The sequence below is a fragment of the Schistocerca piceifrons genome, chromosome 3, assembly GCF_021461385.2.
Source record: "Schistocerca piceifrons isolate TAMUIC-IGC-003096 chromosome 3, iqSchPice1.1, whole genome shotgun sequence".
NCBI lineage: Eukaryota > Metazoa > Arthropoda > Insecta > Orthoptera > Acrididae > Schistocerca > Schistocerca piceifrons.
The window spans coordinates 62,319,107-62,463,285 of NC_060140.1; the positions used below are offsets into that span (position 1 = coordinate 62,319,107).

The 144,179-nt window shown below is 41.0% G+C and overlaps 1 protein-coding gene across 2 annotated transcripts; it reads left to right on the top strand.

The window, feature by feature from the left end:
- Positions 1-8,724: 8,724 nt before the first annotated feature.
- Positions 8,725-112,923, top strand: LOC124788205 (protein lin-9 homolog). Of its 2 annotated transcripts, none has more exons than XM_047255381.1 (9): positions 8,725-8,922; positions 10,527-10,732; positions 14,621-15,000; positions 30,929-31,064; positions 58,177-58,458; positions 58,870-59,091; positions 92,629-92,835; positions 109,851-110,030; positions 111,212-112,923. In XM_047255381.1, the coding sequence occupies exons 1-9, from the start codon at positions 8,904-8,906 to the stop codon at positions 111,401-111,403; spliced, it is 1,824 nt and encodes a 607-aa protein (XP_047111337.1). In that variant the 5' UTR covers positions 8,725-8,903; the 3' UTR covers positions 111,404-112,923. The 2 variants fall into 2 exon arrangements, with proteins under 2 accessions (XP_047111337.1, XP_047111338.1); XM_047255382.1 differs by lacking the exon at positions 8,725-8,922 and adding an exon at positions 9,312-9,410.
- The last annotated feature ends 31,256 nt before the right edge of the window (positions 112,924-144,179 follow it).

Genomic DNA, 144,179 nt, shown 5'->3' on the forward strand with positions numbered 1-144,179 from the left:
TGATGTCATGACACACCTTCGAACGACTTGCAAATGAGTCAGTGCAACAACAAGATGCAGAGGAATTCCCCAGGTGGACACACCGCCTTCATAAATGGTGTGCACAACTAGGTAGCCACGATCTGGACGAGTAGCTCCTGCAATCGTGTACAAAGATGCAGACGGGCACCAGCGACATTGGAGACATCACAAATTACCCACTGGCACATTGGGAAAGAGGAAATCTTCACTAGGAGACAGGTTTCACACGAAATGCAATGCTGTCTCATCACCTAATCCAAGGGGAGCCTGCACTCTTTCAGCTGCTGGATCGAGAGATAAGGCAGCAGCTGAGACGTCACCTGTGTTGGAGATATTTGGCGCCGTGCAGCCACACTGGTGTTTCATTCTCTCCCATGAGGTGTCACCCGACAATGTGCCAGACTGCCAACTGCTGCTAGTTTGAGATGATGCCAACAGCCTAGCTGCCTCAGTGACACTGCCATGGACCAGATTCGGGACCAGAGCCATCTGCTGCAGCTCTTACATCAAGTGCTGAGTGAAGAACAGCCCTCACTCTGGTGCGACGTTACTGCACCTCGATGCTTCATTTGTGTGAGTTAAGAGCCATGTTCTACCTGTGTGTCTTTGTAAATGTAACATGTAGTAAACAAAACCAACCGCGGGAACGCCTTGGGCTGCGGATCGGAGTCGCCAGGCGGGGAAGCCGCCGGCGGTGGAGCACGCACCACCGGGTAAACACAAGGACGAGTCGGACCACAGACCAACGACAACCGACAGCGAGCGACACAACCAGGAACAGATAAACAACGGAGGCTTGTAGAAACCACAACACTAAACACCAACAGTAAATCCACTCGTAACCAGAACCAGGCAAATGTCAACAACGAGCAACGACCAGAACGCAGTACCTCCGAGATAGTCGAAATCCAGAGCGAGTAACAGACTGACTCGACCAGTTTTTTTTTTTTTTTTTTTTTTTTTTTTTAGCCGCTGCGCGGAAGAACCGCCGCGGACGCGGAGCCCTCTATAGTCTATGGGCTGGCCACGTCCATTTGTTCTGGCGCGTGTTCGACTTCCGCGGCGGGAGGTACTAGATAACATATGAAGGGACAGACAGGATGATTCATGTTTCAGACATGCATGTAATCCAGTATATTTTCTTGTGAAACTATTTTTTTACCACTAATCTAGTGTACACATTTGTCAAGCGTTTATGTTAACTTAATGAGAGTGATTTGCAAAGGTCATTGAGGTAGAAGAAACAATATTACACTGCCCTATGAAATAAGCACAACAGATGACACATGTTACTTATTTGTTTAGGTTTTGAGAATAAGTGAATTTCTTAAGTAATAAGTCTTGTCTGTTTGTATAACGGGCATTCAAAAATAAACGAGCCAGAGGCATAGTTACAGAAACCAGTACATGTATGTTAGAAGTACTGACCCTGAGTGTTGAGACACTTGTCCCACTGTGACACAAGGCAGTGAATGGCTGTATCATAAAATTCCCGGGGCTGCGATGTTAATCAGTTTCGCATGTACAGCTGGATGTCGTCGTCTGAGGCGAATCCGAAAGGTTGAGAGGTTGCAGAGTACTCTCATTTCTGATTCGGTGTTACGCCACTTCGTTTTCGTAGGGAATATGAACTTTACTGTGATTTGACTTCATACATTATGATGAAATGGTGGGCAGCAGTTAATGGTCTTGTTTGCGTGCTCTAGGGAAGGAAATACGGTAAGCTTTAGCTGTGTTCAAAGGAGTAGGGTGCCGACTTAAACGACTGCAGTAAAAGCACGGCGTTGGTAGGATGACAAAGCGTGTTTTTCTGGGGAACGGTGAGAGGACATTTCCAGACGACCGCGTGCCATGGTCGCATTGTTCAAAATACATTAATTTGGCGCCGGACGGGAGGCAGACGTCCTGGTATACAGGCTAGCGCCGAGAAGTCGCCGCTGGACCGGACAGCGCATTGTAGGCCGGGAATAAAGCAGAGGATGGGCCCTTGTTAGGGAGCAATCTGCCAAAAGAAATGTAAACGTTCTGCGAATTTACGTGGGACAGGGAAACTGGCATCCAGATGTCCAGACTCTGTTTCAAAATATGTTTGTGAAAGCACGATGCTTTTGGCGAGTTTATGGCCGTTCTTTGGAAACTTTGAAATGGACACAACAGGGGAGATAACAAGCTGTTTATGGAGCTATTTGTATTGTGCTAGCAAAAGACACGGCAAACGCGAGGGAAAGAGACCGCGAAGCTGAATCTTTTTTCTGTTTTCTGCCAATTAACTTTAAAGTCTCTGATTGGTCAAATCGGTTTGCAGTGCAAAGACCATTCTCCCAGCCTAGAATGCCGGGCTCCAGCTCGTGATTGGCTTGTGCAAAAAGTGGGGGAAGTCAAAATAGATAAATGTGCTTTTGGAACCGAGCTGAGGAGGAAGCGGTGAGAAAGGAAGAAGGATCACTCTGGTACAAGTCTCTTGTACTAGCGCTTCGCTAGTAAAGAACTGCAGGTCTCTACTTAAAGGGTGAAACTTGTGTCCTTTGCTAGTGTGCGACTTAGAGCCGGTGCCAGTCACCTTCTGAACCGTCAGAGATACTGCTTATATCATCACGGTCACAACCTGTGATGCGTGCGTGTACTTATTTGTCTTGAGTCGGCGGTCTAAACATTTGACATATTCCGACACGCACAGTCGTGGCACAGAGTCAAATTGGTTTGGCAGACCAGTAAACGAGTCCACCTGCACACTGGAATCCATCGGGGTTCAAATGGCTTGAGCACTATCGGACTTAACTTCTGAGGTCATCAGTCCCTCCATCGGGGTTTCAGAGGCTCATAGGGAAGTACCTGCGTTCTGAATTAACCGAACGCGAGACCGCATACTTGCATTTTTTGGGAACATGCATTTAAAAACAGATTGCCACCGTTCATGACTTCAGTCACCGAACGGATCGTGGTGTGCTGCCTTGACCAGAAGGAGGGTAAAGTATTCGCTGCTGCGATGTAGGGCCATAATATATATTTCTCAGCACCCTGTTCTTTCGAATCATATTTTTCTTTTTTTTTTGTATGGTAGAATATAGATGCTTGGTGGTGGCGTAGTTTGGTGCCATAACCTGGATTCATGTGTATGAAGTCAGATAGAGCGATTAGTGTTCTGGTTAGTGTCGTGTGTTGATCCCCAGCAGATCACTTTGTCCACCATAGATCTCATGTTCGTACGGCGTTTGTTAAATGGAAATGTTTGTGTGATGTTTCTTTAATAATTTTGTTGTCTTGTCATGCATAAGATGAATAAATCGATTGTCAATTAGACTACAACTTCTCCCTGAGTTCTAATTAACACTTGCTTCCCATTTTATCATTGCAGTCTAGATCTGTAACATAAGGAGAGGCTTTTACTTCATTAATGTTAATCTTGTATTAAGGTTATGCTGACGTTCTGCTTTGACCGAGATGGCCGCCTTCTGATTCACTTCCTGCAGCACACGACAACAGTGAACGCCAGCGTTACTCGAACACCTTGACCACCCTTCATCAAGCGATCAAATCAGAACAACCGGGTAATCTCATCTGTGGGGTCATTTTGCTCCACGACAATGCAAAGCCTCATATGGCCAATGCAGTCGCAGCACTCCTGCAGAAATTCAAATGGGAGGTTCTTGGCCACACTTCATACAGTTTGGACCTCTCTCCCTCTGATTACGCCATTTTTGGTCCCCTTAAAATTGCTCTGAGTGGCAAACGATTCACCTCGGGCGACGACGTCCAGCAGTACATGCGGAACAGGTTAACATCGCAGCCCCAGGAATTTTATGAGACAGCCATTCACCACCTTGTGTCACAGTGGGACAAGTGTCTCGACAGCCAGGGTCAATAAATCTAACATATCGGTACTGGTTTATATAATTATTCCTCCGGCTCATTTCTTTTTGAACACCCCTTATACGTCAAGGATGACTAAACTCTTGTGTATGACTGTGCGGTTAAATCACTGAGGCAGAGAACGGTGCAAAAACTATGTAATTGTAATATGATTAGCTACACTAGTTGTCTCTGACCTCAGAAATTGTATAAGTAAAAAATACCGTTGCAAAGTCTTTTAACCTCTTATTAATTGTCTATAAGAAGGCTGTGGTGTAGCAACAACTCTTGGATTCACAAGAATTATACTACACTCAGCAATGTTCACCTATAAGTCTTGCAGGCATGCAGCATTGTGTGAGTGAGTGACCCCTGAGGTGAGTGAGGTCAAATTTGGATGTTTTTAAGTGTGGTCTTGGTTAGCAAAGTAGTCCCCAATACTCAAGTCATCATTGTGAGATCTAAGTACTATACGTTGATTTCCTCTGTTTCGTTGCACACTATGACGTTTGAAGTTAAACACTACACATGTGGAAATCAACTATGGTGGGGGGCAGTGAAATAGGACAAGTGATTCTCTCACTATTCTCCATATTCAATGGTACAATTTAACATTGATCTTACACCCAAGGCATCAGTTTTGTGAGACGACAGGAAGTAATCTGCATGAGCAGGCACTGGTGAAAGCGTGTACATCGTTGAAGAATGTGGAATCTTTATTGTGGCTCTCCTCTGGATAGTAATTTTCTAAAGTTGAAAACGAGCATTCGGTTTGGTCATTTAACAGTAACCCTACAGTGGACGTTTGGGGTTGACTTGAAAGCCACGTGCAGCTATTAGAAAAAGGAACATTTGGAAGCAGTTACTGGGGACAGAATGCTGGGCCCAGGAATTTCTTGCACCAGTGTGCAGATAATGAGGTCGGTCAAAGAGGTGAAAAAACGGCCTACCTGGACCTACCTGTTAGGTGCCTTTTCCACAGCAGGGACAGGGGCGCAAGACAATCTAAATCGCCTGGTCAATGCGTTACGACAGGGTCGTAAATGCCCTTTGTGAACAGGGATGGCGACCATAAAAAAATTCACGATTTTCCATGTTCACCGCAGACAGGGCGTTATCGAGGGAGCCATCAGGAGGCGTCGTTCCTCGGCCTGTAGGATTTTTCGGGAAACCCCATGCCTACAAAACAATTTTAGAAGGACTGCAGCAATTATAGCGGCTCTGAAATGATCTGTGTTGGGACACAAAACCACTTCTTATGTTTAGCCAGGCCCCTGGTCAGACACACGGTAGCATTTGAGCTGTCCAGATAATGATCTCCATGATAAATGTGTTGTTCACTTTAGAGCTATATGGAAACTCCAAACATGCGGCCTAAAGTGGCCATGGGAATAAAAAAAACAAGTCGGTTGTACAACCTCTCCTTCTTCCTGCGCGGAAATTTGCGAGTTAGGAATTGGCTGCTTCTCCTGAAAACACAAAAATATTGTTAACTTTGATTAGGACTCGCCAGTGAGTACAGCAGACGAGCTAGAGGGGAAACATAGAGTCTTTTGACTGGCACGAAGCTCCTGTGGGGGCAGTTGTGGAAGTGCCTTTGGGGAGTTTACTGAGGTTTGATGGAAAGCGAGGAGAGGAGAAACTCCCGATACAGACTCTGGTCTGGAGAGGGTCTTCTGATTCAGACTGTGGTCTGGAGAGGATTCTGGTCTTGACTGTTGTTATGAGTGGATTGCACTTGAAACACTTGCCCTGAACGTGACTTGCACTAGCACTAACCTTGACTGGGACGCCTGTGGTAAGGAGTTAGCTGTAACGACAGTTTAGACCTCAGTCATATAGGAAAACTCTCTGTGCCGAGGGCAGTCTTATTCATGACAGGTCTGCTGCCTTGACATTTGATCTCCTTGTGCGCACTGCCGTATAAGTGAGTCAAATTGAGCCATCTGGTGAACGAGCGTGTCACACACTCGAATCTGCCGACATTTCAGGGTAATTGCGAGCTGTCTAACACGTCGCTGCTCTGCACACGCTTGAACCATGGCCGGCACCTGAGACAGCGCTACACATCGAGAAAGGGGTACGGTATTGCTGCTCCAGCTTGTTAAGACAAACAGAATCACAGTCTCGCTACTTGTTCTCAGCTGCACTAACATAGTATAACTTCTTTGTAGACTAGATCCATCAAAGTCTATTCAGTTTTAGATAATTTCTGATTGAGTTGTCCATATTATGAGCCAGAGTAAATAGTTCAATCAGACAAACCTTTGTCTTTGGCGACCAGGGGAGTGTTAACTGTTTGTTGCATATTTATGCTACCACCAGATCATGTTTTATTTTGTTTTTATGCTTAACAAATATTTTTTCCTATTTTAATCAATAAACTTGTGCCATAACTTTCATAAAAGATCAGTCCCTTGTTATATCAATAACCCATCAACAATTGACTAAAACAGTGACAGGGCCACCATTTAATTAATACTATTTCAGCATTCAAGTTTATTTAGATTATGAGAAATGTGATAATCTCTAATGCAGACTAAAGACAACAAACACAGTCAAAGGGCAAAATCAGTCTAGCAGCCTTATGGGGCAGGTGGTCAAGTGGAAGGTTTACTAGTTAAACTGATTGCTGTCAGGGTGATAACTCATAGTTGCCTGTCGCCTTCCAAAATATATCGCAAGTCCAGTGTAGTGTTGCAACCTCATTTGGTAGTCGCACTACTGTAGAAACAAGGTTTCACAATTTCAAGAACCAGCTTTTGAGCGAATTCAACGAATGTTTATTAGCCTGTCTCTGGGTTTTGTAGGTTTCCAGCAGACAAAATATTATAAGAAAAAAAAAAAAAACTGGCTGGTAACAGTCTTTGATTTGGCTACTACGGCTAACTTGTGTGTCCCTAACTTACCCCAGCAATCCTATCGGGGAAAGGGGGCCTGCCGTTTAATGTGGAATCCGAATCGCGTGCAGTTCCTGGCAAACCTACACATCATTGAGAAATGCCGACCGGAATCTGTCGCGTGACCTTATGGCTTCAGGGGCACGCGCTTTAGCCCTAGCGCATCAGATCCGACCTTAGACTAACAGCAGCATGTAAGTAATCATTCTCCCCAAATGCCAGTCGAAAAAGGCAACAGTTGATTTACTTCCTCATACGGAATGAGGTATGCGCCCTGTGTCTGAGTCTGATAAATCCAATATTGCTGAGTCGCTAAATGCAACCATTCTCCTCTGGAACCTTATGAATAGTGTAAATCTTAGTACTGCTGGTGTGGAATTCTGGAAGAATGGCACAAGAAACATCGTACTACTGGGCCACATACGCAACAATGTTTCAGCCTCTCGTCATTATTAGCTGAGTGTGAGTGCATTGGCTCTTTCATTCACTTACTGTCCCAAAGCAAGCATCAACGGAGTAGTCAACAATCCTCTGATTGATGACATAGAATTTCTGTAAGGCAAGAAGCTAAACCTATTCAAAAATATTTGCACTGCATACTGACCATTGGCTACGTATTTCTAACATAAGCAAACACGAGGTAAGAAAGGTCTTCGTTTAAACTAGGAATTAACTGGGAGCAGATGATTTGCTTGAAACATTAAGTAATACAAATTTTCCGTGTCTCAACACTCTCATAAGCACTTTTGATGGACAATGAATGTAAAAATGAATACTGCTATAATAGCTGTACTAAAATGACGCAGGTACTGCCTGAAAATCCGTTTGATTATCCATTACATCAACATCTGACATAATATACGGCTGACGTTAAATAGTATGTTGTGAATAGAACGAATAATAGTCAACCATTACCACATAACGGAAAAAAGTCCAAAATGAAGGCAATGGTGACAAAATATAAATAACTATTCGGTCTCACTATCTGAAACTAAAATTATGAGCATATTGTGAAAGAAAGGCGTGAACCACAAACTGAAATAATGAACGTACTGTCAATGAAATAATTATATTTTGATGAGTCCTGGCCATCCGCACTGTGGCAATAATAGAGTCCAGTACTCTCCCTGGTGACGTTTTTGATAACCAAAGAATGGTCATTAGTAATTATTATTCTGTTCAACGATTCGTTATTCTTTGTATCAGGAATAACTTCTGAAACATTTTCCGTCATGGAAATATTCTGGTAGTACCATACCTTAGGTAAATCGTCATCATCCACATTGCTGCAGAACGAAAGGAACCCTTGAGTACCTACATGAAGCAAATTTTATGCAATAATTTTAACTCGATATTCTAAATATCTGATGAAATATGACTTACCAATAGTGGCATTCCAAGATCAGGTCGGTGCCGAGATTTGCAGGGATTAACTTAAAACTTCTGTCGTCGTTTCCAGTAAGCAGACTATAACGTTCCACGCAGTGACTGAAATTTTCGGCACCTGTGTAACTCAAGAAAATGATGAAACAGCAGATTATCTGAACAGTAACGCTGCAAGAAGCTGCATAATCCATACCCAGCGTTATCTACTAATCAATTACGTCACGAGATGTAGATACTAAGATGTTTAGGCAATGAGTTAACTAAAGTCTTTAAATCACCCAATAGTCTGGGACAGACACGGTGAAATAAGGTAATTCTGATATTCCTGCTACTTAGGAAAAAGTACAATGTTTGAATTAAGGAAAACTCATTTAGCTCCCGATTGAATTTGACGCTCCATTTACGAACGGAATGGTATGAATATTCACTGCTCAAAAGAGAATCAAGTTAGAGTTGGCGCCTTCAATTTTCATTTGTTGGTACCGGAATGCGCCTCGCGAAAGTCATACAGGGTAAGATAACTTGTAAGTCGTTGCAGCTGATGTGCGGGGACGTAGCAGAAAGTTTCGTAAACAAATGAAACTATTTTTATGTTTTACTTATGCTGTTTATTTATAACTAACTGCATTATGGCGCAGAAATTGCATCTTGGGTGAGAGGAAGCGTCAATGTTTAGAATTGTTAATTGAGTGTTAACATTCGGGGGATTGGCAGTACCGCAGACGAAATTCCAAATACTACGTCAATATGGCGGACCAACTTGAAAGTAAGTTTAATTTGAAGGAAATTGCTATTGTGCATCCTTAATGACGGGCGTGTTACTGTTTTTCCTTTTGATTGGATATTGTTGCTGTGTTTCTTGTGCTTTTAGTGGTATACGATAACCCCATAATACACTCGTGAAGTTTAGATTTGAATTTGTGGAGCAAGCTTTGCGCAGCAGATTATGAAATTTTGAAAATTTGAAAGTTGAGATGTAATATAAAACTATTATATATCAGGTCCAATGGTTTAATTATGCCATTATTGTCCGAATTCATGTATTAAGTATCTTAGCAAGCGTAAATATTACATTTTCTTCTTAGTTTTGAAATTTTCAGTGTTTATAACACGCCTGCTGAATTTTTTAAAAGGTCGTGTTATTGTGAAGTAATTTAGAGCAAATATTTGCAAACCGTGGAGTTTTGACAGTTTTGCAGTAGTTACGACAATAATTTGTATGAAAACTGAATAACTACGTTGCTGCTTAAAAGGGTATGTATTCCTTTCAATATTAAAAAGATGTTCAGAAGATATTTATTGAAACTGTGCGTCGCCAGTGTGTAATATATTCGTCACACCTTTCCACAATACCTCTATAAAAATATGTAAAATTGTTTCGTCCCACGCCTCGAATGATATTTATGTGTAATTTTGAGAGTTGTAAATTCGTATCTTACGTGTTTTTTGATATCGTGTATCATAGAACAGCACATGTGTTAAAGATTAGAATTTATCTTCTTCTATCATCATCTGCCCTTTGTGAAAGTATGTTAGAGAAACAGATTAACTAGGAAATGCATTTACGGGCAACAAAACCAAATACGCATTTTATAATGTGATCGATTGACCATTTAATTGTTATGAGTTGAACCACTAACAAACTGCCTCATATGCTGTGTAGGTGTAGCATTAGTGTTATGTCAATATATTTGATAAATAATAGGAAATCTTATTTTCAGTTCTATCTTCATCAAATCTCAGCCTAATTATCACTTTTCAACCTAACCTAGATTCTGTCATCACAACCAAGACTTCAGGGGAGTCCAGTGTCACACTGTAGTATATATATAATGCGTAATTGCATAACATAGTGTTAGGGAAACTACAGGACTTAAATAATGTGGTGTACATTGCATAATATAAACAAGATTGAGGCTCACTTTTTATCTAAATTTTGTTTTATTTATGTTCTTATAGTTTCAGTATTATGAGAGGTAGTAGGCCTAATTGCTAATTGACAACTCTTTCGCATTTTGTTAGTCTCTTTTGAAGCCAAAAGAAATAACTCTGGTGCATATTTAACTGCTGTGAATGACTTAAAAAATATCAGTGACCATTACAAGTGTTAGATTACAACATGAATAGCAAGATTAATTTAATCAATCACCTTGGACGCGAAGTTACTGTTCTGTGCTGGTGGAATGATATTAATGCTGTTGTAGGCTTCTAGAGGAAGACTGGTAGTACATTTGCAAATCAAAAGTCATTTTTTTAACTATTTGCCTTAGTAAAAGGAAGCTGAAATTCTTAACTTAATGTTTTCTTGCAAATGTGTGCTTCGTGTTGTAATAAAAATTTTCACTAAAGATGTCTTACTTCCTACAACAGATGAGTCTGCTGCTGCCCTACTTTCTTTCAAAAATGGTGGTTTGGGTTATGAAGGCATCAAACAGGAACCAGATGATGAGATGTTTGAAGCAGAAGATACACCAATTCTGGGTCCCGCAGCTCTGGGGCTGCAGCCAGTTGGTGAAGAACAAACTCCTCGTACACCTACATCCCAGCCAGGCCTTGTTCTTAATCGACGTGGCATGGTTAGACTTATTTTTAAATACATTAAGACATTTAAGCTAAATAATATTTATCTTGAAGTATACATCCACTAAAGAGAAAAATAGAGAACTTAATGTATAATGTTTTCTATTCAATGACCTGGTGTAATCATCATCCACAAATATTGCAGTAGTAGTATGTTAGGGAAGATCTGATTTATACTCCCTTCAAAATTACTTTAGAATTGACACGCTTTCAGTTACATGTGGAGGTACATAGCAGAGTTGCCATTTCCCTAATAGAACACATGTCTAATCAGAACTCGCAACTATCAATCTACAAAGATAGAGCTGGCATCAGTGTATCTTGTAAGATACCTGCTGTATTTTCGTTTTAGCTGTAGTTAGGATAATAAGTTTTTAAGTCAATAAACAAAGTTTATGCAAATACATTTCCTGATGATGAATTTTCCACATGTGAGAATCTTACTGAATATAGGTTAACACATTATGCGAACAAAGTTTTAAAAATACATATTTTCAGTCACTTCAAATAATGACTGTCATATAAGTAGCACAAGAAAATTTGAGTTAAATGTGGTGGATTGTGCTCTGGTTCAACATCAAATACTGTTTGGTTCAATTTTATTATGAGAAACAGATTGCTAGGTTTAAATTAACTTATAACATTTTCTAATCACTTTAACTTATTTCAAACACAACAAAAAATAATGCATATTCATCTAGGTAAGGAAACTGAAGTTCCAAAGAAAAAGTAATAGTGATATAAAATACACTTACATTCATATTGTAACAATTATACATGAACAATGAAAGAAATTTCTTTCATGTGATAAAGGATGAATCTGGAGGTGTGCTTCATTCAGATTCAGTTGCCAATAATAGTGTCCATATTAATAATCAAACCCTAGGAACTTACAATTTTGCTGTGCATATAATTAGGCTGACTGTCATAGTGCAAAACTTTCACACACACTTTGTGTTAGAGATGCATTCTCTTTACTTTTTGTAATGACTTAGAATAGATTGCAGCTGCATGCTGAAATGTGAGTTGAACCCAGACATCTGCCTACATATGCAGTATACTTCAGGAAGATTTAAACTGCCACAAATTGACCTCCATTTTTCTCCAGATTTTACAGAGGCCCTTCTGTGAGGCATTGGAGCTAAGGTGTCCAGGAGAAAGAACACTATAGAGTGTGGCCATCATCATAGCCTCTCAATTATTCAGTTTTCCACATATTTTCTTCTCGTGATTGACAGACCTCTGAAGTATGTTGCTCACACACTTGATGTGGACATTGTGCACGTTTCCCTTGTATGACACTTTGTCCTGTATGGCACTTTGTCTGACTTGGCAGAAGTTGCTTGTATGCATCCATTGTTGTGTTCTCATTTCCAGTTCTTTGCTTCCAAATTCAAAACTTACTCATTACTTGAAGAATGTGATATCACTGCTGATATTAAGTAGAAGTTTGTTCCAAATTCTGAACAAATTTTCTCAGACTTTTTATGATTATGACAAAACAGATAGAGTGAGCTCTGTAATGTTTTCTACTAGACAGACATTCAGCATTTCAGGGACAGAGAGATCCCCTCCTGATGGCTCTATCCACACACCTGAACCCACCAACAGTACCTGTATATTGACAGCTGCCACCCTCACACACCAAAAAATCTCTCCCAAATAACCTGGCCATCAGGCTACAGCATATCTGTAGTGACAAGAACTCCCTTGCCCACTTTGCTGGATGTTTCACCAAGGCCTTTATAGACGAGCACTAACCCCAAGAGTAGACATAGTCCACAAACAGATCTCCCCAGGGATCATATCCCTGTGGAAGAACCAGATGTAAGTCCTTCCCGATCCTCACCCAGCACTTTGTCTTTCAGTCCTCTCACAGCCTTATCCTATCCCACGAGAGGCTGGGCCGTCTGTGAAAGCAGTCATGTCATATACCAGCTCAGCTGTAATCATTGTACAGCTTTTTTTTGTTGGTATGACTATCAACCAGCTGTACACCAGGATGAATACCCACTGCCAAACTGTGGCCAAGAGCATTGTTGACCACCATGGGTGTAACATGCAGCTGAACATAACATGCTTGATTTCAATGGCCGCTTCATACAACCTGGGCTTTCTGGATCCCCCTGCCAACCAGCTTTTCTGAACTGTGTGGATAGGAGTTATCCTTGCAATAGATTCACTACTTTGGACATTATTCCAGTCTCAACCTGCGGTAAACTACTTTCCCCACACCCTCCACTCCACCAATCAGTTCCTGCCCTCTCGGTTCTATCGCATGCTCCATATTCACGTTCCCTCACACTCATTATGAACCACCCTCTACCGACATGCCAACACACCAACCCACCTTTCCCCTTCCTTGCTCCTCCCCCCACCTCCTCCCTCGCCACAACCTGCTTGCCAACTTCCCAAAACTGCACCTGGCAGTCTTGTCATGCCTCCATCTAGTCCCTACACACACCACCAGACAACACTCTTCTCTCCCCTACCCATACCCTGTCATCCCTTTATCTTCCCCACCCCACTCCAGATCACTGTTTTATTAGACATCAGTTGTATTCCTGTCCAAGCTGTTGGAGATGTTCATGTTCGTGTGATGTGCTTGCTTGTGTTCTTTCCTTTCTACTTGATTATAGCGAAGACATAAATGCGTAAGTCTTTTTCATTGCACCTGTCTGCAACTCAGTCTGTCATCTTTACAATGAGTGGCATTCCATTCTTTTCCTAATATTGTTGACTTTTTAACCTAATCTAGATGTAGGGCTATACTATAAATCAATCTTTTACCACAGCCCACATTCCTAAAATTAATATAGAAGGACAATAAATATTGTCAGTGTTCTGTTCAGTAATTGCCCATGCATGTGTGATGTCACGCACTACGTTATTACATCATAGGTCAAAGCAGACATTCAACCCACCCACCAGAGAGGTATGTAAAAGCTGCTACTGACATTTGTGTAGCTCACTTTCATGTGAGAAAGAGTCTTTTCCTCCAGTTCTTTCTGTGAAGTGCATGATTAGAACTTGTAAGCAATATTTTGTGGGCATATTTTTATTTCGTTGAGAAATGCACACAATCTTTCATAGAATAAAATAAACATAAATATGTTTTACTAAGTGCAAGAAATTTTTTTAGACTAACAGCTAATAACAAAAAGGAGTATTTTATGTGAATTGGACATCTGCTTTTGATAAACTATACATCAATGGAATTTTATGTAGTGGTCATACTCCATGATTGAGCATTTAAACTTAAAAAGTTGTCATTACACTACCGTTAGTCTAGTGCACGCTTCTATATTTGCTAATTAAACACATCTTTTTGCACTTTGTATTTAAATCTTTAATTTTAGGCAGCAAAAAATAATTGTTGTTATATATGTGAGGCAATAATTACTTGCAGTTGAGGAAACTTTTATGTTGATTTTAATTTTGTATGAATTGAGTAATTTGACTAAAAATAAAATCACCAGTAACAGAAACAGTTAAAATACGGTAGTTATAAAGAGCATATAGCACAGCAAGAGAAGAAATATTGCAGCAGAAGAAGACACATACTCATCACCTAGGGAGCTGAAAAAGTATGTGAGAAAACAAAATGCTGTTGTAAATGTTTGCCAGTTTGTTAGGTTATCACCAGGAGTCGCAGATGACACAATAAAAAGACTGTCACATCCTTTTCACAATATTATTACATTCCATCCTGGATTTTCCATTGTCTAATGTAATTTGTTCTTTCCTTCATGTTTATATTTACCAATGATATTTAAAAATAAATGTTGTTACTCCCAGTCTTCTTATGTACAAGTGTTCTTTTAAGATATTTATTCATGTTGCCAAAGCACAAAAATAGTAATGTAATGCATATTTCTACGTAGCCTGCACGCATCCGAAAAAAGAACAGACTGTTCTTTGATGACGACGTAGTGAATGCAATGCCCCCTCGCTCCAGTGCCAAAAGGGGTCCACGTGCATCTCCTACAAAGAAGGCAGCAGTAGGCATGAACAGTAAATTACTGGCTACACAGATAAAGAAGCAGCAGCTTCAACAACAACTACAAGAACTGGAACAGCGTCCCCCTAGCAACACTCATCAGGAGCCTCCAACAGCCTCCACATCTAGCACATATGTAAATGCAAATTGGTCCGCTGATCGCCGTGCTGGGCAACGCCTTGGTATGAGACTACGTAATCTGCTTAAATTGCCAAAAGCACACAAGTGGGTGTGTTACGAGTGGTTTTACAGTAACATAGACAAGTAAGTAAAAGTTTTGTTTTCAAGTTACCATTACAGAAGATAATGATACAGCAAAATTATGTGAGGAAAATTGGGTAAATGTTTTCATTAAAGTACATTGCACAGGTAGCAGTTTAATGCCCAGCACTCAATAGATTCATCACCAATCATGTAGCATAGTGAGGAAAAGTTATAGTTCACAGGTGGTCACATCAGTTAGGAAAAACGTAATTCTAAGTTCCCATAGTGACTTACCGATTATTATTGCAATGTTCATGCATTATTAAATATTCCCAACATGCTGCTTAAATTTACAAATTATTACTGACACAGATACATTGTTTCTTCAGAATGTTGGTGCTGTAAAGATCCAAAGTGACCTTTAAACATACAAACTCAACTGTGCAGAGTTGAAAGTAAGGCTGATGGCAGTAAATGCCCTAATTAATACTGTTAACCTCCTTGTCGTTTTGATCCACCGTGTTATTAAGTAAGAAATGTAATGAGAAGCTGTAAAAATCTGTGCAACATGAGGCACTGAAATTGCCAGCTGGGAGGTATCACCTTCAGCGTTGACATATTTTTCTTACTTCCTCACAATAACCCTCTGTCACAAGAAATTGGTAACCTTTGGGCTTCCACAAATGTAGCTTAATGTACCACAAACTGTACTGACAGGCATTTAGTTGCTACTGAGTTGTGCCAATGAAGCAACACTATTGCTTTGTGAATGAGGTGATGGTAACTGTATAACTGACCCTCAAAAATGGTTGCCAACAATTGTCATCAATCATTACTGTAGTAAAATAATAGATACAGCTCCATTGTTGAGCCTTTCTTTTAATTTTGTTGTTGTTGTTGTTGTTGGTGGTGGTGGTGGTGGTGGTGGTGGTGGTGGTTGCCCATTTGAAGTATCTTCAAAGCCTAAAGCATGAGTTCTGTGCTCCCAGCAAATAAAATGAACAAAGATGCTAGCACAGGAATTTTACACCCAGCAGTTCTTCTACTTTGAGCTGGTAAGTTGTGTGGAGGAGAAAGGAAAGGGAGAAGTAAGAGAATGGGTGTAGTGGTAGCAGGGTGAGTTCGAGTAGATATTTCTGCACAAGCAACACGGCATTTGGTGCGCGACTCCCCCTCCGCCATCGCACTCCCGCCCTCACTCCACTTATCACTGATACATTAATTACCTTTCCTGATGCTTTTGGCAAGATATTGAAAAACAAATATAAATCTAGTAATTGTGGGAATAGGTCTTTTTTTTTTCCTTTTAAATTAACCAGTACAAGGACATTTCTCTGTACCAGAAACAAATTTCTGAATATTATTCTATTGCTAAATATTAAAAGAACAAACAATTTCCATTTAAGGTTGTTCATGAGATCTTCAAAAGCTTTTAGTGAAAGCAAAAAGAACTGACTTACTATATTCTTCTACCTTCAACAAGAATGTGCTATCAACTGTAAAACATCTGTTATGTTTTTAGTTTGCTAGAGTAACTTTATAAATGTATAATTTACAAATTAATTAACTTCCCATTGGAAAAAGTGGGACAGTAATAGAAGAAACATCATCAAATGTTGTACTGAAACGGTAAACGTAAGGCATTGTTTAGTTACATGAGATGTATGTTAGATGTGAAGAAAATTCAATAGTAGTAATACTTAATTTACAGAAAATTTGCTGTGAAATTTGTTTAAAATTGATAAAGATGGTCAAAGTTTTTATGTCTGCAACTGAAAAGCAAGACGTATATTTGTGAGTGATACAAAACAGAAAAGTTGTATCAAAAAAGTCAAATGAGGACTACATATACAACACACATTGTAATTTGTAATGAGCTGAAGTAGTATTCGTCAAATGTATCTGAAAATTCAAAATCAGATCTGTTGTTTGCTCAATAAGACTAATTTCTCTTAATTCTTTTGGCTTCTTTTATTCTAAAAAATTATCTTTTTACACATTTTTAGGATGGCATAGTACTGAAATCAGTTTTTCATAATGAAAAATCAATGGCTTCCTCATAAAAGTCATTGCCATTACAGTCAGTGGTGATAATTTCTTCTGGAATCTTAAAGACCATTAAGAAATTCTCACATCTTGAAATGGTTCCCATCATTTGACCAATGCCGTCCCCTCCTCTGTCCCCCACGGCATTAACATCTCATTTGTAAGTATATGAAAGGCCACCACAGATCCTCTGCCCTTGCAGTGCTATTCCCCTTTTCGTGTTGCAAGTCTGTCTTTCTAGTATTCTTTTTTCCTTGCTACCTTTCCATTGGATGGTCTTCTTGGCTGTGATTGTGCTTGGATTTGGTTTGTATTTTGGACACTTGTTTTCCTTACTTTCCACTCTTCTACACCGGTTCGTTATTAATTATACGATGCCATTGTTAGATCAGAGTTGATACTTCTTTTCTAAGTTTTACAATGGCGTGTATTCCACCTTTGTCACTTTCTGTTTTTGCACCCTTCTTTCTTGCAATGGTACTACACCCAAAGCCCAACTTGGTAGCCATAGCATTGAGGGGGGTGGAGAGGCTATACTCGATTAACTGCATGTCGGTAGCCCACTGACCATGCAGGGATTGCACTGTTGGTGCCTGAGCTGGAAACTCCCCATGCTGTGGCAGTTTGGAAACAATGGGGAGAGCCCCCATTTGGAATGGGTGGTACCATGGTGGAAGATTTGCACATGAAGCGAATTAAACTTTCTTCTGCTGGTGGCAACACAGCCCCAGCCGTCTCTTCTGAAACTAAGACATATTACAATACGGAGTGGTATGACCCTCCCTAAACTGTTCCCTTCCCTGGCTACACCATGGAAGGAACATAGAGCTTGAGACAAGACGAGAAATAACCTCCTCCAACACTTCGTTTGTTTTAGGACGGACGGGGATGCCTTTTTGACTGCAAAGCCTTTGTTCTTCATTGTACATCTCGAGGACAGATTAGGGGAAATGGCAGCAATTTGAAAAATGAAAAGTGGCCCTGTTCTACTTAAAATGGCCTCCACCGCTCAGTTATGGGGGCTGCTTGGATGCGGTAGGGTGAGTGATACTCCTATCACTATAACACACAAAAATGTCTGAATATGGTATCATTTTCCACCAAGATCTCCTTTTACAGACTAATCACGAACGGTGTGCCGGTCTGGATTGTGAGGTGTGCATTTTCTCCATCATATCCGGCTGGGATCCAAAAACAACAGAGTGAATATTGGAGCTTTCATCTTGGCCTCTGAAGGTGATGCATTGCCTGATAAAGTCGAGGTGATGGTATATTCCTGTGACGTAGGGGCATATGTATTTATACTCCCAAACGGAGCTACAAATGGGTGCGATTTGGACACATGTATTTGCATTGCAACGCCAGGCCAGTCTATAGGGATTGTGGCCATTAGTTGCACACAGATATTCCTTGTGCCCTCCTGTCTTGTATCGACAATGTGAGCAATATTCCCTGTTCACCGGACTGCACTGTTTTCAAAGATGAAAAAAAAAAAAAGAAAAAAGAAAATCGATTACAAGACCCTCAAAAAGCCTTACATGTCCAAGGGCAAGAGGAAACAGAATTGACTACTTCCTACACATATGGCAATGGCATATGCCACTGCTACGACTTTGATGTCTGGTTCATTGACTGTGCCCTTGGGGGCTGCACAGCTACACTAGTGATTTGGTGTCATCGTCCTAATGTTTCCCCAACATCTCTTTGGCAGTGTTGACTCCCTATGTTCCGGGAACATCAGTCCCCAACCCCCAGCCGGAGAAGCAATACCCTGCTCCAGCACCCCGTATCGGAGAAGGGTCCTTTAAGCACTTCCTTCACAGGACTCTTCTGATTTGCAAAACACTGGCTGAAGGAGCCACAGGTTCCAGGTTGTAGAGCATTCCTCTTCCGTCCCAGAATATGTGGCAGCAAAAAGGAGGAGATTTTGATGGTCCCTGTGCTGCCAGACATACTTGTTACACCTCTGTACCTAAGGCAGCATTCCTGGTGGTCCCTATGCCCCCCCCCCCCCCGCCCCCCCCCCCCCCCCCCACACACACACACACACACACACACACACACACACACGCTACCCTGCCTTGGAACAACTGTGTATTGATGGAGTATGTTCACAACCAGTAGCAGCAGGCACCACTGAGCCATAACCTATCTTTTTGGTCCCTTCACACCCCCACAGGATACTGGTAGCATGATTCTGTATTGGAACTGTAGCAGTTTTTTCTGCCACTTGGCTGAGCTGTGACATCTTCTGTGTGCTTCCCCTGTTTTTCGCAATGCAGTATGAAAGAGCATCGCGTGCTGTTTGCACGTATGTTCTAAACACACACTTCACCAAATACATGTCACTCAACATGACTTTGGAGGCTGTGGCCATTTGTGTGAAGACATCTCTGGAATTTACCATCTGTAAAATATTAGGTGACATCAATGCCCGCAACCATTTGGTGAGTGAAACTACAACCATTGGCCGCGCTAGAGTTGTTGCAACCCACGTCTTCTGCTGTCCAACAAATGGAGAGTTCATGATGACTTATGTGACAGTGATCATTTTCTGATCCTTTTGATCCTCCCTTGGCGTCACTCACCTGGGTGTCCACCCAAAATGGCTTCTCTCCAAAACTGTGAGATACTTTCACCACGGCCATAACCCTTTCCACCCTACCAGTTGCAGGTATCACTGTGGCTCTCCAGAGCAAAACTGTAGCCATACTATTGGCAGCTGACTTGGCGATCCCGTTACTAGGAACGCCCCCCCCCCCCCCCCTGCACCCCCTTCCTGCCCTCCTGCCCCCCTTCCCCCACACACCCTTGTGGTAGGGATGCACACGAGGGCGATTGTCCTCCTCCTTCTGCCCGCTGTATCAATTGCAGTGGCTGCCATGCTGCCTCCTCTTGGGATTGTCCAGTGTATCTTGATGATCAGGCTGTCCAGGAGATCCAGGTAAAGGAAAAAGTACCTTACCCAGTTGCTTGCAAGTTATTGGCAAGTCGCCAACCCTGCAATCTCCCGTCTAGCACCAATAGTTCTGTTTTTGTTACCCCCTGCTCTGTGAAGGATATAGCCATGCAGACATGCGACCTCAAATTCAGCCATGAGGTTGTGAAATCGCCAAGTGTCAAGGTAGTATTACCATTCCCCCGTCTAGCTGTGCAACAAACCATCAAACTCTCGCCTCAATGGGCAAAGCCACCAGATACACAACCGGTTGGCCGGAAAGGACAGGAGTAGTATTCCCCCCCCAAGTCATCCTCGGCTAACTGGAAAGGCCCGGACAAATCCACCAAAGACAAACTGTTTTCTCCTTCATCAGCTGGAAGATCTTCTTAGACAGTGTTGCCATGTGATACCTTAGCCTGCCCGGCCTCCGTGTCGCTGGTGCGCACCTCCAACGGATTTTCTACGTTGGACTCCACAGACCAACAGCACAAGCAAGCTGATGCTTCTGTAGACCCCATGGAGCAGGATCCTCCTGCTTCTGTACCCTGTAGCAGCGACTTCGCAGGCTGTCACTCAGCAGTCACCGTGGTGACACCACTTCATCTCTTCCTCATCATGACTCTCCTCCAATTTACAGCTGCTTTTAGCAGCATCCACTTATACTTTGTGTTCAGGAAACAAAAGTGCGTCCTCACAACTGCTTTGAGCTTTCATGTTTCTTCCTGGTTCGTTTTGACCTTCCCCCTGAGATCGGCATTCCATCTCGTGGGGGTATCATGTTGCTCATACAGGGTGATGTTCATAGTCAGCCCATCTCCCTGACTACCCACCGTCAAGCTGTTGCAGTTCGCATTTTCCTTCCCCACCTGACTTTTTCCTCAGTACCATTTACGTGACTCCGTCATTCTATGTCACCAGGGCAGACTTCCTTCAGCTTATTGGGCAGCTACCTCCCCCATTTCTTCTACTCGGTGACGTCAATGTGCATCATCCACTTTGGGGTTCTCCTAGAATCTGTCAGAGAGGTGCCTCTTGGCTGATCTTCTTAATCAACTCTACCTCTTCTGCCTTAACCCTGGAACCCCATTTTGACCTTTCCTTCTGCATTGCCCAACTTGCCCATCGTCTTGTGCGATCCATTCTGACATCTACTTGAGCGACCACTTCCCATGTGCTACCCGCTTGCTGTCTTCTACCCCACCTGCGTGTACACCCAAATAGCAGCTTACTAAGGCTGACTGCCGGCTTTACTCCTCCCTGGTGACCATCGGAGAACAGGATTTCCCCAGTTGTGATGACCAGGTAGAATATCTCACAAACATTATCCTTACTGCTGCAGAACATTCCATTCCTCGCACTTCGTCTTTACCATGCTGTGTCCCAGTCTCTTGGTGGGCTGAGGCACGCTGCGACACAATTCGAGCACGGAGACATGCTCTCCGCATTTTTAAGCGTCATCCTAGGATGGCAAACTGCATTCATTATAAACAGTTGTGTACAAAGTGTCGTTATGTTCTTCAGGATACCAATAAAGCTAGATGGATTTCATTCACTAGTTCTTTTAACAGTTCCACCCCTTCCTCTGTCGTGTGGGCCAACTTCCAACGGCTCTTTGGGACCAAGATCCATTTGCCAAATACCAGCCTGAAAGTGGCAGACAATGTTATCGTGGACCCTATTGCTATCTCCAACACCTTAGGCCGCCATTTTGTGGAAATTTGGAGCTCTTTCCACTATCACCCTGCTTCCCTACATTGGAAAGAAGTGGAGGAGGCTCGGGTGACGCTCTTCTTTGCTCAGAATTGTGAGTGCTACAATGCTGCCTTTACTATGAGGGAGCTAGATCATGCTCTCAGTTCATTCCGATCCTCCACCCTAGGGCCAGACGCTGTCCACATTCAGATGTTGCAGCACCTTTTTCTTGAGGGCAAGCACTTCCTGCTTAACACATACAAGCGCATCTGGGCAGAGGGGACATTTCCCGGACATTGGCGTGAAGCCACTGTCATACCCATTACTTAAGCCTGGTAACGACAAAACTCTTCCTTCTAGCTACCGCCCCATCTCTATTTACTAACGAATGCACAGTGTGGATTTTGAGCATGGCATTCTGCAGTTGAAAATCTCATTAGTTTGTCCACCCATGTCACAACTGGTTTTCTGCAGTAGGGGCAGACTGTGGCCGTGTTTTCAATTTGGAGAAGGCGTACAACACCTGCTGGAGAACTGGTATCCTCCGCACTCTTTACACGTGGGGCTTCCATGGCCGCCCGCCCTGTTTCTTTCAGGAATTTTTAAAAGATCGAGTTTTCAAAGTGCATGTGGGTTCTGTCTTTTCGGACACCTTTATCCAGGAAAACAGTATGCCTCAGGGTTCCGTCCCAAGCGTTGTCCTCTTTGCTATTGCCATTAACCCTATTATGGTCTGTCTCCCACTGGGCATCTCCGGCTCCCTTTTTGTTGACCATTTTGCCATCTATTGCAGTTCTCCCCGAACCTGTCTCATTGAGTGGCGTCTTCAGCGATGTCTTGATAGTCTTTACTCCTGGAGCGTCGACAATGGCTTTCATTTTTCCTCTGACAAAACAGTGTATGAATTTCTGGTGGTGCAAATGTTTCTCCCATCTTCTTTATGTCTTCGGCCTGTCGCCCTTCCGTTCGTTGAAACTATGAAATTCCTGGGGCTCATGCTGGATAGGAAACACTCTTGGTCCTTCCATATGTGTCTTACCTCGCAGCCTGCTGTATGCGGTCCTTCGATGTCCTACGTGCCCTCAATGGTACTTCTGGGGCGCCAATCGAACCACCCTCCTCCGTTTGTACCGGTCTCTTGTCCATTCAAAACTCAACTATGGGTGCTTTGTTTTTGTGTCTGCACGTCCATCCCTCTTATGCAGTCTCAACACTGTCTACCATCGTGGCATCCGTTTGGCCACTGGAACCTTTTACTCTAGCCCGGTTGAGAGTCTGTATGCTGAAGCTGCTGGACTACCACTGTCCTTCTGCCGTGACTTTCCCCTCAGCAGGTATGGATGCTGTTTGTATGCCATGCGTGGCCACCCATTCTATACCTCCTCCTTCGATAATTCCTTTGATAGCCAGTATGGATTACACCCCTCTTCTGTTACTTCCTGTAGTCCGCTTTTGGCTCTTGCTTCAGCAGCTTAACTTCACACTACCTGCAAGTTTCCTGATGGGTGTGAACCCTTCACCACCTTGGCTTCGTGAAATGGCCCATGTTAAACTTGGCCTTCATTTGCTTCCTAAGGACACTACACAGAGTACGCGAAAGAACTTGCCCCCCTTCTAACAGCCGTGTACCGCAAGTCTCTAGAGGAACGGAGGGTTCCAAATGATTGGAAAAGAGCACAGATAGTCCCAGTCTTCAAGAAGGGTCGTCGAGCAGATGCGCAAAACTATAGACCTATATCTCTTACGTCGATCTCTTGTAGAATTTTAGAACATGTTTTTTGCTCGCGTATCATGTCATTTCTGGAAACCCAGAATCTACTTTGTAGGAATCAACATGGATTCCGGAAACAGCGATCGTGTGAGACCCAACTCACCTTATTTGTTCATGAGACCCAGAAAATATTAGATACAGGCTCCCAGGTAGATGCTATTTTTCTTGACTCCCGGAAGGCGTTCGATACAGTTCCGCACTGTCGCCTGATAAACAAAGTAAGAGCCTACGGAATATCAGACCAGCTGTGTGGCTGGATTGAAGAGTTTTTAGCAAACAGAACACAGCATGTTGTCATCAATGGAGAGACGTCTACAGACGTTAAAGTAACCTCTGGCGTGCCACAGGGGAGTGTTATGGGACCATTGCTTTTCACAATATATATAAATGACTTAGTAGATAGTGTCGAAAGTTCCATGCGGCTTTTCGCGGATGATGCTGTAGTATACAGAGAAGTTGCAGCATTAGAAAATTGTAACGAAATGCAGGAAGATCTGCAGCGGATAGGCACTTGATGCAGGGAGTGGCAACTGACCCTTAACATAGACAAATGTAATGTATTGCGAATACATAGAAAGAAGGATCCTTTATTGTACGATTATATGATAGCGGAACAAACACTGGTAGCAGTTACTTCTGTAAAATATCTGGGAGTATGCGTGCGGAACGATTTGAAGTGGAATGAACATATAAAATTAATTGTTGGTAAGGTGGGTACCAGGTTGAGATTCATTGGGAGAGTACTTAGAAAATGTAGTCCATCAACAAAGGAGGTGGCTTACAAAACACTCGTTCGACCTATACTTGAGTATTGCTCATCAGTGTGGGATCCGTACCAGATCGGTCTGACGGAGGAGATAGAGAAGATCCAAAGAAGAGCGGCGCGTTTCGTCACAGGGTTATTTGGTAACCGTGATAGCGTTACGGAGATGTTTAATAAACTCAAGTGGCAGACTCTGCAAGAGAGGCGCTCTGCATCGCGGTGTAGCTTGCTCGCCAGGTTTCGAGAGGGTGCGTTTCTGGATGAGGTATCGAATATATTGCTTCCCCCTACTTGTACCTCCCGAGGAGATCACGAATGTAAAATTAGAGAGATTAGAGCACGCACGGAGGCTTTCAGACAGTCGTTTCTTCCCGCGAACCATACGCGACTGGAACAGGAAAGGGAGGTAATGACAGTGGCACGTAAAGTGCCCTCCGCCACACACCGTTGGGAGGCTTGCGGAGTATCGATGTAGATGTACTCCAACCTCGCTCTATCACCTTCAGTTTCACAACCTTCGTATGGAATTTCGTGGTAGTACCTTTGTGTACACAGATGGCTCTCGGACTGACTGTGATGTCGGGTGCGCCTTCATCATTGGCGCCCACGTCTTTTAGATTTCGGCTTCCGGCACACTGCTCAGTATTTACAGCCGAGCTCTTCAGCCTGTATCAAGCCACGGAGTACATCTGAAGACATTGACTTTTCAATTGTGTCCTCTGCTCAGAAACTCTCTGTGCCCGTCGAAGTCTGTGTGCACTGTACACCGCCCATCCCTTATTGTGCAACGGGTCCAGGAAAACTGTCACTTGCTCACTCTAGGTGGAGCCACTCTGCAGTTTATCTGGGTTCCTGCTCATGTCGGTCTGCCAGGAAATGAGGGTGCTGACGCTGCTGCCGAGGCTGCAGTCCTCGTACCTCAGCCGACTAGTGCCTATATTCCCTCCAGTGATCTCTGCTTTGCCGTCTGTAAGGAAGTGGTGTCCCTTTAGCATCGCCATTGGTCCTCCCTTGATGGGAATAAGCTCAGGGTTATTAAGCCTCTCGCAGCGGCTTGGATGACCTCCTCTCCGCTGTCCTTCCAGGAGATCATTTTAACTAGGTCACATATTGGGCAGTGCCTTGTTAGCCATCATCATTTAATAAGTGGTGTTCCCCACCACTTTGTGCACATTGTGCTCGGGTTTTAACTGTCGGCCACTTCCTAACGGAATGTCCATTTTTTAACTGTTTACATTTCCTCTTGGCTTTGCCATCTTGAGTTATCGGCCATTCTAGCAAATGACGCACATTCTGTCGACCGCGTTTTTCTTTTACCCGTCAAAGCAATATGATGAAGGCCATTTAATTTTTAGTTTTGGTCTTCTGTTTCTGTATGGTGTCCTTGGTAGCCCTTCGGTTTTTAGCTGTCGTCTCTTATGTCAATTAGGATTGATGTTTAGTCATTTTTTAACTCCTCTCTGTTTTCGTGTTCTATGGTTTTGATGTGGGCACGTATGACCTCAGTTATTTTTGCACCCAAAAAACAGAACAAACAAAACCTCTCCTGTACATTGACAACTTTTGCATCTACTATTGCTCCTCAACTGTGTGTGTTGCTGAATGCCGACTGCAGGGTGTCAAACAAATTGCGCAGTCCTGAGTTCTCACCCATGGCTTCAGGTTTTCCACCAGCAAGACGTGTCAGGTATATCTGTTGCCGTCATGCTATCCACTCTCAACCGAAACCTTACCTCGAGGACCAAACGCTTGATGTGGTGGGGTCTCATTGTTTTCTGGTATTTGAGGTGCCTTCCCCATCGTCAACAACTTAAGCAAACGTGCTGGTCACAGCTTAATACTCTTCACTGCAGTGACACCAGCTGGGGTGCAGACTGCTTTACACTTTTGCAGCTCTACAAATCTTTGATCCTGTTGCATCGTGATTTTGAGAGCATTTCCAGGCTCAGATGTGGTATACGCTAACGGCTGTATGGTTGATGGGCGGACCGGTTCTGCATACCCACATGCCAGATGCAGTGAACTACCCTCCCTGCCAAAAGGATGCAGTGAACTCGGTGCAGAATTGGTGGCCACTGGTTGAGTCACTTGTCAATGTCATTCTTAGACTGGCAAGTCGTTTTTAACTGATAGTGACTCCTTGAGTAGTGTTCAGGTTGTCAGCCAGTGATACGCTTGACACCCGTTGGTTACGACCATCAAGGATCTCGTGTATGACATCTACCATGCTGAGCAGTTGCTTGTGTTCATCTAGGTCATTTGGCTACCAGGATGTCAGGTTTGGAGATGGGGGTACCGAAACCGGACCTTTGGTCGGCTCTATGCCAACAATTTTTGGAGAGTTGGAATGCATACTGGTGTGCCCTGGAATGTCCAAATAAACTGCAATCCGTAAAAAAGACCATAATCGTGTAGCAGTCTTCCCTTCATGCTTCTCAAAACAAATCTACTGTCCTCTGTCAGCTTCGCTTTGGTCACACTTGGCTGACCCACAGCACCACACCCTCCACCTGTAGGTGTGATGCCTACCTCACAGTGGCCCACATCCTACTGGACTGTCCTATTTTGGCCACCATACGGTGAAACCTTAAACATGCTGACACGCTACTTCTGATTCTAGTGAATAGCACAAAGCAACTGATTTGGTTTGATTTATTACCTGTGAAAGTGGGTTTTACTCCTTTCTGTGATGTAATGCACATTAATCTCATCTGTGATTGAGGGATTGGAGGGATGCTCCATTGCTGCCTCCAATCCGAGGGGTCTGTGGCTGCCCTTTCTCAGTGGTCCGGTTGGCTCCTGCCCTTCCCACCTTTTTAATTTTTCTTATTCCGTTATACCTACCATTGGCTGACACTCTTACTCATTGTTCTCTTTCCTGAGAGGCTCTGTGTAGCTGGTTTTCTCCTGGCAATGGGGATGTGGAGGCACCAATTGGATACAGATAGTGTGTGTTTCTGATCGCATAACATGTTCCAGGGGCATCCAACTTTTTTGTCTTTTGTGTGATTGCCCTCTGGGGACTATTTCCAGCTTGACACACAAAGGATTAAGGGACCAATGACCTCATAGTTTGGTCATTTTAATTCCATCAATCCTTCCGGCCATTTGACCCCTGTGTATGGGAAGTGAATTATAACAATACACGAACAAGAACAGGAAGGTATCTGTGGAAGATCAGAACTGCACTTGTATACAGCAAATGCAAAAGTAACTGATCAGTTACAACAGTATGTTGTTGTTGTTTGTTGTTGTGGTCTTCAGTCCTGAGACTGGTTTGATGCAGCTCTCCATGCTACTCTATCCTGTGCAAGCTTTTTCATCTCCCAGTACCTACTGCAACCTACATCCTTCTGAATCTGCTTAGTGTATTCATCTCTTGGTCTCCCTCTACGATTTTTACCCTCCACGCTGCCCTCCAATACTAAATTGGTGATCCCTTGATGCCTCAGAACATGTCCTACCAACCGATCCCTTCTTCTGGTCAAGTTGTGCCACAAACTTCTCTTCTCCCCAATCCTATTCAATACTTCCTCATTAGTTATGTGATCTACCCATCTAATCTTCAGCATTCTTCTGTAGCACCACATTTCGAAAGCTTCTATTCTCTTCTTGTCCAAACTATTTATCGTCCACGTTTCACTTCCATACATGGCTACACTCCATACGAATACTTTCAGAAATGACTTCCTGACACTTAAATCAATACTGGATGTTAACAAATTTCTCTTCTTCAGAAACGCTTTCCTTGCCATTGCCAGCCTACATTTTATATCCTCCCTACTTCGACCATTATCAGTTATTTTGCTCCCCAAATAGCAAAACTCCTTTACTACTTTAAGTGCCTCATTTCCTAATCTAATTCCCTCAGCATCACCCGACTTAATTAGGCTACATTCCATTATCCTTGTTTTGCTTTTGTTGATGTTCATCTTATATCCTCCTTTCAAGACACTGTCCATTCCATTCAACTGCTCTTCCAAGTCCTTTGCTGTCTCGGACAGAATTACAATGTCATCGGCGAACCTCAAAGTTTTTATTTCTTCTCCATGAATTTTAATACCTACTCCGAATTTTTCTTTTGTTTCCTTTACTGCTTGCTCAATATACAGATTGAACAACATCGGGGAGAGGCTACAACCCTGTCTTACTCCCTTCCCAACCACTGCTTCCCTTTCATGCCCCTCGACTCTTATAACTGCCATCTGGTTTCTGTACAAATTGTAAATAGCCTTTCGCTCCCTGTATTTTACCCCTGCCACCTTTAGAATTTGAAAGAGAGTATTCCAGTCAACATTGTCAAAAGCTTTCTCTAAGTCTACAAATGCTAGAAACGTAGGTTTGCCTTTCCTTAATCTTTCTTCTAAGATAAGTCTTAGGGTCAGTATTGCCTCACGTGTTCCAGTGTTTCTACGGAATCCAAACTGATCTTCCCCGAGGTTGGCTTCTACTAGTTTTTCCATTCGTCTGTAAAGAATTCGTGTTAGTATTTTGCAGCTGTGACTTATTAAGCTGATAGTTCGGTAATTTTCACATCTGTCAACACCTGCTTTCTTTGGGATTGGAATTATTATATTCTTCTTGAAGTCTGAGGGTATTTCGCCTGTCTCATACATCTTCCTCACCAGATGGTAGAGTTTTGTCAGGACTGGCTCTCCCACGGCCGTCAGTAGTTCCAATGGAATATTGTCTACTCCGGGGGCTTTGTTTCGACTCAGGTCTTTCAGTGCTCTGTCAAACTCTTCACGCAGTATCATATCTCCCATTTCATCTTCATCTACATCCTCTTCCATTTCCATAATATTGTCCTCAAGTACATCGCCCTTGTATAGACCCTCTATATACTCCTTCCACCTTTCTGCTTTCCCTTCTTTGCTTAGAACTGGGTTTCCATCTGAGCTCTTGATATCCATACAAGTCGTTCTCTTATCTCCAAAGGTCTCTTTAATTTTCCTGTAGGCGGTATCTATCTTACCCCTAGTGAGATAGGCCTCTACATCCTTACATTTGTCCTCTAGCCATCCCTGCTTAGTCATTTTGCACTTCCTGTCGATCTCATTTTTGAGACGTTTGTATTCCTTTTTGCCTGTTTCACTTACTGCATTTTTATATTTTCTCCTTTCATCAATTAAATTCAATATTTCTTCTGTTACCCAAGGATTTCTACTAGCCCTCGTCTTTTTACCTACTTGATCCTCTGCTGCCTTCACTACTTCATCCCTCAAAGCTGCCCATTCTTCTTCTACTGTATTTATTTCCCCCATTCCTGTCAATTGCTCCCTTATGCTCTCCCTGAATCTCTGTACCACCTCTGGTTCTTTCAGTTTATCCAGGTCCCATCTCCTTAAATTCCCACCTTTTTGCAGTTTCTTCAGTTTTAATCTACAGGTCATAACCAATAGATTGTGGTCAGAGTCCACATCTGCCCCTGGAAATGTCTTACAATTTAAAACCTGCTTCCTAAATCTCTGTCTTACCATTATATAATCTATCTGATACCTTTTAGTATCTCCAGGGTTCTTCCATGTATACAACCTTCTTTCATGATTCTTAAACCAAGTGTTAGTTATGATTATGTTGTGCTCTGTGCAAAATTCTACCAGGCGGCTTCCTCTTTCATTTCTGTCCCCCAATCCATATTCACCTACTATGTTTCCTTCTCTCCCTTTTCCTACACTCGAATTCCAGTCACCCATGACTATTAAATTTTCGTCTCCCTTCACAATCTGAATAATTTCTTTTATTTCATCATACATTTCTTCAATGTCTTCGTCATCTGCAGAGCTAGTTGGCATATAAACTTGTACTACTGTAGTAGGTGTGGGCTTCGTATCTATCTTGGCCACAATAATGCGTTCACTATGCTGTTTGTAGTAGCTTACCCGCATTCCTATTTTCCTATTCATTATTAAACCTACTCCTGCATTACCCCTATTTGATTTTGTGTTTATAACCCTGTAGTCACCTGACCAGAAGTCTTGTTCCTCCTGCCACCGAACTTCACTAATTCCCACAATATCTAACTTCAACCTATCCATTTCCCTTTTTAAATTTTCTAACCTACCTGCCCGATTAAGGGATCTGACATTCCACGCTCCGATCCGTAGAACGCCAGTTTTCTTTCTCCTGATAACGACATCCTCTTGAGTAGTCCCCGCCCGGAGATCCGAATGGGGGACTATTTTACCTCCGGAATATTTTACCCAAGAGGACGCCATCATCATGTAATCATACAGTAAAGCTGCATGCCCTCGGGAAAAATTACGGCTGTAGTTTCCCCTTGCTTTCAGCCGTTCGCAGTACCGGCACGGCAAGGCCATTTCGGTTATTGTTACAAGGCCAGATCAGTCAATCATCCAGACTGTTGCCCTTGCAACTACTGAAAAGGCTGCTGCCCCTCTTCAGGAACCACACGTTTGTCTGGCCTCTCAACAGATACCCCTCCGTTGTGGTTGCACCTACGGTACGGCTATCTGTATGACAAACCTATATTGATGACTTGTGTGTCTGTGAACCAAGTAAAAGGCTTTTTGTTGGCTGTTACAAAAATAGGGACAGGAGGGACATAGGAGAGATGTGATGATACATGCTCAGCCAACACTTTCACACCTTCCTTATATAGCACCTTATGAAATGTGTATGTTAATATTAGATTAAATCTAACATTGCAGTTCAGTTACTGTCTGTGTCGTACTTAGTTATTTGAGTTCTAACTTTTCATAATATAACAAATGAAACTCCAGGTTGTTGATTTTTCAAAATACAATATTTTCAGGCCACTGTTCGAAGGAGAAAATGATTTTATGATTTGCTTGAGAGAATCCTTTCCACATTTGAAAACCAGGAAACTGACACGGGTTGAATGGTGTAAGATTAGACGTATGATGGGGAAGCCTAGACGTTGCTCACAGGTAAGACATCTACATTTAGTGCAGCGTTTATGAAAATTAGCATTTTTTGAAATTTGTTTACTGTACACACACACCATTTTAATACAAGCAATATATGTAATGAAACTACAACATGTAATTTTTGTTCCACATGCATGTAGGAATCTGATTAGTAACTTGACTTCTGTGGTCATTAATCCAAGTGAAAATTGTGTTTTTTATTCTTTCTGTTTCATTAGAACATTGCACTTACCTTGGATATTTCATAAGAATAGAGTCATTCAAGTAATTTAGTTAGTTACTTGCAAGTGGTTGGTTCAGAACAACATGAAATTGGGCATCTCTTCATTGTGAACATGATATAATGATTACCAAACCTTGTTGTCACTAAATATTACACTGGCTTTGAAACACATTTTGTGCTGTAAGCAGCTGTATATTGTGATATGTTGCACAAATTCTATTTGCAGAGATACTTTGCATTTCCGTATGAAACACCACGTTCAAAATACTAAAACAAGAATCAGTTGACAATTCGGTAGGATTATTTTGTAATAAACAATTTCCGGAGGGATGTGGCACCAGATTTCTATGCACAGGTCACGCAGTTCCACAAATTACGGATCAGTGGTATGTGAGTGTGGAGCTGGCACACCACAGTCTCTCATATGTATACTGCTGTGTACAGATCAGGCAAAGTTTGCGCAGGAACATAAACAAGAGTTTGCTATTGTGCTCCTCAAAGCACTGTAGTGTAATTCTTGCTTTGTGACAGGCACAGTTATCCTGCAGGAAGGTGCCATTGGAATAAGGGATGACATCAGGTGTGAAGGAATGCTGATGGTCTGCAATAATGTTCACACAGTTCACAGATGCAGTGATGCCTTAGCTGAACATCCCCCAAAGTGTGATAAAGCTCCACCAGGCCTCCACAGTGCATGTTCAGCTTGCTATTCTACTGGGTTGAGGTATGTCCAGGCACAACTGTTGTGTATGATTTCATACACAATGGTAAGAAGAGGTGGGCAACAGTGGTGTGGCAAGTGTCATTGTAGGAAAGCTGGACAGAAACAGAAGTGATTAGCGAACACGTTACCACAGTAAACAAAAGATTTAATTAAAGTGTATTTCGCCAAGTGAACAAAGACTTATTACAGTAAGAAATGAAGTCCGGCTCTCGTTATCAACAAGGATGAGCCTCTCTGAACTAAAGCACAAATGATGGTGGCAGAGCAACGACTAGGCGGCGTCTGCATAGCGTCATGTAGAGAAGTGGCTCCAAGCTCAAATTACTGTCTGGCTGTCGCCCGCCATCTTATATCACGGCGGCAGAAGGTGCTTCTAGTCTAGAGCCCCTTGAGGTGTGGCTCAATGAGCAGGTAGTGCCGACAAAACCTGCACGACCTATGTCAACATCTGATGGAAGCTTGCAGTACTCCCCCCTGCGGGTTTGGGGGTTAGAATAGGCCCGAGGTATTCCTGTATGTCGTACGAGGCTACTAAAAGGATTTTCACATGTTTCGGCCTTTATGTGATGGTCTCCTGTAGGGTTTGACCTTCATTCTTCAAAATTTTCCTGAAGAGTGAGCCAATTGGGGAAGGACACCTTACAAGGTGCATCATGTCCATTGTGCATTGAGATCTTTAGCCCACTTTCTTGTTGTCGCGTTGCAGTCCTGCCCTTTCACCATCTCTTGGGCGAGGTCACCTTCCCGGGTGCGTTTTCCACCATGCACTGTGCAGTGTCGATTTCTGTGTCGACGATGACCATGGACTTCTTTGCACCTGATATCCAGCATGGTAGCCAGTCCATTGTGGTGGGGCCGCCATGTACCCCGTTGGTTGTAACCCCCTGACCACACAGAGATCACTCTGCTGATGCCTGCGCCGTTAGTTCCCCACATATGCCAGCTCACTAAGGACTATCTGGCACGCTGGTTTAGACAGCACAGCACAGCATAGCACAGAAGTAGTAGCAACACAATGGCAGCTGACAGTGTCATATCTGCACAGCTCCCTTTGTTGTAGTGGTGGTGGGAGCCATGCAGCACACTGCCTGTTAAGTGACAGCTAGTTTCATTCCGAATAGAATAAAATGAGTCACTTGTAGGTGGAAGAACTCTCTCTGCCTATTTTTCATCAATGGCACCAACACTCTGAAAAATTCCACATCTTTGCAAAACCTGTAGCTATTGTGGACTGCTTATGGGAGAGCATTGTCATCTGTGCTTGATATATTTCAGATACAAATTGAGCCGTATGAAGTTGTGAAGGATTTTTGCATGCTTCTGCAAAACATTGAATCGTGTGTATGTCAAGGATGCAGTTGCATGTGTAGCCACATTTAGAGGCCTTAATTTTAAAGTAATGGCTGTGAGAACTTGCACAGTAGCAAAGAATTGCCACTTGTCATCAATGTTCCATACTTTGTTCATTGTTAGATGGATCAGCTTTTTGATAGTCTTTCACAAGTTACAAGTCTGCTAAGAATACAAGCTAATCATGTTTTAGTGGCATTAGGAGTTGGGAAAGTCTCTCTTCTTATGATATGATGAAACCATTCATCACCTGGCCTGCTGAGGTGGTCCAGAGTTAAGATTAGACTATAGTTAGATTTACATGAATACAAGAAGCAAAATGCTTGTGAAAATGTGTTAAGCTTTCTACTGAGAGTTTGAGGATTGCTTAGATCTTACTGTAAACACTGAAGGAGAGTCCATTGGCTGCTCATCTTTGTTTGGTGCATGTGCTATCGAGGTTTTCTTACCAAAGAAATACACCATCTATGACATTGAGCTGCATCCTAAAGCCACAGGAGCATATGAGACAACATTGCAACAAAAAATGTCTTGTCTGCTGTGATTCACAGAGTGCCCTTCAGGCGATTCAGCATATGCACCTAGCAGGGAACAACTCCATTCTGTTGATGATTGCAGCCTTTCCTTACAAAGAGACGGAAGGTGGTGTCATTATGTTGGTATTAGGGTATATAAGGAGGACCAGGGAATCGAACTGCCTTACTTCGGCAGGCAAAGGTGCTTGTTATAGAAACAGAATGACACATTATGCTAGCCCCCTGCACTTCATTACATTTGCTGCTGAGAGTGTGGAGCATGCAGGTTTGGTGAGTGAATGGTGAGAAGTGGAGGTTAATAAATTGTGTTCAGAGAAACTGACTGTCTAGCTGTGGGACACTTGGTCACAGGTGATGAGGTGAGGTGAGATAAGTCGTCCCAACATGCCTTCAAATAGGACACGCTCCTTTGACACATTGTTTTCTTCTCCAGCAGGGAGGCCCACTCATCTTTGTGTAGTAGTTGGACACAGATGTCAATGCGCGACTTCCTGACACAATGCACAATGTTTGCTAGTGTGAGGTCAGTCCATGGTATGGAGGAAGACTTGCCTGCTATATTGAGTAAAAACAATAAGCACATGCAAATTCTCAAATTTGTGTTCTAGATCCCATCTGTTAGTCATGACACTGGCCAGTTTGTTAAGTTTTAATTTTAATAGGCTGAAAACTTCTCTTTCTTCTGGATATGTTTATATTTAACAGTTCACAGTACTTCCTCTTTTTATACCATTTATTTATTTTCCAATGTTGTCATACCATTTTTAGTGATGAAAGTTCTATTTAATTCATATGTATACGGGAACTAATGAGCAGACCAGCATGTGCTATTAGCCATACCACCACCACTAACAGAAACAGCTATTACAACACAGAAAAACGACAAACATGGCAAAATCCCACATCGATTTTACAATTTTATATGATGGCTCTATTAAGGACCTATATGGCACCTTACTAAAGATATTTTGCAGATTTTGTTGCTGAACATGTGGATTTCACATTCCAATTGTTTTTATACTGGGTGTATCAATAGACCTCGAATTTACTCTGATATGCCAAAAGATAGCAAAGTAGTCTACAGATATTCAGTGAAGCATTTATACTGTAATTATTTTGTTCAGTATAATATATTATTCTAAACTTTCAACACCACCAGGGTAGGTGAACAGTGGTTAAGGGATTGGACTTGGATGTTGGAGAAGGAATTTAAAGTACCTATCGTACCATCCTAAGTTAGATTTCCCAGGGCATCTACATCTACGTCCACACCCCGCAAACCACGTTGTGGTATGTTGCAGACGGTACTGTGTGTACTACTGTCACTTCTCCCATTTCCTGTTCCAGTTGTGAATAGTTAACAGGAATAACAATTGTTGGTAAGCCTCCATGTCGGCTTTAATCTCTCTAATTTTATCTGCATGGTCTTTTTGCTAGATACATAGAAGTAAGCATTATATTTGTTGACTTTTCTAAGGACATGCGATCTTGAAACTTTAAAAGAACCCCATACTGTGGTACAGAACACCTTATTTGCAGTACCTGCCACTGGAGTTGGTTGATCTGTAATGCTGTCATGCTTACCAGATGAACCTGTAACAAAACATGCTGCTATTTTTTTGACCTTCTGTATTCCCTGTACCAATCCGATCTGGTATGGATCCCATAGTGCTAAGAATATTCAACTATTCATTGAACTAGGGTCTAGTTACTCCCCTTCATTGGTGAACTACATTTCATAAGGATTCGTCCGATGGATCTCAGTTCTGCACCTGCCTTTCCCTGATTAGGCTTATGTGGCTATTCCACTTTAATCAGTGCATACGCGTAGTCCTAGACATTTTATGGAAGTAACTTCTTCCAGTGATAATTCTGCAATAGTATATGAAATATGTTACATTTGTTAATGCGAGGGTCTGTAGCCACTCACTGCATCAAACTTCGATCCTCATTACAGTTTTGTAGCATTGTGACTTCTCTGTATAGAACAGTATCATCTGTGATAAACCTCATGGAACTTCCAGAGATGTCTGCTGCGTTGTTTATATACACTGTGAGAAATAGTGGACTGACAGTGAGGTGATAAGTCATGGTATAGTGATACACACATATACAGATAGTGGTAATATCGCATACATAAAATATAAAAGGGCAGGGCATTGGCAGAGCTGTCATTTATACACATGTGATTCATGTGAAAAGGTATTTGACTTGATTATGACAGGAGTCGGCAGATTTGAATGCCAAATGGCAGTTGGAGCTAGACACATGGGACATTACATTTCAGAAATCGTTAGGGAATTCAATATTTAGAGATCCACAGTGTTAAGAGTGTGCTGAAAATACCAAATTTGTGGCATTACCTCTCATCATGGGCAATGCAGTGACCAATGGTCTTCACTTAATGACTGAGAGCAGTGGCATCTCCGAAGAGTTGTCAGTGCTAAAAGACAAGCAACAGAAATAACTGTATAAATCAATGTGGGATATATGACGAACTTATACTTTAGGAAAGTGTGGCAAAATTTGGCATTAATGGGCTATGGCAGCAGACGCGAGTGGCTTTGCGAACAGCATGACATTGCCTGCTGTACCTCTCCTGTGCTAGTCACGTTATCGGTTCGACACTAGACAACAAGAAAATGGTGGCCTTTCCAGGTGGTAAGAGCTGATGTTAGGGTTAGAGCGTAGCACAGACCCCACGAAGCCATGGACCCAAGTTGTCAACAGTGCACCGTGCAAGCTGGTGATGGCTTCATAAGGGTATAGGCTGTTTTTGCATAGAATGGACTGGGTCCTCTGGTCCAACTGAACCAATCATTGACTGAAAATATTTATGTTTGGCTTCTTAGATGCTATTTGCAGCAAACAAAGGTGCAATTTTTACAGATGAGAATGCGCCATGTCAGTGGGCCACTGTTTATGACTGGTTGAAGAATATTGTGGTCAGTTCAAGCGAATGATTTGGCCACCCAGATCATTTGATATGAATGCAAGTGGACATGTATGGGATATAATCGAGAGATCAGTTCATGCCCAAAATTCCGCACAGACAACACTCGCAATTTTGGACGCTATAGAGGCAGCGTACTCAATACTTCTGCAGGGGCTTCCATTGACTTGTTGAGTCCATTCCACATAGAGTTGCTGCTCTATGCTGGACAAAAGGAGGTGTCTCACAATATTAGGAGGTATCCCATATCTTTTGTCACCTCAGTCTGTAACACTCCTTTGGGGTATGTCCAAAGTCACTTTTACATTTTGAAGGCTTCTCTTCGTTGAGAATGACGTGTTGTGTTGTTTGTTAGTGAATCTTCAATCCAATTACATAAGCATTCCATACATTCATATTTTGTTCGTTAGACAGAAGTGTAGAACTATACAGAATGCCACACGAAAATCGAGGAACACAGCCTGTATCTGGGCACCATTCTCTACTGTCTTCTGTGAATGAGCAGAATGAGCTGGATCCCATAATATCATTGTTTTCAGAACCTGATATCTGCAGATGATATTTTCAGTCTTCAGAAACATCATAAGATGTGAGCATAAAACATGTATCAAAATTGTTGCAACTGACAGGCCTCAGAGACCTAGGCCTGAAGTTTTGTGTGTCTGTTCGACAACCCTTCTTGAAAAAGGGATGACCTTCGGTTTTTTCCAATCATAAGGAACACTTCGCTCATCCAAAGACCTGTGGCACACTGCTGCCAGAAGAGGGACAAGTGCTTTCGCATACTCAATGTAGAATCGTATTGGTGTCCTGTCAGGTCCAGTGGCCTTCCCTCTGTTGAGGGATTTCAGTTTCTTTTCTATCTCTTGGTCACATATTTCGATATCAGCCATCTTGTTGTTCATGAAATGATATAAGAAAGTACTACAGTGCGATCTTCCTCTGTGAAACAGTTTTCGAAAAAGGCATTTACTATTTTGTCATTACCTGTGTCGCCCTCCATTTCAGTGCCATTACAGCGACAGTGCGTCTGGACCAGAGGGCTTTGATCCGTATACTGATTTAGAATAAGACCAAAACTGTTTAGGATCTTCTGTCAAGTTGATTCACTGTTTAACTGATCAAGGTAATTTTTGGATAAGACATTTAAAATAATTTCACATGATTCCCTGTTCCTACTACCTGCTCTAATCACTCAAGCTTCCCAGTCTATAGCTAGTAAGCCGAAGTCTCCACCTAATACTGCAACATGTTCAGGAAATTTACATGAAATATTCTCCAAGCTTCCCCCCTAATGTCCTGCTATTACTGCTCCTGAGGCATGGTCTGTAAAAAGATCAAATAACCATGTTTGACCCTATCAATACTTGTCTTGATCCAAATTATTTTGCATTTGGTATCTGTACTAATCTCATTAGATATTATCATCTCTCTTATGACTATACACTTGCCTCCATCACCAGCATTCATCCTGTCTTTCTGATGTATATTCCAGTCAAAATTTAAAACTTTATTGCTATTGACATCTGGTTCCAGCCAGCTTTCTGTCCCTAGTAGTATGTGTACACTGTTAACATTTGTAAGAGAAACTGGTTCTTTAAACTGATTTAAATGTATACTAAGTGGGAAATAGAAACTGCCAATAGAGGGAATATGCATAGGACTACTTGAGACAGCTTACAATAAAATGTGAAAACAAGTTTGACTCTGCTTTTGTTGGAAATCGACGAACCTCAGGTTGGTGTAGGTGGGGCACAACGAACTTTCAATAAACCATTTAAAAGGAAGAATACAAGAAAGTCAGGACAGAGAAAGTAAGAATTTTTGTTAGGTTGTTCTCATGTTAGAGGTATAGGTCAACTGTTGCAGGATGAGCCTGTATCAGAACAGTAGATCTCTTTGTAAAAATTTCACCAAAGGCATGCCGTGGTTGTGGAGGGTGGGCTGGACAAAACGTGTTGACATAGAACCTGAGTACAGTATAGAGTGTGACAGGGTAAAGAGATACATTGTTGAATTTATATCTGTTCTGAGCTGTCTCATTTCAACACTTCTATTAGGAGTGTAAATTTGTATCTGAAACAGCTGTTTGTCGTGTGCAGTGTCGCACATTGATGTGATTGTTGTTGATTGTATCAGTATAGGGGATTATACCAAGCACGTTCTTTGTATAAATGGGAAAAGTTAGCATAAATTGGCTGTGCTGATAGCAGAAAACCTAAAGGGAGGGAAGCATCATCTTGAGTGGCAAAATACTAGTAGTTACAGATGTCAGAGCAGCATGTCTTTGATGAGAGAAAGGACAGATAGAAAGCAAGGTGTAACAGGGGTTAGAATTGAAAGAAACAATCAGCAATATACTAAACAGCACAATTCTAGCATAAAGCATCCGAATAAATTTACTTGGATGAGTTAGAAAGAAGGCTGCTACTTTGAAAATAGCTACTGCCTCCTCACTTACTTTATAAAACTGCTGTTTATTTGCCATTAGTAGACTAATATTTATTGTTATTTCATTGGTACTTTTCCAAGAAAATCTATACCCACATCCGTTAAGCACAGAGTTGTATTCACAGTACATTAATGATTTTCGCACAGCTTTACAGTGCTACCTGTCGTGTTGCTATAGAATTTTCCATGCCTGAATCTAGATATTTAGATAATTTGTAGGAGACCAGCTAATGTTTTTAACGTCTTTTTGGATTGGTGGAGATCCCCCCAATTTCTTGCTTATGTTGAACGAGAGTTTGTTGAATAGATTCTCTCCACTGTATGTTGCTCCATTGTGAATGCTAGACAAGGAGACAAACTCTATGTAAAAATCATTTCTGTGTCTTGTGCTGTGAACCAGTCATAAACAGAGAAGGGAAAGGAGTATATAGAGGGCCTACACAAGGGAGACAAACTTGAAAGCTATATTATAGAAAGGGAAGTGGACGTAGATGAAGATCAGATAGGAGATACGATACTGCGAGATGAATTTCACAAAGCTCTGAAAGATCTAAGTCGAAACAAGGCCTCGGGAGTAGATGACATTCCGTTAGAATTACTGGATAGCCTTGGGAGTGCCAAAACTCCTCCATCTGATGCACAAGATGTATGAGACAGGTGAAGTAACCTCAAACTTCAAGATGATGTAGTAATTAAAAAAAAAAAAACAGTTGCTGAGAGGTGTGAAAATTACTGAACAATCAGTTTAATAAGCCAGTGTTCCAATATACCAATGTGAATTCTTTACAGAAGAATAGAAAAACTAGTCGAAGCAGACCTCTGGGAACATGAGTTTGGATTCCAGAAAATGTAGGAACACATGAGGCAATACTGACCCTATGACTTATCTTAGAAGATAGTTTAAGCAAAGGCAAACCTACATTTATAGCATTTGTGGACTTAAAGAAAGCTTTTGACAGTGTTGACTGGAATACTCTCTTTGTAATTCTGAAGGTTGAGGGGCATGAAAATGAAGCAGTACTTGAGAAGGGAGTGAGACAGGGTTGCAGCCTATCCCCGATGTTATTCAGTATACATTGAACAAGCAATAAGGAAACCAAAGAAAAATTTGGAGTAGGAGAAGAAATAAAAACTTTGAGGTTTGCTGATGACATTGTAATTGTCAGAGGCAGCAAAGAACTTGGCAGAGCAGTTAATGGAATGGACAGGGTCTTGATAGGAGGATACAAGATGAAGATCAACAAAAGCAAAACAGGTATAATTGAATGTAGTTGAATTACATCCTGTGATTCTGAGGGAATTAGATCAGGAAATGAGACACTGAAAGTAGTAGACGAGTTTTGCTATTTGGGCAGCAAATTAACTGATAATGGCCAAAGTAAAGAGGATATAAAATGTAAATTGCCAATGACAAGAAAATTTTTTTTGAAGAAGAGAAATTCGTTAACATCAAATATAGATTTAGATGTTAGGGAAGTATCTTCTGCAGGTATTTGTCTAGAGTTAGCTGTATGTGGAAGTGAAACATGGATGATAAATACACTCCTGGAAATTGAAATAAGGACACCGTGAATTCATTGTCCCAGGAAGGGGAAACTTCATTCCTGGGGTCAGATACATCACATGATCACACTGACAGAACCACAGGCACATACACAGGCAACAGAGCATGCACAATGTCGGCACTAGTACAGTGTATATCCACCTTTCGCAGCAATGCAGGCTGCTATTCTCCCATGGAGACGATCGTAGAGATGCTGGATGTAGTCCTGTGGAACAGCTTGCCATGCCATTTCCACCTGGCGCCTCAGTTGGACCAGCGTTCGTGCTGGATGTGCAGACCGCGTGAGACGACGCTTCATCCAGTCCCAAACATGCTCAATGGGGGACAGATCCGGAGATCTTGTTGGCCAGGGTAGTTGACTTACACCTTCTAGAGCACGTTGGGTGGCACGGGATACATGCGGACGTGCATTGTCCTGTTGGAACAGCAAGTTCCCTTGCCGGTCTAGGAATGGTAGAACGATGGGTTCGATGACGGTTTGGATGTACCGTGCACTATTCAGTGTCCCCTCGACGATCACCAGTGGTGTACGGCCAGTGTAGGAGATCGCTCCCCACACCATGATGCCGGGTGTTGGCCCTGTGTGCCTCGGTCGTATGCAGTCCTGATTGTGGCGCTCACCTGCACGGCGCCAAACACGCATACGACCATCATTGGCACCAAGGCAGAAGCGACTCTCATCGCTGAAGACGACACGTCTCCATTCGTCTCTCCATTCACGCCTGTCGCGACACCACTGGAGGCGGGCTGCACGATGTTGGGGCGTGAGCGGAAGACGGCCTAACGGTGTGCGGGACCGTTGCCCAGCTTCATGGAGACGGTTGCGAATGGTCCTCGCCGATACCCCAGGAGCAACAGTGTCCCTAATTTGCTGGGAAGTGGCGGTGCGGTCCCCTACGGCACTGCGTAGGATCCTACGGTCTTGGCGTGCATCCGTGCGTCGCTGCGGTCCGGTCCCAGGTCGACGGGCACGTGCACCTTCCGCCGACCACTGGCGACAACATCGATGTACTGTGGAGACCTCACGCCCCACGTGTTGAGCAATTCGGCAGTACGTCCACCCGGCCTCCCGCATGCCCACTATACGCCCTCGCTCAAAGTCCTTCAACTGCACATACGGTTCACGTCCACGCTGTCGCGGCATGCTACCAGTGTTAAAGACTACGATGGAGCTCCGTATGCCACGGCAAACTGGCTGACACTGACGGCGGCGGTGCACAAATGCTGCGCAGCTAGCGCCATTCGACGGCCAACACCGCGGTTCCTGGTGTGTCCGCTGTGCCGTGCGTGTGATCATTGCTTGTACAGACCTCTCGCAGTGTCCAGAGCAAGTATGGTGGGTCTGACACACCGGTGTCAATGCGGTGTTTTTTTCCATTTCCAGGAGTGTAGTTTAGACAAAAAGAGAGTAGAACCTTTCGAAATGCGTGCTATCGGGGAATGCTGAACAGTAGATGGGCCAGTCACGTAACTGAATAGAATTGGGGAGACAAGGAATTTGTGGTAAAACTTGACCAAAAAAAGAGATTGATAGATAGAACACATTCTGAAACATCAAGGCATTACCAGTTTAGTATTGGAGGTAAGTGTGGGTGATGAAACTCCTAGAGGGAGACCAAGAGATTAATACAGTAAGCAGATTGTGAAAGAGGTAGGTTGTAGTCATTTGGAGATGAAGGGGCTTGCATAAGATAGAGTAACATGGAGAGCTGCATGAAACCAGACTTCGGACTGAAGAAGAAGAAGAAGAAGAAGAAGAAGAAGAAGAAGAAGATGATGATGATGATGACAACGACATTGCAGCTGTTTAAATCACTATTATACTGAAACTGATTTATGTTTGTAATATTTACACATCCTGGAATGTTCAGTATTTGTATAAAAAGCAGTAATGTCTGTCCAGAGACAGTTATGTTCTGTCTACGTTGGTGTCCATAATAAATGTGCTGTCTGTACTGTTTTTTACCAAGGAAGCAAGGGAGAGGCTTTTGTTATGGGTGGCCAGTATCCTTTCTACAACACACATGCTCATGTGGATTAATACGGTTCTTTATTTACATGAAATGGGTACTTAACTTTAATAAAGTCCGTGTTCGTGGTGCAAGCTCATCAGTAATACTCTTCTTGCAGACAGTATTGGTAATATTGCTGTTACAAGCTCCAGTCACGTATCTGGTTGCTAAGCACTATCATAAACTGAGTGAACAGCGCCCGCACTGCAACTAACTTACAGACGCTGAACTAGAGTGCGAGTCAGTGAGGCCCTCTGGTCAGTGATGGCAATTCAAATACACTACTGGCCATTAAAATTGCTGCACCACAAAGATGACGTGCTACAGATGCGAAATTTAACCGCCAGGAAGAAGATGCTGTGATATGCAAATGATTAGCTTTTCAGATCATTCACACAAGGTTGGCGCTAGTGGCAACACCTACAACGTGCTGACATGAGGAACGTTTCCAACCGATTTCTCATACACAAACAGCAGTTGACCGGCGTTGCCTGGTGAATCTTTGTTGTGATGCCTTGTGTAAGGAGCAGACATACGTCCCATCACGTTTCCGACTTTGATATAGTTCGGATTGTAGCCTATTGCGGTTCATTGTATCGCGACATTGCTGCTTGCGTTGGTTGAGATCCAATGACTGTTAGCAGAATATGGAATCGGTGGGTTCGGGAGGGTAATACGGAGTGCCGTGCTGGATTCCAACGGCCTCGTATCACTAGCAGTCGAGATTACAGGCATCTTATCCGCATGGCTGTAACGGATCATGCAGCCACGTCTCGATCCCGGAGTCAACAGATGGGGAAGTTTGCAAGACAACAACCATCTGCACGAAGTTCGACGACGTTTGCAGCAGAATGGACTGTCAGCTCGGAGACCATGGCTGCGGTTACCCTTTACACTGCATCACAGACAGGAGCGTCTGCAATGGTGTACTCAACGATGAACCTGGGTGTACGAATGGCAAAACCTCATTTTCTTGGATGAATCCAGGTTCTGTTTACAGCATCATGATGGTCGCATCAGTGTTCGGCGACATCGCGGTGAACGCACATTGGAAGCATGTATTCATCATCGCCATACTGGCGTATCACGCTGCATGATGGTATGGGGTGCCATTGGTTACACGTCTCGGTCACCTCTTGACGGCACTTTGAACAGTGGACGTTACATTTCAGATTTTTTACAACCCATGGCTCTACCCTTCATTCGATCCCTGCGAAACCCTACATTTCAGCAGGATAATGCACGGCCGCATGTTGCAGGCCCTGTATGGGCCTTTCTGGATACAGAAAATGTTTGACTGCTGCCCTGGCCACCACATTCTCCAGATCTCTCACCAATTGAAAACTTCTGGTCAATGGTGGCCGAGCAACTGGCTCGTCACAATACACCAGTCACTACTCTTGATGAACTGTGGTATCATGTTGATGCTGCATGAGCAGCTGTACCTGTACACGCCATCCAAGCTCTGACTCAATGCCCAGGCGTTTCAAGGCCGTTATTACGGCCAGAGGTGGTGCTTCTGGGTTCTGATTTCTCAGGATCTATGCACCCAAATTGCGTGAAAATGTAATCACATGTCAGTTTTAGTATAATATATTTTTCCAATGAATACCCATTTATGAGAGGGCATTGGCGCCGTGTTGCTTGATGGTGTGTCTGGCCCCTCTTGTGATAGACACACTTGATCCAGTGCCTTCTATCGATCTTCATACTACATCTGCGTGTAGAAATGAGCTGGGAGCCTTGACTGGGAGATGGTGTACTACAGACCATACCTCACCCTGTGGTTTGTGAGGCAACAGGAACATCCTCCGGAAAACTGCTGCCAGAGCACAGTCCAGGCCTGAAGGGATGTTCTGGGGTGATGATGGCACACTGGGTTCACATCCATTGGGTCAGTGAGCGGGGACAGCATGGGCAAGGGCGCATCGTTCATCCACGTGGCCTGGGGTGCCCTGGTTGGTGGAACCAGTGGGTGGCTGTGATGGCCATGTGTTCCTGTGAGGCCGTGAATCTGGGGAAAGAAAAGCAGCCAAATTACTAGGCAAGTGACACGCACAAATTTGGCAGCACTGCAAACCATGGGGACCTCCAATCAAGTACATAAAGAGCCAATGCATTCCTGGATCATGCCTCTTTCCAGTGCCCACGATTGCCATAAACCCTGAAAAGAACAAGATCGCGTGATGCAAAGCGATACTTGCAGACGATTGGCAGCACTGGATGCTGCATTTGGTATAGCAAGTGTAGCAGCGTCCAATGGTAGAGGCCATGCAGAAGTTTCGCCGGTGATGGTCCGTCTCGTGGTTGGAAGTGATAGGAGCCGAGAAAGAATTGCAGTGCCCGTTCCCTTGTATGGGAGGTGCGAAACTTAGCCATCTGTTGTTTAAAGGTGTGTACGAAGCATTCTGCTTCTCCGTTGGACTGGGGGTGAAATGGAGCTCTTGTTAGATGATGAAAGCCATTGATTTCACAAAACTGTTCAAAGTCACCTGAAGTGAACAGTGGTCCATTGTAGGACACAAGTACTTCTGGCAAACTTACAATGAGAAGTATGGAGGACAACACTTAAATGGTGCTACGTGATGTGGTAGAGTTGATAGGCACCGCAAATTGGAAATTGCTAAAAGAGTCTAACACTATGAGCCAACGAGTGTTCCAAAATGGTCCTGCGAAGTGTATGTGCACTTGCTGCTGTGGTGATTGAGTGTTTGGCCAAGCTGAGAATGTCTGTGGCGGAGTGGATTGGTTTTCTGCACATGCGGACTGATGTCATCTGTACAATATGGGTGTCTGTGTCCAGCCAAGTACAGTGCCATTGTGCAAAATCTTTAGTGTGAACAATTCCCAATGTCCTTAGTGGAGGAATCACAATCCACTGTCATTTTGGACTAGAATCACACCATGCTGAACTGAAAGGTTATGCTGACGTGCAAAATATCGACACACAACCGAGTTCTGGATAATGTTCAATGAACGAGGCCAAGACATGTGAATGTAATGCAACAAAATCTTGAGGTCTGGGTCTGCTTCCATGGCCTGTGCAGTTTTTTGTAGTGCAAGGGAAAAGATTTTAGCAGTTCAGAGTCCTGTGCATCGATTTGGCAACAAGATGCGGCAGATACATGCAAATCAGAGTCTGGACCATTCGGAAGGTATACGGCATGTGCACTGCCATTCTTTGCTGTAGGTCTGTACACAGTTTCATACTGATACTACAAAAACAACAAAGCCTTTCATTGCAATTTTTGTGCAGTGCGTGTAGGAACTGGCTTTGACAGATGAGACAAGGACTTCAAAGGCTTGTGATCTATCACTAAATAGAACTTGTGACTATACAAATAGAGATCGATTTTTTTCACCCCATTCACAGTAGTGAGAGCACCCTTTTCTATTTGAGAATAATGGCACTGAGTTTGAGTTAGTAACTTTGATGAAAAAGCAATAGGTCTGTTTTGTGCATCAATTCTGTGCAAAATCACAGAACCGAATCTGTAGGAAGAAGCACCGAGTTGCAAAACTACTGACTTGGTGGGATCAAAATGCACTAAACGTCTGTCATTCGCAAGGCATTTTTAATTTTGTGAAATGCGTCTTGACAGTCTTTAGTCCACACAAAATGCACATGTTTGTGACTCAAGCAATGCAATGGAGCAACGATCTGATCGGCATTCGGTATGAACTGAATGTAGTACGTCATCTTGCCTAGTACTGACTGCAATTCACGCACATTGCGAGGAACAGGCAGGTCATGGATTGCAAGCAAATACGATTGGAGGGGGTGCACACCCTGACTGTTTATCACATGACTGTAGTTCAGTTTGAAAAAAGTCACATTTGAGTCCTGCATCTGACAACACTCGAAAAAGGGTAAGCAAATTCGTGATGTGTTCATCCGGTGTACGACTTGAGATGACAATATCATCAAGGTAGTTTGAACAAAATGGCACTTTTGCAGTCAGCTGTTTCCTGTAACATTGACAAATGGTGGGTACAGAGGTACTGCCAAAGGCTAAACACAAATACTTAAATGGGCTTAAGTGTGTATTTACAACAAAGACTTCCTGTGATTCTTCATCCAATGGAATTTGCAAGTAGGCATCGCGCAAATCTATCTTGGGAAAGTAACGTCCTGCGCCAAGCCTGTCCATGAGTTCCTCAGGGTGAGGTAGCGGATAAGTGTCAACTACTGTCTGTGAATTGACTGTAAACTTAGTCAACACACAATGGATTGTGACCGGAAGGCTTAGGCAACAAAAGGAGAGGACTGTCCCATTGACTAGCATGAATGGGAGCAATTACACCATTGCATTGCAATTCTTTCAATTCACTGTCTACTTTGTCTTATAAAGCAATTGGAATACTGGTTGGCAGCACTTGTTAGGCTGGCTGGTTGATTGGTTGGTTGTGGCTGTGCATCCAGTAGTTGTTATACCATTGTCAGTAGGGTAGCAATTTGTTGGTTCCGAAACTGAAAAACTTGTGTTGGATCCATCACTATGACTGTCTGCGACTGGGCTGTGCGGACAGGGGGTGGAGGAGTCGGGGAATTCATGTTTCACACAAATGTAATTTCAAAAAGCAAGCAAAGCCTCTGAAAACAGAAATTTGATTAGTTCTGAGGTTCCCCTCTTGGAATACGTGCAAGAACATAACAAAAAATTAGCAGTTACCAACAGTTGAACACGATCATCCCTACAAGCTAAAACACAACAGGTGAAGCAAGCCAAGTTGATTAATTTCAATCGCCACTGAATTATCCTCGTTGCCACTGTAGTATCCTCATCGCCACTGTTGTATCCCATCCTCATCACCACTGTAGTGTCTTTTATCAAGGAAGCAAGGGAGAGGATATTGTTGTGGGTGCCCAGTATCCTCTTAAACAAAAATGCACTCGTGGTTTAATGCGGTTCTTTATTTACATGGACTGGATACTTAATAAAGTCCATGTTCATGATGCAAGCTCATCAGTAATAGTCCTCTTGCAGACAATGTTGGTAATCTTGCTATTACAAACTCCAGTCACTAGTCTGGTTGCTATGCACTGTCATAGCATGAGTGAACAAAGTCTGCACTGCAACTAACTGACAGATGCCAAACTGGAGTAGGAGTCAGTGGATCAGTGAGGCCCTCCGACCAGCAGCGGTGATCGAAATACACGCAGTCGAGAGAGAGTGTGCCTACTATTGATCTTCACAATACATCTTTGCCGAACGATGTGCTAACGACAGCTTACATCAGCACACTGTCAGTGCCAAGTGTTATACTTCATTGAAAGCCTTGGTTTCAGATTTGGTCTTCATTGTGATTGACGGATATGCTTTGGTGGAGATGCTGTGTAATTAAAAATGTCTTCTTGACCATGGCTCCAATTAGACAACATAAAAGCTGTTGCTGACACATATAGAAACCTGAATACAAGCAGTACATCAAACAGGAGATTAATGGATTCCAAAACAGCAGTAAGTCAGCTGGACACAGACCATCCGTATTTTCCGGAGAAACTGCTCAGGATTCAATAAAATAGTGAAAGATTTTGACTCATTCGCCAAATACGACAACTTGGATAATGACGTCTTTGGAAAATGTGTGCATTTACTTTTATGCCACGCCCCAGCAGTGGTTCGAGAACAAGAAGCAGCTTGATAGATGGGACAAATTCCAGGCCAAAGTAAAGAAAACATTTGGTGACTGTGAGCAGCAAATCCACTTAGTGGAGGAACAGTAGAACAGGCCCCAACATCATGGGGAAATGACACGGTTTTACGTGCAGAATGTTTCAGTCATAGACGATAGACAACGTGGTGAATACAGATATGGCAAAAGGAAATCTCACACTTGATTAAATGAGTAACAGAAGACATTTACCAAGGTGTTCTGGTAAAACTTGTCACAAAAACAGATGAATTCATCAAGTGGTGCCAGTGCATCAAGGAAGCGTGACGGAAAAAAAGTCAAATGAAAGAAGTATGACCGACTTCGAAATGCGATCCCTGTGGCAGTTGTGGAAGACCACCAAGATCCCACATATCATGCACCAAGTAGCAAGAGGAGAGAAACAGCAGTTAATGGCATCTAGAAATACTGGACTTAGTGCAGAAAAGATAGCACCGTAGAATGTTGACCCATATGCCAGGTGGTGGTAGACAATGTTGAAGAAGAGGTGTAGTCATCTTTAACACCAATCTGTGCCATCAGTCACATGCACCATGAAGAATGGTCTCGTCCAACTCAGACTTATGCGGCAGCCGTCAAACACCACTGTCGCACCATCAGATCAGCACAGGTACAACCAATTCCTCCACCAAGCATAATGCCCTGCAGAACAACACACATTTGGAGGACTGAGGACAAACACACCAGTAGGTTTCCAGTGTGGATGCCCTCGGAATGTATGCCACTACAGAGAAAGATGATGATGTGTTTGACTGTTGTGCCCCAAGCTGTTAACTACAACAGTTGTCCTACTCACACTAGTCAACTGCAGATGGTTATAGTTGACCTTTGGGACAAAGCCACTCACCATACCTTGGACAAGTTTGCTGACCGACACGCTACAGCCTGTCACTGCACAGAGGTACTGGCTGCACTTGCAGCTGCCGAATCCAAGAAAACTGTGTGAGGCGACCATCTGTGGAGGTGAGGCTGCTACATATGAAAATCTTTCATGGACGACAGTAACCAAAATTTTGGGAAATATTGATATCAGAAATGGTCAACCTGTTGAGGCGCTAGCCAACTTGTGGGCTTCCTTTTCTGTAATGTTGAATGCTCAATGTCACCAGCTAAAGAAGACAATATTCCATGATATACTAGAGCAACTGCACTGAAAGTTGCAAATAGGTACTACGTCCCGGCAACCGGAATGTGTACTACGAGAATAACTATTAGTAGCAGAACACAGCCCTTCCGATTTTTTGTTTTATCAGATTGTAGTCATAATGTTGTTCTTGGGTGGGACTTCTTGCAGGCGTCACAATCAATCAAAGATTGAGGACGATTAGAGCTCCAGATTGACAAAGCTACTTGGAGAAGCCCACGTAACAAAAATTGCTCTGGGTGATTGTGAGCTGTCGAAGATGTTATCCCTCATCATTAGTGAGATGGGTTCTAGTTGTCAGTCTTGATACCCAATTAAATTATGAAGTATTTGTCAATTGAAAAATATCTTCATGTCTGCAACAATTGTAAGCTATGTCGGTGTTATAGGAGAACTTCAGATCAATAATTGTCATGAGCAATCACAACTCGTCCCTAAAGGCATGTGCTTCGGAACAGCCAGACTGTTCTAGGATGGGCAGCTCGGTGCCATCGACAAAGAATTGTGCTGAGTCACCACTATAGACACCATAGTGTAGGAAGGAACTATCGAATTGCCAATAGTATCTGGCGTGACCAAGGCACTTTACAGATACCAGATTGGAGAAAAGACAGACCAAGAAGCCAATGGAAAAACACCCTCAGAGTGTCCATGATCCCCTCGTATTGTCCTTGTTGAAGGAGGAGGACTGCATACGGCGTTTTTTGCATTGACTACCAATGACTGAACAAAATCGAGAAGAAAGGTGACTATCCATTGATATCCTAGACTGCTTGAGAGAGCAAATCATTTATCAGTTAGTGACATGCAGCCAGGCTGCTGGAAATTTGAAGTTGACTGTCTTCATAACACCTGATGGCCTCTGAGTTAAACAATGCTATTTGGACTATGTAACACACCAGCCACCTTTGAGCGTGTTGTGGAGAACGTCCTTCAATGCCTTAAATGTATGATGTGTCTTTGCCATCTAGAAGACATTGTTGTTTTTTCAGAGATGTTTGAACAATATCCAAGTCACTTGTGACACTGCTATTGAAGTGGAATTTAAAACTTTCTGGGTGTTTAGATTGTTCCATGAAATGTCGTGGGAACTGTCAGTTGACAGTAACTTGCTTCCACTATATTTAGAGCAGAGCCTTCTGACCATCTTCTGGTGAAAGGACTCTTGAGTTCCCCTGTTTAACACCTCAAGCATGTGCAGTGGCATATGCTATCCACCACCGACCACTCGCTCAGTGTGTGAAATGTCATATGCCGTCTGCACTTTTCGAATACATTTTTCCTCTCTGCCAATACAGTTTGAAAAACCGCTGCTAGATGGCAGTGTCATACATTCCTTAATTTCATGCTGATGAAGTTTGCATTTGTTATTTGCATGTGCTACAAATGTTTTTGTTTTTGTGTGCCTGCCAATTTTTCTTAGGTTGTGCGCAGAGACTGGGCTGACTGAAGATGAAGTTCTGTGACTTTTGATGGAGAGTGATAATGAGGAAGACAAGTTTTTATTGTCTTCAGATGATTCTTCAGATGACGAACTGTCAGTGCATGGTGCAGTGTCATCTGACGGAAAGGAGTGTGACAATATAGCATTGCTGAAAGTAGGCTGAAACTCCAAATTCCTGGTAATGCAGGGCCATTAGTTTACTGTGTATTGTTCTTTTACAACGAAATAATAGAAATTATTGTCAAAGAAACAAATAAGTTTGTGGAAAGCTTTTTTACGCAAGGATAGTGAAAAAATATTTTTTCTGAAGAAATCGGAATGTGGAAAGTAATTTCCAACTGATGTTGAAGAAGTCGGAGTTCTTTTAACAATTATTTTTACTTGGAATAATGTCTAAAAGAATAGCTGAAATGTATTTTACCAGAAAGAACATGTAAGAAATGCCATTCTTCCCTAATGTTATCTCCTGACAAGATTTCTACTTTTGCTGACAACAGGAAACTCAACATGGACATGGCAGAAAAAACCTTTTCAGAAAGCTTATGAGCCAGTAAATAATGTAACTGTTGGCGAATCCTTGTTACTATGGAAAGGCAGACTGTCGTGGAAGCAGTTCATATCTTTGAAATAGCGTCCTTTGGGATGAAATTCTTCGAACTGTATGCCAAGAATAGGTATTTGTTGTTGTTGTTGTGGTCTTCAGTCCTGAGACTGGTTTGATGCAGCTCTCTATGCTACTCTATCCTGTGCAAGCTTCTTCATCTCCCAGTACCTACTGCAACCTACATCCTTCTGAATCTGCTTAGTGTATTCATCTCTTGGTCTCCCTCTACGGTTTTTACCCTCCACGCTGCCCTCCAGTACTAAATTGGTGATCCCTTGATGCCTCAGAACATGTCCTACCAGCCGATCCCTTCTTCTGGTCAAGTTGTGTTTATAACCCTGTAGTCACCTGACCAGAAGTCTTGATCCTCCTGCCACCGAACTTCACTAATTCCCACTATATCTAACTTTAACGTATCCATTTCCCTTTTTAAATTTTCTAACCTACCTGCCCGATTAAGGGATCTGACATTCCACGCTCCGATCCGTGGAACGCCAGTTTTCTTTCTCCTGATAACGACATCCTCTTGAGTAGTCCCCACCTGGAGATCCGAATGGGGGACTATTTTACCTCCGGAATATTTTACCCAAGAGGACGCCATCATCATTTAATCATACAGTAAAGCTGCATGCTCTCGGGAAAAATTATGGCCGTAGTTTCCCCTTGCTTTCAACCGTTCGCAGTACCAGCACAGCAAGGTCATTTTGGTTATTGTTACAAGGCCAGATCAGTCAATCATCCAGACTGTTGCCCTTGCAACTACTGAAAAGTCTGCTGCCCCTCTTCAGGAACCACACGTTTGTCTGGCCTCTCAACAGATACCCCTCCGTTGTGGTTGCACCTATGGTACGGCCATCTGTATCGCTGAGACGCAAGCCTCCCCACCAATGGCAAGGTCCATGGTTCATGGGGGGAGGAATAGGTATTTATGGAGCTTTATTTTGTACATTCTAAGAGATTCTGATCTTAACCGTCAAATAAGAAAAGACAACCACCTCACATCAACAAAGGTCGTTTTAAATTTGTTAGATGTGGTTTGGTGTGTGTGTATGGACAGTTACCACTCAAGTCCTGACTTGTTCAAAGGGCTTGTGGACAGGAATACTAATGCTGCAGGACCAGCTAGAACACGTAGGAAAGGAATACCACATATTGTAAATATGGAATTACAGAAGGGATGTCATAAGTGCACGAAATAAGTTTCTGGCTCTGAAATTGGAGGCTAAAAGGGAAATTTCAGTGCTAACAACAAACCATGGTGCATCAACATTAGATGTGCGAAGAAGAGAAAAAGAGGGAGAAGTGCCAGTGAGCTAAATACCACTCTGTCTTTCGAACGGCAGCTAGGACATGGGGAAAGTGTACTTTAAAGACCAGTAATTGGAATCTCTCCCTGTGAAAAGAAAGCAGAACAAAGTTTGATACTAAAAACTTTTTAAGCATTTGTTAAATGTGGCTGCTCTTAATGCTTACATATTGTATTGGCAGAATGGAAACTTGAAGGACCATATAGAGTTTAGAGTGACGTTGACAGATGAGCTTGTAACTAATTACCATTACAGTGCCATTGAACAGAAGCAAAGAAGGCCATCTGACATTGTCAGTGACAGTCACTGTCTCACTGGTAGACACTTCCTGGAAGACAATCCAGCACCAAAATATGGAAGAGTGGGCCTAAGGAGATGTGTGGTGTGCGCAACTAAACAGCAAAGAAGAGAGACATCATATAGGTGTAAAACAAGTCCTGCAAACTGAGCAGTGTGTATTGTTCCATGCTTTGAGCTTTATCACTCTGAAAAAACTTTGTAAGCAATTAATTTTTATAACATGATTAAAACTCTTCGTGCCCAAAGTGAGTTAGGCTATTAAATTCGTATAGTTTTAGGTGACAACTCTACTTTTCAGAATCTTATTTCCAGTACTTCATTAGATATAGCATGTGCAGTATGGGAGGGATATATCTCTCACAGTCGTGCACAATAGATGTTGCACTGCAGATGCTGTCAGTTGGAGGCCAGCATCACACTTGAGGGGTTAAGATCCCGTCGGCATATCCTTGGTGTACCTAGTTGTCATTGCGCATACGTGTTAGAATGCATGTGCTTCTGCTGCAAGTTTATGTCCTGCTGTAAGTGCTCACTATGGTGAGAGCTCGTCTCATTGATACCAAATCAATCACCTTCACATGGTAAAATCACAGAAGGAAATGAGCTATGCAGAGAATTATTCTATGATAGGATCTCATGCATTATCTAGCTGGAAATTGCCATCTCGACTGATATGGGCTGCTGACAGTTGTATTTCCACCTATTCACTGACAATAGAGTTCTAAAAGTTTGAAGTGAAGGCCACAATTTTTGTTTCTTAGTATTTCATCAAATAACCAACAGAAATACAGACTTCTTCAGTAGTAGATTTGCTAGCTTGGAGGAGGCGAGTACACTGTCGGTGTTTCTGGTATGCTCCTGAACAGTGCATGTCATGGCCCTATATAATCTGTGCAGAAGAATATTGGAACTTGACTTTGGGCATCTGCCATTCTCCATTGAGGAATAATTAATGACTGGGTATGTTACCCAGTTACGCCTTTAGCTTTCAAAATTTAAATACACAATAAAACATCATTACAGCCTTGATCATTTGCATAAAAAGAACATGAAAGTCCTACAGGCATTGAAAACAAAGTGTTAATAATCATTCATCCCCGTGTCCTGAGTGATTTTCACATGACTTTTGGAGCTTTAAAGTTCAATAACATTGAGACCTATGGCCTCCGTGAGCATTTATCACTGCATGACAGCTATTTGGCATGTTCTGTATAAGTTTATGGAGGTTCCCATGAGTTGTCTGGTCCAATTATTCAATGAGACCTCATGAGAGTTCTTGGAGAGTCTGTGATGGAACAGGATGGCCATGAACATGTCTTATCAAGCATGTCCCTCATACGCACAATGGGGTTTTGGTCAGAACAGTACCAGCTGGTGAGACTACAGCCTAGGAGACTTGATGTGGATTTTTACACTGATACGGAAAGTGGCACTATCAGAATAATTAGTAAACTATTAAAGTGTTACAAAGTCGAGGATTATGACCATTTATCAAGAAGAAAAAAACATGGAGAAATTGTTCATGTTTTCCTTATGAAGCCCAACTATAGCCCTGAGGTGCAGATTGACAATGGAGGGCTTCTAGCTCAAGGAAACTGAAGACCTGCTAGATGATTGCGAAGTTCAGTGTGAGGGGTTTGTCTTTGAGGCTCATCATAAAGTGCTGCCATACATAGAGGTCCATTGACACTATCTAGATATAGGATGCTTTTATCAGCTCCAATGAGAACTTCTGAAACAGTGGATCACTGTTTCCCCAGGAGAAGCAGCAGTATCATTTCTATCAAGTTCTTGAAATATCTTTTGTTTCCATATTCTGGAATATTTGATTTTTGTGTAAATAGCAGCACTTTCTTTTCAGGAAGTAGTTTCGTTCAGTTTGTATGTTTGTGTCAATAATAAACGTGCTTTCATTGCCAAGTGTTGTACTTCATTGACGACCCTGCTTTTGGATTTGGTGCCTGTTGTAGTTACAGTGTGACATTATTCTTTCTGCTCACTTTGCTAAAAAGTGTTATTTACTGTAGGAGCACTACCCACAATATACTTTCATAAGATAATACAGATTTGATAATATGCAAAATAAGCCAAGACTTTATATTAATGTAATGAGAGATGCTTCTAGAGGCATGACATACTGAACTGAGCTGCTTTATTAGTTCATCTGTGAGCTTGACTGTATTTTAACTTGTTATCTAACTGTAGTCCAAGGAAATTTACAGTGTGTTGCATTCAGTGTATGACCAATTAATGTCTACTTCTGGTGCTGAGGGGTCATTATTAATAGCAAGCACATGAAAAAGCACTGTGCCTGGCCTGACCACTACCATTCGACTCTACGAAATGTCAGTTACAGAGTTATGTTAATTTGAGGTATAGTGCTGGAAGAGGAAATTAGGAGAATCTTAACATAAGTAACAAAGTTCTATTTATTCAAAAGTCAGCACAGTGGCATCTGATAAATCCATCTTGTACTAGGCAGTAAGATAGACAGTATTATTAGAGTATACTTTTATCAAATAAGGCATACAGTTTATTGATTGAGATTTACTGTTATAGTTTAAAGAACAATGTGGCAGATCTCGTGCTCCTAAGCCATTGCAGAGTGTCACGTCCAGAATAGTATTGACTCCCACATTACTGTAAGTTCACATGTTGTGTCTCATAGGCACAAGTTAGTTTTGTATTCACCATGATCACAGCTGGACTATGGATACATTGTACATTCATCTGCACAACCAATTTACAACGCCTTCTCGTGATTCACCACCAAATTCATTTGTCTACTGGTGAGTTGCCCACCAGAGCAGTTATGAGCCTCTGTGTGAAAGCTGCTGAATTACCATGCTATCATTCTAGTGTGATGTCCTCCTATGCAAGTATGTTTGCTGATTGTCCCCCATGTCCAACCACCCACCTTATACTTATTTTTCTGACCGTTCCCTTGACCACCAAAATGAGACACATTCTGCTTCCTTGTAGCCTCATAGAGTTTGGTTTCATATACTACATCGAAAGCTTCATCTCATATTACCTGCCGTTTTTCTGGAGCTTCATTTGCAGTGTGAGGGGAGAACATCTTTAACACTCACGACTCTAATGATGACCATGACATGAGATGCATATTTGTTGTCAGTGAAGAGGTGTTTATATATCCACTTTTAGCCCAGTGCTTGATTTTTACTACAGAGCTGTTTGCTCTTTATCAGGCCACCTTGTCCATCTGGTGACACAGAATATCTAAATTGTCATATACTCAGATTCCTTCAGAGCCTGTGTGTGATGTGACACATATTACCCTTTAGTGCAATGGATCGAGGAATGGCTTTACTCGCTTGCCTATACTGGCACTACTGTGTCATTGGTATGGATTGGTAGATGTGTTGGGGAATGAGGCTCTGTTACTCATGCCTTTTAGCTGTTGTCACCTCAGATGATCTCAGTGTTGCTATATGTGGGTTCATGCTGTTGCTCTGGCATGTATAATGGTCATCACTCCATGGGAACAGGTTATGGGAGATAAAGTCCTCTCTACAGCTTAGGCAATGTTTTCCTATCAAAAGGAGATAGAACTAGACTACATATGGGGCACCATTTTTTTTTAACGATCGTCATTTATTGAGAGTGGCAACCCAGCACCACCTTGCTCTCACTGTGACGAGCCATTGACAGGGTGCAATCAGTTTTTTAACTCCTTACACTTTAATGTGTGTTTATCATCTGAGCTATCTGCAGTTGTAGCCGATACAGCACAGGCTGTCGAATCCATAGTACTCTTCATTTGGGTATTAACATGACAAATGAGATTTAATTTGCAACAGTGGATGCCAATTTTCCTTAAGCATGACACTAAATGGACTCTGGAAGAAAGAAAGAAAGTAAAAAAGTTTAATTGTAACTGTTCATTTCGCGTTTCAGCTTTGCCGCCTTTTAATGACCTATGTTTTGACTGAATTCAGGAACCACAGACTGCTTTCCCTAGAAAAGGAGCCATTTTAAGTCATAATATGAGAGGTAGTAACCTCAGCTGGCCCGACCCCTCCCCTCCCCCTACTTGCTAGAGAATATATTGAATGACATTCTCAAGTTGACATTGGATGCACTGTGTTCAGTTCACATTAGGAGGTGCCCAAGTATGGAACACTACCATGTAGACAGTATCAGTCGTCAAGAACTTGTTTGTATAGTGTAGTAATTTCCTACAGTACCCATTCACAGAAATTTGGCATTAAGCAAAGTTGCAGTTCAGAGGAAACATGTACATTTGTCAAACTCAGAAAGTGATGTACTTTAGCTGACTTCATCTTAGCCAATTGCATTTGTGCATGGTATACACTGTATTACATATTGCCTTATGAAGTTCATGTGACCAGATCTAGTTGTTCAATAAAGGTTATATATATCGTAGCAGCTTATGGTGATCTTAACACTAATCTATTTCAATATTTTTGGCTATGTGTCACTGCCTTAGCAAAATAACAAAAAAATCATGATAGAGGAAAAAAGTACACTGTCATTCATTTTAAGTACAAAATATAAAGCTGAGAAATGGTTAGGATATAAAAAGGGCGTAACAGCTCAGCTGTCATAAATTGAATTTGCTGCCTTGTTACTTATGAATTGTTTTGTAGTTTGTGATATTATTTCCCGAAATCTTTCAAATTCTACTATCTAAGCACGGAACTGGTTGTTGTATTTAAAATTTTCTGTGACCGGAACACACAGAGGAAACTTAAAAACTAATTTATGTTTAGCAAATATCAATCACAGTTAACATTAGACTGAGGAGGTTAATGTATTTAAACTTGTTTCTGTATTTTTCAGTCATTTTTTGAAGAGGAGCGCCGGGAACTGGATAGAAAACGTACAAAAATCAGACTGTTGCAACAGCGAAAGACTGTTGACCTGTCTACCTGCAAGGATCTTCCTCCTGAGATTCCCTTGCAACTTGTTATAGGCACAAAAGTTACAGCTCGATTACGTAAGCCGCAGGATGGTCTATTTACAGGAAGTATTGATGCCGTGGACACATCAAACAACACATATCGAATAACATTTGAGAGAGGAGGACTTGGCACTCATTCAGTGCCAGATTATGAAGTTCTAGTAAGTTATGTTTATGTGCCTCTTCTTTCTCACTGTCCACTACGCTAGAGAAGAGTTTGTTGTTGTTTTATTCAGAAGGAAAGATATTATTCAGTTACATTGCTGTTACCTTGTACATAGTTATCTAAATATGATCTTTTCACTGCTGTTTGTATTTTGTGCTCACTGTGTGGATTGCTGGTAATTGCTCTTTACATTTATGGGATGGTAGAAAGAAATGTATTGAGTACTGTTTGCATGATAACGTAATTTGCCAATTGCTGTTATTTAATGTTTAACATCTTATGACCTTTAAATCTCTCAAATGTAAAGCAGGAATATATTACCATTACTTATCAGAGTTTTTAAATATTATATACTTAGATTGATTATTGTATGTGTGTGTGTAGCTGATCTGTTAAACTGTTTCAGTCAAATGATCCTCCAGAGACAATAACACTCTCAAGCTTCGCTCAGAAATTCAGACCACGGAATCTTGTGCCATTTATAACAACACCTCCACGCTATTCAGGTGCATTGTCTCCAAGGCTCATCAGTGATCCCATGCTGAGCAGTTCACACTCTACAAAGAATAAAAATATCCCATCTGATGGGATCCTTGGTGGTTTTCCAGTAAAGTTCTTAGAAATGATAGTAAGTGAAGAACACAATAATTTTTACTTCTGAATTGAGAAAAATGAACTAACTGTATTTAAAACTGTTACAGATGTTCATGTTAATTGATGGTATTACGTTAATCTGTAAATCTGAAAGTAATAGTGTGAAAACATGTAACAGAAGAGGAAGTTCACGGTAAAATTGGAAAAAAATACCAAAACCATTTCTTTATATTTGGTATAGCACACCATTCAGCAAAAGCTACTGTATTGTGTAATTTGAATGGAATGGAACAAATTGTGTGCAGTATTAAAGGCCATACAAATTTTAGTGATGCTGCTGGTTCGTTTGTTTCAATTTTTTCACATACACACACACACACACACACACACACACACACACACACACACACACTACTCAAGGAACATTCTGTACCATCTGCCTATCTGTAAATGTGTGTGGGCTTAGATTCTAGAAGAGAGAGAATGAAAGAATAATCCTTGTGAAATGAAACAGAACCGAAAAAAAAAGTTATAGTACAGACACTTCAAGGTGGCAGTTTTAAGTATGGATATTTTGGACTACAGTTGCATTACACATCAGTAGAGGTCGATCCTCTACTACCTCATTTACCGCACTACCAACCTCGGCAAGTGATTTGCAGTAGCCACTATTTATTTCTCTGTTTACTTCTGTTTGATGTGTGTTGCACGTTGTTTTCGTATTGTGAAGTGAGTGAAGGGGCTACGGTAGATCCATCCAAGAATTTGAGTGTGACTCCCACAACCCCAAAAATAATAGGCATTCACTGTCTCCGAGTGTCAGTTCTGTCTTCATGGAAGCACGAAACAGAGATGTAGGCTGCCAGTCTTGTGTGTAGGTAGTGTGGCTCATTCCTCTACATGGCAGTCCGCTCCCCCGCCTGCCTTCCCAGTGGTCTGAGTTTCCATTTTGTATGCTTAAAGACTGACTGCTATGTCAAAGTGTTTATACTATGCTGTGAGATAAAATCAATATAAGAACCCAGAGTTTGTTCAGGACTTCTCATCTGTAAATTGAAAATTTGCTGCTGGATTACCTTTAATGCAGTTTTGCTCCACCTTGTGCACTGTAACATGCTTGGACACCTCTCGACATGTTGTCCACATGTGTCAAGTAGCCAGTGTGTCAGCAGGATTTCAGTAATAATACCTTGAAAATTTTACTGGGCCCCAAGGATGTTCAAGGTTTATGTTTATACTACAGGCCATTCCATTAATAGATTTTTGCCTCCTGGACAACAATGAGTTGGAGGATCCTATCCTAACACCAAAACTCCTCAAAGTTACCCTCAATCTATACATGAATCCATCCCGAAATGTGATTGATCCACCTTCCTGCTGAAACCATTAGACTGCACACCTGGGTCGCTTGGTACTCTGCCAGTTCCACACCCCTACACAGTGATCATGTGTTAGGCATAACTTGTATCGGTCAGTAAAGAGAACCGGATGCCATTTCTCCAGTATCATTGTGTATCCTTACCCACACTCATCACAGGCTGTAGTGTTGGTGGTTTGTAGTGTTGTTCATACTGGACACACAGAGGCCAAATTAACCATGAAAATAGTTGTTTACTGTCTGGGTGAACACAGCTCTCCCACTCATTCCCAGAAGGGCATCAGTTCTGTTGCTTTTTCCTCGGGTACCTACGAGCTGCTATTTGCAGGTAGCGGTCATCAGGTGATGTTGACCGATAGTGACTACTAAGAGACAAATCTTGAATGTTTTTTGTATCACCACAAACCCTTCCTGCAGTAAAGTGACACATACGACTCAGGGTGAAGTGACCCTCTGAGGGATGTAGGCAGACTGAACCGTGTACACAAACTGTACTGTTGCATTCTTGATTGTGTGACAACTGACACTATCTTGAGCTACACTGTGTGTTATTAGCAATAGTGAGGAGAGTCACAAACTTGTTAACTGTTCTGCTTAACCTTCGAATATAAATTCTTGTGAGAGTACTTTGTTCCCATTCCACTTGTAAGAATCTTATTGAGGAAATCAGAACTTCATGGGCTTCAGCTTTCCAGGAACTGTGACTTAAAAAGGAAGAAAATTATACTGTTGAAGATATTATTTGGATAAATCAAAAATTTAAGTCTGAATTTATCCCAGTCATCATCAATGAAAGTAATTATGTACTCAGTAGTCCATGTACAAATTCAACATAACGATCTGGAAGGGGCATAAAATACATTATACATTGCCAAAATGTAGATAATTCAGAAACAGTGCCACACACCTACCACTTCCACAAAAGAGAAATTGCTGTATACCAGTTTATCGGAATCTTGCAATGAGAAGTCCAAATACAGAAAATATTCATTTTATTATTTATCAAAATGTCAAAATGCAATGAAAAATCCGAAACAGAAGCTCTGTAGTCTCTGCAATAGCTCTTGCCCCAAAGAACATTAATAAATGAAAATTTCAAATGAAATAATAATCAGCTGAGAATAGAGGTCATTTTCAGTTTAGATGAATGTAACAAATGTCACTGCTCGATCTCATTGTGTTTCTTAACAACTGAGCTGAGTCTCTTAATGGGCTTGAACCTTTGGGAAAATTACTGAAATATAATTTAGTAATAAATTGTATCTTTATAGGTGGGTTTAGCAAATGGTATAAAATAATGTATTTTTCAGAATGATTTTCATGTCATAACCTCTCTTGGTGGATTTACTACAGCTTATTACTGTTAATTCCAATTAAAGTCTAAGTTGCAGTGGTAGCAGCTATCTATGCTGATTGGTGTGTAAGCAGCTATCTATGCTGATTGGTGTGTAATGGCAAAGCAGCATTAAAGAATAAAATCATTGCAAGAAAATAAGTGAAAGGTATTTGTAACATAATGATCAAATGACAACAGTTATCTGTTTTTGGACATTTATTTGGAACTTTCAGCATAAATGTGAAATTCGTAATGTTTGTGCATAGAAAATCTTTAAAGAAACAATAGGTTCTGTTACCCCATTTCCATTTTAATGTGATTAAAAGCAATCACACAAAACGTATATTCCAAAACAATCTTCTCAGTATGAAAAGAAAAAATATTATTAGTTACAGCTTGGTTAAAAAATGATTAAAGCTGATCTATTAGCGTGTAAGTCTGATACAAGAAGGCTATGACATATTATCTTGGATAGACCATCCCAGGGAAGTGTATGGAAAGAAGTGAATGAAAATTAAAATTCCTTCTCTGCATAATTAATTTACTTTGTTGCACACAAATGATGGCTTTTGCCGTATGGAACGGTGTATGTCGGATACATTACATTAGATTCTTTTTTCTTTGAGTTTCTTAATCTTTGATAGTGATTCAGTGTGGATTCAGATGATGTTAATTCTCTCTGGTTTAGCTCTTGGAAACAGATGATTCAACCTAGTGGCTGTTGGCTGTCTCTTGCAGAGTAACTTGGCAGTACGGACAGACATTTGACTTGTGATGAAAATGGATCATAGCTCTGGAAAAAGAAAAAGCAAAGTATAAATGTTTCCTCTTATCGACTAAATACAGATTATAAAGTTATATTGTAGTCAGGAGGAGGAACTAAAATTGCTGATAGGTATTCTTTTTGACTGTATTCACCAGCGCCTAGCAACAATGAAATGAGCCGCAGTATATGAATGAACACACATACGTAGAAATCTCGTTTTGTGTATTTGCATAAAGTCTTAGAGTGAATTAGTAATTTTTTATCTCAACAGATTAAAAGATAGTCAGCTAGCATAGTTTAAAATTATTATTTCCTTGGTATATAAAACATTGCACCAGCCACAGTGCAGCCCCATTGTGAATGCTGTTCTCAAACACGGGCTTAGTTAGTTGACGTTCATAAGCAGTTGGAAATAGCCCTGACTGCTGTCAAATGATTAGTGGCTACTGTAAATTGGTGTGTTGGAAGAGCTCCCTAGACTTGTATACCTGTTGTTTCAAAGGAACCTCAAGTACTATCCTCTCCTGTGGACCCTGTCTGCTCTGCAGGAAGTACGGGATCTGTCATTACTCGTCCGTTTGACTGTGGTGGTGTGTTAATGGGAAATCTAGGTGTTCCGTACAGGATAGAGAGGAACCAGAGAGGACTCACGGTGGTTTACTGATCCCCATTACAACCAGTTCGTGGTGCTGTATTTCACTGAAACTGAGCCAGTGGGTCTCACTTCATCTGTTTTGGAGAAACCTGCTTTGTCGTGTTAAATGGAGGCAAACTCAACTGGATAGGGGTCTGCCAATCATCAGCAGTTTAAATATGCGGAAATTAAGTCCTGTGAATGGCGTTTCAATGAGGCTCAATTTGCAGCATTGTCCCCAGAATTCATTGTGGCCCCCTGGTTCTGAAGTCTAGTGGAACGGCTGAACCAAAGGCTTAAAAGGTCCTGTGACAAGCTAGGCTATGACTTCCTAGACCTGCACCATATGGTTGAGAACTGTAAGGTCCCTCTAAATGGGTCAGGTGTGCACTACAATGTGTGTGGGGTGCACACAAGCTGTCAACTCTTCATTCAGTCCAGATAACAACAGCTGTAGGATATCCAGAAGCAAAGTCGAAAAGAATGGCCTCTACAGGTGAGAGTATTAAAATCCTAGTGGTTAAATGCCAAGCATTTGCAACAAAGCTAGAATTTGAAGTGCTCCTGAAGAGCTGTGGAATTCACATAGCACTAGGTACTGAAACATGAAATTGACAGGCAGTGAGATTGTTAGGAAAAATTTAAGTGTTTATGAAAAGGATTGTAAATGGTGGAGGTGTATTTGTCACAAGAAACTAGAAACTCAAATACACAAAGATAGAAACTGAAGCTGCTTGTGAGATTGATTGGACAGGGGTCTCGTTTCTGACTTCATTTTCTAAAATATTTGAAAAAGTTATGTATGCAAGAGTGGTCTCACATTTAAGTGAAAATAATTTACTTAGCATGTCACAGTTCAGATTCCGGAAGGGTTACTCGACTGAGAATGCTATCTACACATTTACCCATCAAATCAGATAGTGCAAGCCCTAAATAACAAATTTTTACCAGTTGGTATTTTTCGTGGTCTCTCCAAGGCATTTGACTCTATGGATGGTTATACACACAGCTGGTTTGGTTCATACTTAATGAACAGAAAGCAAAAAATTGTGCTGAATAGCACAAATAATGTTGGGAGGGTGGTAAATTCTAGTGAATGGGGAGTTATCACAAAGGGAGCCCCACACCGTTCAATTTTAGGTCCTCTGCTGTTCCTTATTCATGTGAATGACCTCCCACTTAATGTTCAGCAAGCGGAACTAGTACTTTTTTGCAGATGACATGAGTGTTACAATAAATCCCATTCCAGAAAAAGCAGCTGAAGATATTGTTAAGGATGTCTTTCAAAGAATTATTAAGTGGTTCTCAGAAAATGGACTCTCCCTTAATTTTTAAAAAACTCACTATATCCAGTTCTGTACACAGAATAGAGTCATACCAACAATTGATGGTAGCATATGAACAGGGCTCAGTTAACATGGTAGATTTCTCCAAATTTTTGGGTGTTCACATTGATGACAACTTGAACTGGAAGAAGCATGTTACTTGCTTCTCAAACAACTAAGTTCAGCTTCTTTCGCTCTTCGTATAATCGCTAGTCTTGGTAATAAACAGCCTTCTAACGTACTTTGCATATTTCCACTCAATAATGTCTTATGGAATAGTTTTCTGGGGTAACTAACCACTTGGACATAAAGTATTGATTGCACAAAAGAGCAGTGAGAATAATTAGTGGTGTTCTCCCAAGGACGTCAGTGGTGTTCACCCAAAGACGTCATGTAGGCACCATTTCAAAGAGTTAGGTATTTTAACTGCACCATCAGAGTACATATATTCGCTAATGAAATTTGTTACAAATAATCCATCTCAATTCACGAAGAACAGTGATGTTCATACGTACAACACTAGAGGGAAAAACGACCTATCCTATCTGTTATTGAAACTGTCAGTTGCTCAAAAAGGAGTACATTATTCAGCAACAAAAATCTTTGATCATTTGCCCAACACCATAAAGTGGTCTGACAGGTAGTAGACCAAATTTTAAATCTATCTTAAAATCATTTCTTTTGGACAACTACTTCTACTCCATGGACGAGTTGCTGTTCCAGAAATGGTATTGAAAAAAAGTACCACTAAATGTAGTTGCATGTGCAGAACTAAAAATTTCAGTAATATTAATATTAGCTCTATTCATGTGTGTGTATATATATCTTGTAATCTGACTTATTCCACATGATATTGATAAAATAATCGGGAAAATGATCTGTGGAACCTGACATAACTAAACTAAAATGTTAATTGGATCCTTCTGTTGCCCACCATACTCACCTTCTGACATAATCGAAAACTTTAGAGAAAAGTTCAGTTCACTTGTATGTAAGTTCTCCAATCATACTGTAATCATCCAGCAATCAATTGGGAAAATTACAGTTTTGTTAGTAGTGGACATGACATCCTGTGAAACTTTACTAAATGCTTTCTCTAATAACTGCCTATAACAGACAGTTTGGAACCCTACTTATGACGGAAATAATTAGACTGGATGGCAGGAAATACATCTGACGTCTTTGAGGGTGTCCACATTCGAACTGGTATCAGAGACCATGATGTGGTTGTGACAACAATGATTTCATCATCATCAGCTGGGCATTTCGTCAGATCTCCATTGCCAAATAGTCCTAATGTCTATTTAGAAATTGGATCTTGTACAATAAATGTTCGCCATACAATTGGGCTTAGCTGCCACAGGCTTGGTTTTTTTTAGTGCTGCCTGGGGCAACCACAGGAGTTCCCAGAATGTCCGGAGTCAGAGAATTTTATGATTAGTGAGGTTTTTTTTTTACTAAGTCCTATATATTGGACATCACAGTTATAAACATTCTTTTAAGGCTGCACCTCTCTCAGTTGATTTTGGAGCAAGCACTGACACTGGTGGAGATACATGGCTCCTGGTTTCATCACAACTTTTCGACCACTGTTAGTAATTCAGCAACACAACAAGAGCAATACGCCTATTGTTTTCACATATGAAATAACTTGTGTACACGTTTTTGATCATTTTACCTTGTATTATTATTATTATTATTATTATTATTATTATTATTATTATTATTATTATTATTATTATTTTAACAGTGGGCAAAAAAAGTGTGCATCTAATGTTAACCTGCACCAGGAATAAGAATTTTTGAAACTATATAATGACAGTTACAGTGTATGTGTTTATTGTACACTATGTACAGGAGAATTTCCTGCTGCCCTTAAAGAGGAGTGTGAGGGTAAAGACCAGGAGAAAATAGTTAAACATAGGAGCGCTATTAATGCTGTGTAACCAAACTTGAGAGATCTTGTTGAAACCAAAGATACAACAGTAATTTGAAAGGTGTTACTAAACACACTGTTAGACATAAACTCAGTTTCAAAACATCAGACTCCACATCTCAACTGGTTACAAAGTTATGACCCAACATTTTCATATGCTAGAACCAAAACCAAAGCAGTTATTATGTCCAGTGAAAAATAAAACTGAATAAATAAAGTTTAATGTTTCAGCAAATGGTTAAACAACTTCTCAGTAATTTCAAAAATATATTCAGGGGCTGGACCCCCAAAAAAATATGATAAGCATACTTTGTGATGTTTCTTCTCAATTATATTTTCCACTTGGAAATTAGATACATGTACATTTACATTGTGTTTACTCTCACAATTATTAGCTATTTTGTCTAAGTTTTCATTGACACCTGCTTCAGTTCCCTAAACTGTGTGAGGGGAGGCCAACACATTCTTAAGAATAAGTTCATGCCCTTCAGGACATCTGAAGCCTTGCAGTGAGTTACTTCTGCAAGAGTGGAGCATGTTATTCAGAATAGTTTATATTTCCTTTGCCCACTTGGACCATTGACGGTGCCTCTCATTACATTTTGTACAGAACAGCCTTCCAATTTCACACATTATGATTGCGTGTGTATGAAATTTTAATTAAAATACGTGTTATCTCTGAATATCTTGGCAGTGAAATTCTTTTTAAGGCCTTGCATGTAGTTAATCTCAAAGGACGAGTTTTGACAAGCTTAGACCAAATCTCTAAATTTACTAACAAGTATTGCATCTCCTACTCTTTTTAGTAGCGAATGTAAATGTCGACTGCACACAAATTCTGCAGTTAACTTGAAACAATAGAGTACATAGGAAATTTATGTGCCTGAATACTCCATTTGTCTTTTTGAGGAATTTATGTGCCTCAAAACTCCATTGTCTTTTTGAGAAGTTTCACATGATGTTACTGTCTTCTTTATTTTACACATCATGCCTCTAAAAAAATTATACTTTTTAGTCTTCTCTATAAAAATTTTTGGGCCAAAATATCCATGCCCCTCATGTGTATATTATATGAGGAGCAATATATACTCTTGTGGTGCGCATATCTGCGTCAAAAAAATGTCATTGTGAATACAAAATTGTCTTAACCTTATTTCTTTTAACTGGAGATCTCCCTCCTGTTTCTCTTTTAAGTGATTAACCATTTTTTTAGCTCTCTCAACTTGTTTTAGCAAAACTCAGTAATTTTATCATCTACATATCTCATGTTAGTATCACATTTCAGGCCAACTGGTGCCCTTGAAAGTGCATGTGCTACATAATTTTTGCTTCCTTCTACACACTTCATGTGAAAGTCAGACTCTCGTAATGACCAAGTCCTTCTATTATGGAATAGCCACTTTGCATTAGAAAGAACACGGCACAGCGGTGGGATTGCACTATGATTTTGTGACCTGACAAAAAAATGTACATTTCTTGAAAGTACACACTACTGCAAGAGTTTCTTTCTCTGTAACTGTATAACTATTCTCACAGATGACAAGCAACCGAGTAACAAATGCTGTGGTCCTTCTTTCTTCCCCATGTCCAGTTTGAATTAGCTGAAATATCTCTTATCCCAATTCAAAACCATATGTATCTGTCATTACACGAAAAACTTCCTCAAAACAGGGTGACAGGGACTGCTGAGTACCTACCTAATGTGATCAAATTGTTGCTGATATTAATATGTCCATTTCTCAACATTGCATTTTTTAAATGACTGTGTCGTATTCATTGCACTCTTGTGCAAAATGTCTGTAGGATCTAACAAGGCATAATTAAGATTTGATTTTGGTTTTTAGGTATGGGAAATTTGGCAATGACCTCCACTTCACCCAAATTTGGTCTAATACCTTGTGGTCTAATTATGTCCTAAAAACTTTAATTTAATGCAATCAAAATAGGCCTTCTTTAATTTTACACTGATACATTGCTCTGTGAGCGTTGGTAATAATGTTTGTATTAAATAAAGGTGTTTTTTCCCAAAGTTTTTAAATAAGTGGAACATCATCTTTATATAAAATAATTTCATCTGATAAACCCTTCCCTTAAGGCAAAATATAGTACTGGCTTAAACTTTGACATGATATTCTTAAGTCAACAGGAAACTGGTTAACACTTCCCTAAGAACATAAAAGAGCTGTGTACTTGCCTTTAATCTGGATCAAAAATCACTAGTTGGATCTAAAGCACTGAAATATTTTGTTAAAATTTCATCTGTGTTAATAGGCTGGTCTTCCTGAGTTTACATAAACTGGCAAACTGTTCTGGCACCCAAAACAGATGGACTCCCTCATTAAGTTCTTCCACCAGTATAATCAGATTGCTAAAGGGTCTAGCAGAACATCTTTATGGGCTAGCAGAACATCCAGTAATGTGCCACTTAATCATGCTTTTGATCTCCTTTTTCACTTTCGGCAGCTTGCCGCACCGCACCAAGCTGCTGCTTGTGTGGTGCTCTGCTGCAAACTTGAGAGAATCATGTTTGTGCAAACTTGAGAGAATCATGTTTGCCACCAACTTGCATGAATGTTACAAGGATTTTAACTGTGTGCTTTTTATCATTTGTGTGCATTTTACCAACTGTGTTATTTTATTGACTGAGAGTAAGTTAACATTCTCACACAAATGCCAGCTCAACGCGAACTGTGTGCTCACAAATTTCTCAGCACCACTTCCTGGTGCACAAATTTCACGGTTCTTCTGCAATTTTATAAAGCTTTATTTTATCCTGATGTGACTACTGCTGCCTGTTGGTTTGGCAGCACTCTCAGTCTGAGCTTGTTAGGTCTATCCATGGTTGACAACTAGATACTTCCATACAAGTCTTGTAGATGCTTGCTGGTGGAAGCTGGTGTCCCTTCTCTTCTCAGACCACCCCAACTCTGTGGCAACAATCTGTCGAATGTCTCTCAGTCTGTGTTATTCCATTGTTTCACTACCATCAGCTCAGACCGTTTATGAATTGCCCAAAAATTGGTAGACCAGTTGGGATAAAATTGGAAGCTCTATGCTAGGATCTCCAACTGCCCTACCTTGCAGTTTTGTTTATAATGTTTCCTCCCTGCACCCCACGTAGTATGTGCGCAGTCCTATGATTCAGATGAACCTCCTTTGTGACCATAAGAAAAATTCTTATCCCACTGTTCTCAGGCACTTGTTCCACTCAGTTCTCCTTGACTATCCAAATTCAACATGTATCCACATGAATGGATTGTTAGTCAATGACAGGGTTGGTTTTGCTTTTACACATGCACGAAGCATTAGAATTATTCTTGCCAAGAGCGTGCAAGGTATATACTGGAGAGTTGCTCGCCATATGATGGGTCGTGAGTACATTAAAACTCTCTCCACAAAAGGACTTATTTGTTTGTAGCAATTCCATGCCTGCAATGCATATTGCAGGTGCTACCCCAACAATCTTTTGGTCATGAACATGCAGGACCTATTAGTTAAGCTTCAGAATGACAGTAATATTAAATGAGTTCCTTTTGCATCAAGAGGATTCCCATGCAGCTGTGGTAGTAATCTCACAACCGCTCATATTGTCAACAGTGTGTGTCCTGTGGGCCGATGTGAAAGGAGCAATCATCACGGCTATCTCATTGCCATTGATACTTGCAGATTGAAGCCAAGGCTGCAAGAAGTTGTGGAAATTGGGAATTTCAAATGTGCCAAGGAAATGCAGAAAAAAAAAAAAACACTGGAAATTCTTGTTTTTGGCTCAGCAGATAAAATGGTTTGTTTACAGAGGTGCCATACATTGCTGCTGGCGGTATGCAGTTGAATAGCTGCTGGGTGTTGTGCACAGCCTCCCTAAACCATCCTTTCTATCGCATCTCCCCTCTCCAACATTCCCCTCAGCTTACAGTCAGCATCACCACTGCTTGCTTGGTGGCAGCCGAGCAGCTTCTGACAAGAGTGGCAAGTAGGTGTGAGATTTGAGTATTAGCACAAGTTATCTGTTGCACAGATTGATAACAATTGTGCCAGTTCAAAACTTGATGTTAGTGACTCATGACTGAGCCTGAATATCTGCCAACTCATGAACAGATTTCCGCAACAGACCAGAACCATGGACCTGTTTTGCAGGCATCTCTTGTCAGTCCTTGATAAGTTGAGGTGCTAAGATCATTAAGTGATGCATAGACTCTGAGGCTGCCTATGTAACACAACACCTGGGTTCAGGACACAGGGAGGTTCAGGAAACAAAAAGCATCACAATGGAGCTGGTATCTGAACAAAAGACTGACATATGGGGATATGTTTTGAGTAAGGTTATAATCTCACATTGCTCTGTATTTGTATAGCCCCTCACAGACTAAAGTTTTCTTAAATCACTCTAGAGTATATTTATTCTTACCCAGTGCTCTTGAGTAGCCTCACGAACCCCAATACGACTTTTTTCAAGTTGTTTTTACCTTGGCATTCAGAAGATGTAGTCAGCCATTAAAAGGGTATTCCAACAATGCTTTTAAAAGATAGGCAAAGAGAACAGGATTGTCAGGCGAGCTGAGTTCCTTGTCAACAGGGTGGCACTCCAAAGTGACTGCCTGACTTTGGCATTGCAACCTACGCTTGCACAGTTTGATGCAGCCTACCCTTTCCTTTTCTAATATCAAGTTTTGGTGTTAATTATAAACTTGTTACTGGTTTTGCGGTGAAGAGGGAGGATCAGCAAGGTACATTCTGTTTTTGCTGTTTTCACTTCCTTTTTAGACAATGAGGTTGGTTTCATGTGCACATACTGAAACAAATGAGACAGACTCATCTGTTGATGACTGCTGTTCTACCGTACAGTATCTCATGGGTAATTTCATCATCGTATTAGGATGTTTGATTGTCTTCAGGGCACTGGTACTTCCTGATCACTTCCTGTCTTCGTGGATGATGACGATTCCTTGACAGTTGATCAGATGGTGGCAGCAGGTGAACTGGGGATCTCACAATTAATGGTCAGTATGTTGTTCTCCCAGCAACCGAAGTCCAATCTCACATTCACCACTGCCACTAACACTGTGTATAGCCGTATTTGAAAGTACCTAATCCCGTATGACGTTACAAGGGCAGAAATACAATGGACTCAGCAGGCCATCGAAACCCATGTTACCTTTTCTAATACAGACAAACAGACTGCTGTGTTTCAGGTCATGTTCCGACCTATGTAGTATCCTGCAGCTGTGGCAGAGCAAGACATCGTAAGATATCGTTTATGGGTTAGCTCTGCACTTTAGGCAAAATGTTATCACAGATCTTGAAGGGGATGCCCTGTTCGTAATATCATTTGACGAGAGCCTTCACAAGGTGGCAAGGTTGCAGCAAATAAGTATCACTCAAAGCTATTGGCACAAAGTAATTGAACAGATTGAAATGCACTAATTTTCAGTTGCATTTTTAGGCTGTACCACTGCGGCCGATATATTGAATGGTTTTAAGGTGGAAATTTCTGACCTGAGTCTTCCCAACATGCTTCAAGTATCAGTGGACGGACCAATGTCAACTGGGCACTCTTGAAGGGCATCAGCTTTTGTATGTGGGACCTTGTGTACTCCATATAGTTCACCAGCATTTCAAGAATACAGCCTCAAAGACTAAATGGGGAATTGTACTTAGATCCATTTATAATGTGTTGAAGAATGTACCTGTAAGAAGAGCTGATCAGAAAAGATTTAATAAACAAGAAAATCTACATTTCCCTAAAAAGTTTTGCTCTGTGCATTGGCTGAAAAAACGAGGATATGGCCAATGGATGTGTAAAAATCATCCTCCTTCTGAAGACTTGCACAGACAAGTAAAGGTGCACAAGATTAAAATAGATACTTACAGTTGTTAAATGATGTTGAAGTATCTTGAAGATCTTCAATTGCCAGCTAAAATATCGTTTTTTTTGGCGGGTCATGCCATTTCTGAGTGAATTCCAATGTTTGGACTCATGGCACCTTTCTGTACATTGTTTTGTCTTTTATTCTTGCTGATGTGATGTCCATAGTAGTTAACCTTGATGTATTATCTGCCGTGAAATTTTGTATGTGATGTGAAACGAGAATTGATAACTTTTTAAGAGATTTATTTTGTGGTGATATCACCTGTCAGCATTTGCACAACATTCTCTAAAATGTTTTCATTTTGAGCCATTGTCAAGCCTTCACAGAGTAAGATAATAAATAAAGAGTGTATGATAGTCACTTAGTCAACCAAGAATCAAGCCATTGGCAGCCATACATCAAGTATATGACAACCTGAAACCGGCTGGTCGTCTCTTCAAGAATGATGTCAATGAGAACGTTATTCTGGACTGTCACAGTACTCGAGATTGGTGTGGTGAGGCTTTAAAGCAAGAAGAAATGTGAACAAGCCAAGAGAGCTAGATGAAAGAGGTTCATCTTAATGAACTTAATGCCAAAAAGCCATGGCTACTGGCCGAGAGAGCCACTGAAGTGGATAGAAATCACTTTCCTCACAAAGGAGTCTTGACTGGTTTCCATTGGTTAATTTTGTATATTTGATGTTTTATTGTTGAGCAAACACTTGATTACTATTTGGCAGGGAAAATGTCACTAAGTACTCTAGCACTGTTGTTTTAGTTGTAAGCTTTAATGTTATGATATATATTGCATGTTGTTGTTGTTGGTGGTGGTGGTGGTGGTGGTGGTGGTGGTGGTGGTGGTCTTCAGTCCAGAGACTGGTTTGATGCATGTTACTCTATCCTGTGCAAGCTTTGTCATATCCAAGTACCTACTGCAACCTACAGCCTTCTGAATCTGCTTAGTGTATTCATCTCTTGGTCTCCCTCTATGATTTTTACCCTCCACACTGTCCTTCAATACAAAATTGGTGATCCCTTGATGCCTCAGAATGTGCCTCCCTTCTTCTAGTCAGTTTGTGTCATAGATTCCTCTTCTCCCCAATTCTTTTCTCATTGGTTATGTGATCTACCCATCTAATCTTCAGCATTCTTCTGTAGCACCACACTTCGAAAGTTTCTATTCTCTTTGTGTCCGAACTATTTATCACACGTTTCACTTCCACACGTGGCTACACTCGATACACATACTTTCAGAAATGACTTCCGACACTTAAATCTATACTCGATGTTAACAAATTTCTCTTCTTCAGAAACATTTTCCTTAAAATTGCCAGTCTACATTTTATATCCTCTCTACTTCGACCATCAGCAGTTATTTTGCTCCCCAAATAGCAAAACTCAACTACTACTTGAAGTGTCTCATTTCCTAATCTAATTCCCTCAGTATCGCCCGACTTAATTCGACTACATTCCATTATCCACATTTTGGTTTTGTTGATGTTCATCTTATATCCTCCTTTCAAGGCACTGACCATACTGTTCAACTGCTCTTTCAGATCCTTTGCTGTCTCTGAAAGGATTACAATGTCATTGGCAAAACTCAAAGTTGTTATTTCTTCTCCATGGATTATTTATTCCTACTTCAAATTTTTCTTTCGTTTGCCTTACTTGTTGCTCAATATACAGATCGAATAACGTCGGGGATAGGCTACATCCCTGTCTCACTCCCTTCCCAACCACTGCTTCCCTTTCGTGCCCCTCGATTCATATAACTGCCATCTGGTTTCTGTACAAATTGTAAATAGTATTTAGCTCCCTGTATATTACCCCTGCCACCTTCAGAATTTGAAAGAGAGTATTCCAGTTAACATTATCAAAACCTTTCTCGAAATCTACAAACGCTTTAACCTACCTTCTAAGGTAAGTTGTAGGGTCAGTATAGCCTCACATGTTCCAACATTTCTATGGAATCCAAACTCATCTCCCCCAAGGTCAGTTTCTACAAGTTTTCCCATTTGTCTGCAAAGAATTTGCGTTAGTATTTTGCAGGCGTGACTTACTAAACGGATAATTCGGTTAATTTTTACACCTGTCAACACCTGGTTTCTTTAGGATTGGAATTATTATAATATTGTTCTTGAAGTCTTGAGTATTTAGCCAGTCTAGTACATCTTGCTCACCAGAGGGTAGAGTTTTGTCAGGGCTGGCTCTCCAAAAAGTGCTCTGTCAACCTCTTCACGCAGTATCGTATCTCCCATTTCGTATTCACCTACATCCTCTTCCATTTTCATAATATTGCCCTCAAGTACATTGCCCTTGCATGACCCTCTATATACTCCTTCCACCTTTCTGCTTTCCTTTCTTTACTTAGAACTGGTTTTCCATATGAGCTCATCATATTCATACAAGTGGTTCTCTTTTCTCCAAAGGTCTCTTTAATTTTCCTGTAGGCAGTATCTATCTTACCCCTAGTGATATATGCCTCTACATCCTTACATTTGTCCAGTAGCCATTCCTGCTTAGCCATTTTGCACGTCCTCTCGATCTCTTTTTTGAGATGTTTGTATTCCTTTTTGCATGTTAAATTCAATATCTCTTCTGTTACCCAAGGATTTCTACTAGCTCTCGTCTTTTTATCTACTTGATCCTCTGCTGCCTTGACTACTTCATCCCTCAGAGCTACCCATTCTTCTTCTACTGTATTTCCTTCCCCATTCTTATCTATCATTCCCTAATGCTCTCTCTGAAACTCTCTACGACCTCTGGTTCTCTCAGTTCATCCAGATGCTATCTCCTTAAATTCCTACCTTTTTTAGTTTCTTCAGTTTTAATCACAGTTCACAACCAATAAATTGTGGCGAGATTCCACATCTGCTGCAGGAAATGTCTTGCAATTTAAAACCTGGTTCCTAAAACTCTGTCGTACCCTTATATAAACAATCTGAAACCTTCCAGGTATCCAGGCCTCTTCCACATGTACAACATTCTTTCATGATTCTTGAACCAAGTGTTAGCTATAATTAAGTTACACTCTGTGCAAAATTCTACCAGGCAGCTTCCTCTTTCATTCCTTATCCCCATTCCATATTCACCTATTGCTTCTCTTCCTTTTCCTACTACTGAATTCCGGTCCCCCATGACTATTAAATTTTTGTCTCCCTTCAGTATCTGAATAATTTCTCTTCTCTCATCATACATTTCTTCAATCTTTTCGTCATCTGCGGCGCTAGTTGACATGTAAACTTGTACTACTGTGGTAGGCATGGTCTTCGTGTCTGTCTTGGCTACAATAATGCGTTCACTATGCTGTTCATAATCGCTTACCCACACTCCTATTTTTTTACTCATTATTAAACCTACTCCTGCATTACCCCTATTTGATTTTGTATTTATAACCAAGTATTCACCTGACCAGAAGTCTTGTTCTTCCTGCACTGAACTTCACTAATTCCCACTATATCTAACTTTAACCTTTCAGTTTCCCTTTATAAATTTTCTAACCTACCTGCTGCCCAATTAAGGGATCTGACATTCCATGCTCCTATCGGTAGAACACCAGTTTTGTTTCTGCTGATAATGACATCCTCCAGAGTAGTCCCTGCCCGTAGATCCGAATGGAGGACTATTTTATCTCCGGAATATTTTACCCAAGAGGACACCATCATCCTGTAACCATACGGTAAAGCTGCATGCCCTCGGGAAAAATTATGGTTGTAGTTTCCCCTTGCTTTCAGCCGTTAGCAGTATCAGCACAGCAAGGCAGTATTGGTTAATGTTACCAGGCCACATCAGTCAATCATACAGACTGTTCCTCTTGCAACTACTGAAAAGGCTGCTGCCCCTCTTCAGGGACCACAAATTTGTCTGGCCTCTCAACAGATACCTCTCGGTTGGGGTTGCACCTATGGTACGGCTATCTGTATCGCTGTGGCACACAAGCCTCCCCACCAACGGCAAGGTCCATGGTTCATTGTGGGGGGGATATATATTGCATATTTCTTTCATTGATGCAATGACTCACCTGGAAAGTTCATAAATCTTGTATGTGAGATGGAACAAAAACATGCAGTTAAGTCAAAGTTTGACTTAACTCATTAATAAACAGGGGAATCCTTCAACTCAAAATGGCTTTTATTTACACAACTTACCAGTTTACGTACCCTTCACATCTTCAGTTCTGTACAGCTGACAACTTGCTGTTGATTCAGAATTAGAGTTCATAACATGTTCATAAATATAGAAGTCCTTACAAACTTTTGTCAACTCGCCTGTACACTCACCCTTCAGATCTCAAGATTTGTCAGAGAAATTTCTAAAACTGTGTCTGGAAATCAGGGAATTTCACTTTGGTAGCTGATAATGCATCTAGTCTCCACAAATTTCTCAAAGTGCTACATGTTCTACAGGGAAAATGGATTTCATAACAAAATTTAATGAACATTCAGTTTCTGGTGCATTTTGGAGGGATTACTTCTTGCTGCAGTATGTGCCCAGAGTGGCCTGAAGCTAGTTTCTCCCTTCGCATTGTCATGCATTTTTAAACTTTTATGCATGTATGAGGCGCGTGATCAAAAAGTAACAGGAATTTTTGTTTTTCTTAAGAAATCTTTATTTATTCATCGACGACGACTTTGTCCTCCTAAAAGTAACCCCCTCACTTATGCCAGAAATTTTCCAATCATGGGAACACTTCTGGATCTTAGTTTTCCTCATGGTGTTCAGTTCCTTCAGTTATTCTGTTTTTATCTCATCAACAGTGGCAAAATGATGTCCTTTAATGGTTCTCTTCAGGCTCAAGAATAGAAAAGACGTGAGCTATGTCCAGCTATTAGGGTGGCTGAGGCAACATAATGGTTTTGTTTTTCACCGAAATGTCGTGAACACGTGTTGGGGTGCATATCATCATACAGTTTCCACGATTAGTTCACAACAATAATGGCCCCCCTCCCCACTACATTGATTCATGCAAATGGCACATAACTTACTCGTAGTATTCCTTATTGCCCCCACAACCATAGGCCAGGCAGGAACTCGTGATGTGCACTATCCCATTGTAATCGAAGAAAACGGTGAAAAGAACATCCACCAATCTTACTTCTCAAATTTATTTTAGTTTTGGCTCTTCAGACAGTTTACATTGGGATGATTGGGCCTTGGTTCTGACGTCATATCTGTATAATACCCATGTTTGGTCACCTGTTAACCTTTGATAGAAGTTCTGGATGATTGTCAACTCCATTCAGCAATTCCTGAGCGATATGTAAGCAGCATTGTTTTTGGTCCAAATTCAACAATTTCAGAAGGGGGGGGGGGGGGGGAATGCTTAGGATTAGCCAAAGGGTATGCCCCGACATCATCAGAAACCTTTCTGACAATGATTCAGCAATTTTTCGGAACTGTTTTCTTCACTTCTTCCACACTTTCATCAGTATTGATGCGCTAGGGCATACAGGGTGGTTGTCATCTTCAGTGTTGCCTTGACTCTCTTTGAAACATTTATACCACTCGTAAACTCTTGTCTTACTCCTACTAGGTTTGCCAAAAGCCACAGTCAATACTTCAAATGTCATGCTGCACTTTATTCCATTTTTAAGCACAATTTAATGTCAAATTCTTTGATCCATCATTTTTGAAAATAAAAATTTGCCGAGCACTTGGAAAGGTGTATAACCTTTTCAGCAGTAAACTAAATATAGAGAACAGCTGCAAATACGAACTGCTACGGTCGCAGGTTCGAATCCTGCCTCGGGCATGGATGTGTGTGATGTCCTTAGGTTAGTTAGGTTTAAGTAGTTCTAAGTTCTAGGGGACTGATGACCACAGCAGTTGAGTCCCATAGTGCTCAGAGCCATTTTTTGCAAATACGAACATATATCAGGAACACCTTTACCAAAAACATAAAAAAATTCTGAATATCAGATGCATAAAGCCCACGAAATTAGTAAGTTCCAATTACTTTTGATCACACCTCATATTTTATTTGACTGCTTAAGCCATTTAGCTGTCTAGTCTGTTAACTGTTCCTTCTGTGGTGCCATCAATTTTGGCAATTGTAAGCACCTTTGATTGGCACCTGACACCTCACGACCTAAATTTGGTTTATTTGCTTTTGCATTTTCTTTAGTGAGGTTTACTATTATCCATCATGTACCAATACGTCCCACATATTTTCTGCGACAAGACCTGTATCTGAGACACAATAGATTTCAAAATCAATTGTTCGTTCCTTGCCATTATGTTTTAATCTCATCATTTGATCCATAACTAAGTCTCCTTGGATGTCACTCAGCCAGTTGGCTACTAAAAGAATAAACACTTTTTTGCGTGAAATGTAAATTTTACAAAGTATAAAGTTAACTATTGCTTCTTTCTAAATTCCGTTACATTTCTTACCTAGTACCCCCTTGTAATAGTATCCTCTTTTCTGTAAACACTTCACATTTTTATCAACTGAGATTTATTGCCATAGGTATTTTTAAATTAATCTGACTACCTGTATGGGCCAAAGTAGTCCTCATTTTTTTCCCTTCAATGTTGAGCTTTTAGTGTTGGCTGTACTATAACTTTTCTTTCTTTTATATACTATCACTTTTCTTTCTTTTATGTCTTCTCGCAACAAAGTTTCCACTATTTTCTCTCTCTTTCCATAAATTTAACAAAGGCTGACAAACATTTGTCACTGAACCCTGATTCAAAGTCTAGTCGAGTAAATATTGAGCGTGTTCTTGAAATTTCGCTTATAGATACAGCTGTTTGTGGCTGACTTCATTGCTGATGTTTCTTCAGATTTTCATTTGGAACAAACTCTGCTATCCTGCCTACATTGAAATGTTGAAAAATAGTGCTCTAGCTACCACATGATTGTTTTTTGCCTTTACTATACAAAGTTGCTTGCTTTCCTTTCTAATACTGATTTTTGTTATGCTGACGTGATGAACTGTTGTCTTTATTAAGTTGGTTGTGTCAAGTCTCTTTTGACACAACTTGCCGTGAACATTATATTTTTGTTTGTGTGCCATGACTGACATTGGGTGGTGGATATCCATACTCTTGTCACTTCTGTTGTTTACCATGAAATATGTGCAAATCATATAGCTTGTCTAGTAAATCAAGCAAATTTTGAGTGTTCTCTAATAAATGTAGTACTAATTTGTGTTGTATTCAGACTAATACTTAAATGTTTTAATACTTTGAACAACTGATAGTCCAGTATGAAAAACAACAATATAAAAATGATAGATTGTGACTCAACACGCAGAGGAGGAGGCGTTAAGTCACAGTCAGACACAATGAAAAGACTGCTAAACTTTCAGCTTTCAAACACACAAACACAGCACTTCTTTTCTTGATCATCACAAGTCTTCTGACAGGTGTGATGCAGAATCCCAGAAATTTCTCTCCTGTGGCAACCTCTTCCTTTTCCAGTAACATTTGAGTGATTTCATCTGAAATCACGCAGGTCATGTCAACTCATGGTTATTAATTTTTCTGGAATAAATATACATTAGGCCTCTATATCATGAGTGTTAAGAAATAAAGTATTTTCGTTTTATCTTAATTTTTGTAAATGGCATGGCCCTTTGAAAAATGTATATTCTGTAATTAACTCTTAAAACAGAAGAAAAGAAAAAAATATATAACTAATAAACCAGAGACACCTGACAGATAATTTGCATTAAAGCTCCCTCTTAGTGTGCTGAAATTTAAGCTGACACCAGCATACATATGGGCTTCCTTTAACTTAGAAATTTAAGACGAAAATACTAAACTTAAGTTAATTTTTCTACTTAATTGTTTTATTACTGATTTGGAAAGTCACAGAATGCTATCTTTTCTGTCATATTACTGGATACTACTAATGTAATTACAAACAATATTTTCTCAGCTCTGGCTCTCTGTATTACGTAGATGTTTATTACTAAAAACGTAAAAAATTGCATTTTTAGTAGTTTTTATGAATTATTTACTTGAAAACCCCATCTGAAAACTTTTGAGAATTACGCAAAATATTGGTTGGTTATTATGTTAATAGTCGGTACAAACACAGTGGGCAATATTTTTCTGTGTGAGGTATTAAAAATATTTCAACATTCTGCATATTTTGCGTAATTGAATTTCTGGTGTAGAGTATGTATGTTGGCAACACTGTTTCCAGTGCTCTTCTGTTTATAACAAACAAGTGAGAATTTGTACATACACCATTCTACATTGAATTTTGTGTTTGGTTTGAACTTTTAGTTAGACACAATGTCAGTGAGGAAATACTGTAGTGAAAGAGAGGTGTGTGTACTATGAAAAAAGATACAAGAAGGTGGTATTTAAGAAAAGTCAAAAACACTTCACAGTTGTTGGAAATCTGTCAGAAGTAATGGTATTAGCATCACACCCATTGTGCAGGAATTGCCACACTTGCTACAAGAAAAAAATCTTGAACTATCACGATCACCCAAATGTGAAACTGAAGAAGACAGTGTAGATGTTTATATTCCTCAGTGTTAAGTTGTTGATTTGTTGAATGTCAGAATTTCTGCTGTAGCCCCTACTATATCCCCCCCCAAATGTCCAGGAAAGGTAAGGAGCACAAGAAGGAAACAGTATGTAAGAAGAAACTGAAACAATTTTTACAGAAGAATCTTTAAAACTTTGTGAAGTGTGTAATGTAGACGCACTTGGTGCAGAAAATGAAGATATATGGATGAAACGTATGTGTGGTTTCAAAACCTAAATACTGCTATCACAGCAGGCATCTATACTGAGAAGGTACAGTTACCGACAATGACACGAGGTAGCTATTCTAAGCAGCAAACACAGAAATACATACCCACTTCCTCCCATTATTTGATTTCAAAAGCTCATAAAATAAAGAATGAGAAAAGTATTTGGGCATGTCCGAATTCTTACTGTAGGCATCCGTTGCAAGATGATGGGCACTGCTGCTCTGGAATATTACCTAAATGATGACAAATTGCAGCAGGCAAGTCCTAAGCAGGCTGATGTTATCTCTATTAGTGAAAATGGTGAATCAGTTAAAAAGGTAAAAAGATATATGACGGGATCAATAAGAGAAGCATATCTCCTATTGGAAAAGGAGAACCCAAATTTAAAAATTGGTCTCACAAAATTCTACTCCGTATGACCAAAATGGGTAAAATGCCAGCCAGTGAAAGGAGTATGCACATGTATTTACTGCACTGATTTGAAACGTGTTTGCTTAGCCATAAGCAGCTTCACAGGAAAGTAGTACACAGAGATGGACCTGATGCTTTTGTATATATGTCAAGAGCCGCAAGATAAATGTTGGTTGCAGGAGTGTGCAATGTGTCCTCGTGCTGAAGTGATGACTATTCAAGCAGAATAACTCACTATCATATCCAGAGGTTTCAGAAACAGGCCGTAGCAGAAGTAAAATCAGCCACACCCCAGAATACTGACACATTAGTTCTTCATTTTGACTTCGCTGAGGACTGGTATGTTGCTTTGCAGAATGAAATTCAAAGCTACCACTGGCACACATCACAGGTATCAATATTCACATGTGTTGCTCACTTCCTTGGAACATAACACTGTTGTGCTATTGTCTGTGATCATCTCCTTCATGACAGTGCTCATGCATGCTAAGATGTCAGCATGATAACTGATGACGTAGAATCTAGAGGCCATGCCTCCCGTAAACGTGTATGTGATTGTTGGCGCATAATCTCATTTTAAAAACCATTTTCAGCTTTATGGGCTTGGTCAACATTGTAGTACAGGAATCAAGACAAAAAATAGATATTTTCAGCAACAGGTCACGGAAAAAGTGCACATGATGGGTAGGAAGTATCTGTAAACCTCTTGCAACAAGATTCAATCTCCAGCATAAAGCTGTTGATGCTATAAGAGGTGCTACTGGATTTGTACACACCATATCAACATTGATAACAAACATGAAACTCTTTAATTCTAAATGAAAGTACATTAAGGGAATTCCATTTAAAAAAGAGAGAAGTGTGGTGTGCTAAGAAGCCTGTGGTAGGAATTACTAAAAGACTCTGTAGTAAGGCACTTCATTTCTTGTGTGTATGATGATCGCTGGTAGGTGCGACAGATAATAAGTGTGTCTCGTGAGCTGCAAGATACAACTATCTCCTTTATGACACCTCATGGTCCTGCTAATGCTTTCAAAAGGCCATCATGAAAAGATCACTGTGCAGTTCCCATTTTCCAAGTACTGCTCTTGTTGGATCATCCTTGTCCATGTGCAAATTCAGCTCGCCTGTACAAGTTCAATGAGAAGCAGATTTGGAGGGGGGGGGGGGGTGAACTCTTTTCAACGGTGCAATGTTGATGGTTACATTTTAGGCAATTTTAATTCATGGAAAGCCACAAAGAAGTGAAATCATGAAGACAATAATAATTTGTGAATAATATAAAAAGAAAAATGGGTATAAATATTGTGTATCTCATTTTTGTTATAAAATGCTTTCGAAAAAATTATGAATTGTTTTCCCACTAACTTATAATGTTGTAAAATAATTATTTTGATTCAGAAATACCAGTTTTGCGCGACATTTACTTAAAATCTGTGATCAATTTAAATATTTAAGTGTCCTTGATTTTTTTACCTTGAGAGTAGAGCTAGGTCTACCTAAAAAAAAAATTGTCATGTTTTGTACAGACAAGTATAGCCCCATCTTATTGTACATTCCCCAAGTACAATGACCAACTAAAGTACCATGAAATTTCTAGAACATTTAGGAAGTAGTATTTAGAGAAAATAATTTCTAAATGACCAAAAAATTTCATATTCTTTGATCTTTATGTACCAATATTTTGACGGTTTAAGAATTTCATGCATTAATGTGTTAGCTGACGGTTAGCAGTCGTTCCATTTATCATTTCTCAAGACTGTTAATGTCCTGTGACTATTCATGTTTTTAGAATATAATTCTGAAATTCGCAAAATAGTTAATCCCCCCCCAAAAAAATGGAGAAGCTCAGAAGTATATATGTATTAAGCATGTCTCATAGCATTGGGAACAAAGAGTATTTATTGAAAATAAATTGATATCTCTATCTTTATTACAATTTTCCCTTTGTTACAACACTTTCGAAAATATTCTCATTTAGAGAGGTTTGTAGCATTTTAACAAATCATCAGAAAATCAAAATATCTAAGTTTTGGAGAGATCATGTGGAACTTCAACACATATTTTATTCAGCAAACTTTGAAACTCTTGAGATGAAATTGCCCATATTCAGCCTTCATCCCCAATTATTTGCTGGGTATATGCCAATCTCTGTCTTCCCAATAGTTTTTATTCTTCTCAGAAGTAAATCCCTGATGTCTTAACACATGCCCTGTCATCCTGTCCCTTCTTCATGTCAGTGGTTTCCTTATGTTGCTTTCTTGGCCAATTCTGCGAAGAACCAATTCAGTCCTTATCTTAGCAGGCTGCCTGATTCTCAACATTCTTCTTTAGCACCACATCTCAAATGCTTTGTTCTTTTCTGTTTGGGTGTTCCACTGTCCATGATTCACTAGTATACAATGCTGTGCTCCAAAAATACATTCTTAGAATTTTCACCTTCAAATTAAACCCTGTGTTGGACATCAGTAGACTTCTCTTGGCCAAGAATGCCCTCTTTGCCTGCACTAATCTGCTTTCTATGTCACCCTTGCTTGCTCTGCCATTGGGTATTTTGCTTCAAAGTAGTACAATTCCTTATCTTCATCTACTTCATGATCATCATTTCTGATATTAAGCTGCTCGGGCTGTTTTCAATGCTGCTACTTTTCAATACTAATGTCTTTTTCCATTTTACTCTCAATCCAGATTTTGTACTGATTGGACTGACCATTTCATTGAATATACCCTGTAAGTTTTCTGCACTTTTGCTGAAGATCTTATTTTATTTTCTTTCACCCTGAATTTTAATCCCATTCTTCAACCTTTCTTTTATTTCTATCATTGTTTCTTTGAAGTGTAGATTGAACAGTAGGGGCAAAAGACTGCATCCCAGTCTTACACCCTTTTCAATCTGAGCACTTTGTTCTTGGTCTCTAATATTATTATTTCTTCTTCGTAGATCTTGCACATACTGTATATCACCCACCTTTCCATATAGCTTACTCCTATTTTTCTCAAAATGTTGCCCATCTTGCACCATTTCGCATTATTGAACCTTTTTTCTCGATCAACAAATTTTGTGAGTGTATCTTGATTCCATTATGAAGTGCAAAGTGAGAACTGCCTCTCTGATGCCTTTACCTTTACTAAAGCCAAACTGATTGCCATCTAACAGATCCTTAATTTTCTATTCCATTCTGTATTGTTCTTGTCAGCAGCTAGGATGCATAGACATTAAGCTGACTAAGCTGTAGTTTTCGCATCTATCTGCCCTTGCTATCATCGCAATTACAAGTGTGAGTGACATTTTAAGTCACTGATATGTCGTCAGTCTCATAGATTCTATACATCAACTTGAATAGTCATTTGGTTGGCATTTCCCCAAAGGATTTCAGAAATACTGATGGAATGTTACCCACCCCACCTGCTTTATTTGATTTCAAGTCATCCAGAGCGTTTATAAATTCTGACTTTAATACTGGAGCCCTACGTCTTCCTTACAAGGGCAAATCAGAAGTCTTTGCCACTACTGTTTATTGGTCAAAGTAAGCTATACCTTGCATTATTTTTCCACATAGTCCCCACACCAGTTAACACATTTGTCACATCGCATCACTAAATTTGAGATGCTTCTGTGGTAGAATTTGTCCGGCTGGCAATGGAACCACCATTCAGAATTCTGTCCTTGCTTCATTTTTTGTGAATCACTGTCTTGCCAGGAACTTCTGGAGCAGTCCAAAAACATGGAAATCAGTAGGGGTTGAAGTCTGGACTGTATGGTGGGTACTTCAGAATCTCCTTGTGAAATGCCCGAGCTTTTTGGCAGTTCTGATTGCCACATGTAGTATTGCATTGTCATGGAGCAGAATCGTGCTGTCCACATCAAGAACCTCTTGGTGCCTTTGCCTGATGGCAACCCTCCTACATTACAATGACTGTCAGCATTGATGGTTGCACCTTGCCACATGAAATCCAGCAGAAGCAGTCCACAGCTATCTCAGAAGGTCATTAATATCACTTTCTCATCAGATGGTACTGAACAGAATTTTTTTGTCTTCGGTGAACCCAGATGTTTCAACACCATGCTCTGCTGCTTGGATTCTGGCATGAAATGCAGTATCCACTATTCATCGCCAGTGACACTGTGGTCCAGGAACTCTTCAACCTCCTTGGAGTACCATTCCAGATGATTCAGTGAATACATCACTTGCTTACCTCTCATCATGTTATCCAACTTCTTAGGCATCCACTAACATGAAATCTTACAGTACGCTAGGGACCTGTGAATGATGTCATAAGCACCCTGTACGATATGCCAAGCTCCAGGAAATAGCCGTGATGTTGAGAAATGTCAGTCAGTGATGAATGCAGCCTCCCCGACCACTCACTGTCATGCAGGACTTTGTGTCCTTTGTTCAACTCTCATCACCACTATCTCCCAGTTCTCAAATGTTGTGGACATGTGAAGCACAACTGCCATCTTTAACAACTGACAGCAGCATTAGAACTATGGCAGATAAGGCTGGCATAAACCAAGAAATGTCCAACATGGGACTGGATATGTGGGCTTCATATTTAGAGCCGTAATTTGCCTAAAAAAAAACGGGCAAAGACTTTCTGATTTGCCACTGTGTATAAAATCATCGGACAAGTCCACGCTCTCATAGAGGTCTTCAATGTACTCCTTCTACCTATCCACTCCTTCCTCTGCATATAACAGTGGAATTCCCATTGCACTCTTCATGTTGCTAGCTTGCTTTTAATTTCGCTGAAGGCTGTTTTGACTTTTCTGTATGCTGAGTCAGTCCTTCTGATCATCATTTCTTTTATGATTTTTCACATTTTTCCTTTAGGCATTTTGCCTTGTATGCTCTGCACTTCCTTTTCATTTCAGTCCTAAGTGATTTATATTGTTGTATTTATGTCTTTCACTGAACATTTTTGTACTTCATTTTGTCTGATACCCAAGGTTTCTTTGGAGTTACCTTTCTTATACCTACGTCTGACTGTCCACATCTGTAATTGTCCTTTTTACAGCTGTCCACACCTCTTCAGCTGAACTGCCTACTGGAGTACTCCTTACTGGAGTATCCACATTCTTTGCAAATTTCAAACACATCTCATCAATCCTCACTACTTCAGTATCCCACTTCTTTCCACACTGATTCTTCCATTCTCTTACATTTCTGTGTACTCTTCATCATTACTAAATTATGATCAGAGTCTGTATCTGCTGTTGCATACACCTTAGAATCCAATATCTCTGATTCTGGAACCTCTGTCTGACCATGATGTAATCCAGATGGAATCTTCTTACGTCTACAGATCTTTTCCAAGTATACCTCCTCCTCTTGTAATTCTTGAAAAGAGATTCACTACTACCATATGAAATTTAGTGCGGAACTGCCTAGTCTGTATTCTTCTGTATCGCTTCCTTCTTTCCTTCTCCTACAAGTTCATTCCAATCCAACATAATCATTAAATTTCCATCTCCCTTTACATACTGTTTAATATCCTCATATACTTTCCCAGCTTCTTCATCTTCCGCTTGTGACGTCAGCATGTAAACCCAAACTATCATCATCATCATCATCATCGGTGGTTTGCTGCCAGATCTGATGAGAACAACTGTATCTCTCTTTCTGATGAGAACAACCGTATCTCTCTGCCCCACTTTCCTACTCATAATGAGTAATACTCCCATTACAAACATATTTCTGTTGCTGTTGATGTTACCTATAGTCATATGACCAGAAAATCCTATCTTTCTTCCATTTCATTTTACTTACCCTCACTGTATCCAGATTGAACCTTTGCACTTTGCTTTTCAGATTTTGTAGTTTCCCTACTATTTTCAAACTGCAGAGATTCCATGCTCAGACTCAGAAAATGTAAACCCTTCGTTGGTTATTCCATATTTTTCTCATTGTCACCTCCACCTTTTGAGTCCCCTCCTATAGATCTTTTGCCAATGGAGAGAACATAGAGACACATTTTCAATTACAGGCCATGTGTCTTTAATGCAGTGGTTACCATTGCCTTCTGCATCTTCATGCCGTTGATCACTTGTGATTCTCCTGCTGTTTTTGGGGCAGTTTCCCGCTCCAAGGGCATGAGAGTGCCCTGAAAATCTGTGCACTCCTCCTCCCTCTTTGACAAGGCCTTTGGCAAAGTGAGGGTGACTTCTTACACCAGTCATTCGTCACCATTGCTGCTCGAACCTGGGACCCGTGATGTTTTGATTACTAAACAGAGATGCTACTGCTAGACCACAGGTTCAAAAAAAATTACCATGCCTGCTACAGTGTACAAAAACTGTTGGCATTAAAAACTGCTCCTAGTTGTCTCAGAATACAGGTCTGTGTGGTTTTCAAGGGAATGTTGTGCCATTCTTCCTGCAAAATAGTGTCAAGTTCCAGTAACAATGACAGAGGCGGGTAGTGATCATGCAGTCTTCTCTCCAAAGTAGTCAACAAAGGCTGGATAATATTGAGAGCTGGTGATCGTGGTGGCCAGGGAAGATTCAACAATTCATTCTTGTGCTCACAAAACCAGTCTTCAACGATGTGACAGGGTGCCCAGTGTCCTGGAAAATAGGGAAAACGTGTCCTGGAAAATAGGGAAAACTCGTGGTTTGTGTGTGTGTGTGTGTGTGTGTGTGTGTGTGTGTGTGTGTGTTCTGGAAAACTTGAATTTTTGCAGTTTGCCTTAAAACCCTGGAAAAGGCCTGATTTGATCCTTTACAGAGGCATTTGACTGCCATCTGCTTGGCTCAACTCAGTGTTCTCAGCGTTCACCCTCAGCTCAGTACTGTGCAATCGCCCACTACTGGTGTTTCAGAGTCTCCCCACCCCTCCCTTTCTTCAGTCCAATCTAGCAGCCAGGCAGCCCAGCCTGGCCGATTCTAGACAAGCTGTACTAGGATATGATGGGTTTGTGTGCAGTACATGCTTTTTTTAATATATATATATAGAGGGAAACATTCCACGTGGGAAAAATATATCTAAAAACAAAGATGATGTGGCTTACCGAACGAAAGCGCTGGCAGGTCGACAGACACACAAACATACACACAAAATTCAAGCTTTCGCAACAAACTGTTGCCTCATCAGGAAAGAGGGAAGGAGAGGGAAAGACGAAAGGATGTGGGTTTTAAGGGAGAGGGTAAGGAGTCATTCCAATCCCGGGAGCGGAAAGACTTTTATCTTAGGGGGAAAAAAGGACGGGTATACACTCGCGCGCGCACACACACATATACAGACACAAGCAGACAAAATATGTCTGCTTGTGTCTGTCTATGTGTGGATGGATATGTGTGTGTGTGTGTGTGTGTGTGTGTGTGTGTGTGTGTGTGCGAGTGTATACCCGTCCTTTTTTCCCCCTAAGGTAAGTCTTTCCGCTCCCGGGATTGGAATGACTCCTTACCCTCTCCCTTAAAACCCACAGCCTTTCGTCTTTCCCTCTCCTTCCCTCTTTCCTGACGAAGCAACCGTTGGTTGCGAAAGCTTGAATTTTGTGTGTATGTTTGTGTTTGTTTGTGTTTCTATCGACCTGCCAGCACTTTCTTTTGATAAGTCACATCATCTTTGTTTTTAGATATATTTTTCCCACGTGGAATGTTTCCCTCTACTGTTGTATATGCCAGCAGCAATCGATCTGATTACATTGAGTATGAATAAGAGTGATGATAGCCCTTTAGTGGTAGATACAAAATAGTGTAAGTAGAACATTAACAAGCAGTTATTGGTTTAATTAACATTGAGTTAAAGACTGCAACAGAAATAGTGTAATGCAGGTGGCCAGATGCTGAGTGGGGACTGTGGGAGTAGGTGGCTGGGGCATGGGGTGCGAGGTGATTCTTCTAGTCATTTCTATCCTCTCTGGCAGACATTTCCAAAGCTGCTGTAGGTCTTAGTCAACATAAACTACTTTCAATTATACGCAAGCAAGGAAGACTTTATTGCCTTCCTGTGGATGCAGTCAAGGAGAGAGGTGGTGAGATGGAAGTTGCTCTAAAGAAAGAAAGAAAGAAGTGCAGGTTGCAGGAAAGTACGAGATGCAATGAAGAACAGTAGTATTCCTGCCTCATAGCAAACTTGATTGCTGGGGCACACCACAACTGAATGACACACTGCCAGCCTCCTTGCACCACTACATGCTAAAATGTGCCAATTCTCGGAACTCAATGACTGTCATCCAGAATTGATTGATGCAAACACAATCCCCATCAAATTCTTTGAATATTTCTTGTTTTGACATGATCTCTACTAGACTTTGGAACTCATAGGCGATGGCATCAGCCTCGTGACCACCAAAGTGATTAAGCTAGTGAGGGTCAATGCTACACCTACCTGCCTTTCCTCATGGTGTGTGTTAATTGCCACTTCTGGGCCTAAACAGGGACTGCCCTTTGTGATGGAATATGCCAGGGGCAATTTATCCAAAATTTTGGATACCGTACTCTTCATAAATGTAAGTCACTCATTCTGGAATTCCAAGATATCTACCTTTGCTATGTCACAATGACCCAGAGCTCTCTAAGTTGTGTCCATTTTCTGAGGTTGTGGCTAATTAATGTTGTCATATATATATATATATATATGTTGGACAAAATTTTTCTCATTAATTCTCTGACCACAGACTGTAGGGAAGTATACAGATATAGAGTTAAGGGGGCATCTGACTAAAATTTAATCACAAACATCTGAAAATGAACAACCACAGAGTGGGCATGAAAATGTGAAGAAATTTGTCAAGGTTGCTTGCAGTGTCTTCCATGGCAATGCCAGCCTTGAAAAAAGTTTATCTGATAACTTTAGTCTGGTCAAAAGATTGACTGAAGCCTCTCTCATAGCTGTTCGTGCTGTTCACGCAGAGGGTTGCGGACATGTTTTATCTGTAACTGTCACAAAGCTTCTGAAAAGCACGTAGTGGTACAGTGAAAGGGTAACAGAGGAAAGGGCAGGATAACACAGGGAAGGGCAGCTGAAAAGTCCTCAAAAGAAAATTAAAGAAAGAAGAAACTGAGCAGAGATAGGCTAGAGGACAACAAAGTATGCAGACAAAACTCGTGGAAAGTGCTGAGATTGAAGTAGTAGTTATATCACTAAAAACTACCGCTTGTGATTTCACTTAATGTTCAGTATGTGTCCTTATCAGGCTAGTCTATTACTACTTCTTCTGTAACCATTTTGTTCAAATTGTATTTTAATTTTATTTTCAGGTCTCATGTAAAAAGTATACTTTTTCCTGAAATAGATAATGTTCTTTGTTTTTATGTCTGTGGCTCCCATCAGATGATTACTCTTAATCTAAATGTTTATTGTTTTACTTCCTTTGCAACCTAGTCTCTGTAATTTTCCTGCACAACGTAATCTCACTCTAATTTCTCTGCAATTTTTTGTTCAAATTACATTTTACATTTAATTCTGTCATTATATCCTGGTATGTTTATTTGTTGATTAAAATAAATAATGTTCATTTCAAGGTTTTGTTCAGAGTATAGTTCCCATTATGTTCCTATATATTGACAAAATTTGTATATTTTTTTTTATATAAAATCAGTTGAAATTGGTTATGGACTAAGAACAATATGACACTGAAAAAAAAATCACTGGACACCCCATGTGAGCACTGTTTCTAGGAATGCAGTATCATCATGTGGGAACAAATTATATTGTGGCATAGACCTGATCAGCTAAAATTGTTACTTAATCCTTGGCAGTAATGCAACCTTGCAGCCCAAACCATCAACGAATCTGTGCCACGTTTCGATCTTGGGACATAAACTGAGCCAGAAATAGGAAACAGTGTGAAACAACACTCACCCAATCAAATGACTGTCTCCTGTTGCTCCGAAGTTCAAGTTTTTACAGTTTCAGTACCACATTTTCCTGTTACGGGCATTGACATCACTGAATGGTTTTGCAGTTCCTGCTGGCCCTGTAATTCCTTGCTTCAGGAGCTGCCTTTCTGTTGTTGCAACGCTTGCCGGATTCATGATGGGAACATTCAGTTTTGTAATCACTTTTGCATTTCATCCTCTCACAGTGTTCTTCAGTGACTGCACATCACGATCAGTCAACACACTTTCTTTCACATTGTAACTTACCAGATGATGTTTTTCTGTTTTCCATGTATACAGTATAACTCTTCAACAGTGTATTTTGAAACACCAAACATTTCATCAGCCTTGGTTATGGAAGCACACACCAGACACGTACTAATGATTTTCCACATTTGAATTCACTTATCATCATCATCATATATTGATTACACAGAACACTGTTCCGACCATGACTGACACTTCCAACGAATTGAGCACATTACACAGGTGCTGTTCATGGTCAGATACAACAGTGCAACCTGGAGGCTTGGCTAACATCTGCATTTATATTCAAGCATGCATTTCTCACAATGTTTCCATATGTTTGTCCAACTCCTATATCTGTTAGCATATAGTCCGTACCAGTTTTGAAAGAATATTATGGATAAAATGTAATTGCTATTTCCCTATGAATATTGAGTTGTATTTCAATATTTGAGTTAGTGCTCATCCCGCAAACTTGTGGAAGCTGCACCTTGTAGAGCACAAATTCAGGGCTCTGCACAGGCAGTTCATAACTTGCATTTTATGTTGTCGGGTAAACGTGTAAATGCCAAACTTATGCAGATTTAATTAACAGTGGGTAGAGAAATTAAAACATGATTCAACATCACAGGTCTAACATTTTCCTTGTTAGTTATTTCTATTTATACACTTAGCTAATACCCACTTTTGTAGTGTATTTAGTGTAAACAATTAATTACTTTATTTAATAAATATTAGGGTGAAATGACTTAGAGGTAATGTGCAAAGTTACCTTCCCAGTTTCCAGATGAAGACATGCAGGTTCCGAAAGCTAGCACTTGTCACTTTTTTGTGCATATTTGTTTCTGCTGCAGTTGTTAGGCTTTTAAATATTTAATTATAATCTCATATTGCAGATAATTTTCTTAAAAGAAATCTGCAAAAATGAAGACTTGTTTAACCAATTAGTCCAAATTTGTCACTGAAGCTCCACCAATGAGGAGAACAAATGCAAAGACTCCCATTACACACCAGAGATAATAAGAATAATAGGCAATCTTAATAATATACTGGCTGGATTAAAGATAGCACTGCTAAGAGATAAAATAGTAATTATTAAAATCCGAAGATTTCTCCTTTTTTATTGTTGTGCTTTTCTATGTTACTAGGTACGTCTTTCAAAAATACTGAATGTGAAGAAGACAAAGATTAAAAAGCTTAGGGACATGAACACAGAAGCTGAAAAAAGGAAGTCATTTGGTACGCACATCCCAGAAGATTTTCAACGTAGATATGCAAGTGTTATAATTGAGTTGGAGAGGTTAAACCATGATTTACAAGAATATCTGACAACAGTTCAGAATTTCTGTCATGAGGTATGTATTAGCAATTTACTGTTGAATTTTTTATGAGAATGTAGAGATAATGCTTCATATGTGATAGCAGGGATCTGTTAGAAATAAAACTAACTGTTTTTCAATACGATTCACATTTTATATGCAGCTTGTGTGATGCTGATGCCTGAAATACTGTTTGAAAATATTCTCATGCAGTCCACATCTGGAGCAGAGAATAGAATATATCTTGAGGATTTGTATCTTTTTTCAGATATTAGAAAATTGGTTTTCTATCAGTTTTTCTCAGTGGTTAATGTCACAACTTTTTCTTCGTCAAATCTTTTCCTGGTTTTATAAAAAAGAGGGAAACAGTCCACGTGGGAAAAATATATCTAAAAACAAAGAAGATGTGACTTACCAAACGAAAGCGCTGGCAGGTTGATAGACACACAAACAAACATACACATAAAATTCTAGCTTTCGCAACCATCGGCTGCTTCGTCAGGAAAGAGGGAAGGAGAGGGAAAGACGAAAGGATGTGGGTTTTAAGGGAGAGGGTAAGGAGTCATTCCAATCCCAGGAGCGGAAAGACTTACCTTAGGGGGAAAAAAGGACAGGTATTCACTCCGCGCGCGCGCGCGCGCGCGCGCTCGCGCTCGCTCGCGCTCGCACATATATCCATCCGCACATACACAGACACAAGCAGACATTTGGAAAGGCAAAGAGTTGGGCAGAGATGTCAGTCGTGGCGGATGTACAGAGGCAAAGATGTTGTTGAAAGACAGGTGAGGTATGAGCGGCGGCAACTTGAAATTAGCGGAGGTTGAGGCCTGGCGGATAACGAGAAGAGAGGATATACTGAAGGGCAAGTTCCCACCTCCGGAAACCTGACAGGTTGGTGTTAGTGGGAAGTATCCAGATAACCCGGACGGTGTAACACTGTGCCAAGATGTGCTGGCTGTGCACCAAGGCATGTTTAGCCACAGGGTGATCCTCATTACCAACAAAAACTGTCTGCCTGTGTCCATTCATGCGAATGGACAGTTTGTTGCTGGTCATTCCCACATAGAATGCGTCACAGTGTAGGCAGGTCAGTTGGTAAATCACGTGGGTGCTTTCACACGTGGCTCTGCCTTTGATCGTGTGCACCTTCCGAGTTACAGGACTGGAGTAGGTGGTGGTGGGAGGGTGCAGTGGACAGGTTTTACACCGGGGGTGGTTACAAGGGTAGGAGCCAGAGGGTAAGGAAGGTGGTTTGGGTATTTCATAGGGATGAACTAAGAGGTTACGAAGGTTAGGTGGACGGCGGAAAGTCACTCCTGGTGGAGTGGGGAGGATTTCATGAAGGATGGATCTCATTTCAGGGCAGGATTTGAGGAAGTCGTATCCCTGCTGGAGAGCTACATTCAGAGTCTGATCCAGTCCCGGAAAGTATCCTGTCACAAGTGGGGCACTTTTGTGGTTCTTCTGTGGGAGGTTCTGGGTTTGAGGGGATGAGGAAGTGGCTCTGGTTATTTGCTTCTGTACCAGGTCGGGAGGGTAGTTGCGGGATGTGAAAGCTGTTTTCAGGTTGTTCGTGTAATGGTTCAGGGATTCCGGACTGGAGCAGATTCGTTTGCCACGAAGACCTAGGCTGTAGGGAAGGGACCGTTTGTTGTGGAATGGGTGGCAGCTGTCATAATGGAGGTACTGTTGCTTGTTGGTGGGTTTGATGTGGACGGACATGTGAAGCTGCCCATTGGACAGATGGAGGTCAACGTCAAGGAAAGTGGCATGGGATTTGGAGTAGGACCAGGTGAATCTGATGGACCCAAAGGAGTTGAGGTTGGAGAGGAAATTCTGGAGTTCTTCTTCACTGTGAGTCCAGATCATGAAGATGTCATCAATAAATCTGTACCAAACTTTGGGTTGGCAGGCCTGGGTAACCAAGAAGGCTTCCTCTAAGCGACCCATGAATAGGTTGGCGTATGAGGGGGCCATCCTGGTACCCATGGCTGTTCCCTTTAATTGTTGGTATGTCTGGCCTTCAAAAGTGAAGAAGTTGTGGGTCAGGATGAAGCTGGCTAAGGTAATGAGGAAAGAGGTTTTAGGTAGGGTGGCAGGTGATCGGCGTGAAAGGATGTGCTCCACCGCAGCGAGGCCCTGGACGTGCGGAATATTTGTGTATAAGGAAGTGGCATCAATGGTTACAAGGATGGTTTCCGGGGGTAATAGATTGGGTAAGGATTCCAGGCGTTCAAGAAAGTGGTTAGTGTCTTTGATGAAGGATGGGAGACTGCATGTAATGGGTTGAAGGTGTTGATCTACGTAGGCAGAGATACGTTCTGTGGGGGCTTGGTAACCAGCTACAATGAGGCGGCCAGGATGATTGGGTTTGTGAATTTTAGGAAAAAGGTAGATGGTAGGAGTGCGGGGTGTCGGTGGGGTCAAGAGGTTGATGGAGTCGGGTGAAAGGTTTTGTAGGGGCCTAAGGTTCTGAGGATTCCTTGAAGCTCTGCCTGGACATCAGGAATGGGATTACATTGGCAAACTTTGTATGTGTCCATTTATCTTTTGATTTTTGACTGTTGTTATGAAGTCGTTCAGCCAGACGTGGCGACAGTTATGAGGACTTTAGTCATCCGTGCAGTTTAGTAGTGGGAGATCTCCATGGATTGGTAAGGCAGGATTTCAACACTTTTTTTTAAAATGTTGGAGTGATTTGATGGTCCAAGAGATGAGGTTCGTGGTGGTAATAGTTTTTACATCAGCATGCTTGGATTGACAACTTCTGATACATAGTGGGGCACAACATTTGGCCACAGAGCAAGTATGAGATGCGGAGAGTATCAGCAGTTGTTCATGTAGTTTCTGAATTACGTTATTGCAAGTTGATATTTTTGTTGTGGTATTCTCAAAGTGTTTCCCGTTTGTATGTGTTTGGTCAAGTCATCCGTGGTTGTTTACTAAGATCAGCAACCATGTGATACACATTGCCTTACTTTGTTTTAGATTACATTTAAAAGCCATCTGTTTGCGAGAAATTGAACTCCATCCATTCATATAGTGAAATGTGCATTTGTGAGCTGAGGTCATCATTCAATTTATATGCATTAGCAACTACAGCTAAATCAATGTGGAAGTACCGCACTACAAGTAGGAAAAGTTTTATGAATTTATAAACAAAAGCTAAGTTATTTGCGTTGCAGAGGTGGTGTTGATACAATGCAATATTGTATTCTTTTGTTGGAACTTGATGCACAATAACTTCAGCCAACTTTCAACTATAGATCCCAATCATCTCAACCTTTCAATATCACTCATAAGCTTGTAGCCACCTTTTGTAGCATACTTGCAGTCATGAGGTTCAGTGGGGCACAAACCAGCAACAGGCCTGTGGTGTGGTGGTCCATTGTGTTCCCATTGCACTCGTGAGACTCCTAGACATTAGAGTGCTGTTTGTTGCAGTGCTATGACGATGAAGGAGCACCTTCTATAATGTTAGGAGATGGGATGTATGTTCTGCTGAACAAACCCAGAAGTAAATTGGAATAGTTTTAGTTGGTTTCAAGCTTTTGATTGTTTCATTTTATTACAAATTTACGTTAGATGAGCAAGATATCCAAGAAAACGTTACCAGATTTTTGTGGTGTTCCCTTATTGTTACAGTCATTTGAAAGAAGGGTGCTTAAGTTTTATTTTCATATCTCTCTCAATATCTGATCAGTGGTTGGTGGATTGAAAGTATAAAAACAGATCCATTCTTTTGTTCTGTGTGCCTAGTACTGAGCAATTGTTGAGGTATAAGTTTTAAACAGAACTAACATGGATTCGTGAACACGCATTACAGAGCCAGTATATTTCTACTAAGTAATATGAAATTAAAGGCTGTTGTAATTAAGCACAATGAGTAGAAGAAAAATGACATTCAAAAACATTTAGTAAACATTTGCAGATCTGGGTCTGATACTGCATAATGCATTTGAATATAAGTACAATTAGTGTTATTAACAAATTAATCATTCCCTCATACAGGCAACACAACATTTTGTCAGGCAATTGCAGTGTCATCACTTTGGGGTCACTGAGAGTGGGACAATCTGAAACAGAGGACAGTCAACACAAAGTGTTCTGAATGATGCTGACTTGTAATGATCAGTACTGGGGAGGTCAACAGCAAACTGCATCTCGTGTATTGGGGCTGACATCATATTAATTTATGTAGGTTACCTATTAATAATAAGAGTGGTATATACATGGCCTGAGATACTGCCGCCATAATGTCAGTATTGGCTCTGACCAAATAAGTTTGATGGCCACTACACCATCGCCTTTTAAATATCCCCATCGCCAGAAATCCAACAGACTCAGATCGAGTGAACAGGGAGGCCATGCCACCGGATCTCCTTGACCAGTCCATCATCCATGAAACATTGTAGTGAGGTACTGTGCACGATCCGTAGAAAATGGGGTGGTGCCCCGTCTGCTTAAACCACAGTTATTTTTCTGCAAGGGTAACGTTCTCCAACAGCACTGGTGATTCATTGCACAACGAACTGCAACAGTAAGAATGTTTGTAACACTGAATAGTACACATTACTTGCCACAATTAAAATGATCCATATCTCGGCAGGTATTGGTTTCGAGACACAGAATTATAGTAACTTTCTTCTATCTCCTGAATGTCCGCCCCGGTAGCTGAGTGGTCAGCGTGACAGACTGTCAATCCTAAGGGCCCGGGTTCGATTCCCGGCTGGGTCGGAAATTTTCTCCGCTCAGGGACTGGGTGTTGTGTTGTCCTAATCATCATCATTTCATCCCCATCGACGCGCAGGTCGCCGAAGTGGCGTCAAATCGAAAGACCTGCACCAGGCGAACGGTCTACCCGACGGGAGGCCCTAGCCACACGACATTTCCATTTATTTATCTCCTGAATGACTAAACTATTTTAAATATCCACCACAGCCTGTTAAATTATTTGTACAGATGACTTTTACTGGCCAGTATCGGCCTGTAGCCACTTCAGTCACAAAATTTGTTGACACTCAAATTATTTAATGAAGCAACATGTTTAAGAGGTATAAACCTCATGTTTAGGCTACAGTGGCAATACAAAAACATTTAACAAAAGAGCACTCAGATAGCAAAGTTGATTTGTGGAGTCTTAAAGTGTGCTGTGGTCATCCTGTGGAGAAAGAGAAGGATAACGTAATAAGAAGCAATAAGTACTTTGTGTGTTGGTCTGCTGTTCATATAAAAACAAGCACACCCTATTGTTCATATGGAATGGATGTCGTCTTGTAGTGTGTTCAGTTACGCTCCTTGGAACTTGTTAACATAGACATGAATACAGAAAACAGGTTCAAATTAATGTATGTTGCAATAATTGCGCAGAGATGAAGAGACTGGCACAGGGCTGATTAACGTGGACAGCCGCATGAAACTAATATTTAGACTAGAGACAACTACAAGACAATGAAGCATCCGTCTTTCTTTTTGACCTGCTTATCGCAGGAGTGTTCAAGATGGCTCACAGGCCGTACCCGGGCCCAGGTGGCAAAGCCCTCAGCCTCGCTTCACCTTTCCACCACTGCAATGCCACGCTGTCTGATTGCAAGGAGGGGGAAGAGGGGAAAACTGCAAATGTGACGCATTTAAATAGTAGTTTAGTTGCACTGCATACTACTTCATTTTATATTTTTACATTTCCCAGCAACATGGGTCGCAAACAAAACAAATTTTCGATATTATTTAATTATTTTTGCCATTCTGAAGATATATTAAAATTTTATGTGGTACAAACTGTAGGCATACAGACAGATGCAGACAATTTCAGAGCACTCAAGTTGCCATGTAATTGTGAGTAATTTAATTTCATAATCGAAAAAGGTCTTTCACACAAACAGGTCAGTCGAAATATTTGTAAGATTTTTGCAGCCTCACTCCAGAAGCTTGGAAACTCTACCTGAGGAAAGAAATGTAGACATCCTGGATGGTTTTAACATAAAAAATTTGCAATTAAAACTGGAATTACCTCCATGCAGGTCGGTCACATCTGCACATGCACAGGGGCACCTTCAACTGAAATGGCAACCAGTCTCAAAAACAGCTCAGAAACGGATGAAAGATTGACAGTGTCCTCAAAATCTTTACAAATCTCTCATTGTAGTTCTTTAAAGGTCATGATAAATTCTTCAAACCTTGTTTTCTCTATAACACTGGTGAGCTTAGGGAACTGGACTATCCCTGTCGATATGTGTCACTTCTACCGTGTGATTTTCTTTTTAAATGCATCCCCATAAAATCAAAAAGAAGTTAGCTTGCAATGTCTTACTGTGGACAAAAACAGTCGGGTCCCCATAAAATGCGAAGTCTGCAGTCTACTTTGGTTGTTTCTAATTTTTGTTCCTGTGCACATTTTTTCGTCATAAATTCAATGGTAGCAAGTTTTAAATCGAAAAATCATTCCAGGTAGGACTCTTGACCTAACGGACATACTTTGCAGTAATATATGAGGTTTCCATACTCTTCGTTCATTTGCATTGATAACTGTTGCAACTGATTATGGAATAATGGGTGCAACTTCAGAAATATTACTATTTGTGAAATTAATTTCTTCGTGTGCTCTAGGCCTGCAAATTTAGCAGGAAGTGCTTTTTAATGTACATAACAATGAATCCCATGTGTCAATCATTGTAATAATTTGCTTTTTCATTGTCAACTAAATCTTTATATGTGTGTGGTATTGTAATGTCATTTCATAGCGATTATGCAGTACCTGTCACTCATGCGCAAACTGAGCTCTTCGGAGGACGACCTAGCAAATTTGAGTGAGAGGCTGGGCCTCGGCCTGCACATGCTGCACGTGTGTAGTTTGGCAAGCTGTGTATGGCCCCACATTTATCAGAAGGCAGTAACAACAAAGCCTTCTGTGCTCCGTAATTACCAGAACTGCATCTTTCAGACACTGCTGGGAAAAAAATAGCACATTTGAAAAGACAGTGTTAACTTTGATCCGATGATGGCATATGCCACTGTGAGATAATAGATGTACTGATAATGGTTTCAACATATTCTGCCAGGGAATGCTTACAGCTAGAAGACTCAGTGTGGTGTGAACATGTGAAGCAAGCAGGCAACCATGCCATAGAGATGCACTCGTGCTTCTTACAGCCAAATGGGCGAGTTTGAAAGGGGTCAAATTGTGACCTTCCTAGTGGCAGGATGGTCTTTTCGGAGAATTGCCCCCCAAAATGTACATGGTGCGTCAGTTGTGCAACAATGCTGACATCAGTGTTCACTTGAACATTCTCACACCCATAGATGAGGCTCTGGACATCCGCACAGGACGGACGCCCGCCAGGATCATTGTATTTTAAAGGCAGCTGTGGTGTGCGTACTGTAAGAACTTCAGTACACACACCATCAGATTATTTGACTTGTCGCTCTAATGAAGTAGGCGAGTGTCAGCAATATGTCTTGTGGTCTTATCGTGGTGTGTTTATCTTCTGCCGTTAGGTCAGATGATAGGAATGCCACTGCACGTTTAGAGTAGCAGATTGACAGTGACCAACTTTAAACAGAACTTGATTAATTTTCGCGAACATTTATTAAAATAATAAGAAGCATAAAAATTACTTAACTTGGTTCTGGATGCTATTTACAGTTGACAGTCTGAAGTTCCTTTGGTATTGGTACATTAATCTTATTCTCACACATATCTCTGATACTTGACAAAAGTGTCTATACATTTATCTTCATGGCTATGTACAGGAATATGGTAATCTTATTAGGCGCAGACTGAAACTTGACTATAGACTGGTGCAGACAAATGCAGACTGCCTAATCGGAGGTCTGTACACTCGTTATAATACCTCGCGCGTTCATGTATCACTGCGCGAGTGTGATCCGCGAGGGGAAAAGGTTCTACGTTAGCAGCAATCTCATTGGCTGCGTTACATATTAATACGCGGATCGGCGGAAGTAGAATTTGGTCCGTCTCTATGGCAGCGCCATCTCGTAGTGCGGAGACGGACGAGTGCTGCGCCTATGCTGTTGTGCTTAGCGGGGCATGCTCTAGTGGGAAAGTTGTGTACGCGCTGACTACGCGGAACTATGTACACAACAGCAGCAGTGGTGGATTACAGATGCCATAGCACAGATAAGAGGGCTTGTGAGCCTACGTGTCAACACAAACTGTTGCAAACTGGTTTTTAGCAGTGAAACTATGCACATGCACACCTCTATCCTATCTTCCACTCACATCACAGCATTGATGTGGATGGCTTGACTGGTGCCGTCAGAGGATCACTTGGAAGATGGAATGGTATGCCATGGTCTTCAGTGATGAAAGCAGATTCTGCCCGTGTGCAATTGATGGTCATTTGTATATAAGACGTTGGTCTGGTGAGCACTGTCTCATAGACTGCATTTGTCCAAGACACACAGGCCCCATCCCAGGCCTTAATGCTCTGGGGTGTGATAAGCTATGACTCTCGTTCACCTTTGATGTTTCTTGAAGGGGCCGCTAACCAGCACGCGGTATGTGCAGAATGTTGTTAGATCCATTCTTTTGCCTTCCTTGCAACAGGAAGGCTCCAACAGGAAATGCTTGTCCTCACACTGCTCGTGAAACTCGACATGCTGCGCAAGAAATTCAGAAGAAATTCAGCAATTTCCCTGGCTAGCATGATCTCCAGGCTTGTCTCTTATTAAGCACTTGACTATGTGAACAAGCACGCATGGCGCAATGTAACCCAGGACAGTATTTGCCATCTGCACCATCTACTGGATGCCAGTCAGTGCTGCCCGTGGAGGCTACATACGCCATGTACTAATATGGTTGGTTGTTTCAGCATTGGTCAATGTCTCATACCTAAGAAACGCTTGTGCTACATGTCTGTAAATGTAATCATTTTTTGTACTCCATATCCACTATTGCAACAATAAATCTTGAGTGAATTGGAAACCTCTAAAAGACTGGTACTAATTTTTTTCCGGCAGTGTAGTTGTGCAATTGAGGTGAACTTGCTATGATAGTAAGACAATTCATAAACAAAACACTGTCGTGTAGCAGCTTTTTATATTAATTATTGGTATTAAAATTTAATTCAGTAATAACAAATTGCAAGGGGAGGGGGGTGTTACAAACAGTTTTCTTTCATCATTGTTGCTGTGGCACCCATGTATTGTGTTAATTACCTCCTGAATTGTACAATATTTATATAAATGTGACAGTTATAAAAATTTAACCATCCAACAACGTATACATTTTGAAAGAAGAAATGAAAAAAGAATAAAATAATGTACTGTGAAATAACTGCTGTGCTTTGTATTAATTATAATACCAAAAATTTTAATAAGTGAGCTGGTGTCAGGGTGTCGTCTGTTTTGTCATAAAAACATCACTATTGAAACTGATATTTATTGTTCATAAACTACAACAATCGTGATGATACTCGAAGAAGTCGGTGAATGCAGGACACAAGCTCGTGTAAGGGATGCAAGGAGAGGTGGCTGTCTGCTGGTGGCCTAATAACTTAAAGTGTCAGTTGACTGCTGGTAATGACGGCAGTGATTCTGCGAGGGTGCTGATTGCAGGCTAGAGACTGCCCAGCAGTCCAGAACATAGTGTGCAGAATCATGTCATGGACACAGGATGAGTGAGATGGCTCAAACAGTACTGATAGCTGCTTGCACAGACAGAGGCAAGCAGCAAGGAGTAAGGAGTTTGCTTTTATGGGCAGTGGTGGCGGAATGGCTGTGCACTGCTCTGGACTCAACCTGTAGACCTCCAGGGTGGGATGCGAGCAGCAGCTGAAGTAGGCTTCCAGGTGTCGCACCAGTGGATCGGTTGTTACAGATGTGTCAGTTTTACTTAGCTGTGCTCAGTAATTTTTTTTGCAGTGCTACACCAACATCTTTCATGCAGATGTAGGACAGTTTCTCCAACAAAACCTCTTGCAGTCTCTCATCATACTTGCCCAAGTATGTTAAAATTTCATGTCTAATAGTATGTTAAAATTTCATTTCTTATAACCTCAATACTGGTAGACTGCTGATCTGTTATCACCGCCTTTATTCAGACTACTTTTATGTTTTAGTGTACTTCTTGGTTTTCCTCATTATTTTTGTATGTTGTCATTCTTATTTACTTGAATTGCACAATTCAGAAGAGCAGAGATGATGATGAGGAGGAGGAGGAGTTCAGAGATTAGATGTATTTTCCATTCCAATGGATCCATATAGTGAGAAGATCCTCCGAGATGTAAAAGGGGTCAGAATCTTCAAATCCCAAGCGAAAAGGTGCCCATGGATATGAAATAAGTAAAAAAAATCTTATAGAAGAAGGTAAATAACGTGTCACAAAACATATAAATGTTCAGTACCCTGAGATGCAGATAAGCCTTACGTTGCTAGACCAGAGTAAGTAACATTAAATCTTTGTGGATATTATTCTTATTTCCATAATTGGTTCTATGAACTGATCTGTTGGTGTGAAAAAGGATATATTTTAATGGCAGATTTCGTTAAGGAATCAATATATTGGAAACAGTAGCCAGAATCCCTTCTTCCGTAACTGGTTTCTGCAGTATGTTCTCGGGTTCACACCAACTAATTCTTACACGGATTCACATCTCACCTTTATTCTTATTATACGTTTTGGACCCGGAAAACCTTAGCTTGGCTTCCCAAAAAGTAATACCGTGTGACATTATGTAATGAAGATAAGCATAGAACGCCACATTTTTACATCACCTACGTCTGACAACATTCACATCGCAAACAACAGAGATTTACTAAGGTGCTTCAGCAGTTGTGTGGTAGGCTCCTCCCAGCTGAATTTATTAACAAGCTGTAATCCAAAGAATTTAAACACACAATCCTAAGAATTTGACATCGTCATCTTAGAATATCTGTTTGTCATCATAGTTTAGACATGTACTAGTGTGAAACCTCTTACAAATTGTAAACTGTGTGTAGTGTTTTTTTTTTTAGTTTAGTAACAAAGAAATTTGCAACTGGAACTAGGAAGGAAATGACTAGTAGTGGTACAGGGTACCCTGTGCCACACTCCATACAGTGGGTTGTGGAGTATGGATATAGGTGTAAATGTAGACTATACTTGATTTGCTATTTGTTGCAATGTTTGTATCATCTGCAAACAAAACAAACTTAGCATCTGGTAATGTTGCAGATGAAAGGTCATTGATATACACACAAAAAAGTAAGCGCCCTAAGATTGAAACTTGTAGCATACCACATGTAATTAGTTGCCAATAGGATGATGCCTGATGGCTTATTATATGTTTCCTTTCTAATTACATCCTTTATTTCCAGTCTGAGATACATGGTAGGATTTAAAACAGTTGCAGCATTTCCTGTTACACCGTAATATTATAATTTACTTAAAAGGATATTGTGATATATTCTGTGAAACTTCACTAAATGCCTTCTCTGGAAACTATCAAGAACAGATACTTAGGAATCCCACTCATTATGGAAATATATTGCATCTAATGGCAACAAATAGACCTGACGTCTTTGAGGATGTACCATTGAAACTGGTGTCAGTGGTCATGATATGGTTGTGGCAACAATGATTACCAAAGTACAGTGGACAGCTAAAACAAGCAGAAAGACATATATGTTCAGTAAACTAGATAAAAAATCAGTAATGTCATATCTCAGTGAGTAACTTGAAACTTTCAGCACAGGATAGCAGCATGTAGAGGAACTCTGGCTCAAATTTAAAAGAATTGTTGAGCATGCATTAAAATGATGCTTTCTATCTGTATATTTCGATCTAGAGTTTGTCACTGGATTCTTGCATAACTAAGTGACTGTTTTATCATCACAATTTACTTACAGCACTTCATGGATCTACCTCAAACATAAGTTTTCTTAACCACGGTAAATCTTGAACAGTTGATATCGAGGCCGTATATTCAGCTTCACAAGTACAAAGTGCAGTAGTTTTTTGTTTTCTAAGAGGCCATGAAATTAAATAGTTTTGCATTTTTATGCATGAACCAATTACAGTGTGTTCGTCACCGATTTCATTTCCCCAATCTGCATCATTGAAGGCCATTATTTCTCTGTTACCATCTCTCCAAAATTCTAGCTTATAGTCCACAGTTCCCTTTAAATACCTAAATAATGTTTTTACTGACAACCAATCAATCTTTTTAAAACTGGTTGTATCTGCTAAGGAGATTTACAGCGAAACACATATCAGGTCTGGAGATTTGGGATAGATATAGAAGACTTCCTATTGCTTCTTGATATGGTACCTTGACATCTCATGATTCGAGCCCTTGAAAGTCCAAACCAAGTCCAAGTGGTGTCGACACCAGCTTGGCTTCACTCATTCCAAATTTCTCCAGAACATTTTTTGCATGGGGTTTCTGGGAGATCCCAATTTTGCCTTTATCACAATCCTGTGTAATTTCCATGCCTAGGCATTGGCTTTGGCTTATCTGTCCTAATTCTTGTATCTCAAAAAATCCCTTCAAAGAACTTTTGAATCGATCCAAAACACTTCTGGCATTTGAGAAAAATAGCATATCATCGACATATAAATCTATGACGACACGTTTGGTGCCATCTCTGTGAAAATAGATACAAGGATCAGTGTTTGATCTCTTTCAGTTTCCTACCAATTTCTTGATTCCAGTTCCTACCAGCCTCTTTGAGTCCATAAACAGCTTTCTTCAGCCTTCATACTTTTCCAGGAGTTGCAAAATTTTCTGGTGGAATGGCGTAAATTTCTTCATTTAAATCTCCATAGAGATAAGTAGTGATGTCAACATGGTCAACCTCCAGGTTCTCTCGAGCTGCTATAGACAAGAGATATCTAATGGGTGCATGTTTGACCATTGGTGTGAGGATTTCCTGATAATCAATACCTTGAACTTGAGCACATCATTTTACCACTGGGTGTGCCTTAAATGTTTGTGGTTTATTGCTAGTCCCATGCTTTATTTTTAATACCCACTTAGTCTTGAGTGGTTTGTGTCCCCCTGGGTAACTCTACTTCTTCAAATGTGTTGTTATGAACTAGAAATGAGAATTCTGTCTTCGTTCTTTTTTCCATTCTTCATTATTTGACTCTCCCAAGGCTTTTTTGGCATCAATGTCTACTTGCAAGTCCTTCTTTCAAATAGTAACTAACATGGTCAGGCTGTGTCTTGGGTTTTGGTTCTCTGTTTGATCCTTGGGGTGTAACCTCTTGAACTATGTTTTGATTCTCATGACCCTTGTCTTGAGCTTCAGTTTCTATTGAATTACTGTTGAAAGCCATAAAAGTGTTCATTATCACAGTCTTCTGACTTAACTTCTGCTTCAGTTTGTGAAGTATTGATGTCCTGGAGAACTACTACTTGTTTCAACACTAAGGCACGTGTGGTCTTAGGTTCCTCTGTCTTTGAACTTGAAAAATTTCCATCCACCATGAATTTTACGTGCCTGCTGACAGTTATCTGACCAGTCTCCCTATTGATGAATCGATAGCCTTACCAGTCTCCCTATTGATGAATCGATAGCCTTACCAGTCTCCCTATTGATGAATCGATAGCCTTACCAGTCTCCCTATTGATGAATCGATAGCCTTACCAGTCTCCCTATTGATGAATCGATAGCCTTACCAGTCTCCCTATTGATGAATCGATAGCCTTTAGCTGCCAGGCAATAGCCTGCAAATGTCAATGGCTGTGATTTCTTATCCTACTTCTTGTGACGGGGTTTTGGAATGTGAACCATTACACTGCAGCCAGAAATTCTCAGATACGATAAACAAGGCCTATGCTAAAGTTCATGTGGCATCTTACCTGATGGACAGTGAATGATTTGATAGGTATGCAGCTGTAAACACAGCTTCAGCCCAATACTCCCATGGCAGGTTAACATTGAACATCATGGTACAAGCCTTTCCAACCGATGTCCTATTAGCTCTCTCAGCAACACAAATTTGCTGTGGACTGTAACATATTGTAAGCTGATGGATAATACCTTCAGAATTCCCAAATCCTTTTAGCTCATCACTGACATACTCCTTTCCATTGTCAGACTGCAACTTCTTGATATTTCTGCCTGTCTGCTTTTCCACCATGACTTTGAAGTTTATAAGTATCTGTGTTGACTCAGATTTTTTCTTCAAGAAATAAACAAACTTCAATCTTGAAAAATCATCAATAAATGTGAGAAAATAATGATTTCCACCAATAGGTGTTGTCTCAGTTTGCTCACACAAATCAGAATCCACTAAGTCTAAGATTTGCTCAGAATACCTTTTGCTAGGTTGTTTGAATGGAAGACATGACCGTTTTCACATCACAGGGGATCTCAGTAGTCGTCTCGGATGTGCATTTAACTAATTTCATTGTGATTAATGATCTAAGGAAGCCCCTTCTGCTGCCCTGTGTGTGTCCCTTATTCGGGAATGTGCCATTTGTTTCTCTTCTTCCGAGAATCGTCCCATTTTGTTGGATCTGAAGGAGGGTTTTCAACATCATCCCACAGTTCGTCATGGACCCAATATGCCTTCATGGCAAATTTCAACCACTGGAAGTGCTGTACCACTCATTTTTAGCTTTGAGTGAGAGAAAAAAATATTGTCAGTCTGCATGCAAGAATGATCAGTTGGCAAAATATGAGTGATTGGCACATGCGTAACTTATGAACTGGCTCTGGATTTCCATACACGATTTCTATTTTAACATTTGTAAAACCATACTTTCACACCTGTCCATTGACCCATAACCTTTTGTTGAGCATTTTTTAATATTGAAGTGAAAGTTTTCTGGAATGTTTTATTAATTAATCAGTACATGCATAACAGCTATTACACATCCCAGAATGCATAATAACTGCCGAGTAATTACAGCCAAAAAAAAAGAAAAAAAGAAAAACTGTCGATATCAATTTACATATCTCAACACAATGGATACATATGTACCTAATAGAACAGTTCATGAGAGGGAACCTTCATGGTACAGTCATTGTAAAGAATCTTCTAAAGAAACAGAGATTACTGCATAATAGGTGTAAAACAAAGCGTGTAAAACAAAGGTTAGGGCTATAGATAGAGAGATGCTGAATGAAATGTGCTTGGCTGTCAAGAAAGCAATGCCTAATGCCTTCAATGACAACCACAGCAGTATATTGTCAAGTGATCTTTCATAGAACCCAAAGAAATTCTGGTCGTATGTAAAGGCTGTTAGTGGCAGCAGAGTTAGTGTCCAGTCTGTAGTGAATGAGACAGGAACTGAAATTGAGAGTAGCAAAGCAAAAGCTGAAATGCTTAAAACTCCATTTTCAAATGTTCCTTTACAAAGGAAAACCCTATGTAATTGACGTATCACTATTAGCATCAGTGGTGTTGAGCTTATCAGATTTTATACTGAATCTGCAGCTGAGTTACCCCTCTGCTAACTATCATCTATTGTAGATCTTCGGAACAAAAAGCTGTAGCCAGTTCTTGGAAAAAGCCACAGGACACACCAGTCTACAAGAAGGATAGTAGAAGTGATCCACAAAACTACTGTTTAGTATCCTTGACATAGATTTGTTGTATAATAGTCTGAGCTCAAACATAATGAGAGATCTTGAACAGAATAACCTCCTCAATGCCAGCCAGCATGGATTTCAAAAACATTCATCATGCGGAACACAACTCGCACTTTCCTCACATGACATACTGAAAGCTTTTGATCAAGGCAACAAGGTAGATGCAGTATTTCTCGATTTCTGAAAAAGCATTTGACTCGGTATCGCATGCTTATTGTCAAAAGAATGATCATATGGGATATCGAGTGAAATTTGTGACTAGACTTAGGAATTTTTGGTCTGGAGGACACAGCATGTCATCTTGGATAGTGTGTCATCATCAGATGAAGTAACTTTGGGTGTGCCCCAGAGAAGTGTGTTGGGACCCTTGCTGTTCAGGACGTATGTTAATAGTAAAATCAGGCTTTTTGCAAATGATGCAGTTATCTGTAGTGAAGTACTGTCTGGAAGAAGCTGCATAAATATTCAGTCAGATCTTGATAAGATTACAGTATGGTGCAGAGATTGGCAACTTGCTCTAAAATGTTCAGATTTGAAATATTTTGCACTTCACAAAATGAAACAACCCAGTATCCTGTGACTATAATATCAATAAGTCACTGTTGGAATCGGTCAACTCGTACAAATACTTGGGAGTACCACTTTGTAGGGATATGAAATGGGATGATCACATAGGTTCAGTTGTGGGCAAAGCAGGTGATAGACTTTGGTTTATTGGTAGCATACTGGGAAATTGCAATCAGTCTACAAAGGAAATTACTTACAAATCACTCGTGCAAATAGTTCTGGATTATTGCTCAAGTATGTGGGACCTGTACCAGATAGGACTAACAGGGGATTATTAAACACATACGGAAGAGGACAGCATGAATAGTCACAGGTGTGATTCATCCTTGGGAGTGTGTCAACTTCTATTTGTCATTGGTGATTAACTGCAGTAGCACTGGTGACCGATGGACCTCCTCACTCTTGGAGGCACCAATATCACTTGCTCCGTGATCCAACAAAAACACATGTGCATTTACATATTATGTATTTCAACTTTTGATGTGGTTGTCACTATATGTATGCAGTGCATGTGACTGGACAATGCTAGCATCACATTAAACATTCTTGCAATGCTGTAGTAGTAAGTAAATGAGCTATTTGATAAGATTAATACTTAAGAGGAAGCTTCCATTCTTGTAAAGGAACAAATTTAAGTAGCAGTCTTTGAACTACCTCTAAAAAGTAAATTTTCCACCTGCAGTAAAAAATAAGTAGCTACTTACCTATTAAAAATCTATAGAAACCAATGTTGAACATTTGGGAAATGAAGTAAGGTTTATAGAAGTTAGGTGTGTTTTATTTTGTGTGTTATGCTTACGAATTCTCAATTTTTATACATTCTCCATTTTTATATAATTTCCATTGTAAATAGTGTATTGAATTCCTGCTGCATACGCATAGGTTTTATATGTAATATTAAATTAAACATTTTGTAGCTGAATTTCTGTGTGTAATTATAGATTGCTCCTGAACCAAGTGTGGCTGTAATGCTGGCACCATCACATTTACGAGACAGCACTCTCGACGAAGCTAGGACAATTGTAAATCGCTATAATCGCATTACGTGTGTAAATCCAGTTAAAAGTGAACGTACGTTGAATCTCATCACTCAGCTTACTGCACTCGTATTGCAGGTAAAGGTGAGTAATAAAAATAAAATACAAGGTCTTTGTCATTATTACATTATATGCATTATGTGCATGCATATAAACCTACAGTTTCATGAAGATGATTTATATTTCTGTTATTAGCTCATTTTCTTGTGTACTGCCAGCACAGATAATGGTAAAGATCTTAAAATGAGAACAAAATTCTTGCTAATCTATATCGATGTCCGTCTCAACAAAATTGGATTTATCTGACATTTGCAGGGACTAAGTTTACACATGTAGCTGGACAAAGCACATTAAAGATGCATTTGTGTGTCCATTGTTATTTCTTGATATAAATGCATAGAAAATGATGATAAAAAATATAAAATAAATTGACAGGCCTGCTGGCCAGTACTTAACTCCAGGAGATAAAATGTGTGCTCTCTCACTCTCTCTCTCTCTCTCTCTCACACACACACACACACACACACACACACACACACACACACACAGAGAGAGAGAGAGAGAGAGAGAGAGAGAGAGAGAGAGAGAATAGTTCATTCCTCAGGAGAAAAAGTTAGGAAAGGTTAAAACAGAAGAGCAAGTCACTCAGGACCCATGTTGCTAGGAACCACCTGTAATGTGGATTAGTATAGACAAAGATGCAGTTCATGCTGATACTGTGACTGGAATGATAGTTTTTCTAGTTGTCAGTTAGTAAGTGGTACGTACGAGGGAGAGGGTTATATCTTTCATGACAATTTAATAATTATTGTGTTCTTGATTAAGCCTCACTATGTGGCTCTATTTGATATTTTATAAGTATCTGTGTTCTTATTGCCCTCTGACCACACTAAAAAGTAAAATGGTAATTATGTACACTTCTTCCATGTATCTTTTCTTCTTCTCCTCTGGGTCCAAAAGAGGGAATCCTTGGCTCCTGAGTTCAAGCTTTAACATTTAGTTCCCTCTCTTTTTACTGATTGCACTATCACACTCCTAATTGCAGAGCTATCTTGCCACTGAGTTAATTTTATTAGGGCAACCACATTGGATGCATTGCTCCATGTTTAACTGCATACGCTAATAAAATCATAATGGAAAGCTTGGATTTGATTTTTGTGAAATTGTAAGTCCTGTACAGTGTGTTTGTTGTAAATTTTTTTTCTGTGAGAAATAATTGTCATGTTTCAACAAATTAGGGTGTGTTTTTTCTCTCTTTTGTTTAGAGCTTAGCTGGTACAGATCGCAGTGCATATGAAGTAAAAGTGCTACAGAGTTCAATGGAGCAAATACGTGCTGGCTTGAGTCCAGAGAACCTGCAGTGCTTCCAAGACTCTGTGGAACTTCGCATGAAACACATCCAGATGGGTCTTGGTCAGTACGATTCACTGCATCCATTCATGGCACAGCGAGCATGAAGTGTTCGTTTGGCAATTATTTGGTTGTGAAATGTTTTTTTGAAGCTTTTAGTTGCAGATCATTCTCACAGACAAACTGTCATTGTAAGTATTAGGTGTACTCGTGTCACTGTATGTGAAATAAAATGCTCTCCCAAAATCACTCTTCATTAAATATTGAAATATTATCAGGGTCCACATTCTCTCATCTTTGGGTAACTGTGTATTGCTACAGTATATGCACAAATACTCAAATTTTGTGTTGTAAAAGACTATTCAGAGGAGGGGAAAAATATTATAGTAGCAATTTCAAGTGATAATATTGCTCTGAATATAGTGTGATATGATGTAAGATGAGATGTGTCATTGTTTTTAATCTACACAAATAGGTAGATTATCGTGTGTAAATAGTTGTAAAAGATGCTTTATGACCAGACTAGAATAAATATTACGTTGATGACTGTGAATCAAGGAATGTAAATGTATGTACAATAATAGCCTATTTTATGTGAATAGAACCTTTGTTCTTACATCTTTCATCTTGCTTGAAGAAATTAAGGATGCCAGCTTATGTATACTTGTTTTGAAGAATGATGAAGTATTTATGGTGTGAAATGAAATATTGACTGAAGTGATTTTTATATGAAAAAATCAAAATGTATCATGGTTGTTTATCTTGTTATAATAATAGTAAATATTAATTACATTATTACTATTGAATTTTTATCATGTTTCTGTTAAAGCTGTTACATATTCTTATAGAATAGTTGTACTTATACTTTGTTCATGCTAGTCACAGACTTGATTAAATGAGATTGTACAAGAAAATAGAGGAGATACAGGACAGAGCCCACACTTAATTATACTGTGTAACATATGGAGTATAATTCTTTTATTATATTCATGAAAGTGATTGGTTCCTAGCACATGAATACATAAATTGATTTGTGTAATGGTACAATAATAACTGAAATTTGAAAGAAATAAGAGACACTAATGCTTATTCAATGTAAGTAGGAAATATGTTTTCTCGTGTGTACAGTAAATGTTGGAATAGACGTGCTAAGTGAACCATACTTTGTGATGACAAATGTGGAACGTCCATATTATATTTTTTTAAATCAAAGAATACTTGCAACATTTGTGCCTCACAGATAAAGAAAATAGCTGTAGAAAGAAGGAACACTTCAGTGAGGTGCAATAATATATGCCTTACAGAACTAATATTTTTAGTACAATGTCTGTATCTGCTGGGATAAAAAGAACTCAATTCTGCAATATACTGATGTTTTAGAAAACATTATTAAAATGTCAGAGATTTTGTTAAAATTTGTTTGTGCAAATGAGGTAAATATCAATGTCATGCTAATTTATAAAGATTTGTAGAGAAGTCACACTAAAATTTTGTATTGGTTAGCGTGAAGTACAAATAAGGAACCTATTGCAGTGTTTGCTTCAAGTGTGCTTTATTTCAGCAAGCTGTGATTTCTTTCTTATGTTTCATGGTGACTTGTTAATAAAATATTTTTTGTTAAAGTTTATTCGTATAACATAGTCTAGTGTTCTTTTTTATATTTTGCATTGTCCCAAATACTTTGTTGTTCTCTCTTGTGATGTACTGTTTTTGTACACTATGTTGAAATGTTCCACATTTTGTACACTACGTTGAAATGTTTCACATTATTTTATTACGAAACACAGAACACAGACCAAAGTAGTATGTCCTATAAATACTGCAGATAAAAATCAAATAATGACAAAATGTGTAAAAATAAAGAAGTAGGAAGAAAATAGGGGTGAGGAGAAGATGGACGCAAATAAGCAAACAGTAAGCCCCAATATGACAAAGAGGAAAGAAACTCAAGCAAGTTAAAATGCTTGGGTGATTGGGGGGGGGGGGGGGGCAGAAGAAGCAAAGAGAAATAACTAAATGCTAGTGGATAATGAACATATTATTAATAGTTGGTATGAAATAGTATTATTTTAATAGGCAGCAGGCAGATCTGACACAGCCTCATTTTCACCAGTTCTCATGAGAGTTCACTTGTACTTATTGAAAAGTGTTTACTCTGGTAGGAACGAAAGAACAGAATACGAGCATTGTGTACCATACCTGTGAAAACCGCATTGTTTCTCTCTACGGTAATCAACACACTTGATACATCAGTTATTATAGATGGGATGCAAAACTGTGGTTTTCAACACAGTACACAAAATAGTGTAGGAAAATAAAAATGTATGGACCAAACTTTTACGTAGCTGGGAAATGTAGAATTAAGTCGAGCCTTCCTTTGCAAAAAACAATGCAAGTGTGTCAGTTGTTGCTTTGTTGACTTCTCACTGAAGCATAACTAGAATAAAACACACTGGTTTGTAACAACTAGAGACAATTATGTTAACAACATTTCACATATCAATAGATGCTGTATCTCAGTTCAGGTGTCTTCAATGAGATATGTGAAGCATGCAGGTATTTTAATTATGGCCATATAAGGAAGAAAATGTCAATACAGTAGGAATAATGTAATATAAAATTATTATAGGACTTCATACATAGGCTACTTGATAAAATCTATTCACAATAGTTTCTTCTAGAGGAAACTGAGAGAAAAATATTTATTTCTGCAGTTCTTGCAGCAAAACGTTTCAAATAACAGCAATACATGTAAGCCACAAGAATAACAGGATCTTATACATAATTTTTTTTAAATTTTACATTAACTAGCATAATAAATGTGCATTTCTTTAACATGATCGTAAATTGTTAGAAGACACTGCACAGTAATAACCCCTAGTTACGGACACTACACATATCACTGTCACTTTGAGGTTATACCGTGAAAGCTGACTCCCAGTCCCAACTGTTGTCATCATAACTGGCATCTAAAATATGCAAATGAGATTCTTTTTTATAAGTAACATCTCTGTGTGATGACCATTCCAAAGGAGGCCTTGACATAACCTTGAATGTGTTCCAAAACCCTTGTCACATAGTTCTAACGTGATCTCTGCGTACCTCCTTAAAATTTTAAACATTAATGTCAGGAAGGGACTTTGAGAAGTGGCAGCGGCATTTGGAATTACATAGGGAGAAAGACTAATGCATGATACAAATGCAAGATTAGATAGTCCTATTGATAAGTCTAAAATCACACAGCTGTTGAAAAAATGTATGCACTGGTATGAAAAATCTTAAGAATTTTATTTCCCTGGATGAAGAAAAATTCACAAAATGCCAGCCTGGATAACTGAAGAAATACTATTAGAAAATATAAAATTATCATCATCATTGATCACTTGGTCAATGGTCATAGGCATCCGCAAGGGGAGAAAACGTGCAAAACTTGCTGGTGTCGTCATCCCCCCCCCCCCCCCAATTCCCTCAGGAATCTAGAGCACAGTTATTCACTACTCGTTACAACAAATATTTTATGTCTGAAACCAGATAAAATAAATTAATGGCTTTAGATGAAGGACGGCCACACCACAATCACAGTGCATCAAACCTGATACCATTGGAACCATCATGGGAGCCAAAATTATCACACCAGCAGTGATCCACAATTCACTGGGCATGGGCAGCACACCACTGGAGCTGTACAGGATGTACTGACAGATAATGAGGGAAGTGCTTACTGTAATTTCTCATGTGGTTTTAAGAAGACAATAGTTTCCCATGTGGTTCATGGATGGAGCGACTGTCTTGATACTCTAAACAGACATCTTGTCAGTAGAATGGACTACTGACCTGTCACACTTCTGAAAGTGTATTATGAAATAGAAACGTGTCTATTGAAAAAGAGACTCCAAAAAGTCATATCTTCCTGCAACAAACTGCCATTCAAAGTGCACTGCAACAGGGATTCCTGTTACCTACCACCTTACATATTTTAGCAAAGAGGGCAGTTGTAAAAAAAATCCACATCACCTTACTTGATCTCGCATGTAGAAGAGTGTGTCAGTACTAGAATGTAAAATTTAATATATTATTTATGAGAAAATTGTTCCAAAATTACAAGCAAGCTAGAGGAGACAACTCAACGTGAACAAATTGCTCATATATAATACAGTTGAGCAGTATTTACAATGTTATCACCACCCAGTATTTGCGTCACTTTACTGAGCAGAAGCAGTTGGGGCTGAATATCAGTCCGTAGCCACAAAGCATGTGGTTAAGCAATCGGAAGGATAGTGCAGGTCTAATTCGAACACCGATCAGATAAAACAAAAATGGGTATGATGCAGACAGCATTCTTCATAATGGATAAATCTTTATGGTGTTGCAGCAATGTACCCTCAACCCAAAGTAGCGGCTTAACATTAGTGGAGGAATCATCTTTAAGGTATGCTGTAATAACAACAGTGCTTTACAAGTGGGGACTGACTGGCCAGAATGTCTACTACATAGCAATCTTACTTCAGCAAGCATACAAAACTCTCACAAAAACAGACATGTCACATCAATTACACAGATGTGATTGTGTCAACATATTTTGCTGTATTGAAAAAGAGGTGCTTCAGGCCACCATTTCATACATTTATTGCAAGTTAACATCTGCTTTTCCACAACACCCCCAATAATCTGTCAAGGAATCGGCACAATATTTGAAGGCATATACACTTGCAGACACTTCTATTGGATGTACACATTAATGGAATCAGTAATTACAAGTGGAGAAGAGTGTCCCCATATTGTGACAAGTGTCAAATAATCACTGAAGCAGAATGCTTAATTACCTGCAAAGAAAAATGTTGTATCTGTAATTGAGTAAGTGAGTGAGTAAGGTAAAAGTTCCCAGTAGTTTTCATTTCCAGGATCACACTGAACACAGTAGGCAACCAGCATACATTGCACTTTGATACCTGACTTGAGATTTTTTCCCCTCTCTAAAAATAGCAGTCATAGATGGATTCTTGGACACTTCGATGTTCTACATTTAAAGATTGTGAAAACGAGGGCTTGCAGAATTCACCGTCTGCGCCATAATCAAGGTTCAACTACCCACCTGGAGACATTAAAATTTTTCGATTTCAAGATTTTCGCTTTTCAAACGAATGTTAGTTTCCAAGAATAGTTTCTATTAAGAATTTTACTACCAAAGGGTTTTTAATTTTCCAGGGAATTTTATTCATTCTGCAGAAGAGTTCTAGTTTGGTCTTTACTATTTTGTGCTATTTTATACACCAAAACTACAACATTCGTTGGATTCTATTACAATTCAGTACTCCCGCTATCAGAAAGGAGTGCTCACGTCGATGAAGATTATTTATAAAGTAATTCAATGAAAATTGTGGAAAAAATTAGTTACTTGTCGCGAAAAACGAGATTTGGATTTGAACTCCGTGTCTGGAAAAGGATTTTAATGGTCAAATTTAAATAATATAGCAAACATTTAGCGCTGTATTTACGGCGCATACGGTATTATGCTCTCGTAAATGCTGAAGAAAGAGATTTCGCTCACGCTGGTGCAAATTTTATTCAATTTGCCTCTTACGTACAATTTCCCTCTTCAACATAAACTCTGAAATAATTGCTAATTCTGCCTTGGGCAGACTAGTAGAAATTACTACATCTCAGTGTAAAAAATAAAATGCGCCGCACTATAAACTTCGGAGACTAAATAACTTCTGTGGAACAATTCACTGCGCCACATCACAAAACATGGTAGAAAACATACATGAACAATACTGAGTGAACTAGATTATCACTAACCTTAACTGAGTAGAGCAGCTATCAAACTGGATGTGGGAGTATTTTGGTTGTCCGACTGTTTGATTTAGGGGCCCGTCGTTTAATACATCGTTAATAAACAAACGACGCGAACTTTGTTAACAATGTACAGCAAACAATCAGAGCCATACCAAGGCCTTCCAGCATCCTTGGCGGAACTGCCCAAGTTGCCCTTCCGCCCCCCCCCCCCCCCCCCAACCCAAAAATTACATTTCTACAAATTTGTCTTCACAGATTTAGCTAATTTTGTAAGTACGTTTAATAAAAATGAAGCGTTATTGAAAAATATTACTTAAATGAACTACAATGGTAAGAAATATTGTGCACAACAAAGTATATGTATCACTGTATTACAGTGATGTAATTATAACACAGAACATATTTGGTTTGCTCCTCGTAAGTTATTTACAGTCGACAAATTATTAATTACAAATGAAAGGAGCTGTAATTAAGCGCCACGGATATATTTCATTCAGGAATTGTGTTTTTAATTACAATTTTATTCTGCATTTCCTTGCTTTGCGCGAAGAAAACTTATTTACTGTCTCACTGTAGTCGTGTTTAACAGCTTTGTCGTTTTCTATCGACAACATAGCTAAATCTTTCGCCCATACTCGACATTAAATAGTTTTATTGTCTTTTAACTTCCTGAAGCTGCATTCACAATATACTGTAGTCACTAGCAGTGTAAACAATATCCATAAAGCAATTTCAGCGTTTGGGTAAGCACTCGGAAACCATATTATGAAAAACCCTTCAACATATCTAAATGGGAAGCCGTGTCAGAGTCCTTAATCTGCTCTTACACCTGTAGCTTGAAAGCTGGTATTTTGCAGAACGGCTCTGCTTCATTTGCGACCAAAGTTAGCTGCACGATTTGCTAGAAAAAATACACAGATTTCATTTAACGTGTTTCCTGCTAGTAAATTTAATCAGATGAGACGAAGCCAGACCAGACGCCCCGCATTGGCCGCGACACTTACGATTTTTGGAGTCCAGTACCCCTGTCCCCACGAAGCTACCGTAAATCAGTTGTTAGAAATAGATCAAATTACCAGTCATATGAGATTTCAACATACAACTTTTAATATTTCTAGCATTGTAACAGTACCTGTAGTTTATTTCAGTATCATACCCCTAATCCAACATACCTTATTAGAAATGCGTTTACATCACTCGCTTAACACAAGGACATTGCTAAAGGGGGCGTCCAGGGTGTCCGGAACCCTCACCTCGTATCACCTAAATACAATTATTCACGACCTACTTGCTGTGCAGTGGAACTCAAAGATATTTTGATTGACCATACTATGAAAAAGGAATACGCACTATCTATTAACAGCAATGCCAACGATAGATCCATAGCACTACCGGCTATCGCCAAACCCTATTTTAGCCAAGACTAATTGTTACCCTTGCTCGAGCTCAACTGTTGTTTTTATAAGATTAATGTGTTGCGGATTATTGTTTTTGTACTATGTGCTGTTGTGACAGTTTCTATACCGAGGCGACAAATTGATGACATACGTCATAAAATGGTGTCAGACATCCTCTTGCCCAGCATTGTGCAGCAGCTCAACGTGAATTGACTCAACAAGTTGTTGCAAGTCCCCTTTATAGCCGTCCACAATTGCGGAAGTGTTACCAGTGCAGGATTTTGAGCATGAACTGATCTCTTGATTTTGTCCCATAAGTGTTGAATGCGATTCGTGTTGGACGGTCTGAGTGGCCATATCATTTGTTCGAATTGACCAGAATGTTCTTCAAATGAACCGTGAACAGTTGTATCCCGATGAGATGGCGCATTGTCATCCACAAGAATTCGATCGTTGTTTGGTAACATGACGTCCATGAATGGCTGAAAACGGTCTCAAACTACCAGTTAGACCAGATGACCAAGTCCATTCTATGTACTCACAGACCATACTGTTATGGAGCCAGCACCAAATTGTACTGTACCTTGTTGGCAACTTGGGTCCGTGGCATCATGGAGTCTGTCTCACACTCTGACCCTACCATCTGCTCCTACTAACTAGAATCGGGACTCATCTGACCAGCCCACAGTTTTCCATTCGTCTAGGGTCCAAGCAACGTGGTCGTGAGCCCAGAAACGCACTGCAAGCAGTGTTGTGCTGTTAGCAAAGGCACCTGCATCGGTCGTCTGCTGCCATAGCTTATTAATGGATACGTTCGTCGTGTGTCCCACACTGATTTTTTTCTGTTATTTCACGCAATGTTGCTTGCCTGTGAGCACTGACAACTCTACGGAAACGCCGCTGCTCTCGGTCGTTAAGCGGAGGCTGTCGGCCACTGTGTCGTCCGTGGTGAGAGGTAATGGCTCAAATGTGATATTCTAGGCACACTCTAGACACTGTGGATCGCGGAATATTGAATTCCCTAACGATTTCCGAAATGGTAAATGCCAATGCGCCTGGCTGCAACTACTGCTCCGCATTCAAAGGCTGTTAATTCACGTCGGAAACCTTTTCACATGAATCATCTGAGTATAGTGTGCGCAGAATGCCATGGCCGCTATATGCGCAGATGACAGGGCCCGCATGGGGGGTTGGGCGTGGGGTCGGGATAAGAGCAGGCACTGCAGAGGAAAATGCCGTTCTAAACTGAAGCCTACGCTCACATTTTCTGTAAAGTGGGGTACTCCATGCCCACAATTGCATGGTGCCCATTTAAAAAGATTTACTGTCACCTCTGCTTTGCTTGGTATCTGAAACGAGTTTCGCCGAAAATGCGGCGATTTATTTTCGCCTGGTTTGTTAACCATTTGAAACTTTCAAAGAAGCATCTTGAGTGGCGAATTTTGAGTAAAACCTGATTACCATATTAAAATTTGCTTCTTTTGTCAAAACACAGCGTAATTTACACAGTCACATCTCATTAACATGTTGTGCAGACGCAGTTGCAAAAGTTCTGGAAAAGTGGTTTATAAGTGAGAACTGCAGTACGGTCAGTAGCTTACGAAAAAGCACAATCTCTGTACAAAATAAACGTCTGATGTGTTCATTTATGTTGTTCAAAAACCTAGAACATTTCTTGTTTCACCTGCTATCAATGGCCTTTAAAAATTGCATTCTTTCATCGAAATAGTCTTTAGTTAGTGGAATAACATGGCAGATAATGAAGTTTTGCATAATAACCATATCGCAAAATACTCTCCTCTCTGTGTGCTATTAGTTGCCGAAATCTCATTTCGATACCTCAAATGAAGTATGAGGAATGTCGTGAATGTTTCCCTCTGGCTTCATCGCTGGCGCAATGCGATCGCAAATGAGAGTGCTACGTCAAAACATTTTTTTCGAAATTGGTAACAGATAGAGACCTCCAGCCAAGTTTAAAGAAAAATTCGGTATGTTATCTAAATTTATTATGTATTATGTAATATGCACTAAAAGCAAAATTACAGCGACCTCTATTTTTCATTACAAACTTTTTCGAATTTCTCACAGTGTCTTATTTCCACGTAAATATTAAAATGACTATGCCCATTAACGAAATGATGGGCACGAAATCGTGAACCTGACATATAAAGCTATAAGTAAAGCAAAACTTAATTGTTTTACTGAAAGTTTCTGTAAAATCGTCTGAGAAAGATTGCTGGGTGTGTGCCGCCGCGATTCTGTCATCGCCGACCAGCCGAAAGGTTTCCGACACTGTTGGCCTTCGCTTCTGAACAAACGAATGAACTCGCCCGGCGCATTGGACAAAAACTGCGCGGACTACACAAATGACAGCAACATTAATGCACTGCCATTTTCTTCCATGTGTACCTGACACTTCTGCCATCTGTATATGTGCATATCGCAGTCCCATGACGTCTGTCAACTTAGTGTAGTTACGGATAATTCTGTAACAAGAAAGAAAAGGAAAATCGATTTTGATTCGTCCGCTAGTTTTATGGTAAGTTAATAATGTATACGCATTACGATAATAACCTAATTACCTGTCTATAGCAGTTTTATGTTAGCAATGGAGTCTTTATGTGGAGGTTGGCAGACCTTTGGGGTAAATAAACGTCGTGTGACTAGGGCCTCCCGTCGGGTAGACCATTCGTTGGGTGCAAGTCTTTCGATTTGACGCCACTTCGGCGACTTGGGCGTCGATGGGGATGAAATGATGATGATTAGGACAATACAACACCCAGTCCCTCAGCGGAGAAAATCTCCGACCTAGTCGGGAATCGAACCTGGGCCGTTAGGATTGACATTCTGTCAGCTACCAGGGGCAGGCAACTTCGGGGTTGCAATATTTCATAAGGCAGCGAAACTATAAATATCATTACAAATAACACTAAATTAAAACCAGTGCATAAAAATATACTTTGATTCGTCTGTCACCCAAAAACCGTGTTGATCAACAGAAATGTCCCTCGAACGGCAGTGGTTGCATTTCTTTAAAAATTTGCTCAAAATTCTATCATTAGTAGCCAAAACTGCCAAATATCACCAAATCTGGTCACATGGGAGGTACTCAGTTACGAAAGCAGCCCCGATATGAAACAATGAGGAGGGGTTTGTATAGAGTGAAAATGGTATGTGATGACAGCATACTCCTTAGTTCGTTTGTTTTGTATAAGATTTTGTCAGTGGCTGCTTGAATTTGTCTGAACCGACTGCGCCCTGCATCCTTCCCTCCCACTTTCGTCCAAAATCTATTTACGCTTTTGAAATACTACGGGGTGTTCAAAAAGTCTCTCCGCCGTGCCGTATGATTGTTAGCCGCGTGTGCCGAATGATTGTTCGCCCGCCTGGGTTACTTCCCTTCAAGTGGACTCTCCCAACATTCCACTGTTTCGTTTATCTCAGCCAGCGTCAGTAGTATCGTTGGTGTGTGTCGTTACGTGTTGACGTGAACGTTTGGTAAGTTTAGTTCCTTTGTTAGTTTGTTTCGTTTTTGTCACTGTTAAAATGCAAACCATTGAAGAACGTGTGTTTTTAGTCGAACAAGTGTTCAAAACTAGTGGTAAATACACAGTTTCAGTTCGTCAAACATTTAATTCAGTTTTCCCGGAGACAACACTCCCACATCGCGATACTGTGCAAGATTTGATTAACCAATTTCGAAGTACGGGTTCAGTGACAGATGCACCGAGAAGTGGTCGTTCTAGCGTTTTGTCTGAGGATAAACTACTCGATATTTCCGATAAAATGTCCCATGAGTCCGAACAAGTCAGTAAGAAAACTCGCCCAGGAAATCGATGTTAGTGTCGGAACGGCCCACACAGCAGTAAGGAAAAAATTAGGCGAGAACTTTTCCCATACAAAGTGACAGTCGTGCAAGAACTTAAAAATACTTATCATTGCAAGAGACTGCCTTATTGTCAATGGTTCAAATATTTCGTCTAACAAAATGAAAGGGATATTCCTAATGAAACGTTTTTCACTGAAGAGGCGTGGTTTCATTTATCCGAGTACATGGACTCGCAAAATGCTCGTATGTGGAGTACTGCAAATCCGTTGTGTATTCATGAGGAACTTCATTCTGTGATAATAGAAGTTTGGATTGCAATTCCTAGACGTCGGATAGTGGGTCCCATATTTTTCAATGAAAAAATAAACGCACAACGATACTGCAGTGATATTCTGTACCCATTCATAGGAGAATTTGCGTTAAATGAAATACTAAACAGTTATTTTCAACAAGATGGTGCAATCTCGCATACAGCTCACGTTTCAATGTCACTGCTTGCTGATGTTTTTGGTGATCGCATAATTTCACAGGGATCTCGGCCTCCACGATCGCCTGACCTAACACCACCTGACGTTTTCTTATGTGGTGCAGCGAAAGCAATTGTCTATAAAAACCGTCCAAAATCCATGGATGAATTGAAAACTGCAATATCCACTTTCACCGCTCTGTTACAGAAGAAATGTTACAGCTTGTGTTTTGAAACATGATTAGACGAATTGAATAGTGTATTCATCAACAGGGGGAACTTTCAACATTTAATGTGAAAATTTGTAAATAGAAATGAATATTCAATAAATTAGTAACTTTATTTCACTGAGTTTCATTTCGGTATATTCACTGCGGCATACGGCACTGCGGAGAGACTTTTTGAACACTCCATACAATAACTGAAGCCAGAAATTACATGTACAATTAAATCTTAAAATATGCAAGCATTCATGGACTGTCAGACGATTAAACACGCACTATTAAAGGAAAAACATGCAATGTTCGAGTTCAGTTTTCTTTTTTGATGCATCCTGTTTTGTCATAAAACAGTTTACAACAATCAGTTTTTCCAAATCCTCCACCGATTTGGGGTAGCTCTGCATGTTGAGGCGCTGAGCTAGCAATCCGTGTATTCGGGAGGCACTGTGGTTTGAATCCATGTGCAGGCAACTTTGAAAATGGTATTCTGTGGTTTACCATTTCCATTTCAGGCAAATGCCAGGGTTGGTTCCTTATTGTAAGCCACAACCAATTCCTTGCGAATACCTTTCTTTCCTGACAATTCCAGTTAAGGATGCAGCCCCTCTGCTTAAATAAAAGGAGCTACTTCGAAGGCTAGCCGCGCATCTCTTCAGAGACTCCCAGCCCCAAAAGCCATACCATAACTAAATAATAGTCCAAATTCTCCTCATTCAGGCTCATGAATTTGTCTGCCAGGACTCTTCAAATGTTCAAATATGTGTGAAATCTTATGGGTCTTAACTGCTAAGGTCATCAGTCCCTAAGCTTACACACTACTTAACCTAAATTATCCTAAGGACAAACACACACCCATGCCTGAGGGAGGACTCGAACCTCCGCTGGGACCAGCCGCACAGTCCATGACTGCAGCGCCTGAGACTGCTCGGCTAATCCCGCGCGGCCCGGGACTCTTTAATACAAAAAACGATGTTTCTTACGTTGCAAGAAGTGACAGATGGCACTTAAATGAGAAAATTAGGAAAGTATAAGGTTGAATGTTTTTATATCCTTTGCATTTTTGCCGTCAAAAATTGTTTTAGCTTCTCTGTCGAACAGAGCTCTTAATTCCAAAAGCCCTTCCTGTAATAATCACAGTGTCCCAAAAAATTTGCGCTCGTTTATTCCTTATCAGTTCCTCAACTCAAATCCAGAGTGAAAGAAGAAGACCTCGGAGGGTGAAGGGAGACTGGATCATGACTGCTTCTTAGTGGGTTTGAAAAATACAGCACATGTAAGTAACGAGATCATATCTCCGCTTGGTGAAAACTCCGAGATCATTGTCGAATAAAATGGTTTATTGTGCATTATGCAAATTTACAGAATAGATGAGAAACATGAGTCTTTTCAAGTTCTTCTTTAACAAATCGAAGCCCCCCCCCCCTTCTTCTTCTTGATAAATTCTTGGCTACGTCGTTGCTCGATGATACATTCAAGTTCGAGATCTTCAATAATACTCGCGCTGAAGTTGTTATTTGTGAGCTGGATTGGCCTAGGGTTATGTCTCAGGCCTCGGCTACGATATGAGTGGTCGAGAGGTGTTTTCTCGTTCAGTACAACTAATGCTGGTTGACGACGACTCATATCGTGGAGGATATTGCTCATGTGGCTCCCTCGTTCCGTGTTCTCTCACAGCCTCCAATACGCAATTTTGTGTTTCAGAGCGGCGCTGGAACTTCTCTAGATCATCCAAACGACTCGTATAAGAAAGCAATCTTAAAAATAAATGGCCGTCTTACAAAACATCTGTTTGTTTCTTCATATTTGAAATGGAATTTTTTCTCCTGCAGTCCTGTCACTCGCTTTTCTGATCTTCCTTTTTCCTGATGCTTCTCTTCGAACAGTGAGGCCTGCGAAACCTGTCGTCATCTTTAGCACAGGAAGGTATTGTATGCTGCTGATTGTTAGGTTCTATAACTTTCGTCTCAGTTTTCCATCCATGCCAGCGGCGTCTTCTGGTTCTTCCACTGAAGAAGACGCAGTGTTTCCTACCATTGGGCTCGGAAAAACAACGTCCCGCGTAATCTGTACGAGAGTTGCAAGTTTCCAGTTGTCGAATGGTGAACTGGAGGCAAAACAAGATTTACATTGCGGACGTTCAGAATAATATATTCCTGCTATTTTTAACTGTTTTAAAAATAAATATAAAAGAAATAAAAATATATAATAAATAAACGGAATATTATAGAACATTATTTTACTTTCATTTTGTTTTGGAATCTTACTACTTTCTGAGCTTTCATCGCGTCCAGTCTTTGCCTTTGACTGTGCGAAGCAAGTATAGGTGGTACGAAGAAGTCGTCCGTTACACAGGGGGGCTGGCGATGTAAGTAGATTAACAAGATTACCGATGTGAGGAAATAGCACACCAGTTTCGTTAAAAAAAAACCCTCTTGCATTCTTCAAAAACAGTTGCTGACAATGATGAACAAAAATGGAAATGACAACTTTGTTCTTTGCGGTGGGCGGAGACAGGGAGGGGAAATGCTGACGCAACCCGGGCTCAGTGCTGCCAACAGAAACTGCAACGCTTAACTTCACTACGCATTTTTGACACTACAGCTGCTAGGTCGCTGGCGTCTGCAGAAATGATAAAACAGGGAAGTCGCCACGAAGTGTTCTGGACAAATGTGATATGTGACGAAACCTACTGCCTCGGAGCGAGTGAGCACTTTTCAGCAGCTGCGTGAATGTCAAGCACTCGCATTCACTTGCACATATACTGAGGTGACCAAAACCACGTGATACCTCCTGACATCATGTCGGACCTCCTTTTTCCCAGGGTAGTGCAGCATTTCGACAAGACACGGACTCAACATATCGTTGGAAATTCACTGCAGAAATAATGAGGCGTGATGCCTCTATAGCCGTCCGTTAACTGCAGAAGTGTTGCCAGTGCAGAATTTTGTGGTACGAACTGACCTTTCGATTATAGACCGTAAATGTTCGATGGGATTCATGTCGAGCGATCTGGGTGACGAAATCATTCCCACGGCACATTGTCATTCACAAAAATTTCATCGTTGTTTGGGAACATGAAGTCCATGAATAGCTGCAAATGGTCCTAGCTGGTAAGATGGACCAGAGGATCCAGTCTATTCCGTGTAAACAGAGTCCACACCAGTATGGAGCCACCGCCAGCTTGCACATTGCTCTGTTGACCACTTGTATCAGTGGCCTTGTGGGGTCTGCACCACACTCGAACCCTAACATCAGCTCTTACTAGCTGAAATCGGAACTCACGTTACCAGGCCAAGGTTTTCAAGTCGTCTGGGGTCCAACCGATATGATCAGGCGGTCTCATATTGTTAGCAAAGCCACTCGCGCGGGTCGTCTGCTCCATAGCCCATTAACGCCAAATTTCGCCGCAGCGTCCTAACGGGTACGTTCGTTTTTACGTCCACATTGATTTCTGCAATTATTTCACGTAGTGGTGCTTGTGTCTTGACAATAATCATTCTAAACAAGCGCCGCTGTTCTCGATCGTTAAGTGAAGGCCGCCGCCCACTGCGTTGTCTTTGGTGAGAGGTAACGCCTGAAATTTGGTATTCTAGGCATCCACTTGACACTGTGGATCTCGGAACATTGTATTTCCTAAAGATTTTTGGGATCGACTGTCCCAAGCTTCTAGCTCCAACTACGATTCCGCGTTCAGAGTGTTAATTCTCGCTGTGCGGCCATAATCAGGTCGGAAACCTTTTCACACGAATCACCTGAGTACAAATGACAGCTCCGAGAATGCACTGTCCTTTTATACCTTATGGACACGATACTACCAACGTTTGTATATACAGGGTGTATCATAATTAATGGCGTAAACGCATACAGTTGAAAGTACACGATACTAGAAGCAGAAAAGTCTCAGTAAACATAGGCTCGAAAATGACTACCTTAAGAGCTCTTCTACTGCAAGTTCTTTGCTTTCCATTTTTTGGGCACTGGTCGTATGGACCAAAACAAGAAAATAAAGTTCAGAAAAAATGTGATCTAAAATGCATTCCTTAACAGCTATTAGCAATGGTTTATCTTTGCTACGCCGGCTGGTGTGGCCGAGTGGTTCTAGGCGCTTCAGTCTGGAACCGCGCGACCGCTACGGTCGCAGGTTCGAGTCCTGCCTCGGGCATGGATGTGTGTGATGTCCTTAGGTTAGTTGGGTTTAAGTAGTTCTAAGTTCTAGGGGACTGATGACCTCAGATGTTAAGTCCCATAGTACTCAGAGCCATTTGAACCATCACCTTTGCTACTTTGAAACACAACTCTTCTAATGATCACGTTCTCGTAACTTTTAAGGTATGCGTTTTAGATCAAATGTTTGATGGACATTCTTTTCATATTTTGGTCCATACTGCCACTTCCCAAAATGTGGAAAGCAAAGAACTTGCAGTAGAAGAGAGTTGTTTCATAGTATCGAAGATGAAAAATTGCTCGTTGCTCTTAAGGTATGTATTTTCGACCCTATGTTTACTGAGACTTTTTTCCTTCTAGTGTCGTGTACTTTCAACTGTACACGTTTACGCCATTAATTATGATACATCCAGTATACATGTCACTATCCTATTGCTTTTGTCATCTCAGTGTAGGTTACGAGTTTGCAGTGTGCGAACGTGCAATGTGCTTTGCTTATCACCAAAGTTTGACAAAATTTATTTGAATAACGAATAACGAATACATATAAAAATTATTATTTGTGGATAACAAATAATAATATTTATTCTAAATATTACTCATTTACGCGCATAGAAACACTTTTTCCTCATTTGTAAGTAAGTAGCCTTACTCGTGAATAACAGATAATAATAATTTTTATTCGAAACATTATTCATTTACACAGATGAACATATTTATTTGTCATTTGTGAATAAATAGCTTTACAAATAATGGATACATCTGAAACCCAGTGACATTTATTGCTCCAGTTCTACTTCACTTTTTAACCAAATCTACATTTTGTTGCTTTTAAATTAGTTTTCAGAACAACTCTTTTTTCAAATGTCTCGCCAGGAAGATTATTTGATTTTCGAAGATTTTGCCATATTATCAACTGTGACTAGTCCTATTAGTTCATTTACTCAGTTTATACGTCAGAGGCTACAGTGTAACTAAACTGAAGTTGTTTCGTTAATTATAAACAAAATTGAAAATTATAATCTATTGTCATGCTCCTCAGCATAAATCTTTTTTATTTGTTCTGCCCAAAATACGTTTCAATGTCAGTGCGATTTTAGCAGCAAACTGGATGCCAGCATTATTTCATCAGCTATTTTTTTACACACATTGACAGCTCCATCGCCAAATCAGTGATCTGCAATAACATTATCACTTTTATTTTCGTTATACGTGATCGTACTCAATCGTTGTGGTAATACTTGGCACACTTTCAGCATAGAAAAAATGGGAAATCAACAGCTGAAAAGAAATTCTACTTCCAAATGCATTCCCGTGCTTGCCGGGGCTATTAGTGCCACTACGCCTCACGAAGCTGTGGAGTCGTTGTTTCCTTAGCCGCATGGCAGCACCACCTCAGTGAGTGCGCGCCCACGTTATGCGTGTGTGAAACCTGCCGGCTGCGTACCTCCGCAGTGCGTGCGAAGCGAGTGGCGGCTAGGGCGTGCTGCTCACACGGCTCTGCCACGCGGACATACTGCCCACCTCAGAACACGCGAAATGTTGTAGTCTGTAGCGGTAGCCCCAGGTCTACAATCTCGGATTCTTTATTTAGCACAAGTGTCCTGAAAACCACATAGGCTGCAACCAGTAGCCCTGCATCAGCCGTCTCGAATTCTGACGTCATAGGTTTGGGAGAAAAACAGTAAATCCGACATTCGTGTAGGCTGGATTAGCATCCCCAAGTTCACCACCTTGGGATTCATAGAGGACGTTTAAGGTACGCCATCTTGGATTTATGCTTAGAACAATTGGGCTAAGTTCGCCATGTTGGATTTTTTTAATTTCCCACAGTCCTTTGAATGAGCGTTTGGTATATGATTTCAGAGGTGTGGAGCGGAGAAACATGGCAACAATGTATGATGTCATTAAATTATGTCATAGAGGAGGGGAAGAGGAAAATCTGGCAACAATGCAGACTGCACGAAAGCAAATCCAGCTGCACACAAGAGAAGAATTCGTGGCTGTCCGTGTCAGACCAGTCAGATGAATGACGACTAAAAAAAAAGACATGCGAATATTAGAGAAGTGCTCTGGAAACGCGGATGGAAATGCTTGAAGGGCAGACGACGTCCTTTTCACGAAACACAGACTGCAGAACGGTCTTGCTGCCACCAACATTAATCACGTGTCATGACCGCAGAGGCGAGATATAGGAGACAGAGAGACATCTGGAAAGGGATGACTAACAGAGTGGTACAGAGTACCCTCCTCCATGCACGGTAAGGTGGCTTGTCGAGTATGTATGTGCATGTAGGTGTAGATGTAATCAGGCAATAGGTAATATATGTACGTCGGAAACGTATTACTGTGCCGAAACGCAGCTCTACCTCCACTGAAGCCAGGGAATCCGGGAATGAGAATACGACCATCTGTGCGGAAAAATGCCGGCAATCTTCGAAGAAGATTATCGTTCTTAAAAACGGCGTCCCAGTAGTCTACTGCAGGTGAACAGGCGAGAGAGAATCTTCGGCCATAACGTTCTCTCACTGTAACAGCACTCTGAAAGGCAAACAAGAGATAAGGTAACGGTCGTAGCGCAGCGCGCCGTGGTCCATGCCTCGCACACTACGCTATAGCACCGTCACTTCTCACAAAGGGAGGCCGCGACATGGGATCATGGACTTACTTCAAACTTTGTACAGCTTTAGTAGGCCATTAAAACAACATAACGTGCAAGTAGTAAAGTGCACTACTCCGCCAATTCAGAGAAAATCGAGAGAGAAGTCTTACGATTCTATCATTTAACTGATGTCCCTGTACAAAGGTGCTGTCAGTAAGAGTTCAGTGTGGCCAAGTGCTTGGCGTTCGTGGTTTGCAAGAGGGTCGCGAACTAGCCGACGGTTGGAATCGTCATCATATTCATTTTCTGCAGTAGTAGTAGAAGAACAGGGACCTCCATTTCTGCAGAACAAGTGCAAATTCCGTGTATTCAAGAAATTTGCACTTACACTATTCGTCCTTGGTACATTAGTGACGTCTCACAACTACACAGGTTAACTGTCAAATGGGGCCTGCCCTTCTTTCTGTAGATCGAAGTGTCGAGGTGCAATGCAGTTCCGGATATCACGACAGGCGTACATTTTCAGGAAAACTCTATGCGTTTCTTCGTTTACTTGTCGATAGTTATAAATATGTTTCTTCTAACAAATGTGAAGTAGTAAGTAGTCAAATAACATAAAGTTCACTACAACTTAATGCAAATATATGTGTGTGTCTTTTTTTTTTTAAATTAAATCGCCTCGTAGATAGCATATAAATTAAATAACATGACTAGTTATGAAAAATCATAAATTAAATTTTGTGGCTCAGCGGGAGTCGAATCATCGCCTTATTCAGATTCGTCTTAGGAAGTTCGAACGCTAACCATTTTTTAAATTTTTTACTGCTCTCATTACAGAGAAGAACATGACTTCACTCTCTTAAAAGCGGAGAAGTGAGATAGGAATTTTTGTGTATCTACCATTGCGGTTTATATAAAACAACAGGAGTCCATTTCTCGTCATTTTTAAAAACAAATGCAGAACAGCAGCATAAAACGGGAGTCCTGAACTTGAAATTGTGGTAGCAGGGAATGCCTGCACCAAAGTACTGTTGGCAACAGAGACCGCAAATTGATATAATTTTAAAAAGGGCAGGAGAGACCGCGCATGGATACATTTTAAGGAAAGAGCGGAAAAGACCGCGCATTGATACAAATGGTAGCAGGGATTGTCTGCACCAGAAAGCATTGTTGGCAGGAGAGACCGCGCTTTAGCGTTCGTAGGAAGTCAGTTGTAGGCGAGAAGAGAAGCGAGTCGGTAGCAAGTCTGAAGCGTGAGGTTGAGTGGAGCGGTGTGCCTGCCAGCCACCAGCTACGATTTACAAGAGATTATAAACGGGTGTACAGAGACATTAGCTAACTATTATCATAAGAGGAACTTCTATTATTGAATTATTTTCTTTGTGAAACTCAAGACTACTGAAGGTATGTTTGCGCAATGCTAGTTGTAAGGTTATTGCAAAAAGTAAGTCCCATTTGAACGTTTGTAAAATCATTTCATTACCAGCAGTAAATATTTGAAGAAACGTTTTCAGAATATAATTAATTTTTGCCAGCAATGTTGCATTACTGATTATAATCCATCCCAAAAACCATCAACGTAAAACTTTGCAAATATTTTATTGTTAAGAATGAAGTGTAACTATGAATTGCGTAACTTCAGTCAAATTAATTAAAGAATAACGTCAGCTTTGGTATTAAAGAATAACGTCAGCTTTGGTAATAAATACAGCCACTTATTATGACAGCCCACCAGCAGTTAATAGAGTATAGCAAACCAGAGTAAGTATATTCATGTCGCAGTTCGATGTAGCAGTCAGATGGCGATCCAGTACCAGTAAAAAAGGTAAGGAACAGTTTTAGGTTATTGTAGATAACGACTGAGGGCTACGACGACGACACATTCTATGTCTCGTCGAAATAATCAGAAAATCACTTTTAATAAGCAGCAATCAAATTTGTATGCGAAGATTGAGAAAGAGAATAAATTTCAAAGAGAAGATTTCATTTGTTATTATTAAGCAAGAGATAAAAATCCTAAGGGAAGGTTTCATAGGTTATTGTAGAAGGGAAGGTTGCGTAACAAAATAGATATAGAGGAGACGCGAAGGTTTCAATGTATTATTGTCTAAAGCGACAGTGTAGCTTGCAACTCTTCTTGCAGTGCCCATAGTTACCTCACTGTTCCGTCTAATATGTGCTGTGCCCAGTTGTAGCCCACGGTACGGCGTAAAGTCTGCTCCCACTATTGGCTCGAGCACTTCTGCTAGTACAAACTTCCATCTGAATCTCTTTCTGAACCCAGCGTCCACTGTTACTTCTCGATTACCATATGTCTTCGTCGGCGAGTCGTTGGCGGCCGTTAGATGAAGTGCTGCCCCCACTATTTCCTCTTTATTCTATCTATATGGCGGCACATTTGTGTCTGATACCTTATTGATTAGGTAACGTTTGTTTGTCTGTTATTACATACAGATGACATGAATGGGCTAAGCTGTTTCACCTCTCACGGCTGCAGAACCACTGTAGCGACGGTCATCTCACCTGTGTCTTGGCTACTTTCGGGAAGCATGCGGCCCGCTGCACCTGTTGCAGATCGCTGAGCTCGACTGGGAACGAGCAGGGTGCAGTGCTCCTTGTAGCTATTGCGCCGAACCGTTCGTGGTACCAGTTGATGTCACCCCCCCCCCGTGCTTGCCTCTGTAATCCCGTGTGAGCCCTCTCTCTTCGGCACTAGTGTTGAAGCTGCATCTGTATTTCCCCACTCTGTAGCATCAGATCACGTAGTTACGCGCCAACGTTCGCTCCCGGCCCTTCCGCCTTGCTGTCATCGTTCGACGCATTGTGTTATCGCTGCTGCGCCCATTTGTCCCTGTTCCGCTGCTAGCGGCAGCACAGGGTCGATGCCATCAGAGCTGCGTGTGGTTATCGTCGTTTTTACCGTCAGTGGCAGCTGCGTGAACCATACGTGCCCTGGTGTATCATTAAACATTGACTTCTCTTCTACAGTACTTCGGAGGTGCCGACAAAACTTGGAATGTGTCCTATCGAAAATAGTTCCGATGCAAATGGCTCTGAGCACTATGGGACTTAACTGCTGAGGTCGTCAGTCCCCTAGAACTTAGAGCTACTTAAACCTAACTAACCTAAGGACATCACACACATTCATGCCCGAGGCAGGATTCGAACCTGCGACCGTAGCGATCGCGCGGTTCCAGACTGTAGTGACTAGAACCGCTTGGCCACTCCGGCCGGCAATTGTTCCGAGTGCAGGACCCGCTGCATCCTTTGTTTCATGGATTTGCTTTGACGTTGTATTACTGTGGTGTGCGTACTGTAAGACGTACACACACCATCAGATTATTTGACTTGTCGCTCTAACGAAGTAGGCGAGTGTCAGCAATATGTCTCGTGGTCTTACCGTGGCGTGTTTATCTTCTGCTGTTAGGTCAGACGATAGAAATGCCACTTGCACGCTTAGAGTAGCAGATTGACGGTGACCAACTTTAAACAGAACTTGATTAATTTGCACACACATTTATTAAAATCATAAAAAGCATAGACATTACGTAACTTGATTCTAGATGATGTTTACAATTGACAATCTCAAGTTCCTTTGGTCTTGGTACTTTAATCTTATTCTCACATATCTCTGATACTTGACAAAGTGTCTATACATTTATCTTCATGGCTATGTACAGGAATATGATACTCTTATTAGGCGCAGACAAACTTGACTATAGACTGGTACAGACACGTGCAGATAAATGCAGACTGACTAATCGGAGATCTGTACACCCGTTATAATACCTCGCGCGTTTATGTATCACTGCGCGAGTGTGATCCGCGAGGAGAAAAGGTTCTACGTTAGCAGCAATCTCATTGGCTGCGTTACATATTAATACTCGGATCGGCGGAAGCAGAATTTGGTCCATCTCTAATGCAGCGCCATCTCGTAGTGCGGAGGTGGACGAGCGCTGCGCCTGCACTATTGTCCTTAGCGGGGCGCGCTCTAGTGGGAAACTTGTGTACGCGCTGATTATGCGGAACTATGTACACAACAATTACCGTATCTCCAAAGTGTAGGTGCCGGTTTTGTGTGGGGGGTTTCACTGTAACATTCCGCATTGTCTCTACCGCTCGCGCGTCCATACTGTTGACAGCCGCCGCGAATATAGTGTAATCTTCTGTAACGTTATGCTGTGTAGATGCTAGATTCAACACGGCAAACCACAGCTCCTGCTTCTCATAGTAGGAACTTTGGTACTTGTATCTTCGTTCGTAGGCCAGCGACCGCCTAATGTGCCCTGTTCCTCCGGCTGCTGCCGTCGCCGTCTCTAGGTGTGAACTCTTGTCGTCCTATACTGCATAACTACTTTTCATTTGTGGGTCTTTAATTTTTGCTTCTTGTAGCCGTGAAATTTGTAGTTGTATCAGTTTGCGTTCGGCTACGTAACACGAAGTTACTCTCTCTCTTCGTGACACGTTCGAATACACCGCTTGCTCTTGCTTTTATGGGGTGATCATCTTATAGTTATAGCTCATTGCGCTGTCTCTACTGCAAGGAAAGGCGATAGTAAGCACGATAATTACTCGTTTCTCCCCAGAGTTGACTTCAACAATTTGACAACGGACTCAATGACAGAACTGTCAAAACTAAAACTAGCAAAGAATAACCACGTTACAACTCGACCAAAGAATAATAAAAATGTCTTTCTATTCGTCGTCGTTTGTAGCAGATAATCCCCACAAACTAATAAAGTTAATAATGACGGTACTTTTACTACTGCTGCTGCTGCTCCAACTGTTGATGATATAGTAATAATGATAATAATAATGACAATAAAAACAATAATAGCAGCAGATATAAAAAGAATTTATACACTGAGGCGCCAAAGAAACTGGTATAGGTATGCGTATTCAAATACAGAAATACATAAACAGGCAGAATACGGCGCTGCGGTCGGCAACGCCTATATATGACAAGTGTCTGGCGCAGTTGTTAGATCGATTACTGCTGCTACAATGGCAGATTATCAAGAGTTAACTGAGTTTTAACGTTGTGTTATAGTCGACACACTAGTGACGGGTCACAGCATCTCCCAGGTAGCGATGAAGTGGGGATTTTTCCGTACGGGCATTTTACGAGTGTACTGTGAATATCTGGAATCCGGTAAAAAATCGTATCTCCGACATCGCTGCGGGGGAAAAAGATTCTGCCTCCAAGATCGGGACCAACGACGACTGAAGATAATCGTTCAACGTCACAAAAGTGCAACCCTTCCGCAGATTGCTGCAAATTTCAATGCTGGGCCATCAACAAGTGTCAGCGTGCGAACCATTCAATGATACATAATCGATATGGGCTTTCGGAGCCGAAGGTCCACCTGTGTGCCCTTTATGACTGCACGACACAAAGCTTTACGCCTCGCCTGGGCCCGTCAGTACCGACATTGGACTAGTGATGACTGGAAACATGTTGCCTGGTCAGATGGACGTGTACAGGTATGGAGAGAACCTCATGATTCCATGGATCCTGCATGTCAGCAGGGGACTGTTCAAACTGATGGAGGCTCTGTAATGCTGTGGGACGTGTGCAGCTGGAGTAGCATGGGGCCCCTCACATGTCTAGATACGACTCTGATACACGACACGTATGTAAGCATCCTGTCTGGTCACCTGCATCCATTCATGTCCATTGTGCGTTCTGACGGATTTGGGCAATTCCAGCAGGACAATGCGAGACTCCAGAATTGCTACAGAGTGGCTTGAGGAACACTCTTCTGTGTTTAAACACCACCGCTGCCCATCAAAATCCCCAGACAGGAACATTATTGAGCATATGCTTTGCAACGTGCTGTTCAGAAGAGATCTCCACCCCCTCGTACTAATATGGATTTATGGACAGCCCTGCAGGATTCATGGGGTCAATTCCCTCCAGCACTACTGTAGACATCAGTCGAATCCATGCCAAGTGTCCGCATCTCGTGGTCGTGCGGTAACGTTCTCGCTTCCCGCGCCTGGGTTCCCGGGTTCGATTCCCGGCGAGGTCAGGGATTTTCTCTGCCTCGTGATGACTGGGTGTTGTGTGCTGTCCTTAGGTTAGTTAGGTTTAAGTAGTTCTAAGTTCTAGGGGACTGATGACCATCGATGTTAAGTCCCATAGTGCTCAGAGCCATGCCAAGTGGCTTTCGGAGCCGAAAGTCCACTCGCGTACCCTTGATGACAGCACGACACAAAGCTTTACGCCTCGCCTGGGCCCGTCAGTACCGACATTGGACTATTGATGACTGGAAACATGTTCCCTGGTCGGACGAGTCTCCTTTCAAGTTGTATTGAGCAGATGGATGTGTACAGGTATGGAGAGAACCTCATGAATCCATGCTTTGCAACGTGCTATTCAGAAGAGATCTCCACCTCCTCGTACTCTTATGGATTTATGGACAGGATTCATGGTGTCAGTTCCCTCCAGCACTATTGTAGACATCAGTCGAATCCATGCCAAGTCGTATTTCGGCACTTCTGCGTGCTCGTGGAGGCCCTACAGGATATTAGGCAGTGTAGCTGTACGATATAGATATTTTCAAATATAGCGAGTTCTGTGTAAAGTAAATTTGAGGAGATTGCACCAGCTAAGAATACTGTGAAATAAGGAAGATCTGGTTGGAAAGAGGATGTACAAAGGTAACGAGTTCGTACAGGGACAGTGGTAACCCTTATTGTTGCTTTAATAGAGATGTCATTAACTGTCTTCCGAAACTGGAGATGTTATTCAGTTCTGTAACACAATACAGGAGGTTATTCCAGAGTCGCGTTCTTGCTGTTGAGAATGATTTCTAGAAAATGGCTCAAATATAGAGTAGGACAGAAAGGATGGGAACAGGTGTTTGTTCAGATAAGAGCGTTAAGGTAGAGGAGAGATATGAGGGACAGTGGACGTTGATAAGGCAGTAGAGAAGACAGAGGATACAGAAATCTCTGCAGTTGTCTGCCTGCAGCCAGGATAGTTGCGTATATGATGGTGAAGTGTGATCAAAGGGTCGAAAACGACAGATATAACCAGTTCCAGGTGCCGTCAGCTTTCATCACTGTAACTGGAAGTATAAGTGTTTATACAGGTTTCTTTTCAAGGTCAAGAGGAATAGCTTTTTTAATTTTGGGCCATGAAGTACAAAAAAATATCATCATCATGAAATTCTATAAAGTAATGGCTGTTCCTGTGTTATTCTATGAAAGCGAAAACTGGGTACTACAAAAAAGACAGTTAAATTTGACCAGCGGAGATGAGGTACTAAGGAAGTCGAAAGGCTGCACAAGAAGAGATATGATTAGAAACGAAGATATTATAACAGAATTAAATATTTTCAACATCAATGAAAAACTGAAAAATATCGTGAAGATTGGAGGCAACACCTCATGAGAAACGCAGACAACATAATTCCCCAGAAGATCCTGAACTAAAAGCCGAATGGGAAGAGAGATATTGGAAGGCCTCAAAAAAGATGGGAATGATTTTGTTTGTGAATTCGGAACAGGTGACAGCCTAATCCTTGAACGGAAGATGATGAATACTTTCCTGTTGCTGCCATTTTCTTGTTTAGGTTTACTTTTACTAATTTTGTTCAATTTCCATAATACCAACATAGTGCAATATTTCACTATTACTTCAATGTTCTGAAAGAGTTCTAATTCAACGATTAATTTACTATCGTACTTCCATTTTTATTTAGCAGTTTATTATTATATCACTGTTATTCATCGTTAGAATCACTAACAGTACAGTCTGATTTTACGCTGTTTATTTCGTTTTTAGTACTGTTGCGCACAGGTTATTTCAGCTCTGCTTAGCGACTTTCAGTTCCTGACACCAGTCGGTTGTTTAATGACCGCTGACAACGCCTGCCGGCCTTGGCCACAAAATCTGCCCTCTGCCTCAAGATGTCTGTCGCTTTCACTTGTGGGGAACCGCGCTCCCCTACCGCAGACCCGCTATGCATTGTTCCCTCGCCCCCTCTGGTCCAGTCCAAAATGTCCGGCAGCCGGATCCTCGCGAGCTTTGCACCCGAGTGCACCAAGCTCCATATTGCTCAGGCAAGCATCCAGTCTCTGCCAGCTGGTCTCTACGACTTCCGTCATATATTCCAAGACACACACACATCCGTATGATACTACTGTTGGAGACCTGGCTCAAACCAACTACTCCCACAAATTCAGTAAATCTAGACTGCTACATGTTTCTAAAATACGACAGATGTAACTGATGTGGGGGTGGAGTAGAGGTGTACATACCCTGATTTATCACCGATTGTACTACACACAATAACAAAGATAAACGAGTGGAATGCACATTCATGGAGATCAAATCCCTTAACAGAAAGTGCCTGATATGTGACCTGTACAAACCTGCCAAAGTCGGTTGGCTCGCCTGCTTCGAAACTCCTCTTTCAAGTCTCGAATCGACATATGAGCATATAATTATAGCTGGTGACACTAACATAAATTTTCTGTAGAGTAGCCCTTGCACTGTGCTTTCTTCTTCAAACGTGTCGCCACTTCAGCTTGCACCTACTCATTGCACGAACAGTAGTCACTCTATTATAGATATATTTGAAACAAAATTCCCCAAATGAGTAATTCGTATCTATCAAATATCTGCACGAGGCATGTCTGCCTATGACATAATTTTCATCACGTACTTTCTAGAATGCCCCTGAAAGAAACCGCAACTGACTACATACGGAGACTTCAAACACATTAATTTATCAGAAATTGCAACTGAGTCGCAAGAAATAGTTTGTGGGACGTCTTATATTCCTGACACACACTGTGGTTACGGTTACTACAAGCCGCACCACAAATTGGGAAACGGGGCCAAATTTCTAGTAGTTTACTGTCGAGTTGAGATTTTCACAAATGTTTTATTCGTATCTTACAGAAACTAGCAGTACGGCAATAAACAGCCTTTTAAACACGCCGCTAACGGCAATCAAGTAATTTATAGCAATACAACAAGTTAATAAAAATTAAAAAAGCACACAAGCTAGCAATACGGCAATAAACAACCTTTTAAAACACGCCGCTAACGGCAATCAAATAATTTATAGCAATACAACAATTTTTAAAAAATTTAAGGAACATTAGTAAACAGGCTACTAAAGCAAATACAGAACTTTGTTAATAAGGTACGGTGAGGTAGTGAAGCTACCAACACCGCCATTAAAAAAATTAAACAGGTCTCAGCAAACACACGATTAATGGCAATAAAAGGAATTTACAAACTTGGAGGAATTTAACAAAATTTTAAACAAAAGTGTTCTGGAATATCATTAGAACATAACAGATATGACGGACCCGTGTGAGGCGGCCACAAATCACCCACTCAGTGATGCTCAGGCTAGACAGAATACTGACCAATTTAAATACGCCCGTAAACACAATTGCCACTCTCAGGCTGGTCACTGCACGGACTTTAAGCCAGCGAAAACTTGGTGTAAGATGGCTTAACTTGCTGACAGAATTAGAGCTAACCTCGTGGAAGGAAACATTACACCACACAGTCCTGAATGAGCGACCACATGATCAACCGACAAGAAGCATGAATTTATTAATAACCCACGACAGAATAGCGAAACAATTAAACTGCCAAAACTACACCTCCCATCGGACAGTAACGAGAGGAGGAGGAAAGATCACTGTCTTCAATTACACCGGTGCCAGGGACAGGAAACCCGGTCGCCGGAGGCCACAAGGCAGAAGAGACGCTGGTTACACAAAATTATTACTTAATGATTAAACCTTCCACGAATTTAACTTGCAGTTATGCTCGAACAGGCAGTACACGACCTCCGATGGCAAGGATCCACACATCCGACCGCGCACGCGTCGCAAGCGTACCCAACAAGCCGCGGTCACGTGACAACACGCTCTGTCACCGGAGTTCACGTCTTCTCTGCAACGTTGACGGGTAGTGACCGCTCCTTCATGTTAGGTGTCTCCTTTTAAACTCCAGTGTTGAAACGGAGGATTTAAAGAAGCTTGTTAACGTCCCACCAAGGCGAAATGTACAGCAACTACTCGTGGGGCGATTCTGTATACAACCAACACGCGGGGAGCTCTTCGGTCAACTCGACCTGCTCGTCACACACAACCGACATACATCACGTGGCGACTCGGTACAACCGACCACGCCTGCTTCGCGCTGGAGAGCCACACTGCCCTCCCGTGTCCACCACACTCTCTCCGCGCAACCCCCCCTCTTCCGCACCCGCCACACGAGGTTACAACCGTTCAAAGATCTCACTTCCTCCATAGCAGTTTCCCGGAAGCAAAAACGCAGATATCGATAGCAGAGGGAAAAGACAACCAAGCAGCCACTTAATGACAAACAACATATCAAACAAACACATCAGGGGAAGAAAAGGGAAACCAATGCAATCCAAACACAAGGTGTAGCACGAGTCGATAGATGGCTCAATTCCCTTCTCGGACATAAAGGAAAAACGTCTTGCATTTACTAACGAACTTAATCAAATGTATGAAAAAAAATGGTTCAAATGGCTCTGAGCACTATGGGACTCAACTGCTGAGGTCATTAGTCCCCTAGGACTTAGAACTAGTTAAACCTAACTAACCTAAGGACATCACAAACATCCATGCCCGAGGCAGGATTCGAACCTGCGACCGTAGCGGTCTTGCGGTTCCAGACTGCAGCGCCTTTAACCACACGGCCACTTCGGCCGGCAATCAAATGTATGACAAATGTGCTCCCCTTAAGATCGGAAACCTAAGAAGGAAACCTGCGCTTTGGCTAAATGAAGAACTGAAACACCCATGAATCTCCGTCTCTGCACATCGAGCATACAAACTACGCCCCACACTTGAAAATCGTGTTGCTTACAGGTAGAAGCGGAACAGAGTGAGTCAAGCTGTGAGAAAAACAAAACTCAGGTATGACCATACATTAACCTACAACAGAAGTAAACCAGATGTCCTATGGAGAAACCTGTGTAGTCTTGGTTCAGGTAAAGTAAAAGCTGCAGCTGATCCCATTGAGCGGTACTTTATGTTACCTAAAACCACAATTGAACAACAAATGAGACAGTGACTCATTGATTTCTTCATGGGGGTAAACGACTATAGCCAAGAAAAATTCTGTTTGAAGTATGTTACTGACAATACCGTCGAAGAAGCCCTCTTGTGTATGAGATCGCCATGATGGGATCACAGTCCAAATGATGAAGCTTATGATTAACCCACTACTGCACACTATAACAGACATCTTCAACCACTCCTAAACTACAAATTTTTGCCTGATGCGTGGAAACAGGAACTAGTTAAGCCACTACCTATAAAGGACTCTGCCACAGCACCATCTGCAGTCTTTCTGCATCCTCCAAGGCCTTGCAGTCCACGACCAGTTAACTACAAACAATCTGTAAACATCGCAGAACGACATCTGTCTTAATAAAGGTAACAGGTGACCTGAAACTTGCCACGGATGCACAGGAGGCGACTGTCTTGTGCTTCTTAGATTTCAGCAAAGCCTCTGGCACTGTCGACTTCAAAATTTTACTTGCCAAACGTAGCAGCCTAAATTTCTCGCCAAGTGCGGTGCAATGGTTCCACTCTACCTGACGTCTCGCCAGCAATGCGTCATGTCCGGCAGAATACGGTCACAACGGAAGCAGGTAGTAACAGTTGTGTCCCAGGGTTCAGTATTAGGTCCTATACTCTTTTCATTGTAAGTAAATAATGTGTCAACAGTTTTTTCCCTACTGCACATACCACATGTACGCTGATGACCTCCGGATGCATCTAAGCGGAAAACCAATAAACCTGAAGACAGCTATGGAGAATCTCAACACTGACCTGTGCGCACTGTCGAAATGAACGCAGGATATAGGATTAAAACTCAACCCATCCAAAAGCCAAGCGGTACTGGCTGATCACTCTAGGGTCGTTAGCTCGAAATATCTGAAACCACTACCATCTTTAGCGCTAAATGAGACAAATATGAAGTTCTCTGTTAAAGCAAATAGAAGTAACAATAGATGAAAATCTAAATTAGACTGAGTATGTAACTGCAGTGTGCAAGAACGCATCTACTTTGACTTCATTTTTCGCAATTGGAAATGTACCTTTGTTTTGTGACGACATCGTTATTTTTCATAAGAATGAAGATGATCTTCAAAGATCAGTTTACCGCTGAACGAAATTTGCAAGAAGTAGAACTTTAAAATTTCTAGCAATAAAACAAAAATAACGTCTTTCCGAGGAATATATCCAGTCAGATGAAAAATTGTTTGGATAGTTCAGTTTTGGAACACGCGTCTGAAATATCTTATTTAGACTGTGCTGTAAGTTTTGGTTATGACTCTGATACTGAAAATAAAATGCCCAAATTCCAAACTGTCTGCGGTACTATTTCACTGTACATACTTTCTCCAGTGTCATCTTCGGCCTTCGATGTACACCACATGTCCGTATAATGATTTAGCCATGGTTCATTGAGTATAATGTTCAGTGGGGCAGTATCTTCATCACCTTGTACGCATATTGCTGTCTACCGTGTATGTCACGTTCTCAGACGCTTACGAACGCCAGTAATATTACAAAATAAATGGTTTCTTTTAAAATAAAGACACAAAAGTAAACACAAACTAGAGGCAGCAACAACTGACATGTTTTTCAGCTTGTAAAACATAGGCATTTGGGCTCATATGCACCGCAGACTTGTCTTTTCCGGTCTTCGTCATTATCCTGCCGTTGTTCGTCCACACGTTTTGTGGCCCAAAAGCTCGACAGCGCATTGTTTAAAATCTTTACTTTTTCAGCGCTTAGAACCCCGCATATTGTCAGACCTGACTTTGCGAGTTTCTTCTTCGCTCTGAAGATTTCAGTGCTTTTCATGTACAACACGAACTTCACTATTATAGGTCTACGCTGAGGTGACGAAACTCGTGCGATACCTCCTAATATCGTGTCGGACTTCCTTTTGTCCGGTGTAGTGCAGCAACTCGATGTGGCATGGGCTCAACAAGTCGCTCAAAGTCCCCACCAAAATAGTGAGCCATTCCGCTTTTATAATTGTCCATAATTGCGAAAGCGTTGCCGGTGCAAGATTTTATGTATGAACTGAACTCTCAGTTATGTCCCATAAATGTTCAGTGGGATTCATGACAGGTGGTGTTGGTGGCCAAATCATTAGCTCGAATTGTCCAGAATGTACTTCAAGACAGTTGCAAACAATCATGGTCTGGTGACATGGCACACTGCCATCCTTAAGAAATCCATCGTTGTTTGGTCTCCAAGTAGCTTGTAAGAAGTCCATGACTAAGGCATTTATTGCTAGAGCACTCGAGCAGATGTAATTTCGATGGATTGCTCACGCGCTGCCTGCGATATGTAAGCTATAAGAGAATCTCCGACCAGAGAGCAGTGTTGTATGCAGTAGGAACTGTGTGTCAGTAGGAGTAAGTAGTAGCGAGCAGTATGGTGTATCGAGTTGGCTGGGCCAGTCGAGGGGAGCGATGGCGGTGCCGGAGCGATGTAGTATAAGGTAAAAGCAGCTTCGCGCATATGTACTATTGTTACATCAAGTCCCATGTAAATGTTGTTTTTAAATCTCTTAATAATAATCTTTCTTATAAAAAATAGTTTTTGACAATCATTCATCTCAATTTAAAGAATTTACTAATTTCTCCAATCCATGGTCATCCCGATTATTGTAAAGAAAATTCAGTTGTTTCTTTTATAGATGACAAATTTATCGGCCAGCATTGCACTGGGCTGTGCCAGAAAAACTTCTTATAGGAGCAGATATATACACGTTATCTGGTGACTTCATTGAGGTAAGAATTTTCAATTTATTCAGTATGATCTTTCAGGGCCATGACGCAGCACTGCTGACGTCCAAATTTACCAGTTTAGATTCACAGTCAGTTACTTATTGAAAGGTTGTAAGTAAGCCACAATTTTATTGAGAGGTTAGTCACATTTTTATTATTGGTGGGTTACGGAATTTATCTGTTGGGAGGTTATTATTATATATTTTATCTGTGAGGAGGTTAAAAGCTGAACAGAACCATTTCCAGTCAATGATCGGTTCAGTTGGACCAGAGGACCCAGTCCATCCCATTAAGCACAACTCACACCATTATGGAGGCACCACCACCTTGCACAGTGCCTTGTTGACAACTTGCGTCCATTGCTTCATAGGGTCAGTGCCACACTACAACCCTACCATTAGCTCTTACCAGCTGAAATCAGGACTCATCTTATCAGGCCACGGGTTTCCAGTCGTCTAGGGTCTAACCGATATGGTCACGAACCCAGGAGAGCTGCTGCAGGTGATGTGCTGTTAGCAAAGGCACTCGCAAGTTTCGCTGCATTGTCCTGATGGATACGTTATTCGTACGTCCGACATCAAT

Excerpts from the sequence above, each read along its gene's own strand:
- LOC124788205 (XM_047255381.1), top strand. Across the intron at positions 10,733-14,620 it reads TTCTTAATCGACGTGGCATG|CCTGCACGCATCCGAAAAAA; the intron begins GTTAGACTTATT and ends ATTTCTACGTAG. Across the intron at positions 58,459-58,869 it reads TGCCAGATTATGAAGTTCTA|TCAAATGATCCTCCAGAGAC; the intron begins GTAAGTTATGTT and ends AAACTGTTTCAG.